Source organism: Dermacentor silvarum, chromosome 9 (genome assembly GCF_013339745.2).
Source record: "Dermacentor silvarum isolate Dsil-2018 chromosome 9, BIME_Dsil_1.4, whole genome shotgun sequence".
NCBI lineage: Eukaryota > Metazoa > Arthropoda > Arachnida > Ixodida > Ixodidae > Dermacentor > Dermacentor silvarum.
In genome coordinates this window covers 91,822,633-91,966,811 of record NC_051162.1, presented here as the reverse complement: position 1 = coordinate 91,966,811, position 144,179 = coordinate 91,822,633, and the positions used below count along the sequence as shown (strand labels likewise).

The following is a 144,179-nucleotide window of genomic DNA, read 5'->3' as shown; positions in this document are numbered from 1 at the left end:
CCTCTCCCTGCGATCTCCAATTACCCCTGTCTTGCGCTAGCGTATTCCAACTTGCGCCTGCAAATTTGCTAATTTCATCACCCCACCTAGTTTACTGCCTTCCTCGACTGCGCTTCCCTTCTCTTGGTATCCAATCTGTAACCCTAATGGTCCACCGGTTATCCATCCTACGCATTACATGGCCTGCCCAGCTCCATTTCTTCCGCTTAATGTCAACTAGAATATCGGCTATCCCCGTTTGTTCTCTGATCCACACGCTCTCTTCCTGTCTCTTAACGTTAGTCCTAAGATTTTTCGTTCCATCGCTCTTTCTGCGGTCCTTAACTTGTTCTCGAGCTTCTTTGTTAACCTCCAAGTTTCTGCCCCATATGTTAGCACCGGTAGAATGCAATGATTGTACACTTTTCTTTTCAACGACAGTGGTAAGCTCCCAGTCAGGATTTGGTAATGCCTGCCGTATGCACTCCAACCCAATTTTATTCTTCTGTAAATTTCTTTCTCGTGATCAGGGTCCCCTGTGAGTAATTGACCTAGATAAACGTACTCCTTTACAGACTCTGGAGGCTGACTGGCGATCCTGAATTCTTGTTCCCTTGCCAGGCTATTGAACATTATCTTTGTCTTCTGTATATTCATCTTCAACCCAATTCTTACACTTTCTCGATTAAGGTCCTCAATCATTTGTTGTAATTTGTCTCCATTGTTGCTGAATAGGACAATTTCATCTGCAAACCGAAGGTTTCTGAGATATTCGCCGTTGATCCTCACTCCTAAGCCTTCCCTGTCTAAGAGCTTGAATACTTCTTCTAAGCATGCAGTGAATAGCACTGGAGAGATTGTGTCTCCTTGCCTGATCCCTTTCTTGATAGGTAACTTTCTACTTTTCTTGTGGGGAACCAAGGTAGCTGTGGAATCCTTGTAGATGTTTGCTAAGATATTCACGTATGCCTCCTGTACTCCTTGATTACGCAATGCCTCTATGACTGCTGGTATCTCTACTGAATCAAATGCTTTTTCATAATCTATGAAAGCCATGTAGAGAGGTTGATTGTACTCCGCAGATTTCTCGATTACCTGATTTGTGACATGGATATGATCCATCGTAGAATATCCCTTCCTGAAGCCAGCCTGTTCTCTTGGTTGGCTGAAGTCAAGTGTTGCCCTGATTCTATTGGAAATTATCTTGGTGAATATTTTATACAATACTGAAAGCAAGCTAATGGGTCTATAATTCTTCAGTTCTTTAACGTCTCCCTTCTTATGGATTCGTATAATGTTGGCGTTCTTCCAGCTCTCTGGTACACATGAAGTTGTGAGGCATTGCGTATAAAGGGCCGCAAGCTTTTCAAGCATGATATCTCCTCCATCTTTGATTAAATCTACTGTTATTCCATCTTCTCCAGCAGCTTTTCCCCTGGTCATGTCTTTCAAGGCCCTTCTAACTTCAGCGCTAGATATAGAAGGAGCCTCTGTATCCGGTTCATCACTATTTTGAATGAAAGTAGCGTGGCTGTTTTGGGCACTGTACAGGTCAGTATAGAATTCTTCCACTGCTTTTACTATGTCATCCAAATTGCTGATGATATTACCATGCTTATCTTTCAGTGCATACATCTTGCCTTGTCCTATGCCAAGCTTTCTTCTTACTGATTTAATGCTGCGTCCATATTTTACGGCTTCCTCAATCTTTGCCACGTTATAATTTCGAATATCCCTTACTTTTTTCTTGTTGATTAGTTTTGACAGTTCAGCGAATTCTATCTGATCTCTTGAGTTGGACATTTTCATGTTTTGTCGTTTCTTTATTAGGCCCTTTGTTTCTTGGGAGAGCTTACCTACTGGTTGCCTTGGTGCCCTACCTCCCACTTCAATTGCTGCTTCTGAGATCAACCTAGTTACGGTTTCATTCATTACCTCTATGTTGTCTTTATCTTCCTTTTCTAAAGCTGCATATTTGTTTGCAAGCACCAGCCTGAATTGGTCTGCTTTTACCCTTACTGCCTCTAGGTTGGCCTGTTTCCTCTTGACTAATTTAACTCTCTCTCTCTCTCTTCAAATTGAGAGAAATCCTAGACCTCACTAACCTATGGTCACTGCACTTTACCTTACCTAACACTTCTACATCCTGCACTATGCTTGGATCGGCAGAGAGTATGAAATCTATGTCATTCCTTGTTTCTCCATTAGGGATTTTCCAGGTCCACTTCCTGTTGCTGCGCTTCCTGAAGAAGGTATTCATTATTCGGAGCTTATTCCTTTCCGCGAATTCTACCAACATCTCTCCTCTTGCGTTCCTAGAATCAATGCCGTAGTTGCCAATTGCTTGCTCACCAACCTGCTTTTCCCCCACTTTTGCATTGAAGTCGCCCATGACTAAAGTATACTGAGTTTGCCCCTTTCTCATTGCTAGTTCAACATCTTCATAAAACTGTTCTATTTCTTCATCATCGTGACTAGAGGTTGGGGCATAGGCTTGTACTACCTTCATTTTGTACCTCCTATTCAGCTTTATTACGACGACTGTTACCCTCCCATTAATGCTGTAGAATTCATCAATGTTGCCCGCTATGTTGTTATGCACTAGAAATCCTACCCCGGATTCTTTCTTATCTGGAAGACCTCTGTAGCAGAGGACATGGCCATTAGTCAGCACTGTGTAAGCCTCACCAGTTCTTCTAACCTCACTAAGGCCAATAATATCCCAGGAAATGCCTGATAATTCTTCAAATAGTCCTGCTAAGCTAGCCTCACCCGAGAGGGTGCGCGTGTTGAACGTTGCCCGGTTCAGTTTCCATTGGCGGCCTGTCTTGACCCAGAGATTCTTAGTACCCTCTGCCGCGTAGGAGGTCTGACCGCCGCATTGGTCAGGTGCTCCGCAGCCACTGGGAACTGAGGGCCATGGGTTAATTGTCGGAGTCATGAGGGAGGTAGTGGCCGAATACAGCACCAGGGAGGTCAATTCCTGTTCTGGTGAGGGAGTGACTTTGATGAAGCTTAGTGGGCCTTCCTAGTTTGGTTGCACCTGAACTCGTATAGCCCCACTAGCTCTCGGCGTTATATATTTTTTTTCTTGCCGCTGTCAGGCACCACTCCATGCCTGAAAATATGGACTGGAGTAGGATTCGAACTTACGACCTTCAGATTTGAAGCCGGATATTCTACCTCTGCTCCACGCCACTACCTCTGCTCCACGCCCATCACCAACATAGGCGGATCTTAAGTTACCTGCCGACGGAGGCATTCTGACTTTCCTGCTTATCTCAAACTACATCCTGAACTGCTGCGCCAACCGAACTCAATCCATGCCTACAAATTTCCCGATTCTATTTGGGACTGGGTGCGTGAATCTAGATGACACAGCGCAGTCTGCAACGTTGTATGACTGTGTGTGACACTGACACTGTGTGTGACTACGTGGCACCTTAAAAGACTGTGTGACGGTGTCTACACCGATAGACATATTATTGTTAATTCTGTTCTCTTACCTTTCGCACCCCTTTTCCACTTCCTCAGTAGAGGGTTTCCAACCGGAGATAAACTCTATGATTGTAGATACACTCTACACTTTGATTAACCTCCCTATCTTATCTTTAAATTTACCTCCGTCTCCCAATTTCAACGGTCATCACTTTGTAATCCTCTACCACCACCGACCGCGCTTCCCAAATTATCGCAGTGCAGAAAGGAAGGAAGCTTAAAATTTCCCAACGATGCAGACGTTTAGAACACAAACTGACAGAAGAGAGAGAAATTGACGCTTGTCGGTGCTTCAAACAACATGTAACAATAAAAAAGCTAACAACGGTGCCCTTTGGCTGGAAACAGGCCAACAAGGTTTCTCTTATCCGCCCACTGCACTACTTGCTTCATTTTGATTCACACTATTTTATTTGGCTATGGCCAAAATAAAGTACATGACAAAACTGTTAGGCCAAAGATACAGTGGAGGCCCACGATCATACACAATTCGCAGCACACCGCATAAATTATTAGCTTCGAACTGAAACTATAGTGAAGACATAACATATTCAAGCAATGACTACAGTAAGTAAACAACAATAAGGCCGACAATCAAATTAGTCTCCATCCTCCAGCGAGTATTTTGTCTTATTTAAATATAACATACAATGCCCATCCTTCCCGGACAATGACGTTACATTCGCTTCTTATTCACAGCATTGGTCTAGTTCAGACTGTCCTCCAAGAAAGCTCTTTAGAGCAATGAGTGAGCGTTTTTTTTTTTTTAATAGATGCCGGCCACAGGCCCAAGAGCTTTAGTTCACCTTATGACTACCCTTTCACGAGCTTGTGCTCACAAAGCTCCAGAGAACGCCGCCGTCAGAAAACATCAATATTGTAGAAGAAATGGTCGCACATCAAGTTCACAAACTCTGTAGCGTACCAGCACCGTTCTACAGGACTGTGTCTCGACGCTGGAAAACAGTAGCTATAAATGTTTCAAGTTGATATGCATCGTTACGGCGGGCGTCTAGTTATAGGGCGTCATGGTCAAAAGCAACTTCAGTCATAAAAGACGCACGGCTTCACGAAGTGGCCGCGCAAGGTCATCAAATTGAACATTCCATATTGATTCGCCCGGCTAGTAATAAAGGTTGTAAATTTTAAATGACCGCCTGACAAACTTTGATACACTAGAGTATACAGCGTGCCGAAATGGCCCACTTTTACTGTAACTGGTAGCAGGAATTACGTCAGGGAAACTGAAAACAAGAAACTAAAAAAAAAACGTTAGCTTAAACAGAAACCGTAACATGCCCACACCGCCTTCCATATTGATGCCCCACTCGTAAGGTTGTAAAATGTAGACGAAAGGGGCTGCACATGCTTTGATCGAGCATACAGCCTGTTCGCAATCGCCCACGTTTGATTCCAAGCCTGGTGTCCGCGAAACTGATAACAAAACAGACTAAATTGCTTTAGCTAATACAACTAAAGTGTTATAGTATAACCCCCCTAACAAGAAAACTTACTTTAGCCTCTTGCTATAAGGCGTTATTATCACACTTTCTTTCACACCTTCCCAGCGGGTAATCACTTCATTCGACCAGCTCGGCGCATCCACGGAAGTATAGCCACCTCAAACGCTGCGCATCTTCAACACGGAAACATAACATTTCAGTACTCGTTTCTTGCTCACAGCCCAAAACTAGAACGATTTGCGCCAACTTAACTGATGGCTGACCACCTGCACTTTCTAACCTAACATCGAAAAATACAGTTCTTCACGAGGGATGTCCGTGTATAGGAGGGCTACGGATTAATTTTGGCCTCTTGGAATTCTTTACCGGGCATTTAAATCTAAATACGCGAACGCTTCCGCATTGATGACCGCATCGAAATGCGACTGTCGCGACTGATAATGAAACCCCCGACCTCATGCTGAGCACTAGAAAGCTATAGCCACTAAGCCAACGCCGGCGAGTGAAGAAATAGAGTAACATCGCCGTTTTCAGGCACGCTTTCAATATGTTGTTATCAACGCGCTTCGTGGAGCGGCAGCAGCACTGGGACGGCTGGTTTAACGTCTGTCGGGGACACACACCGCCGAAAGAGTCAGCAGGCGTAAGCGACAGAGCAGCTCTTTAACTTTTGTCCTATAAGCTTCGTAAGTCTTATGCGCCTCTCGCGAAGCCAGCGCCGCCGCTGGCCTTTATTTCGGAGTTCTGCGTAAGTAATATCCCCAGGCACGACGTCAGCTGCCTTATGCTGACGAACCCAGCTTAGCTGCGCCATAACGGGTGACGTGGCGAACGTAACCTGATAAAGGTGAACGGACAAGTGCCATCAAAAGCGACGAAAAGCGCCAAAGCTTTGTTCGTCAGCTCTCGGGCGTTTCGTATATATACACCAATTTTCCTCACACTGTAGGAACTCGGGATTATATTAGGACGGTCACGTCACATACATGTGAATCTCGCGTAGTATCGTATAGTCGAGACATATAGAAGCTATAATGAGTTCTCCTTGACGCTGAAAGATTATCCTCATCGTCGTCATAATCATCATCATCATCATCATCATCATTCTGTCGAGCCTATTTTATGACCACTGCAGATGGAAGCTTCTCCCGGCAACCTCCTATCACCCATGTCTTGATTCAGGTGACTCAATTTTATGCCTGCAAATTTGGTAAATTCAGAAAACCACCTAGTTATCTGATTTGCCTAGTTATCTGAAAAACCACCCTTTGCTTCGCACCAACACACAGTGTAACTCTAACAGACCGCCGGTTATCTGCTTCGCTTATAATTTGACCTGACCAAACTCCCATTTTTTCTTTTAGTTTCAACTACAATAATCAACTACTGCCGCTTGCTTTCTTATCTATACCGCCACTTTTTGTCCTTTAAAGGTACCCCTCTTATCGCAGTAGGATGCTTGATAAGCCGGAAAGGACACGAGCACCAAAGCCAGGAGACGACGCCGTCGGGAAGTTCTCGCAACAGCTCGCTATGACGTCATTAAGTATTAGCGGCATCTCCTCGGGCCAAGGTAATTCTTTTATTGCGATAGCAATTATATGGACACTTAAACTGGATTTCTGCCGTCGCCGTCGCCGTCGTCGTCGCCGTCGTCGTGAGGTTCCGTATAGATAACATCATCGCCGCGCGCCGTATGCCCGAGCGGTAGCGTGCGGGGGACTGCGCGCTATCACGGAGAGCGAACGCACGGCGGAAAGCAAACGCGACCGTCACGCGTGGGGCTATGGGAGGGAGGGAGGGAGGGAGGGAGGCGGGGCGACGCTGCGCTCCGGCACCAAAGGCCTATCTTGCAACCGGGCGCAAGGGAAACTTCCCACTCAATCTCCCACGTGCAAGCAAGGAAGCGGGACGGCAGCGCCGGAGGGAGCGGGGGGGGGGGGGGGGGGGGGGCGCACTTCTACTCTGCCAACAACCGCGCTCGTCGCTCGCCGGCCGCACTGTCTCTTATCTCCACATGGCTCTGACCTTTTCTATGCGCTGTGCATTCGACGCTCAGTTTCCGTTGCAGCGATAGACCGCACGTACCTTCGCCAGCTGCGACGTATATGCGCTTGCTGCCAGCGTTTTGACAGGTCGTTGTCTGCGGTCATTCAGTGTGATCTATTTATGTTGCTTGTGCGCGCTCAAACCACGGCTGTTCCATTCACGTTCGTAATAGTCGGGCCAACGCTACAGGTGTGTCCCTTCGCACGCGCTGCCCACGGGAAGCGCTTCTCATCAACACCACCGTTTCACACGCGCCTTCTCGTGGTCATCGAGTCTCTCTTCATGTCGGTCTACTTACGCCGCAGCACACCTGCTTACTTCATCAACTCATGTTTACTACAATTCATATTGCTACCAAATCCGCTCACCTTACTTCGTGTCACATTGCTGTGTTGCTATCGCATTCATTGCTTCGCCCTTAGGGCGAAACTGTGACATTTTTGTCGGCAACATACTCTGAACTTAGCAAGTTTCGAAGAGCCCCCTTACTGAGTCGCAATACGCTGCATACAAAGAAAGGATACCGTGAAATTCGTGACGTCATACTAACGTACGGCGGTGGGGTCTCGGGGCGAAATTCAAAATTTCAGAACTCTAACCAATTTCTTTTCCAACAATTTACCTATTACCACGAAATCATCGAAAATTGAGCTTAGAAGGAACAATTTAGCACTGATTAAGTTTGTTTCGCTTCAGTCTCTCGTTAACGTTACCCCTATCATTTTCTTTTTCATTCCATCCTAAAGCACATGTCAGTAAAGATGACTGAGCTGCTCTGCAGTCCCAGTAAACAAAACGAGGTTTAGCGAAAGATCAGATACGCTTATAACAAACTGATTCCCATGTTGTACTGAAAAGCCGCATCAGAAAGCACGATACATCGACTGCCCGGTCACTAACTTATAATCTTGCTTGGTGTAGCACTGTACATCGTCTATACGGTCCACTGCAAGATGCACGTGAGTGGGTGTACCAGCAAATGAGTGCTGCCCACGCAGAGGGCGCTAGTATATAGCAAGGCGTCGGCGGTGACGACGAGATTTCATTTGGCCCTAGATAAATTACGACTCTTCCTTATCAGCCAGACGATCTGGCCGTCGTCCACTTCAGAGATAAAAAAAAGAAAAGAAAGTAAAGAGCTCGGGCGCATAGCGGCAAATAACATCGCACGCTGTTCTCAATCCGCCTCCATCGCGTGGGCCTTATTCCCTGGCGAAATCAGCGCGACGTAATCTTTCGAAGTCGTGACCCGTGAGTTCGCGGGCGCAGCTCTCGTTAGACGCTGGAGACGGCGGTGATAAGCGGTCAGGAAGTCGCCTGGGCAAACTAATTAGTTATCGTAAGCAAATACGCGGCCTCGTCCGGCGTAGGAGGGCCCGATTAAAAAAGACACCGCGCAATGCTCGAAAGATGCAGGTAGCATGTGATGAGGTGTCTAGATTAGAATTTCTCGCATCGGTAGTGGACCTGCCGTTCTCTTAACGTGCGATGCATTGAAGTATTTATTTTTTCGTCATATATTTCATCATGGGGATAGTTGAATGCTGCCGTGGAAGTGTTGAAATAATGAGCGTAAGATGACACGCTTTCTTCTGTCCTTTCTGGAAGACGCCGCATTTTTTGGCCACTGGTGGAGCGCTTGTTAAATACTCTGATTAGTTAACTAACATTGATCGACAGGTTGAACAAATGTTTATTCAACCAGTTGTGGCAAACCAGTTGTTGCATTTGTTCTGGTCTGCTTCCTCAGTCCAGGAAGCCGGCGTCTTCAGCTGCTTAACTCCAACACACCATCAATAAATTATTATAAACTAGCAAGTAATAATAATTTAATTATTATATCTGAACCATAATTAATAGTCATGCTGATGATGAATGATAATGGCATTCCCTTTGAATCGGGTTGGCCACAAATACCCACACAGCCTACCTGAACATTGTAATTCTGTTTTGCTGTACATATTGCAATTAGCATTCTGCCTATCTCTGCTTTATACCGTAAAGTTAACTATGCCTATGATGACCATCGTGTCATTTATTTCTTTACTTTACTTTTGTACTTTACTTATTAACGCGATAGCGTTAGTGCCCCGTGTCGCAGAAAATCCGGCGTTGGCGTCGCCAGTCCGAGAAAATCATTCCCAAACACGCAGGCCCTCGGAATATATTTAGCTAGATGTATATGCCACGCCTTGCTATATGACGTGCGGCATATGCGCGTTATATTGCCACACCATTCTATCGCTAAAGTTGCTGATACTTTGTCTTACATTCTTGACAAAGTTATTCCTCGGAATTTTGAGAGTGGCAACCCACAAGCAAACGTCATGAAACAAGACACCCACAGCGCATACCTTTTAAGTTAAATCTTCTCAGACTGAAATATTAAAAGTGCGAAAGAATAACAGAAACCTGAAAATGATGTAATTTTTTTTTTTTGGCATGGTTGTGCACTGCCTCCGGGTTCGGCCCACGCAAGAGGCTACGTTTCTACCAGAAAGCTCGCCTGCGTGCATAGCGTTCGGCGCCAGCGTTTCTCGGTAATATTAGGGTGCATAACCTGTAGTTGTCGGTAAGCGCAAGAAGCAGTCAGGGATCTTTGAATGCTATCGCGTTCCGCTCTCGAAAGCGAACCTTAAGCGTACTCCAAATTTTTGTACCTCGCTTTATAAGTGCGCGTTCAAAGGCATCCTGATCTCGCTTCGAAAAGTAATGAGCTTCTCTTTTGGTTATCGTAAATTGTTTATTTCCTGTTGTCATTTTTTTTTCCGCTTGAGTAGTTACTCATACAAGGTTTATTTTCCATTGCCGCCACCCATGAGATTGTCTCAGCCTCTCTGACTTTGCGCTTGACATTCTTTGTGGCCATGTTACTTACTGTACCGGTCGCGTACTTGCTGGTGAGCTTCGTAGTTTTTTTTCCTACACGGTGAATCAATGTTCTTCCTGTACAAATATCTGAACACTCTCCCTGCTAATTTTCTTTCTTGCCATATTCCTCAGCCGTTCATAATGGATTTTACTCTGCCCTTCCGTCACTTCAAAACTTGTCCAGCCCACATCACCCTGCACAGCTTCATTTGTTGTCATGATGATGATGATGATGATTTATTGGCATCCCCTTTGAAACGGGGCGGCGACAAATAGTCACCTAGCCTGCTTGATTTAATCAGGTATACTATACATGTTCTTTATCTAGCATTTTTGTACCAACCGCCTCTTACCAATCTCTATAGCTGACATGTTTACTTTGGCCCGGCTATCCCTGAACCCAAGGGCGTCAAGGAGGTCAGAGGAGCCTAGACTTGCAGGTGGGTAGACTTCTTCACATTCCAATAAAACATGTTCCACCGTTTCTCTAGCTTTACCACAGCAAGCACATGCGGCTCCGTCCTTGGTGTACTTCGCTTTATAACTGCGCGTTCTGATCTCGCTTCGAAAAGTAAGGAGCTTCCCTTTGAGTTATCATAAATTGTTTCTTTCCTGATTTCCCTTTTTCTTTTGAGGTAGTTAGTATACAACCCAAGTATACATGCGCCCCCTGGCGGAGTGTCACTTCGTTCCGGTCATCCATACGCTGTCAAACCTCAAATTCTGATAGCAAACGTCTGGAAATTTTACTTCTTCGTTAGAACTGTAGAAGAATGGCGTTGACTAAACACAGCCGTATTTACCCACTCCCCTCAAGACGTCTGGACATAAGATGGAGCTACTTGTTGCAGAATCTTTGTTTGCCTAGAGAGTCCCACGCTTTTTGCATGTCGTCTGCTTCTTCAGTTCTTGAATTACTGTGGTTATGTTGTGACCCACCGTTTGAAATGTAGTGAAACTAGAAAGTAGATAGTGGAGGCCTCCGGATTGACTTCGAACTTCTGGGGCTCTTTAACGTTACCTCTCAGTACACCAGCATCTTCGCGCATCGCCCCCATTAAAGTGTGACCGCTGCGGTCAGCAGCGGCCACACTTCAATGGGGGCTTTCCTGCTTCCCTGTTTCACACTGGTTATGCACACAGCGTTCCGCTGCTGATCACGAGGTTGTGGGTTCGATTCCCACACATAGTGTACGTATTTCAACAAGAAGCGCGAATGCAAAAAGCACTCACTTCAGGCGCACGTTAAAGAACCTCAAGCACAAAGTGGTTAAAATTAAACCGGAGCCCTCAGCTATGGTACCTCTCATAGCCGAAACGTTGCCTTTAATTGGCACGCTAAACACCGCAACATCGGTCGATGAGTCACTCAAGTCCGTCGCTATTGTTGTAAAGGCGGCGCACAAGTGGACGCACGGATGAACATCAGCGGCCGTGTTTGCTTCTTAGTGTTCGTCCATGTGACTGCAAGTTCGCTGTCGTTGAAACAGCAATGGCCAAAACCAAACGATTTCTCCTTGACAAGTCAATCAGTCAACAGCGGTGCTTGCGTCCTTCAGTCTCTCGTGTCCGTGTCCTAATTTCCGCCCTGTTTTTTTTTTCACCATGAATTCATACCAAACTGACTCAGCTGTCAGTCTTAGTCAATCAGTCAGCATTCATTCGATCAATCACTCTGTCAGTTTTAGTCAATCATACAGTCAGCCTTAGTTAGTCGGTCAGAAGTCACTCGATCAACCAATCAATCAATCACTCCGTCCATCCGACAACAAATGAATCTCCCTACCTTTCTTTGGTCACCTCCATCTTTATTTTTCCGTTACCTTATTAATCTGACTAGGGAGTAGCTAATGCCGGCAAACGCTCCTCCAACGCCACCTATGAACAATTTGCACAGCCACCACGACTGTACTATAAGAGGAGCGATCCAGCTTGTCTCCTCAGGCAAGAGGAGAAAGTTTGGTCTCGGATGCGTGAAGCTTCTTTTGGAGGTTCGAAAGACTTCACAGCGTGATGACCCCCCGCCTTCGCTGACGTCACTGTTCGCGTACTCGCTGATGACGGAAGCGGATCTGACCTCCTTCAACGCCGAACGGGCTGGCATGCACACTACCCGGGCGCTTATTGATGAGCATGCGTGGCGCGGATAAGGCACGCACGAATGCTCACAACCCTCACACGCGTGAGGTTCACAACCCTGGGCCACAAAACCGATATGATTCCATATGACCTTATTTTTATTTATTTATTTGTTTGTTTGTTTTATTTGTATTTTGAACATACTTACATGGTAGAATAGTACTGAAATGTATAAAAAGGTAGTATAACACTGAAATGGGACCTCTTGTTAATAATTACACGACATTTTATGAATATTAATAGCATACAGGCAGTTGTAGTAGTGGTACCATATATAGCAACATAAGCAAAAAAAGCTAGGTGAATCGAAAATAAAGTAATACAAAGAAGTGATGCAAGCGAAGAAATAAATGTTTAATATACCTATAAAAACAACACTTGAAGAAAGATGGAGATAACACTCCTTTGATATCAACAGGGAGCGATTCCCACAGTTATCACCCAGCTAACTCAACAGTCTATTTTTGTTTCTGCAAGATATAGGCACGTTATAACTTAAAGGAAGTTTTTGTATTGCTTGGGTTGATTAGGTGATTCCGACCAACAATAAACGATAGATCAGGGTTATATCTTATGTAAAAGACTAAAATGGCAACATTATGTGTAGTGATATCTTTTATGGGTAATATATCGAGTTGTTAAGAAAACCCCTTCCCCGCCTCCTACACCCACACACTTACATCAGATGAACGGCATGCTGATACAGCCACCCCTACAACCACGTCTCTCAAATTCCGTGCACAGTTTTTACCAATCGTAGGGTAATTACCCTACATCAGGGTATTTTCGGCATTTTCGCTTCTTGGTAGGGCCGTATAGGGCCATCGGACATTTTGTTTTTCGATTTTTTTCGATGAAATGTAGGATAATTTGCCCTGCGCAAACATTTGTTTTTTGTTGACCCTAGAAGTAAACCCCAGGAAACTATGAAAACGTACAAAAATCAAGCGAATCGTATTTGCCGAAACTAAAATGCGAAGTTCCGGCAAGATGCATGTAGAGTACATGTTTTTTCGTATACCTACTCAGGCATTTGCAGAATTGCCGATAGGGGGAAATGATCATCGTGTGCAACTTTATCCACCCATGAGGCTACGCTGATCCTATTGACGCACACGTTTTGTAGCTATTGGAGATTTACTTTTCGGCGAGGAACTGCCAGTGTTGCACAGACATGTGCCTTAAGAGCCAAGGCTTAGCTCGGGGCAAAACTCCCATTTCTCTATTGAAATACATGTAAAAATGCAGACACTCTCTCATTGGATAACCGTTGGACCAATAGGAATGAACTTGGCTGCATTTAAGGGAGAAAGTTGAATTCTGCTGACTGTAGAAGCAGAATCGTAGTTTGTAGCTTCGTATCTTTTACAAAAAATTGCCGAAAATTATCAAGAAAAAATTGAACCGCTAAGTTTACAAATTCATAACTCTGCAGTAAGAATAGACATCCTAATTAGGCAAGCTGCATCTGCTACCGCATTCTAGGCGGACAAATGCGAAGAAATAATTTATGCTTACGTGCAAACATTACAATGTTATAGAGGTATTGCGAAAGTGCCTCTAACAAAGTAATGGTATATTTTAGAACCATATTCTCCACCTTAATATGTGTCATTATATTCAGTCCATAAAATAGTTATACTGAGTTATAGAGTTGTGAACTCCTCCCTACAGTAGGTAGATTGTATCCTTTTCTTTGAAATGCGATATATCTAATAAAATGCATTGCAGAAGATGATGAGCCAAACAAGTTCTCCAACTCCATGTATTTTGATGGCGCTCTTGGTCAACTTTCCTCTTAAGCTGACCAGCTAGCCGAAATGCATGCCCTCCGAAATTGCTACTAGTTTATGAGAAAGCTACCATCAAGCTTCAGAAAAGACTGCTGTTATCTGTACGGTGTCTTTTTCTCTTTTATTTAATTCCAGTGACTGTTGCTGTTAGCATGGAGACCAGAGTGAAGCTGACCACATTTCTTAAGCACAATGCTCCCTTGTTAGGCTAATCCAGGAAAAATTGAAGAAGGAGAAACGCTGCCTTCCTAATGTTGCCAATGAAGAGGAAGTCTGAGTCAACAGCATTATTCCGGGAAGAAATCGGAGGGGCAAACATATATTAATGGAACAGAAGCGCTCTGAAATATGTTCACATTGGCCAAACGCACAGTATTACATTTACTGCACCTCTAACGCTCCGTCTGATTCAACCCTCTCCAGCATGAGTGATGTCCCTAGTCTCCCTACAAGAGAAGCCATATAAATTTAAGCTGAGAACTTTACAGCGGCCTTTTAAAAAGGTTTTCGCTGTGACTGGCTGGAGTGCCAAGGTGATCGTTTTTTGGTGGAATAAAACTGAACATGTTATACTTTATCGAAAGGAAATGTGTTGAACAAAACATTTGCTTCAGGTTTAGGAATCAGTCGACAGGTAATTCTGCTTTCGTGGTACGTTCGTTACGATCATGCAAGATGGTACAATTTGCAAAACGAATTGCTAACAGCTAATAATAATCCCTTACGGGGCCTTCTACTTTATTACCATACTCAGAAAGTGATCGTGTTTATTTCTGCCATTACATTTCTCAAAGCATTACCACAGAAGATATTTCACCTATTCAGATTATAGATTCCGTGCTGGCGGCAGCAATGCCCAACGCAGGTTCTGAAATGCACAAACTTCAGCCATAAAATATTGCTTGATATGTGACGTAAGTTGCAAGAAGATTCATTTATTTAATAGTTGCGGTGATTTGTTTCGACGTACTGCTGGATATTCTCAACATTCCTCTTGTTTTGAAATATGTAGTTAAGCATTTGAACTAGAAGTCGATGTGTAGGATCAAGGCGAGGGCCGTGTATGGTAATGTAGTGCCTTTTTTTTCAGCCATCGCATAGGGGAGCATTTTGAAAAAAGTGGTTGGCAACAATGTCATGCACTGTTACGGAACTTGCAGAATCCCCACGCGTGTTGCGTGTTCACATCAGTACGATGCAGCGTTTTGGACCCGGAACCTATAGACTAATACACTGTGGATGTAGAAACGGACATAAACATTGATTCGCGTGGTCTATTTATCCAACCAGACTCACGTGTACACCACAGCTGTTTCCATTCACAGAATATTAACGGTGCATAAAAAACGTGCAGAAAGAAACCTGCAGTGCCGAAAGAGAAGCAACATCTCCTACGCCGTAGACGTGAACATCTCGGCATCGCAAGCAGCGATTGGTGAAGAAAATTCTGGTAGACATCATTGCCAACACTCATCAAACTCATCGATAGCTTTCTGTAATTCGACTGCGTTACTGTGGCATTATAAGGTTGAAAAAGAAAGTGTCGCGGTAGTGCAGTGCCATTCGAGAAAGCTATCGCTGACTCCGATAATCGTCGCCTAAACTGTCTACGATTGGTTGTAGTGGCACGCTTTGAAAACCGTGGCGCCCCCTGGCCAGCGCTGGCCTACAGCAATGGCCCTTCACAAACCACCAAAAAAAAAAAATACGAAGACACCTAAGCACTACTTATGAGTTGTGAATGCGAAAGCATTCATGTCCAATCGCACGCCGCTGAGCGGTTTTTCGAGTTTTGTGCTGCAAGTAATGTTTGCGTTAATGCTCATTCTGCCCGCCGTGCATTGGGAGAGGTGACGTCACACATGGTACGTTTCGCTGCCTGCCTCTTCGCCCGTTTTGCTGCGTTCTCCCGCTCCCTTAGCTTCGTCTGCTGTGTACTGGCGTGGACGGCCACGTTTCACTACTGCCGAGGTTGCGGCCGCCGACGACGTAGATGTTTCAGACTTCATAGCGGTACGTGCTGCCTGAGCCAGCAAGCAGCAGCAAAGGCAGCAAAGTGGAGAAATCAATGTCATATTTAAATGCGAGGATGCATAAAACAAAAAGAAGAAGATAAGTTCAAACGTACAGTCAACCGCAAAAGTTAACGGGATGCGGTTTCCACTGCAAATGTGATTTCCTGCACTCGTTAAGGCATGACACTTCTAATTTCATGAATCACTGTGTAGGTGCCGAAGGATACTACATGCTGGAACATTTAATTGAGGCAGTGTGACCACGCTTCGAGAGAATTTAGATAGTTGGCAGATCGTGCGTCCCGAAAACTTTTGCGGTTGACGGTTCACACGCTAGCTGCTCGCACTTTGAGGCCATAGTGCACACGTAACATAACCATCTCATTTTTTTTTCTTCTCTCTGTCAATTTCTCTTCACCGAAATCTTTCGGTTGTCGACATGCAGTACATATTGCACGGAATTAGCGGCTTCGGTCAACCAGAACGCGTGCGCACGCACCGCGTACGCGGTGCAATCGGCGACGCGTGACGTCTCGCCGATCACAGCGCCCTCCGTTGGCGTCGACGATCGACGCCAACCGGCGAGTAAAGCACGTCCCCCACGGAAGAACTTAAGTCCCGCGGCCGATCGAGTGCTAGACGCCGCGCGAACCCCGCAAGCCTGCCGCTGCCTCGTGACGACCCATTCTGAGCGGTGGTCGCTAATTCAGCCGGCCCGACCGTGTCTAGTGTTGTGCCCCGCGATCGGCCTGCATGCCCGGCCCGCGCCGCGTGTACGTCTCCCCGCATCGGCGTTTGCCATGGTCGAAGGTTCGAAGCGCTATATGCTGCCAAGCGGATCCTCTCGTCTGTGATCGCGGATGTTGGCCCCAGCTCGAGAGGGTCGGGGAGAAGGCGTTTAATGGCGATCGCGATATATGCTGGAGAAAAGCGGTGAAGGGGAAGGCGGTACTTGAGTGCGCGGGAGGTCCTATATATCTCCCCCCCCCCCCCCCTTTGACAACCGAGTTCAAATGTCCCCCTTTTGCGCCACCTACCCACTCGCGGTGTGCTGGCAAAAACGCACGAGGGGTACATGGCAGTTTGATTTCGGAATCAATGCAAGTATAAGGCATATAGATAGGAGCAAAGCTTCCTCTTAGGGCTGGGTGTGTTGTCATGTGATTTGCCTATAGTCGTGGCCTTCATTAGATGTATTTCTACGTGAAAAGGAAGATGACAGCCCACAAAAAAAGAATATTAAGAATATTTTATGTCGATAACGTGGAGAGGTTGGCCTGAATGGCATGTTTCTGACTTAATCGTTCACACGAAGAAAGGGGGCGACATTGAACAGATAGGAGCACGAAGAGGTTGATGATGGTGAGGCGTTAACTGATGATTAAGCAACTGCATGACGTCACACGCATGGTAACAATGTTTTACGCTAATGGAGGGCAACCAGCATTGTCTACACAGCATGCGTTACTTGTACCGCTGTATTAGAACACACAGGTGTGTTCAAACCAGCAAGCAGTCGCTGCAAAGCCGTAATCATTTGCTTCATCATCGTCTTAATGTGACAGTCCAACACTGAGCTCTCGCTGTGCTGTTGTCCTACGGACGGAAGTCCAAAGCTGCATTTCCTCGAAAGAAAGTGTGTATGCAATGACACGAACAGTGATTTTTCACTCGTTATCACTATTTAACCATTCAAAAAAAACTTTTTTTAGTTAGGGGGGAACCAACTACAGTATAGTTGACAACACTTAATGTGGATGTTTAAGAGAAACTGCGGGAACCTACCATATCGTGATTTATGATGATGGGAGCGACTCGAACACAAAGCAATCCATCAAGGATACAGAAGATGCGCCTTTAACAAAAACACACAAAATAACTCCAGCGTTTTGGGGACAGTTTCGCAACGCCAGTTGGGAGTGAGCTTAATAAGAAGCACGTAGTGATCAAAATACACACAATTCAGTGGCGATTCAGCGGCAAACGCGAGGAAAACGATGCGTTATCATTACGTCACACCTTTTTGACGTCCCGGATCTATATGATTTAAACCAGGTTCACCACATTGCAAAGGGTTGTTCAGGTGCTCGCTCGACACCCGTCCTGCCAATTCGAGGTACGAAGTGCGACTGACGGTGACGGTGATCCGGTGCAGGCCACTGCTAGTTGCACTATATATATATATATATAGGATGTTCAAAATTAAGGTTTACGGCATTTTTATGAATCGCCTGTGGAAAGTGGTATAATTCTTATCGTTGAGCTGGGTTATTCGAAGAGGCGGATATTGGTAGCATGAAAAATCGAAACACGTATTCAACTAATTAACAAAAATTCACTAATGAGCTTCTTAGTTGATTACTTTACGACACATATTGCAATTAACGAATTGTAGCCGGTGAGCTAGTCAGGCGTATCCACCTGGAATTTATTTCCAGAATGACATGAGTTTGGAGATATGCGCCATCAAACTCGCCGTAAAAATGCATTGTTGTTCCACTAGCTTTTTTTACCGAAGTGCTGCTTTATACATTGAAGCACAAAATTAACTGGAACGCCCATGTATTTCCTCCCACACTTTGAGAAATATCTCGAAACTGGTGTCATCCTGGAAATTCATTGCAAGTGGATGCGTCTTGCAAACTCAACGGCTACAATTCGTGAATTGCAATATTTGGCGTAGAGTAATTAACTGAGAAGTTCAATAGTCAATTTTTGTTAACTAGTTGAATACGTGTTTCGATTTCTCGTGAATAACCCAGCTCAACCAACTAATTCAATCGACCGTGGAACAAAAGCCTCTCCCAGAGGTCTTCAGTTATATGCCCCCTCTGCATCAGCCAGACCAAGTTTTCTTGCACTAAAATTTCTCAATCTCATCAATGGCCAAATGCTACTAGACATATTCAGCATCACTGCCTTTCGCAGTTCAGGCAATGATGCCATTCTACGTGTACCATGTTTCTTCTTTTGTGCAGATCTTGAAAATCAATTCTTGCAAAGCTATGTATACATTCACCGTAATACAAATAACATATAGCGTAGTAAGGAGGAGGGACAAGTCGAGACAGGACGAGCACTCGTCCTGTCATCAAGTTGTCCCGCGTACTTACTGCGCTATATTGTTATGTGTGAATAATTAACATGTCCAAACCTATTCCACTCTATACGTTCACGTCCACCTCCGCCACTGCTGTATCTTAAGCCAAGAAACAAGAAAATAAAGATGAATATTGATGGCTCATTAATGCGAAAGTTGGCACACATTCGAAAATAGCACAATGTTACCCATAAAGGTTCCTATAGGGTATGGATTCCCAAAGGGTTTCTCAAAAAGTATTGGTGTTCAATTGAACCCATACTGTGCGCACCGGGTAATTAACTCCCGAATGAAACTTTACGGGTTTTAATAGGCCTATGCGGGTTCTTATAGGTGTGTGCAAGGAACTTCTACGGGTTTCCATAAGGTACGGATTCTCTAAGGAAGCTCCATACAACTTCGTCCCTACCCGAGGACTGGCCAGTCCCTCTATCAATTGAGTGTGCTCTTGAGCCCGAGGTCGCCGGTTCGGGTCCGGGTGTCGGCGACCGCTATCCTGTGACGGTGGAATGCGAAAAAACGACCGCGTGCCGTGCTTTGCGTTCACATTAAAGAACCCCGGCTAGTTGAAGTTGATTCCGTCCTCCTCCCCTACCCCCCCCCCTTCCCCAACTTGCTATAAGGCGTCTGTCATTGAACGTGTGCTGCTTTGAGAAGTCAAACCCAACAATTCAATTTTTCACCACCGGAAAGAACTAGGAGATTGGTACGTATAGTTCAGACGAGTGTATTCGACGACTATAGAAGCTCTCAGGAACGTTGATGTTGTCAGACAATTCGAGTTTATTTCACAGCTGCGGGATATACTTACATAGTGGAAGCTAAACGTTCTGAAAAGTATATATTTCTGGCTGAGCTAATTATGAAGCTAATAACGTCCCAAACACAAACTCCTCTTTCTTATACCCATTTGTCAACCGAAAAATGAAAAACAATTGTACCAGCACAGGCGGAACCCCCTTTGCGATTATCGAGATGTTCAAGAAAGCTGCACACCTCCGCCATGGTTCGCTTTATCCACTGAGGAAGGAACCCAGGGCGCTACGAAGCGTCTGGTTTAATACGAGCGACTTTTTGGCCGGATACGTTGTTTACTAACTACAAAATACTGACACGCGCGCCAGCTCTTTTTCGCGTTCATAAAGCATTCCTCCAGTTCGCGATATTTTCGTAAAACTCCCTATAGTTTCAAATTAAGAATTGAAGTGAATGCAACCGTAACTATAACTCTAAAGAGACAGTAAAGGGGAACATTAGATTAGGCTCGATTCGTAAACTTCACTCCTGGGACACTGAAAGCCCTCTGTCTTACCACCCGCACAGAGTTGGTAAGCCAGTTAGAACAGCGGTAAGACTAATGATGGGTGTCGGCGTCAAATTGAGAGAGATAGAACGAAGAGGGAAAGGTAGCGAGGTTCACCAAGGACGTGTCCGGCTGGCTACCCTGCACTTGGGGAGGAGGGTAAAGGGTAGGAATAGGTAAGGAGAGAAAAGAAAACATAATAGAGTCGGTCATTCGCTGGAGTCAGTCGCGGAGGAATATCCGCTGTCACAAGCGTTCGTATAATTCAGTTTCCTTCACGGAACTGCAGAATGGCTTTTGTGGCCTTCGTCATACAAGGATGCATATGGGCCACGGCCCAAGGATATTTTCTTCCGAGATCGCTCTGTTATTTAACAACAGGTTCAGTCTAGCCGCACTACAGCTGCTCGTGACGTCAAGGGTTCGGACAGCGTCTTCTCGGGGCTGATTAGTGTTCTGCTGATAAACAATGCACGATTACATACGCATTATACGGGAATCAGGGACTCAATGTAGTGAGTTGTGAGAACATTCGCAGCAGAAGAACTGGCCATAAGCACGCAAACACTTCGAAATCCGTGACGAAGCACTAATGTTACAGGTGCTGTAGTCCTTGCGCGATATTCGTAAAAAAAAGTTACCTATATTCTTTTTATTTCCTGCTCTCATAATTACGCGCACTTTTCGATAAGTAAGTTAAGACAGCCTTGAACTTGGGAGTAGGCTATAGTTTGTGGTCCATGAGTATACATGAAGCGCGAACGAAAGCGCGAACTTCCAACTATATAATTCAGAGGAGTATCACGTATATATACACTGGATTTACACGAAAAAACACATAAACACTTGAAAAGCAAGCAGAAACAACGAGATGTGTGTGTTACTCAGTATACTACCACTCAGCACTTGTACTCAGGAAAGTTTACACACGAGACACTTATACACGAACCCTGCGCACTTTCAATTTTTTTTTCTGCTTCAACGATTTCTCACGAGCGCTGGCTTAGGGACCTGTAAATTACTGAGCTTTCGTTTGAAAGTTGTGTTTGCACCCGCATGCGGTAGCAGTGGGCAGCCCAGGTGGCCATCAGACGCTGTTTTTCTTTCTGATATTGTTAGCACGTTCACCGTGAATTCACACGGAGCCTCTCAGCTGTCAGTAGTGGAAGCAACGCGGTGAGAACCGCCGGCGGTGGCCGCTGTCATCGGTCACGACGCACGCGCAGACACCCCCCCTCGTGGGCCACGTCACGTCGTGAGCGCGTCGTATACCGACAAGCGAAGAATAAGAAAAGAGGTGGTGCGGAGGAAGTCGAATTAATGGCCCCGAGGCCGCTTACTGGCCATTCATACGTCTATCTAGGTCGCGCTGGAGGCCTCCCATTCATGAGAGAGCCAGCGAGGCACAGTGCCAGGAGAGGATATGTACCCTTTCCCGCGCATCGATAAACGACGGGCCGCGTTCATTGTGTTCGGGTACACCCGTATACGCTGCATGTGCCCCCTTTTGCACGATCTGCGTTCATTGATGGAGCCAGTGTGCACGGCCGTGTAGATGCGTGGCGGTCGCATAAGCCGTGCCGATCGGGAAGTCTTGCACCGGATCGATTGTAGCGCAGCGCACTCCGACGACGACGGCGAAGCAGGTGGAAATTACGGAAACGGATGTGAGCAAAGGGGGTGCACACGTGACCCAGCCGACGCCCATCGGCTGCGTCTGAGAAAGCAGGGCAGAGAATATAGAGAGTGTTTTTTTTGCTTGTCTCTAAACGTGTTACACTCGCCGATCACCATGCATGGGCCGCAGTATTGTAGCGATACCTTTTTCTGACGTTATTCCTTTTTCGCTCTTTTCGCGCTTCGTCAGTTGTCACCGCGACGCTCGGCCCGTGTAATCAACGGGATCAGCCGACCGTCGACGGTGGATGATAAGAGTGGCACAGAATCGAGCTGAAGGCATTGCTACATTATACGGCCCAGAATACCGGAGACGACAGTGGGGACACCAACATGCGACGCTGAGATGAACCGAAGCTTACAAAGTCATTGCAACGACAGGATGTATGCTACCCATTAGCTTGTGCGAAGGCATCGGCCTCTACAGCAAGCATAAAAGTATATTGCGTTTTTTTTTTTTTTTGCTCTCTCAATGAGAACAGCATGGACAGGTGCTTTAGAAAACCCCGCCAGGTATCACTAGTGCTGCTGCTGCCATTACAGGGTAATTGAAAGTGCAAATAGACAACCAGAAGCCATCAAAAAAAAAAGTGAGAGAAACCGAGCGAGCAAATTGGATGCGAAGAACGGGAACTAAAAAGACCATGGAGATTTACAAGAGTGGAAAGAAACAAATTAGACGGCAAAATCTGTACGACAACAAAAAGGGCAGCGCCTTGTTACTTGAGGCTCGAGAGGGTTGCCTAAGGACAAAATCATACCGGAGCAAATACTCGCAACAAAATGAGGCATGTGTGTGCTGCAGCAAAAAATCCGGGGACCACTCAACACATCCTAATGAAATGCTGAAGGGATTCACCCAGTGAGACCCATGCGTAACGCACACCTTCCAGAAGCACTTGGATTTAACGTGGACGGAATCATCAACCGATCAGCCGTAGAGATAATCGAGAGACGTTTACAGTACTGTTGGAATAAAAGCAGGGAAGATATTGATTTGAACAGATCCATTACAGGAATAGGTAGCGACACAAGGTAGATAAGTTTTGAGGAAGATAAAAAATATTAAAGAGGTGTATCCAAAAATGCTAGAATGAAAAGCATATATAGCATACCTGATTTACTAAAGCAGGCTAGGTCACTATTAGTCACCGCCCGTTTCGAAGGCGATACCAATAAATCATCAATCATCCCCATCGTCTACAACTGTGGTGTTCTGGTATTCCGTAATCTGCAATAGGTTTATGAACAAGGTAAATCCCTCTAACTGTAGTAGCCTGTCCATAAATGCATTTCAGTTCACGGAGCACCGGTGGGCAGTAGCGCTGATGACGCCATTTTTTGACGCTGGCGTCAACTACCAGCCTGTAGCATTAAAATTTCAACGACTTTGTTCTGCCTGTCGGCTGGCGCAAAGGCGGCAGCAACAATTATTAGCGTATAGTGTATTTAACTTTCCATCGTTTTTTTTTTTTTTTGTGCCAGAATTAAAAGACCCCGTACAACTGTGGTTGAAGGAGGCATCCCAAGCTGGCGTGACCAGCGCTGCTGCTGCGTTAAGGCCTTAAGCTTAGCACAGAGAAATGAGAAATTATGATCTTTAATGAAGAGACGAGTGTCCATTCAACAGCAAGTCATACCCATAGTCAAGCAATATAAGTACCTCGGCGTATACATAAACGAATTGGAAGGACTTACTCAAGCACCCAACAAGATAATCTGAAAATAATGGGGAAGCGGAATGCGGCAATAATGAAACGCAGAGCACTGCGGGGCTGCACTAAGTATGAGGTGGTGCGTGGAATCTGGAGAGGAGTAATGGCGCCAGCGCTAAAGTTCGCAAATGCCATTCTATGCTTAAAATCGGATATCTTGTCGGGGTTGGAAGTTAACCGAAGATCAGTAACCCGGTTGGCTTTGGGAAACCACTGTAAAACCACAAATAAGGCAGTGCAGGGTGGCATCGGTTGGGCCTCTTTTGAAGTCAAAGAAGCACAGAGCAAAATTGGTTTTGAAGAAAGACTCAGGAACATGTATGAAAATAAATGGGCAGCTAAAGTACACAAGTAGCTGTACTTGAAAAGCGTGGACACAGAATGAAGGAAGAGGTCAAGAAGTTGGCAACCTAAGTATAGGATAATTGAAGCTGTAAATAAACAACCAGGAGTCATCAGAAAGAAAGTGAGAGAAATAGAGACAGTGAATTGGATGCAAAGAATGGAAACAAGAAGACCATGGAGATTTACACGAATGAGAAAAAAGAAATTCGAAGGGAAAATATGTACGATAACACAAAGGGCAGTGTCTTGCTATTTGAGGCTCGAGCCGGTTGCTTAAGGACCAAAACATACCGGAGCAAATATTCAGAACTAGATGACGCATGTGTATGCTGCAGTAAAGATCCGGAGACCACTCAGCACATCCTAATGGAATGCGACGGGATCCACCCAGCGAGAACCGTAGGTAACGTGCAACTCCCAGAAGCGCTTGGGTTTAAAGGGGACGGAAGCATCAACCGGTCAGCAGTCGAGATAAGCAAGATACGTTTAGAGTATTGGTGAGAAAAAAGCAGGGAAGAGATTGATACGACCTGATCTCTTACAGTCATAAGTAGCGCTACAAGGTGGATTTCGAGGGGAGAAAAGAAGATTAATGAGATGTATACAAAAATGCTAGATAAAAACATGTACAGGATACCTGATTAAATCAAGCAAGCTAGGTGACTATTTGTCACCACCCCATTTTAAAGGGGATGCCAATAAATCATCATAATCATCTTATGTCAAGTTCGGCGATGTACCGGTATCTTCTAAACAGTAATACGTTTACGGATAGATCAAAACGTTCTATGCTCTCGAACGACTATCGTTGTCGAGTAATTAGCTCATCTGGTCTGAGCGACAGTGCCAAGCCGTAAGAACTTACTTCTGCCGGAAATGAGAGGCAGTAACAGCAATAACGCGGCTCTGCTGGCTCCTTGGAGAAGAAACATGTACTTCGTTTTTTTAATCACATAATAAAAAGAGGCTGGCACACGAATCCGGTGTCGGACACTCTCCTTGTCTCATGAACAATTACTGTATGGCATTCTCATTTACATTGTTATGCATAACTCTAATATTCTTGAAAATGCAACCTATACATATAACACGCCCTGTATAATGTTCAGCGATTCAAACACGACAATCGGCCCACATGGCGGTTTGCGCTTTCTGCACCACCGATGAGCGCTGGATGATTGTTGGGGACCCCCTGCTGTCCATAGGTCCTCGCTTTCCTCGTATGCCGCAGTGGATTAGCTTGGTGTTCCCAGAACCCAACGTTAACGCAAGAAGCGCCGGCCGCCATGCGAGCTAATAATCGCTTGTTAATTGCTGAGCACTGTACATACATAACATACGCGCACACTGCATATATTATGTATGTATCATATACATATAAGATCTATACCGTCTTAAAAAAGTCATCTCCAACAACACAACAATGCAATGAAACTCTAAAATCAACAGAGCAAGGAATACTTGCGATAGCATTTATAAACAAAACATGCAAGACTTCTCTTGCAAACACCGACTGCATTCCTCTTATCCATGGGCATAAACGTTTGAACAGAGACCTAATGGTCATGAAAATATTTATGAATATGTATATTTATTTTCGAATGGAGGAGCTGTGCAGACCAGCCCTGCGTGTATGAACAATAATTCATGAAAAATAATTAAGGTCCACAGGCCATCTACGCGGCTTCTTCGTGAAGCCCTGCAAGCATTCATTGAACTATAGTATACACCATATTGCAGCTCTTACAATCAAAGCAGAAAAAAATAAACACCACGAACGCTTTTATCGTGTTATGGTCAATCACGCCACAGGTTGTCGCCACCATCGATGTTACTCGCGACGCTACTTGCCACATGGGAGGCTCTCACTCTTAGAAAAAAAAAAGTGACGGCAATCATAGGCAATGTGGAGGATGCAGTGATGATAACTGCTAATTGGAACATGAATGCATTTCACCACAGAACTTGAGGGGCATGTTTCTCGAAACCGGACCTAAGCACAGGATTTCTGGCAAATGAATGTTCCCTCACAACAGCTCGATTTGGCACATGCGCCATAAGGTGTCTAATTACAAACATCATTTGGGAAAACCCAGTTCGCTGGACATCACATCCAACCATGGTTGGTCCTGTAAGCAACGTCCGCCTCGTCTATAGTAACCGAGCTGGTGTGACGAAGTGCCGTTGTCCGCCACGGGCGGTATGCGTGCGTGTGCGTGGTTTACGTGTGTATACGCGTGGTGTTTATATATACTCCTATACATAGCGCGCAGTATTGCACGGACGGCCTCCTCGGGTCACTCGTATACGCATCCGCCAACGTGCATCCTAGACGGAGACTTGCAAATGAATGATCGCGCGAGCCCATCATCCACGCAGCAAGAACAAAAAAGGAAGCCATTCCTCCCTTGTGCCCACACGGGCACGCGCGTCTAATACAAAGCAACACGCGTCGTATTGCCGAGGCTTCGGCAGAGGTACGGCGCAACGGCCCCGTGTTGCGAGACGGCGAGGCGGTCATTTTTCCAATAGCCCCCCGCGAAGCCTCCCCCGAGGCTGTGGAGCGTGATGGCTGATGCTATGGTCCTCGGAGATGGCGTCCGGCCACGACTGAAAACGCCTGTCCGTGACGAATACCCTCCCCACCCCCATCCGTACGACCCTCCGGATCCTTCTCCGATCGAGTCCGCCTCGAGCGCTTTGATTTTAGGGCCCACCCCGATCGGTTACCTTCTCGTGTCGTAGTGAGCCGACGTCGCGGTGTTTTCTTACGCCTGCGGCATGGCGGCGACCCGGTGGAGTCATGGTTATGCAGACAGCGTCGCAACCCCAGATGGGAATTGTCCCGTTATTATTTCATACAATTCTTCGAAACGCGTGCTTTCCAACGCTACAATCTTGAGCATATTAATATCCTTCCACTCAGGTGCCAACTATAAGCATAAAATTAAGTGGGGCAACGTTCCCCATGCTTAATTATGATTCCAGTTACAGGTGCGTAGAGTAGTAGTAGTAGTGTATTAAAGACTTAAATGGTAAAGTATCTGGTGGATAAATGTACGGTCTTGCTTCTAAACCCACCGGCGAGTAGACTCTTCAGTCCAGAAGTCCAGCAGCAGACACCGTACGTCGCACCCACTCCACCGGTCCTAGAGATGGAGGGGGGAGGGGGGGGGACATTGTTTTACAGAATAGGTAGAAATGCGTGGAACAATTTTCAGGCTAGAAGTACGTGGCTATTTCAGTGGACCATAGTTACAGATATTTATTGTGATGTGAACTTAAAGAGCAAGAAGCTCAGATATATGAAATGCCGTTCCACATATTTTGTTATTTACTTGGAACGCTGTTTCATGTATATAAGTGCGAAATATTTTATATCTTGTTTTTTTTTTACTCCTAACTGAAACCTAAGCGGATTGAGATTAAGATTAAAACTAAACGCGTTCTGCCCCCCATCCCAACTTGATTTCCGGCTAGACTTCCTAGCATTTCATCATCATCAGCAGTAGCAGAAGCGTACGTTTATGTCCACTGCAAGACGAAAGGCTGTCCCAGCAATCTCCAATTACGCCCTCCCATCTTGCTCTAGCGGATTCCAAATGGCGCCGGCAAATTTCTTCATTTCAACCGCCCACCTAATTTTCTGCCGTCCTCAACGGCACTTCCTTTCCCTTGGCGTCCGTTCTGTAACTCTAATGGTCCACCGGTTATCAGCCCTACGCATTTACGCACCAGTTCTACAGCATTCGCGACAAATAAATCTGCTTCTTTGTGCAATATTTTTTTTTCGGAACACTTGAAGTTTCGATTTGAAAGCAAAAGTGTCTCCGCAACAGCTTTAAAAAATAGAAAGTATTTCTCCTTAGTAAAACCACATCTTGATTTCCCTCAGGTCAAGTCGACTTGACCTGAGGGAGCCTTCGGCTCCCCCTGGCCAATTTCTCAGGACCAATGAAAGTTCTTGTCACCGTCACCGTCACATCTTGATTTCGCCTGTTTTTCACTTACACTGTCAAACTGCATTCTCTGAATCGTTCACAACCGCCTTCTGCTCTACATATTTCAATTGCACAGGAAGTCTCTCTCGCGGTGAATTTGCTTAGAACATCCTTCTGTATGTACATGTATCTGTATTTATAATGCATATTCTTTGAATAAACTTGAACCTGAACAAGAAGCACGGACAACATTAGCGTGACTTCTAACGGATTTTAATAAAGAAACACATAATATTTCATTTCATTTTCCTTAAATCGCACATATCTGGACACAAAGGCGTGCGAATAACGCACATCACACAAAACAAAAGAACAGAATTGTAGCAAAAGGCCTCCAAATACAAGGTCGTCGCAACGTTATCACGTCAGAAACGCAACAGCATGGAGAAATAGTAGTAAACAGGCAAAAAAAAGCAAGAGGCATATTTGACAACGAACACAACAAACAAAAACAGTAATTCTGTTTTCAGCATATAACACTCTGCAGCAAAGTCGAGAGTGGTTTATGCTTATCGGAAACATTTATATGCTGAAACCAAAAAGCAATCGCCACTTGGCAGCTTGTTCCCAAGCCTAATTGTCACTTGTGACGGTGAAAATTTAATTTGAAAAGGTTAGTAAGGGGGAATTAGCAGCGCTCGCTCACGTATGTTATCTTTTCCTTTTCCTTTTTTGAATGCTATTGGCATTCTTTGGGAACTTTTACCCCAGTTACGATATGTATCTGTGTAGCTGCGTGCCTATGTATCAATGTCCGTGCCTGACCTCTTTCTCGCCAGCTTGGGTCCCTAAGTAGTCCATGGTCAAATGGGCTGAACACCATGCAGATTGCTGTGCTGGGGCAACCGTCGGACTAACTGGGTCGCTGGGTACGTAACTATGGGTACGTGGTGCTCTTCAATGAATCTCTCTGACGTCAACTTGGGTCACTAGGTGTGGGGCATTGGGTATGTACCGTCTTTCATAATAATCACATGAAACATGCCGTCAACAACTACCCATGAACCGTGAGACAGATTGCTAATAACATTTAAATCGACAATCATCCCTAAAGGATGGATTCACCGCCAACGTTTTAGTGCGTTTTCGGTTAAAACACTGATCAGTGCAAACACGATCGACAGGGGAAAACCGCAGTCATCAGCCTCATAATCATAATCACCGGAACATTGCGATATTTTCGATGTTGGCTTACAGCACATCTGGTATTTTTTGCTCTCTGGAGTGGGATCACACAGCGCAAACTTACGAAAGCTGCACGAGCCCTTTTTTTTTCACAAAAGTATGACCAGAAAGATTTAGCTTCATAACTATGGTTGCTGTTCTGAAAGAAAAATTAGTTCTCGATAGATAGATAGATAAACTTTAATTCAAAGATAGTTTTGTCTTGCCCCAATGGGGCATCGCTAATGGTCGGGGCCCCTAGTCCAGGGCTCCGCTGGCTCTTGCCATCTTCTCTGCTCTCTGGATCAGCTTGAGCTGGTCGTCGAGGGCCGAGCTGGACAGCAGTGTATGACGAAGCTTGTCAACAATTAGGTCTCGAAAGAACACTCGTATGCCGTGCATTGGGGGCATGCTAAAAAACCCGTGGCGCAAATTATTCCGGCGTCCCCCACTACGGCGTGCCTCATAGTCATATCGGGATTTGGCCACATGAAAACCTCAAAATTAGTTGTTTTTTTTTTATCCTCAACTTGAGCTAAATTCCACGATGACTTGTCTGAGGGAAACAAGCGGGCTAAGTACTGATATCGAAGTTATCCGGGTAGAACTTTATTGCCATCTGCTCAGCTATTTGCCACGTTGTATCATCTGCAGAATCAAATGTGGCAGATATAAAAAAGTTATTTCCGAACGAACGATCATTTTAGTCGGCAATATATGTTTCGTTCGAAAAACGCAGTGAGGCTGTATTGTCAATCGCGAGTACAGGGAGAATTCTATTTATATAGAATGGTCAATCAGCCGATTTGGTCGCCGTCACCAGGGAAAAAAAAGACGCCGCAATAACACCTCGCACTATGCGCAACCGGAAAAACTCGACCGCTCTATAGAAAGCTTGTACGTGAAGTCGCAAACGCAGCTTCTCACCGCCATGGTTGTCCACTATGGCGCCTAGGATGACGTCATTGTACCATGTTCACTACCATGGGTAACCGGCCTCAATGGAGGACGGAAAGATTGGGAGAGGCCCCCTGCCCTATCCAGCTGTGTGTGAGAGAGTGTTGGAGCCGCGCGAGACGCCAACGGAAGCATCTGCTCACCGTGCTGGTTAACCAGCATGGCGGCTAGAATGACGCCTCTTCAAGGAGGTTTAAATAAACCTGCTGGAGCGGAGGTCACCTATACCTACCAATGGGCGTCGGTGAAGCCGAGCCGCGCGTGCGGCGGCCATCTTGCCATAAGCAAGAAACGGGAGCCGCAGCGCGCCCGCCGCGCTGACTGCTTCTCCCCGCCGTAGTTTTTAACGGTTATGGCGAGCACTACGGATGAAATAGTCAATAATGAGATGTCAAATGGCTAATAACAATGCAATCAACTTTATTTTGTTTCTTTTGCCGTTCTTCTTGTAAGCTTGAACACCGATGAAGGGTCTGTATCACTGATCTTTAAAAATAATAAGCCTCGTAAAGCAAACCTCACTTTTTCGGCACTCATTTCCCTGTTTCTTTCTTTCGTAATGTGACGGAGTCTGATGCTTATGTAGAGTTCGGCCACTTGGTCATGATGATGTTTGATGCAGCGCTATCAAATGTCAATGAAAAAAATAATTATGGCGTTTTACGTGCCAAAATCACCATCTGATTATGAGGCACGCCGTAGTGGGGGACTCCGGAATAATTTGGACCACCTGGGGTTCTTTAACGTGCACTTAAATCTAAGGACACGGGTGTTTTCTGCATTTCGCCCCCATTGAAATGCGGCCGCCGTGGCCGGGATTTGATCCCGCGACCTCGTGCTCAGCAGCCCAACACCATAGCCACTAAGCAACCACGGCGGGCAGCATGTAAACTGCAGTTGACGAAGCTGCCCAAGCTACACCTAATGACGTTAGCTTTTCAATAAACTGTTTCGTTAGCTCGGCTCTCACTGCTCCTGTCAATGAATCAATTAAAAAATACCCAACTGGCAACTTAAGTCGCAAGTTCGAGCCAACGCACACGCATTCTTGGCTTCAGGCACACTGTCATCATGCATTCCAGTCCGAAAGTCCACATATCCAACCACTTTGTCTCCCACAAGCTCAACATGCCCTGTTGAGGAGTTACCGTATATCAGGGGAAAAGGCTGCAGTGAACAACACCCCATGCCCTCCTCAGACATGAGCTTTTGGTCCCTGATATCCCTTATTATCTCTTGAGCAGTCTCGTTCTTGCTGGTCGATCTCCGCTTGCTCAATTGCAGAATTTTGATTTCTTCTTGAGCTGTGTTATCTCCTCTTGAGAAACATGGAGCATTTCTTTGTAATGCTGCTTCTCAATCTATGTCGGCTGGAGTACTCCAGGGCCTCGGTAGTGGTCGCTTTCTTTTCAGCTGGAACGAGAATTTCACAATTTAAGACTACTGGCTCTACTCGCTGCGTTGCGTAAAGCAAACACAAATACAAGAACAGAAAAGGCACTAATGTAAAACAAAACAGCTGCTCGTATACTGCCCAAACGACGCTACTTAACACCTCGGAGTTGCGAGCAACCCCTTTAAGACAACAGCAACCAATGACGAAATCTAGGGTGTCGTCTATTTAATTTCAGCGAATAGCAATCGATGCGTTCTTTTCCCATTCACGCTCCGCACCGGCGATATCAACCACGTGATATCAACTAGCACAAGAATGTGTACTCACCGGGTTTTGCAGGTGCTTTGGAAATGCGTCCAACACGGTCGGACAACTTGCCGGTCGCAGCCGTATCGTCTGCCCGGTACGGTCGAAACAACCCGGCGTGGAGTACTTCGAACATATGTGATCGCCGTCTTTTGGATTCCAGCCTTCCCACCGAACAGCCCGCTCCCACGTGCTTCGCACATTTGTGTCCTTAGGAAACGTGTTTGGAAAAAATGACCGCCAGATGTGAAATTGCAGACAGATTGCGAGCCGTCAGCTTGTGTTACGACAGGCGTATAAATTTCCATGAAGCTCAACATGAGGTACTTACAAGTGAAACGTAATCCTAGCGTCGTTTCTCGCTCGACTTGTGCAGCCGTACGCAGCGCACGAAGCAACCATTACAACGTCCGTACGCCACCACGCTAAGCACTGCGGCTGCCGTGGCGGAAGGCGCGCTTTCTGCCTATGGCAAGATGGCGGCGCGCGGCTTCAGCTGCAGGGGCGTCCACTCCACTCCAGCAAGTTTTATTTAAAGCTCCTTGCGCCTGTGCAAGCCAGCTACAGACAAGTGTGATTCACAGTGCGCCCCATTTCTCTAAAATGACCATAGCTTCTTTTATTTTTCAACGTCACGCTGAAGTGTGACATTACACACATGGCTATTTCTTTTATTTTTATTTGTTCCATGTCCGTTACCATTTATTTCTCAAGCGACTTTATGCAAATATAGCACATTAGCCGACATAAGTCAAATGAAATAGCAGGAACCGTATGCTTCCTATTAGTACTCCATCTGATCACCCAGCCAAATGATCTATTTAACTGTCGGTCTATCACATATCTATCTATCTATCTATCTATCTATCTATCTATCTATCTATCTATCGGCTTTGATAGCCTAGGCCTTGGCTTTCAAATTGTTAAATATCGCATATGCCTCCGCTTGTCTGAACTGAACGCGGTGGCTTAGTGACCATGGTGTTCCACTACTAATCACGAGGTCGGCGGATCAAATCCCGGCCGCGGCGATCGCCTTTCGATGGGGGCGAAATGCAAGAACGCCCGTGTCCCGTGCATTTGGGGCACGTTAAGGATCCCCTGGTGCCAAGAGAAGGGAAGCGCAGTCGAGGACGGCAGAAAACTAGGTGGGGTAATCAAATTAGGAAACTTGCAGGGAGAAATTGGAATCAGCTAGCGCAAGACAGGGGTAACTGGAGATCGCAGGAAGAGGCCTTCGTCCAGCAGTGGACATAAAATAGGCTGATGATGATGAAATATCCCCTGGTGGTCAAAATTAATCCGGAGTCCCCCACTATACGGCGTGCCTCGTAATCAAATCGTGGTTTTGGCACGTAAAAGCCCAGAGTTCAATTCATTATTTTGTCTGATCTGAAGGACGCTCATCTCAGATAGAATTTGAGCTTGACCGCTATGAAGCGGGCCAAGCGTTACTGACAGTTCGCTGGCTTCTGCATTTTGTGGGGTTTCGAGCGCTCGCAATAATTGTGCGACGCCGATCCGTTGCGTTTCCGAGAGCTCCGTGCCCCTCTACTCCCTGCCTGGACGGGATGGCAGCGGATCATAAAGCACTGTCACTCGGCTGTCATTCCGCCCACGGGAAGGTCAACGGGCTTCCCCCATTAATTGGCCGACTGTCTAGCGGGATTCGGGCCTTGCTTGCGTGCGCTCCGGGCTCGCGCGCGCAAGACGGGGCCCGGGGAGACCACATCCAGGCGTCGGAAGGTGTGTACGTGTTCCTCTGTGATGGTCACTTCGGCTTGTCGGTGTTCCAGCCTCGGCGGGCGCGCGCACTCCTCCGTCGTCTCAGCGTCCTGAGGCAGTACCTTCCAATCGTGCCCTCGTCTGTTCCTCTGTTTGTTTCTGTTTCTATTTTCACCGCTGTAGGGGCGCGCGACGGCAGGCGCTGGTCGAAGGATAGGCGGCCGCTCTATAGACTGGGTTCTTTGTTCTCTCTGCCGCGGTGCGCCGTTATTAGCGGCCACCTGCAAACATTCGGTCATGTTTTGTGTAACAATGAGGCTCAGATCCTGTCGTGCCGTTCAAACTTCTGCTGTATCGGAACCCACCTTAATAAATGTTTTTGTTCTTTCCGGAGAGCTTCGCCTCCAGGGTCTCCCTTGCTGCGCGCGCTGTCTCACCAGGTGGGTGTCTCACCTATAGCTGGGGCCGCAGCAGCGTGTCGGCACACGGATCGGGACGGAGGATGCAGGCGCGGACGCGGCGCCCTGTGTTCATGGCGGCTCGGAGTGCTCGAACCCGCGGTGGTCGTCCGGCGCGCGCAATCAGAGCATGCGCGCCGTGAGCGTAGCGATGAGACCATACCACAATTTGCAACATTTGATTCTTTCGAAGCATTTCCAGCACTGCTGGTGACATCGTTACTTAATTAAAGTTGGGCTCTCAGCCATCGCACCACTCGTGTCCGCATTCGAGTCGGTATCGTCGGAGCGACAGGTACAAGAAGTAAGCGGCACGATCGCGCTTGACAAATTGCAGAGCAACGCACGCACTTCGAGGGCACGAGCCTGCCGCTGTCACGCATGCATTGTTAGCTCGGTAAGTGTGAAAAGCTAAAAACACACCTACGTGAACTTGAGATGTACTTACTCACGATGATGTATTCTCTGAAGAGCGTCGTGGCTAAACCTGCTGCCATCCCGGGACTAGCTTGCATACGCCCCGTCACGGCGGCTGCTCATGTGACAGCTATGATCCAGGTTGCCAGGTTGGATTCATATCGGAAGCTGGAGTTAACGAAGGAACTGAAACGAGACTGTCCGTAGTCGCCCATGCGGAATGATCCCAGTCGTGGCGTGCAAGTAAGCATGGACGCCATCAAGGAAAGACTAGCAAGCAGAGGACAAAACCGACGGCCGCGACCTTGAACATAACAGCGTTGAAGGTCATTTGTTTAATTTATTAATTTTTAGCATTACTGAGAACAGCTGTCCTGTCCGAGCAGAAGAGGTTACACGAAATGCAACAACAGGGCATCTTGAAATGCAGGCGCATTAGGAAGTTAAATAACAAATTCTGGCATACAATTCATCGCTCATTTGCATTAGGAGAAAACAATCTGAACAGCTTCGTCCCAGCAAGTAACGAGCGCCCTGTATTTCAGAGTGAGTTGAACTGGCGAGGCCCGTAGCCAAGAATTTTTTTCGGAAGGGGGGGGGGGGGGGGGGGGGGGAGGAGGGGGAGAGGCCCTGACTATTGGATGAAAGCACCTGTTTTCAGTAATTGTTTTCGGTAGAAATCGCAGTACGTAAATTATGTGACTTTTTCACTACTATTTTGTTAAAGTTTTATATTTTTAGTTTTGAGATGAATCTTCCGAATCGTATGATATGTTTATACAGACGATTCGTCTCAATAGACTTCATTAATACAAATGAATAAAGGAGGGGGGGGGGGGGGGGAAGTGTCACAGCGGCGGCCAAGTCGGGAGCGCAGCTGCCCCTCTCCGCTTATCGGGCGCGGAATGTCGTGTGCGCCATCCTCTGCTTTTCTGTGATGCTCCGGGTCGCTTACGCGGCGGCCCGTTCGGCCGATGTACTCAGCGCCGTAGGACATGGGCACGGAAAGACCAAAATTTCGTGGCTACGGGCCTGCAACTGACCTGATCTTTTCGACGGCAAAAATTTTTACATATCACGGGAAAGAACAATTTTTATCGTTGAAGAGCAGATAGAAATATTTACAGTTTGCCATCTGGAGCCGAGCATGGAGATAAAGTCGCAGTCGGGGCAGCCATACGATCTTAGAATTACGCCACAAGTCTAGTTCTATGTCATCTAAAAAAGAATGAATCAAAAGAAGAAAACACGTCAAACAGGCAATTTCATTTGCCGGACACGGTCATGCGGCGTGGGATACGAATAAAACACGGCCTTTGCTGCTTTCTTTAACGTTTCCGAAGAAATTATTGCATCATGGGGAGGCTTCGAAGTTACCGAAGACTTCTAGGCTGCATTATGGTCGTAGTCAATGATTTCCAGAGAAACCGGGAAGGAGACGAGAGAACACATTACGATACATATGTATACCTCAATACGAACGAGGTATTGTGTTGTAGCGTGCTGTGGTGCGAATTCTTTCTTTTTTTGTTTCTGTTCATTTCATGTTGTACTTTTCTTTCAGCCCATAAGGTACCTCCATTTAACTTTCGCGTTCTCGCTCACATCATGTGATATATATATATATATATATATATATATATATATAACCCGCGCCTTCGCAGTAAGCGTGCGATGCTCTTATCAACTGAGCTACTGCGGCGCAGTTGTCCCGTCCACTTTCTGGGATATTTGTGTATGTGTACTACAGAACTAAACTTGGAGGTGTTAGCCAGAGCCTTCACGGTTGTGACTAATATATATAATATATATATAGTAGTCACAACCGTATGAAGCCAACAGTCAGTGGCACCGCAGCGTTGTGGTCGTGAGTGAAGGCTCTGGCTAACACCTCCCAAGGTTAGTTCTGTGGTACACATACACAAATATCCCAGAAAGTGGACGGGACAACGGCGCCGCAGTAGCTCAGTTGATAATAGCATCGCACGCTTACTGCCAAGGCGCGGGTTCGTATCCTATCTACGGCCAGTTTTTTTTTTCGTCCACACTAATTTCAATTCATTTAGCATCACTACACTTCAAATGGTACGTGCAGATGACTTTCCCAAGCTTTCCTGGGTGTCATTGTTGGCTGGTTTCTTATGATTGTGACTAATTAAAAATCGGGCCCCTAGGTTTCCTTTCTTCTCGTATATATGTACACAGACACACGTAGATATATATATATATATATATATATATATATATATATATATATATATATATATCACTTCTAATATTTAACAACGGCATTTTACTCCGTACAACAAGAAAGCTGCATACATGAGCTGGACGGATGGGGCATATTACTTATAATAAACTATGGGACAAAGTACTCCTTTTTCCTTGGCTAACTTGACTGCATCAAATGCGCGACTGGAAGTACTCTGGAGTAACGAACACACTGCTGCCCTGCCCAGCATGGGTAAGAGGGTTTATACACTGAACGGATGTCACGCGCGCTGCACATTGTATACGTCATCAAGGCGCGACGCCTGCGACACCGCTGGCGGCATTCCTCATCGCGCCGGCGTTGTAGCGCCCATATGTGCTCATACGTGCTGCGTCACGCCATGTCGCCTGCGCGTATGTTGAGGACGGCTTCCGAGAAGCTCTAATTCGAGCTACAGCTTTCAATGCTTGGCTTTCGGGCGAAACTGCCATTGTGTTGCGATAGCGATTTCACGGACGTTCGATGAGCATTCCCGCCGTCGGCATCAAAGCAGTTGGGCTGTCCCGCTATCGACTGCGCATGCGCCCAACTGCGGCTCGCGCGCTCAGGCTTAGAGGCCTTTTTGTCTTCGCACTAGGCACTTCTTTTTCTTATTATCCTTAATAGACTTCTTTGTTATTTACTGCTGGCTGATAGCAGAACTTTAATCTTTGAGCTGGATTACTCTATGAGGCAGAGAGTACTCGCGCAAGAATTAGAATGCGTATTTGACTAATTGACAAAATACCACTAATTACTTCTGTGTTTCATTACCCTTAAGAGATTTGTCGTGATCGCTGCAGGCAGATAATACAATTCTACTCCTTGAGGTGGACTACTCAAAATGGCGGACACTATACTTGCTCGAGAAATAAAATACGTAACTGACTAATTAACAAATTATCACTAATTACAATTGTAAACTAATTATTCTTGGGCACGTGCTATAGTTCACGAAGTGAAGCGGCTGAGTTCTCACAGGACGTTCGCATGGAACGAATTTTGAAACTATAGCACCAGTTTTGATATAAGGACCGCCAAACTTGCGGCCAAATACACTGTACCACGTGCTCCATTTGCAAAACGCCTTTCAAGCAGTGCAGGACAAATTTAACTGAAGCGCCAATGCATTTCGACCCAGAATTTGGGAGCGCATATCTCGAAACTGATGCCAGCAAGCAAAAACCATCCCTTCGAAAAGTCTAGTTCAAGGAGCAGAATTGTGGTATATCTACCACTGGAAATTTCAAAAAAAAATTTCTACTATCATTATAATAAAGAACACCTTGCATAAGTGTGCGAAGTATATCGGATGGACATCTATAGCACGCTGTGTTTAATATGATCGCTTTACTGCGACGGCATTTATGACTTATGATGTAAGTATGCGTCCGCGCGTTTTCGCAGCAGGTGCGTTTGATTCCGCACCGATGCTCCGTGACGACAAATACACGGCGATGCAACTTTTCGTCTGCCCAAAATAAAAATTAGGAGGACATGACCGCCTGCGCTTGTCGTTTGGCTCGTCCTACACATGGTCATCCGTGATCCTTGACAAGAAAGGCATCCGATTTGTGCACTTTACTAGTGCACAAACCCTCCGGACAACGAGGGAACGTAACACGAAACTTTACCATTGAGAAAATTCTCCAATTTCCCTATACAAATACATGTATAACGCAGAAAAGTTTTCGTGGGACAATCGCTGAACCTTTCTGAATGAAATTTGGTCAATTTAAGAGAAAAAAAATTGAATTTTACTGACGGTAGGAGCATACCTTTGATGTGAGGCGTCGAAACTTTCTTACAAAAATTTCTGAAAATTGAGATGTATATTAAAAAAATCACCGCCCAAGCACTCCGTACAGATGGTTAACCAGCGAAGCGGAAACGTGCCGCCCCGGTGTTTATCGCTGGATTAATCCCGACGGTTCATTAAAGTCTTTCTCAATTATTAGCTACGTGGTTACACACACGTTCGGCTGCGACGGAGAGAACGACGTCACTGACGGTATGCCTGCACTCCGACATTGTCGCATTGCCGCTTGCGCTTCTTGTAAATTAAATTGCTTCAAATTTAAATATGTTCATCACGTAAGACAATGAATGGCTTATACCACCGTAAACGTGGCCTCCCCATTACGACGCTGGAAGGATGAGTGGCAACGAGCCAGCTGTAGAAGAAGACGACGACGCTCGAGCCATGGATGATGATGTTAGTTTTCGGCGTACTCGCCGAAAACTGATATCGCTGTTTCGTAAAACGCATCTCTTAGAGAATCTAAAATTGGGCAAACGTGAGGTATGAGTTTACAGCTTATGTGAGAGAGAGCGAGAGAGAGAGAGAAAGAAGAGAGAAAGGAAAGGAGGTTAATTAGACTTTGTTCCGTTTGCTACCCTACACGTGGGGAGGTGGTGGTGGAGCGAAAGAGAGAGAGAGAGAGCACGAGTCTTCATCGCACATTCAAATGCACTAAGCCAGGTGCAGCGTGTCTGAAGTCGGGCACTCAAGTGTGCAGCCTTCATAAACTGTATAGAAGCACTCGAGTGAGCTTATGTGAAGTTGAAGAGTTTTGCAAAAGCCTTATTCACAATTTGTGGTATATACTTTAGACCAGTGTATCGTGCTTCAGTTGTGTCTTGCCTTTTATGTCTGCAAAGGTACAGTTTACGGTATTGTGAGACCTTCTTATTGCAGGGTTACAGAGTTAGAAAACTGACACTTTAGTTTCTCTCTTTATCAATGTTCTGATCTTCAAGAATTTCTGTACACAAAAATTGATGGGCCAACATCAAAACATATACTCCCTGCAGACCGTGGACTAAAACATTTCTTTTAAATGCAATGAATCTCGTCAAATTTGGTGCAGCGAATTTCGGTCAAAATGATTTCTCTGTTTCCATGTATTTACGTAGACAGTAGCTCCCACGGTGAAGCTACCTCTTAAGGAGCTAATGATCGTCGAACGGACAGTGTTAGGCTTAAAATATCAGTATGGACTAGAGAGAAAAGTGAACCTGAAATTCCAGTAATGCTCCGATGCGGCCTACAGTCGGTGGACCAACATGGCTAAACGTACTGCTTCGTAGCGTAACAGATGACATGATATGTATACGTGTACAGCAACAACGCGTTGGCTGTGGCACTTTGTTCCTACAGCCTGCAAATGCGATTAAAAGATATAAATGAAGTTGGCTCATTCCATGTAATGCGTGCAGCAGATAGGCTGTCGTCCGTTACATTCGAGTGGTCGTTTTAGAGTCATCAGGCCGTAATGCAAAGAATGTTAAGGACACTTTTAAATCTAATGCAGCAGTTCATAATAGACGGGTATTGTAGCGACAATCTACAACTCTATTGCCATTGGAGTCCGCTTCTATTCGCACCAAAGATTAGTTCCTGTATTACACAGCTCGGCTTGGCGGTCCCTACGTGGGACTAGCCGGGTGGCGCAGGGTCTCCCCTGCGTCTTCTCTGGACCTCAATAAAGTTATTTCACTCACTCACTCACACAATCTGTGTGTGTTGGGGTAACAGAATTGATCGCCAAGGGAAATGGAAGCGTAGGAGAGGACAGCGGAGAATTGAGTGGTGTGATGAGACTAGGAAAACCTGCTTGGAGCCGCCTATACGCAAAGGCTTGGTTCTTGAAAATGGATGGATCTGCTACCCTGCGCTTTTGCCTAATGCGGTGAGATGGGTGATGCGGAACTCTTCGTGTGGGTGTGCCCGCCGTTTGACTTGGAAAGATGGACGCTGTTTGACAGCCTACAAACCAGGGCTTGCAGCCGCGGGAGCTTCCAAACAGTACTGGGGCCTGAAGAGCCCCCAGGGGGTCGAGAAAGAACGAGGCTTGTTGGTTGTCTCCCTTCGAGATACTGAACCGATCGATGTTCAGTAAAACACCCGTGTAGACGTCATCGCCGGAGATGCGCATCGCCGGTCGTCATCCTGCTTCTTCTGTGTGTCTTTCACCGTATCCGTCTAAGCGTTGCCTATACAAAATACGTTTTCTCTAAAGTTAGGCGGGCAGAATCGGGGCAGTGCCCCGCGTGCAATGTACGAGAGGGCATAGTCCATTTAATCTGAAATCGTAACCTCTTTGCAGTTCAAAGGAGGTTCCTAATGACCTCACTAAGTGTACCTCAGGGCTCACACCTTGAGCTGCAACACATGCTTGGGCCATAAGTTAGTGCCGCCTGTGCGTATACCGCGCTGTGGAGGCGCTCTTAACACCCCTGAAAGGTACTGGTTAGCATCAACGAAATACTTTAATATTTTGTGTTGCGAGAAATGTTTGTGCTAAGTGTCGTAGGCCCTGTACGTGTGTATGTCATTTCATTTACCATCGCAATCATTTGGAGCAGCATGCTAAGCATACCGCGAGGCGAAACCTCTGGAGTTTTCATTAGGAATCCTCCCCCTCTGGGTTACCATCCTCCATTCGCATAACACCTTAACGTTGTAGAGGAAAGTGGCGACATACTGTATTCATTGGAAAGATTTAAAATCTGTAATACATAAATTAATAAGTCAGGTGGGAGAAATGACGGTTAAGCACGCAGGCTAGGAGTCCAGCCATTGCATCGCCACTACCACCAACGCCTGACGTATGAAGAGGTAATTAGAAATCCCTGGCAGAGGCATTACATCTTACAATGCACAAAAAACTAACAAACCTACCTTCTTGCAGGAGACGGCAGATGGCTTCCGAGTTTTCTGCCACTGCCAATGCATTTGTGCTTGACAACACGCGGCTAAGTCACGAAACCCTTTGACCAGGAGTAACACTGAGTCGCAGATTTTAACCTAATCGTTGGCAATGTTGTTAGAAGGGAAACACTTCGCCCGTTGTTAACGCTTTGCACTGACTCAGGCTTGCTGCAGGGTATTTCTGATAATGAGTTGAATAATTCATTAAGCATGCGCTAGACATGGGTTGACATGTGAATTATTTTCTTATCCAAGTGAAGTAGCGAAGCGTCGCAAATGCTTGCTGAATGTCTGTGATGGTTAGGTTGTCCTGTTTTTCATGATCTTTATGATGGAGTCCTAAACAAACACGCAAATCCACGAAATCACAAAAAAGGCCGGCTTTATTTCTTTCTTCAAAATACGGACCTGTGACCCAACACTTTCGGTCTTTGGTTGACTTGTGCAAAGTGAATAAACTCTACAAACTCAAGTAATCAGACGAGATAATTTTACAGGACCTCGAGTTTTTCATGTTGAGAATAAAGGCCTTTCACGAAAACATGGATTCATCATCAAGTTTTATATATATTTGGCTTTTTCATCAGAAATATTGATATCTAAGCTTCAGTTTTGAGAACGAGTAGAACATGAAAGCTTGTGTGAAAACAGCTTGTTCCTAACATGATATTGGAAGACAGCAGGAACAGCTCACGTGAACTTGGCCAAACCATGTGCTTGGTAACGTGCACGATATGGTTGCCATGTTCCACGAAAGTTGAAAGGAAAGATAGGCGACGTATACAGGATACTTAGAGGATAACATTACATTTAAAATTTCTGGTAGACATATGAACAAAGAAAGATATTTTTGCAGCTGTTTCATTTGCAATTAAGAGCGGAAGCTGCGCAGTGATATAAATAGTTACAAACATTCTTGTGAGCACAGGCTCTAGTTTACTTTGCTAAAGCTAAGCAAGTCATTTAGAGCTGGGATAACATGAAAATCTATGCTCTTAACCCGTACTGGCAAAACCAGCAGAGCCTCGCCTGAGAAACTTGCTTCTGAATTTAGAGAATTGAAACGTTTGGAAATTTCCATGAGCACCTTTTTCTCTTTGAAAAACCGATGCTTTGCATTGCCCCACAAAAGTAATCAGTCAGCACTACTGAATTTTCTATCGTTAATTAGATACAGAGAAGTAGCGATAAATAATAAGTTTAGTACGTGCCACAGATGTAGGATGCGGACGACGAAGATTACACTTCAGGGCATCTGGCATTACTTGCAATGAAAGCAGTAGAACTCGGTTCTGGCATCTCGTTACAATGTGGCCACAGGACATGATCTCAAATGACCACCCGTTATTATGGGAAACGGTCATGGACTGCGCTGGCTAGAATTAAGAAATTTCTTTTACCGGCACTGTTTCTGAGCAAAAGCGGGGCTCGTTACTTTGTGGCATCCTTGTAGATGTACCGTCACATTCCGTGCAATGCATTGCAAGAAAATGTTCATGTATATCGGAGCAAGCTCCTCGGTCTGCGTCAGCTTTAAAATTGCCTCGCTTTATAACCCGTAGAAAATCCGGAAACGAAGAAGAAACAAACAGACGGGTCTAGCACGGTACGAAGAGCTCAACAGTTGTTTTAGATATTCGGTTTCAGCCGCTCCAATATATAAAACGCTAAAACATTTATCACTTGGAGTGCGAGAAGTTCAATGTGCTGCAATATGCAGCAACGTACATCACAAAAACTTGTCTCTACATGCGTGACATATAACAAAAACGCGTCTTTGTGTACCGGGCATACTCTGCTTCTCCCCAGAACTTGGAGAGGGCTCTGAGTTCCTCAAAACGGCAGTGCATCATAGAACCTAAACATGACACCGCACAGTTTCATTTAGGCCTACTACACAAGCCACGGCTGGCAGAAGTCCATGAGTTCCGCATCGTCCGCACCGTAGCAGTCCAAGGCACTCGCCGAAGACTCAGACACGGTTGAGGGTGCCACGTCCGCCGGTGACGGAGCATTGTCTTCTCCGATGTGCGAGAAGTCGTAGTAGCCGTCCGTGTCTTCGAATGAAGTTACCACGTGCCGTTGCCGTTGCTCATGGTTTGCTTCGTACGAAGTCTCATCGGCGTCGTCGTCTTCGGTGTCCCTCTCGGAACCACCGTGCCTCTGTTGGCCGGCACCTCGGTCCAGGAGCTCCTGAAGTGCCTTGATGTAGTCCACCGCCGAGCGTAGCGTGTCCACTTTACTCATCTTCTTGTTCTGCGTGAAGTTGGGCACATGCTGCCTGAGGGCCGCGAAACCCATGTTGACGAGTCGAACGCGGTTGCGCTCGCGTTCGTTTCTTCGGGCCACGGCCTGGGAGTAGCCGGAAGAGATGGCCGGCTGGTGGTAGGGCGTTCGCCTCGCGAATCGTAGCACGTCGCTCGCCTTGCAGTGCTGGTGGTTGTGGTGGTGAGCCGACGACGTGCTTCGTATCATCCTGTACGAATTCATGACGTGCGCTCTGTCTCCTTTTGTCGCGGTGCGGAAGACGGCCGGTGAAGGGGGACTCTCTAGCGTCATGGAATCTAAGCTGGCATATTGTTGGTACACCGTTACGCAGAGTTCAAGTAGTAAGAATTAAACCCACTTGGTCTCGTTTTGTGACTGCTCACGAGTTCTGGCACCGTCCCTTGTTCCGTGACGATCGGTTTAGGCAGGTATGTTCTCGAAAGTTCACCATGGGTCGTGAGACTTCTTGCCGGTTTCAGATCACAACGGAGCGGACGACACGGAAGAAAACTTCATGAATCTCCGCCACATAACTCCAAGTGCTAAGCGAGTAATAGTATCTGACCGCTCAGGGGCGTCTTTATGTGCAGCAGCAGTTTCTTCCTTAAATTGTTCCTCACTTGAAATATGCGGTGATCATCGTCGGGCTAAATTTCATGAAGACATGGCTACAAGGAACACTTTCTTAGCAACGACAAACAAACGATAATCTCCTACTTTCAGCGTTCTTGAAGAAGGCTGAGAACGGATGTCACATGCCCAAGTTCATCAATTCCGCAGTGAGCGCTGTCTGCGGCAGGTACAGTGGAAGGAGAAGAGGCCCGTAGAAACGTGAATTGCACACACACACACACCCCTCGCGAAACGTCGGGGCACGTGACAGACACACCCCGGTGGTGGCGCCGAAGTCCTTCTGCTCCGCGATGCCGGGGCGCACAGGATGGCCAAGCGAGGTGGGGTTGGGGGTGCGAGACGAGCCGGGCTTCCGTGCTGCTTCGAGGTCTACCGTTCCAGGGGCAAATGCCGCAAGGTTTCATACACACCCTCTCCGTGTAGCGGTGGCCACCAGGTGATGGCGCCTTGCCTTCAGACCATGCTGTGCCAGAAGCAGAGGAAGCACGCTGCCGAACTGAACGCACTCACACACCTAGGGATCCTCCGTGCTGTCGTGCTCGCGCTTACTACTACTGCACGTGGTTTTTGATTTTCTGGCTCCGCGTGCGTCTTCCCTCCCAGTTCCCAATGGGTGGCCAATGGAAGTCGATCACGGAGACGCGCGTGCAAGAGGAGGGGTCTGCCGCAGAACATGCCCCCCCCCCCCCTCCTCCAGCTCTGCCTCACGGCGTCCCCCCCCCCGGCCCGCCCCCTAGTTGTTTGGGCTACCACCACCCCTCTTTACTCTCTTACCCCTCGCAACCAACCCCCCCCCCCCCCACCACCACCAACAGCCACCCATGGAACACCCCCCGCCGCGTTGCTGCCTTGTAGCCACGTTTTCACTCAAGTGATCGCGTGCCGCGTCCTTTTGTTTCTGCTGCCAGGCCACCGTGGGCTCTTCTTCGTGCGCTGTACGCGTTTTCTCTCGTGAATCTCCAGCTACATACTCCCCCCACTCTCCCCCTTACCACGTCACCCCCTCGCCTACCCCCCCCCCCCCCCGGCCCTGCGTCTCTGTAACTATGCTTCGCCACTGCTTGATAGCGGGATGTATGCTTGCCAGCCAAGTCGTGAGTGAAAGCAGGGCCTGCGAAGTATGCAGGGGAGGGGGGTTACAGGTGGGTTTAAGGGAGGGGGGGAGTGCGCTTAGACTGGACATCAAACGGGCTGCTGCTGCTACGCCGCTATCATCCTGTTCGATGCAGACTGGAACGAAACAAACATGCGGCCGCGTTGATTGGGTCACGCTGACTTGTTCGGCTGTCCGGAACGCGGATGGAATATTCGCATAAGGGTTGCTGTGGAAGGCATGGCAAACTTTTTTTTTCTTTCTTTACTTCGAAGCTTTCCGTCCTACCACATTTCCCGTTAATCCGATCAGGACGTTAAATACAACCATTTGTATTTCTCAACAGGTGCATGGTTTTGTGGATTCGGACCCTGATCTGTCAGCTTTTTGTATTAACAGAAACTAAACACAGACTTAATGAGCGGGTTGACAGGGTGCAGCGTCGGTGCGCATTGACGCTCCCTGAAATCATGCATTTGGTCGCGCATTGCGCGCTAGTCTGAAAGAAGAGCTAACGTAATAAGCGAACTTTGCCATGTCACTCCCACCTGGTGAAGAAACGAGCCGATTCCGTGATCAGCCGAGTCTCTCCGAGACGCCGATTTCCGCGTTCAGCAATTCCCCGCTTCGGAATGCGCAAATGTAGCCGCACGGAGCGATGAACGTCAGGTCGAAAATCTTAGAACACGAAGCCTTCTTGAAAAAAAATTAATGATCTTGATTTAGGATAAAGCTGTCTTCAGGATTTCGACACATATTTGCACCGCAAGGGTAAAAAGAAGTGTATGTTAATTAGTGATTACTTATTCAGTCATACATCTCTACCTTTACACAGGCATTGTCATATCTTAGGACACAATATAAAAACCGAAAAAGTGTTCACAGGCGTCCAACAATAAGAAATCAAAGCTCACGTTGCAACATCAAATGTTCTCAGGTCAGCAAGTAAGAAAAACAGAGAGATGGGTATAATATGTTATACGTATAAAGGGGTGTACTGAACAGTTCAGCTGGTAGGGTCAAGCATAACCGGTAAGTCAGGAGACACAGAGGAGGAACAGCTGGTTGCCCGAGCGGCTCCCACTCGTGCCAAGCACTGGCGATCCGGCTGGCTCAGTGGTTGCACTGCAGGCACCAAATAGACGATCTGGCTGACCTTGTCCATGTGCTCTTCTTCTTCATTACAATTACCCCCGGTGTAAAACGGAGCCATCCTGGCGACTTACGTCGTGGAGACGAGCGGGTCATAGTATTGTTTCAGGTGGCGAACGTGGACAACATCTCGTCCACGGTGGCGCCTGTCGGCTGTCGGTGTAAGCGGCTCTATGACATAGTTGACCGCAGAGATGCGTTCGACGATGCAGTATGGCCCGTGATACTCCGAGAGAAGTTTTGTCGAAAGTTCCGGCGTGGTATACAAGGGGCGGACAACAAGACAAGTGTGCCGGGAGCGAAGTTCGGGTTCGTATAGCGTGGCCATCCCGATTGCCTTTTTGTCTTTGGTGGTCGGTGGAGGTGAACTTTCAGGCTAATTGACGGCATTCCTCTGCGTATCGGGCAACGGCTGAAACGGGAGCACATTCTGACGCGTCTGGTTGATAAGGTAAAACCGTATCGATGGTATGGGAAGAATCACGACCGTAGAGGAGAGTGAGTGAGTAAAAGCTTTATTGAAAGAAAGTATGGAGAAAATCGTGTATTGTACTTTCTGTAGCCGTATTATATGCGTACGTGACAAACGGAAGGATGGTGTCCCAGTTTGTATGATCCGATTAAACGTGCATGGCGAGCATGTCACCAAGGGTTCGATTGAAACGCTCTGTAATCCCATTAGTTTGAGGATGGTATACGCCGCGGTGGTTCGGTGAACAATTAACGCGCCATTCGGCAAGCAGACCTTCAACCACCTGCGACAAAACACACGGCCTCTATCGCTCAGCAGTTCCCGAGGTGGGCCATGACGAAGAATGAAACGATAGAGCAGAAAGGATGCAACGTCACTGGCGATGGCTGCAGGTAGAGCGGCGGTTTCAGCGAATACCGTGTAAGGTGATCAACGGCGGCAATAATCCATCGTTTTCGAGCGGGTGTTAGCGGTATAGAGGCCCGTACAGGTAGATTTCCACACGGTCGTAATAAACCGTGGGCCGGATGCAGCGGGGATTTGCAGTGTTGGCATTGAGGGCACGAGCGTACAAACTTTTGGACAAAGGTAAACATTCCTCGCCAGTAGTAACGTTGTCGCCGGCGCTCATACATCTTCAAAGCGCCTGCGTGTGCTCATTGTGGGTCGGTGTGGAAAGACGCGCGCATATCGGAACGCAAAGTCATCAGGATAACTATAGGAGCCACTTGCGACCATCTGGCTGGTAGTTGCGTCGATACAAGAGGTTATCCCGGACGGCAAATGGGCAACGGGGGATGGGAGATGCAGGCGAGCCAGAAAGGAGATCCAAAAGAGAGGCCACCCAGGGATCTTTGCGCTGTTCTGATGCGAAGGCGTCTATGTCTACCGACGACACCGCCTCAAAGGTGGAGAGGGAGGCAGTGTCGGCTGGCAGCGGAGAGGTAGACAGAGAGTCTGCGTGGTGTGCTTGCGGCCTGAGCGGTAGACGACATGTATGTCGTAGTCTTGAATGTGAAGAGCCCGGCGGGCAAGGCGTACAGAAGGGCCTTTTAAAGAGGATAATCAACAAATGACGTGATGGTCAGTTACCACATCGAAAGGCCGGCCGTATAAATAAGGGCGAAACTTTCCAAGTGCCCAAACGATGGCCAGGCATTCTTTTTCTGTGACGCTATAATTGCATTCCGCGTTGGTGAGCGCACGACTGGCGTAAGCATGCAACGACGTACTGGGAGTAGCCAGGTTTGCGCTGCGCAAGAACAGCGCCAAAACCAATACCGCTGGCGTCGGTATGCACTTCAGTTGAGGCGATGGAGTCGTAGTGTCACAGTATACAGGCGGAGACGTCAGGAGACAGCGTAAGGCCACGAACGCGGTGTCGCATGCAGGAGACCAGGAGGATAGGTCGTTAGCGCCACATAAGAGTTAGTTGTGTGAGAGGTGATATAATCGAAGCAAAATTGTGAACTAAGCGTCTGAAGTAAGAACAGAGGCCGATGAAGACACGGAGGTCGTTGAGTGTCTTAGGTTTTGAAAACTCTGCCACAGCCCGAAGTTTTGATGGTTGGGAGATATTCCGTCTTGGGATACGTCGTGACCTATAATCATGAGCTTGCGCGCGGCGAACTGGCACTTTTTCACGTTCAGTTGCAGGCCTGCGTTGTTCAAGGTTGCCAACACTTGCCGAAGGCGGAGAATATGCGTGTTGAAATCAGGGGCGAACACAAAGATGTCGTCGAGGTCGCATAAACACCTGTGCCATTTTAGGCCGCGCAAGATATTGTCTATCATTCGTTCAAACGTTGCAGGCGCATTGCATAGTCCAAATGGCATCACGTTAAATTCGTATAAACCATCTGGAGTAATGAACACGGTTTCAGGGCGATCAACTGCTGACATCGGGACCTGCCAGTAGCCCGAGCGTAAATCCAACGAAGAGAAGAATTCAGCGCCTTGCAAGCTGTCCAGAGCGTCGTCAATGCGCGGTAGAGGGCACACGTCTTTTCACGTTATCTTATTAAGACGGCGATAATCGACGCAGAACCGAATGGAACCATCATTTTTTGTCACGAGAACCACCGGTGATGCCCACGGGCTATGGGAAGGTCGAATGACGCCTCGCTGAAGCATGTTGTCGACGTGCTCACTGATCACCTGACACTCCTCGGCTGAGACGCGGTACGGGCGCTGCCGCAATGGCGCGTTGGAGCCAGTGTCGATGTGGTGGCTAACGGTTGACGTGCGGCCCAGAGTAGGCTGAGCGACATCAAAAGAAGAACGGAACTGGGCAAGCAGGTGAGGAAGCTGGGAGCGTTGCTCAGAAGTAAGGTCATCGGCGATGAAATGAGTGAATGCGTCATGTGATGGCGGAGCAGAAGTGGAAAGTGCAGAGAAGTCAGTGAGCGCTGCATACGAAGCATCCAGCACGTCGATAATAAACATGTCATCAAGGGGCTGAACGCGACCAAGTGCTTCGCCGCAGAGAGCCTTCAGTGCTATAGAAAGCGGATTGCTGACAACCATGTAGCTAAAACCAGCTGAAATGTCAAGCGTGGCGAAAGGGAGGCGTATATCTTTGCTGGTTATGAAGAGTTCCGAAAGAGTGAAGAGGATAGAGCCTTCGGAGACAGCGCCACAGAAAAGTGGTGCTGTCTCCGAAGCGGGAACAACGGGAACAACGGCAGACGAGTACGGCGGTATGGCGATGTCTTCCCGGAGGACCAGCTTAGCTGGAACAGAAGTGGCGAGGGACACATCACACAGAGGCGAAAGTTTGACTTAAGCACGCGCACAGTTGATGACGGCGTTATTGCGCGAAAGTCCCACCCTAGTATAACATCGTGAGAGCAGGATGGCAGAACCTCAAACGAGCCAATTAAACGAGAAACTGTTTACAGGTTATATTTACAGCAGCGGTTGCAGCACTGACAGGTTGGATTCACAGCGCGAGCCCAATTCGCTCTTCCTCCTCTTTGCTCGAGTGACGGCGCCCGCGCGCCTCGTTCAAACGACCAAATACAACACGTGTGTGCTCTCCTTCTTCCTTACATACAAAACATCATAGTATTAGAAAGAAAGAAAGAAAGAAAGAAAGAAAGAAAGAAAGAAAGAAAGAAAGAAAGAAAGAAAGAAAGAAAGAAAGAAAGCCGCAGCTTCTCTCAAATGGAGAATAATTAACAGTGATAGCAACGTATTAGAATAAATTGGTTAATTGAATTAGGAGGTAAGGCAACCAGTAGGTAAGCTTTCCCAAATAACAAAGAACCTAAAAATGTCACAGTTTCGCCCTAAGGGCGAAGCAATGAATGCGATAGCAACACAGCAATGTCATACGAAGTAAGGTGAGCGGATATTACGCTAAGCGACGCTCATAGACTTATTGACAGTATAAATCGCAGTAAGCAGTCGCTTATTATCAATCGGTTTACGGCGCTGATATTTCGCAGAATAGACAATGGAAGGGACACGGCCGAACATTGCCTTTCGTGCGAAATTCCAGCACTACAAACCAAACGATGTCGGGCCATCTAGCCCACACCTGAAGCCTTGTTGATTGGCTTACTGACTTCACTGCATCGTGTCGCGCCAGCCAATGACAAACATGAACAGAGTTTACTAGATGAACGCAGGCACTGGCGATGAAAATACTGGCGCTGCGCTGGCACACTGTAAAATAAGCTACACCCTTAAACGTTAAAATTCACAGGGTCTCTTATGTTATCTCTAAGACGACTTGAAGGCGAAAGCCCAAGTGCCGATGCATTAATACCCCTGTCAAGCGGGCAAGTTAAGTGCACTTACGGGGAGTGCACTTCGGGACCTTGAGTGACACTTTAGGCTACGCGGTTCTAAACGGGAAAACAGAGTGCACTCGCACTAAAAAAAAATGGCGACAGACTACGAGCGCGTTTTGTGAAAACGTAGATTAAAAAGAACAGTACTTCTAAAAAGTGATTGTCTTACGTTGTACATTTAATTAAAACAAACTTAATGTATGTTTTTTCAACAAAAAACGAAAATATTTTTTATTTAAGAGTGTGGCAAGTCAATGCCGGCGAATACAAATGCCTAGCCAATCCAGAACGACATAGCGGCGTGCGACGAGGCGGCATTTGATCCTGCTCGAACAGAATATGAACGCGCTTTAGGCTATTATTTGTGTGCAAGAGCTGTTCAACCACTAAAATGAACTTCTGTGTCCTTTTCTTATGCATTAGATTTTATACCATTGAAACCGCTGGAGACGAGGCTACGCACTCGGCCAGCAAAGTGCGTTCCGTGAACGCACTTCGACTGGAGTACACTCTGCAGCGACTGACACTCCACTTGCGACGTTTAGATTGGGTAAAGTGCACTTAAACCGAGTGACACTCTCCGTAAGTGCACTTAACTTGCCCGCTTGACAGGGGTATTAGACTGACCCCCTTAATTCGCTTAGTCATCCCCCTTACTCATCCTCTTAATCCGCTTGCTCATAGAAGAAGATGACAATGGTGACCCGCATACCATCAAAATTGTTGCGTGAGCGTTTGCATATACGTAAGACACGATGCGTTGTTTGTAAGAACATCTTAAGAACATGCGCTGTTTACAGGCTGCCGTTGTGCTTCGGTTTGCATATGTAGCGTCATGTGAATATAAGGTTAAAAATCACTTGCCATCTTTAATCGTCTTGCCTGTGCATAGAAGTGGTGTGGATGCCAACTGATAGCAGAGAAAACAACGATTTTGTTTCGTCACAGGGACCAGAACGCAAGCGAAAAAAAAAACTTGCGAAATAAGTTAGGTAAATAGAGCCAATCCAACTACTATACAGCAAGTCACTTCGTTCTGCAATCTAAACATTCCAATCAAATGCCTTTCACTGTTCTCTAGCCCACACTTCCCAATTCTCGCATGGAGTAAGGATTGATGGTTAGTCCAAGAGAAGTAGACTGAGGTACTGTCAGCGTGGTCTGGTACTAACTGATGATTTAAGCTTCAAGGTCCTTCCGTGGGTTATGAAGAAAGGAGGTAGGAAGAATTAACTGCCCTTTCCAACCTTCATAGGTGAAAAAAAAATGTAATCCGCCCGATAACAGAGAGCTCTAGCGTGTCTGTTTAGTGCTATTATTATTTACGTAATGCAGATTCACCGGCGTTCCGAAAGCACTGACGTAGACGTGAGATGATGATGATTATCATTTAATGGCCTCTCTTTTGAAACGGGGCGGTGACAAATAGTCACCTAGCCTGCTCAATTTAATCAGGTATGCTATACATGTCTTTAACCCAGCATTTTTGTATACATTTCATTAATCTTTTTTTTTTCTCCTCAATATCTACATTCTACCTCTACCTATGACTAATAGATCAAATCAGGTCGTACCAATCTCTTCCCTGCTTTTTTTTCCACCAATGCTCTAAACGTATCTTGCTTATCTCAACTGCTGACTGGTTGACGCTTCCGCCCACTTTAAACCAAAGCGCTTCTGGAAGGTGTACTTTACCTACTGTTCTCACTGGGCGAATCCCTTCACATTCCATAACCACGTGTTGAGTGGTCCCGGGATCTTTGCTGCAGCATACGCATGCCTCATCTATGTTCGGAATATTTACTCCGGTAAGTTTCGGTCCTTAGGCAACCGGCTCGAGCCTCGAATAGCAAGGCACTGCCCTTTGCGTTATCGCACAGATTCTCTCTTCTAATTTATTTCTTCTCATTCTAGCAGCTGCGTTGGTGGCGCCACCTTGCAGCGCAGACCTTAACTTGATAGGACACCGAGGTAATATTGCAGTAACCAGCTCTATTCTGTATACTTATCTGCTGGTGAAAAGTGTCGGTAGCGACGCAATCGTTAACGTAATCTCCTCTCTTATTTTCCTTCAACGAGAACACCCAAATAACGCAAACACGTGCCTAAGTCCCTGTGGTTGGTCAAAGTGATGTCGATACCAGCGTTGGTATTGCAGGCCGGTGAGGCTACCTAGATGCGATCTGCGACTTGGCAGCAGGATGTCTCGTAGCGCAGTATAAGGCACGTGACTTATTCGTCTCCTTGTTTCGAGTAGAACGTAGCTGCCCGTCTTTAGCCAGCTCCTGATTAAGAGCCCACACGCACACGTGCTGGTTCCGCACGCTCGCTAAGTCGCTCAGCAACTTGAGCACAAAAGGGGACCTCCCATATCCCCGCGCCCCCTTACGGGTGGCCGAGGCTCGATGAATAGATGAACGACGATGGAAAGGCAAGGGACCAACAGTAGTTGCAAGCTCTCGAAGCCCGCAGTAGTGGTGGTGGTCGCGGTAGGGATATATGGGGCGGGGGGAGAGATGCTCTCGGTTTTGTTGAAGCTGCACGACCAGGAAGCGATCGGTGTCGTTTGTTACACTCGCGGAGCCTTCCGACGAAGAAGACGAATCAATACCTGCTCCTCGTGCCCTATTCAGAGGAAAACCCGCCAGCCAGTCGTCGTGCCCAGCGCTTGTGTAGTACACTACACAAGCGCTGGGCACTGAGACGACTCTAGCATATTTTGCCTTAGAGCAGGTCTACACCTCACGCAGTGCTGTCGCATTTTGCGCTGATAGTTCGCTCATGCAGGCCTGCATCATCTGCCATAGGAGCGCGACTATCGCCTATGAAGACCACAATAACAGAAGGACTCAACCATAGGACATCTGCCACATCTTCTAACCTGGCTGCACTGCGAGCAGCCTCCGCATATATTCTGCAATCGCCAGACCGCGAGGGGGTAATTTTTAGTGATTCATGTGCAGCTATACAATGCCTGAGGTCAACCCATCTGCAAAAGCCAGTCCGCCACCGAAACTAAATACTTGCGCATAATGACCCTGCAGTTGAAGCCGCAGTGCTGCGCTTCAGTGGTTGCCCCGCCCACTGTGGCATAGCAGGCAATGTCACAGCTGACCGTGCAGCCAACTGCGCACGGATACTCACCTAAACTGAGCCTGATACTATTTTCAAGATGTGCCGTATTGGCACCTGTGTCGATCAGCCGTGGCATGGCACTCTAGGCGCAGCCTATATGGAGTGACGAAGTGCTACAAATATGGTCAGCATAATTGTTTCGACCCCAAGTGTAACTTTCGTATGCCACGAGGTCTTGGCGGTCGAACGTGCCTTCATCGCCTCAATGTCGCTTAGAAAAGACACTATCATTGCGATAGCAATTACATGTACGGACACTCCAGTCGAGGTTTCACCGTCGCCGTGCCAATGTATACAAATATAAATGTCCCACGAGGGACCTCTTGCACAGAAGCCTGATACTCTAATCAATAGGCCACGAACGTCCATTTTTGCGTTATTACAGGGAAGCAAAACAGTAGCTCTTACACTAAACACAACGTAAGCCAATGATCACGCTCATTTAAATACCAGTCAAAGATGAGAAACCAGTCATGACATTCAGTAGAACGCTCGCATATCCCGCGTATGTGAATTATTTCTACCTGAGAGACATCCTTAGTTGCTCGGGGTTGTTCGGCTTGTCTAATTATCATTCTTGCTCTCCAACAGAAAAATGCAATCCAACAAGAAAAATGAGATCGAATGGCAAGGTTTCTCTTTCTCTAACGTTCGCTGTAGAACATCCCCCAAAATACGCAGCCAGAACAATCAATAAAGGAATCATCAATAGTTTCTGGCTCTTGACACAATCTTCAATTCGGGCCGCACGAAACAAATATCCCTGAGCCTTCTGGCACGTCTTCACAGGAAGCGTCAAGGTATGAAGTTTAAAAAAGAAACTCTGTGCTCCCTGAGACACATACATTTTCTTAACGCGATTCAATACATCAGACAATTGACGATTACCAAATGTAGTACGGTATATTGGCATGGAAAAGCACAGACCAATAACATTCCCAGCCAATGTCTTACGACTTGAGCTAAATATTTAGGCCGTTTAAAATCTGTCCTGAAGAAATAAAACATAATCAACTATTTCCTTTTGAAACTCATACAGAGAACAATTTTCAACAAAGGAAGATACAACAAGAGAAGGTAAGTGAAACGAAATACGGTGCTGGAGCATCTCGCGTAAAAACGAATGTATAACATCGCGAAAGTAAAGAAACCGCTAGACTAACTGCCATATAGACAAATGTACAAGGCCAACACGACATCCCTTCAAACGGGACAAAAGAGTTACGCCGCTGCATTCGCTTCCACCCACAGCGCCAGACAAACGAATGAAGATCCTGTGGAATCGCCAAATATTTTTTTCCGCCCGAAATGGAGGACTTGAAGCACATCAATCAACTTGGCCGCTTAAAAAGCATTACAGACTGTTGATCTCGCAAAAAATGGGCTATTCTCTTCCATCGTAGGCCTCAGGTACATGCCGAAGTTTTGCCCCTCAACCAGACCAATCTGAGCTACTGTTACGAAAAGTATCAAACGGGTACATCAAGGTAACGCACAGTGCCAGTATCAGTGGCGCAGCCAGGAATTTTTTTCGAGATGGGGGAGAGGGTGCGCACTTCACCGGGGACGGTGAAGTTCGTGCCCGGTGTTTCATTCCCTGGCTACGCAACTGGCCCGTATGCCAGCGAATGCCGGCAAACTGCAATGGAGTGACTGCCCACTGACCAAAGCAGAGAATCCTCGGGACTTTTCATTGTTACCAGAGGCACCAGGGACTTTTCATTGTTACCAGAGGCACCAGTGGCTGAACAAAAGGATTACGTTACGCACATTACTTCTTCAACACTTGTTCAGCCACTGTTGACATTCCAGAAAAACGGTTCACAATGAAATTTAAGGTATGACACATACCGACATCTACGGCGGCAGAACTTGCGGCCCTCTCATGCCGCTGTAAACTATGCCATTGACCAACAAGCAGAGAAATGGGTCTTGTTTTTTACTCAAAAGCAGCTCTTCAGAACGTCAAACCTGCTCTGTCAAGTTACATATGAGCAGATTATATATGAGATAAGAGAGAGTAGCACGCTCTGAAAATGGACATCATATCATCTTTCAGTGGCTTCCGGGTCATTGTGGCATTGTCGGTAACGACCTCACTGATAAGGCTGCCCAGTGTGCCCACGGATGCACGCAGACTATTTCGTTTTCACTGTCAAGGACTGACGCTGCTAGATAACTTCGTTTGCTTGGCCGCACAACGATTTCGGGAGCTCTCCCAACATGTCTAATTGGGGCCTATGTGCCCATTGACACATTGTTACGGCACCAAGTGCCATACTAGCCTCTCGCGCGGAGATGCAAAACTGTTCTATACAGCCTATGGATTGGTGTGGCATTTGCTAACGCGTATCCTTTCCGTCTTGGAATGTGTAATACTGAGAATGTGCAACACCTGTGGTTCTGAAGAAACCATCGAACACATACTGTGTACGTGCCCTCGGTACGACATCCAGCGCAGATCTTTACAGACCGCACTAAGCCGACTGAACTCTAGCAGAACATTTTATGAAACAAAGGTTATTGGACCCTGACCACATCCGTCGATGGCGCAGAAAGCTATTCGTGCTATGAGCATGCTAGCTCAGGCCGACCTCTCTGCCTTCCTTCAAATAAATTATCTCTCTATTCGTGCGATACTGCAGTTTTTGAGGAAGACCGGCCTCAACGGTCGAGTGTATAGTATACTGCTGTGCGTCCGGCGGTGCGCGCGCTGTGCTAATTCTCTCTTTGTTTCTCGCTGTTCCATTTTCTATTCCCCCTTTCCCTTACCGCCAGTGTAGGGTGGCAAACCGGGCGCTTGTCTGGATGACTTCCCTGCCTTTTATCTCTTTTCTTTATCTCTCTTTCTCCTATCTGAGCATATAAACGCCACATTGTCCGCATTAGCCTGCGTCAGACAGACACAGATAGATAGATAGATAGATAGATAGATAGATAGATAGATAGATAGATAGATAGATAGATAGATAGATAGATAGATAGATAGATAGATAGATAGATAGACGACGGACGGACGGACGGACGGACGGACGGACGGACGACGGACGGACGGAACGGACGGACGGACGGACGGACGGACGGACGGACGGACGGACGGACGGACGGACGGACGGACGGACGGACGGACGGACGGACGGACGGACGGACGGACGGACGGACGGACGGACGGACGGACGGACGGACGGACGGACGGACGGACGGACGGACGGACGGACGGACGGACGGACGGACGGACGGACGGACGGACGGACGGACGGACGGACGGACGGACGGACAGACAGACAGACAGACAGACAGACAGACAGACAGACAGACAGACAGACAGACAGACAGACAGACAGACAGACAGACAGACAGACAGACAGACAGACAGACAGACAGACAGACAGACAGACAGACAGACAGACAGACAGACAGACAGACAGACAGACAGACAGACAGACAGACAGACAGACAGACAGACCAGACAGACAGACAGACAGACAGACAGACAGACAGACAGACAGACAGACAGACAGACAGACAGACAGACAGACAGACAGACAGACAGACAGACAGACAGATAGATAGATAGATAGATAGATAGATAGATAGATAGATAGAAGATAGATAGATAGATAGATAGATAGATAGATAGATAGATAGATAGATAGATAGATAGATAGATAGATAGATAGATAGATAGGGTCAAACGTGGGCGCACGCAAAGGCCTTGAGCGCTGACTCGGCATCGCTCGATGCCGAACAACTCGAACAAAACGCATACATGCAGCGTAAGCAAAAATCGTCCTCGGGCCGTTTTGCTGATTTAGCGCAGTCGGCCGAGTGTATCACCCGGTATAAGGTGCGAAAACAAACGCCTCCGTCAGCAGTCCAATCAGGTGCTGCCGCTCTCGCGGGAACACCTGATCAAAGTCTCCAGCGTCGCCGTCCGCGCGGCGCATCTCGTGGATGGAAAACGTCCGAGCCGTGCGCACACACGCCTCGCCTGCACGGCTGGAAGAGGAGAAGGCATCAGGCAAACACCGCCGGCACGAAACGTGGCCTACATTTCCTCTTCTTCTACGTCTTCGGCACCTCGTTAGCTCGGCGCGCCGGCGTTGCGAGTGGCGAAAGCGCCGGAAACTGCTTTGCCTAACGAGTTTGTGGACGTTCTTCGCGATAGATGCGTAGAGCCAACAAACCAAGAAAACAGTAATGCGAAGAAAACTTGCTCTGCATAGCGCGTCTAAAGGACGCGAGGGCTGTGACTTAGCGAGAATGTACCGTATTAACGCGAACATAGGCCTTCCCGCACTTGCATGTGCGTTTAGAAACCACGAACTACGCGACTTGATAGCCACGGTGCACCCAGCGTTATCTTAAGTAAAACTTTTGTTTGGGTTATCCTAAGCACGAGTGCACTCATCATCATCATCAGCAGCAGCAGCAGCCTATTTGTGTACATTGCAGAACGAAGGCATTTGCCACTGATATTCAATGACCCCTGTCTTGCGCCAGCTCCTACCTTTTTATGCCTGCAAATTCGGTAATGCCCTCGCACTATGCAGTTCTCTGCCATCCTCGACTGCGCTTCCCTTCCCTTGGCAGCCATTCCGTAGCTCTATAGTAAACCGCCGGTTACCCGCCCTTTGCATTACATGGCCTTCCCGACTCCATTTCTTCCTCTCAATCTGAACTATAAAATATCGGCTACCCCCGTTTTGTTTCTAGTCCACACCACTGGTCTTCCTAACTCTTCACCTTAAGCCTATATCATCTTTTTTTTTCGTTTTATCACTTGTTCACTTGTTGCGCGGTGCATCGCTTCTTCTGAAGCTTATTTTTTCAGCCTGCCGAGTATACTATCATGATACTAACTATTATATTGACTGATGTGGTTTAACGACTAAAGCAACGCGTGAGAGATGGCATAGTGGGAGCTCCAAATCTATTTTTGACAACTTGGGGTTATCTAAGTGCACCAAATGTTCAGGGCATGCGCGTTTTTTTTTTCTGTCCTATCCCAGCGTAAGCAGGATTCAGGAAGCGAGCCCGTGGCCTCATTCTCAACAATAGAATGCTAATGCCAAACTAGTGAAAGTCAGTATGTATGTATGTATGTATGTATGTATGTATGTATGTATGTATGTATGTATGTAGGTAGGTAGGTAGGTAGGTAGGTAGGTAGGTAGGTAGGTAGGTAGGTAGGTAGGTAGGTAGGTAGGTAGGTAGTAGGTAGGTAGGTAGGTAGGTAGGTAGGTAGGAGGTAGGTAGGTAGGTAGGTAGGTAGGTAGGTAGGTAGGTAGGTAGGTAGGTAGGTAGGTAGGTAGGTAGGTAGGTAGGTAGGTAGGTAGGTAGGTAGGTAGGTAGGTAGGTAGGTAGGTAGGTAGGTAGGTAGGTAGGTAGGTAGGTAGTAGGTAGGTAGGTAGGTAGGTAGGTAGGTAGGTAGGTAGGTAGGTAAGGTAGGTAGGTAGGTAGGTGGTAGGTAGGTAGGTAGGTAGGTAGGTAGGTAGTAGGTAGGGAGGTAGGTAGGTAGGTAGGTAGGTAGGTAGGTAGGTAGGTAGGTAGGTAGGTAGGTAGGCAGGCAGCAGGCAGGCAGGAGGCAGGCAGGCAGGCAGGCAGCAGGCAGGCAGGTAGGGAGTAGGTAGTAGTAGGTAGGTAGGTAGGTAGGTAGGTAGTAGGGTAGGTAGGTAGTAGGAGGTATAGGTAGGAGGTAGTAGTAGGTAGGGGTAGGTAGGAGGTAGGGAGGAGTAGGTAGGTAGTAGGTGTAGTAGGTAGTAGGTAGGGGGGTAGGGAGTAGGTAGTAGGGGGTAGGGGTAGGTAGGGAGGTAGGTAGGTAGGTAGGGAGGAGGTAGGTAGGGATAGTAGGTAGGTAGGTAGGTAGGGAGGTAGGTATAGGTAGGAGGTAGGGGGTAGGTAGGTAGGGAGGCAGGCAGGCAGGCAGGCAGGCAGCAGGCAGGCAGGCAGGCAGGCAGGCAGGCAGGCAGGCAGGCAGGCAGGCAGGCAGGCAGGCAGGCAGGCAGGCAGGCAGGCAGGCAGGCAGGCAGGCAGGCAGGCAGGCAGGCAGGCAGCAGGCAGGCAGGCAGGCAGGCAGGCAGGCAGGCAGGCAGGCAGGCAGGCAGGCAGGCAGGCAGGCAGGCAGGCAGGCAGGCAGGCAGGCAGGCAGGCAGGCAGGCAGGCAGGCAGGCAGGCAGGCAGGCAGGCAGGCAGGCAGGCAGGCAGGCAGGCAGGCAGGCAGGCAGGCAGGCAGGCAGGCAGGCAGGCAGGCAGGCAGGCAGGCAGGCAGGCAGGCAGGCAGGCAGGCAGGCAGGCAGGCAGGCAGGCAGGCAGGCAGGCAGGCAGGCAGGCAGGCAGGCAGGCAGGCAGGCAGGCAGGCAGGCGGCAGGCAGGCAGGCAGGCAGGCAGGCAGGCAGGCAGGCAGGCAGGCAGGCAGGCAGGCAGGCAGGCAGGCAGGCAGGCAGGCAGGCAGGCAGGCAGGCAGGCAGGCAGGCAGGCAGGCAGGCAGGCAGGCAGGCAGGCAGGCAGGCAGGCAGGCAGGCAGGCAGGCAGGCAGGCAGGCAGGCAGGCAGGCAGGCAGGCAGGCAGGCAGGCAGGCAGGCAGGCAGGCAGGCAGGCAGGCAGGCAGGCAGGCAGGCAGGCAGGCAGGCAGGCAGGCAGGCAGGCAGGCAGGCAGGCAGGCAGGCAGGCAGGCAGGCAGGCAGGCAGGCAGGCAGGCAGGCAGGCAGGCAGGCAGGCAGGCAGGCAGGCAGGCAGGCAGGCAGGCAGGCAGGCAGGCAGGCAGGCAGGCAGGCAGGCAGGCAGGCAGGCAGGCAGGCAGGCAGGCAGGCAGGCAGGCAGGCAGGCAGGCAGGCAGGCAGGCAGGCAGGCAGGCAGGCAGGCAGGCAGGCAGGCAGGCAGGCAGGCAGGCAGGCAGGCAGGCAGGCAGGCAGGCAGGCAGGCAGGCAGGCAGGCAGGCAGGCAGGCAGGCAGGCAGGCAGGCAGGCAGGCAGGCAGGCAGGCAGGCAGGCAGGCAGGCAGGCAGGAAGGCAGGCAGGCAGGCAGGCAGGCAGGCCAGGCAGGCAGGCAGGCAGGAGGCAGGAGGCAGGAGGCAGTCAGGAGGCAGGTAGGCAGGCAGGCAGGCAGGCAGGCAGTCAGGTAGGCAGGCAGGTAGGTAGAGTATGGAGGTAGGTAGGTAGGTAGGTAGGTAGGTAGGTAGTAGGTAGTTAGGTAGGTAGGTAGGTATGTTAGGTCGGTAGGTAGGTAGGTAGGTAGGTATGTAGTTAGGTATGTCGGTAGGTAGTAGTAGGTAGGTAGGTAGGTAGGTAGGTATGTAGTAGGTAAGTTCGTTCGTATGTATGTATGGATGTATTTGTATGTATGTATGTATGTAGTTTATAAGCCATTGGATTTCTATGTATCTTTACCTTGTTAAGTGTTCTTCACACTTTTATGTGTTCACTACTGTTCGTTTTGTTGGCGTTATTTCAATAACCAGACTAAGGATCACTGCGTCATTACATTATTGTTCAGTGCTTTGCACATGCATGTGGACCCACATGCTATAGTGTCCGATATAACTTAGCTAAATATTTTGTATAGTTCTTTTTCTATGTTCACACATGCCACAATCAGTGTTGAAAATAATTATTTAAAGCGCGTACCCGTCTACTTAAAGCTACATTATGAGACGGCGCTTCTCTACCTTGATCATCTTCAACATGTTAAAATTAGGACCAAAGGAGACACTCAACTGAGTAAATCTTCATAGCGCGTATACATAGGTCAGTAAATTATATAAGCAAATTATGAGTGTCGCACCTACTGTTTATAACATATTCACTTTTCTGACAGCTCCTGTGCGGTTCTGCTTTAATTCTGATTCAGGTAAGCGCGTCGTTCATGTTTCTCTCACCAATGGCCTTGTTTAACTGTAGGAAGTATTTTTGATGGTGTTGGCCATGTAGTTGGTACGCTTGTCGTTCTCAGGCGGCGATAGCGCTCAGGACTATAGGACGATGCGTAAAGGAACATAAAAGGATGACAACGTAGCGTATCGTCGGTGTTGCTTTTTAAATATGGCGCGGACCCTAGTTTGCGGACTTTTTATGTGCCTTCATTTTGTCTTCGTCCTTCGCGCGTTTCCTGCCTGAAAATGAAGAACCAACTAGCCAATGCTTTGACGTTAACAGACGATTTTCTTTCCTCATGAATAACGTAGCCAAAGACGGGCAAGTGGCATGCTTACAACTGTGGCTATCAGTATTATTAGTAGTAGCAATAGTAGTAGTAATAGCTAGTAGTAGTATAGTAGTAGTAGTAAGATGACAATGCAGAGAGTTCTCTCCGTTTGGTGGCAACAGTTACCCATATTGCACTGGATTATTAATATAAGACAAAAGAAACTTAAAAACTTATCAATTCTTGCATTAGGTTATACTCGGATAAAACAAAAATAAAATGTATCCACACCCGTAGCGTAAAAACCGCTCTCGAAAAGTTTCCGTTGAAACAAAGTCCCGGGTGCACAAGTTTGTTTCAGGCGCTCCCTAAGTTCGCGCGAATGCGGTAAGCGGATTCCTGCGCGCAACTAAAAGCGGAGAAAAATTAAGAAGAAAAAAAAATAAACTAGGACACGTGGAATTTTGGATGTACGCAGATTCACGAACCTCCGCGGACAGAGAGAAAAACATAAATGGGCGAATGACAGACTAACTTGCGCGCGTTGTAACACTCGTTTGCTCTGCGCTGAATAGCGTGTGACGGTGAATTCTCATCCGAGTATGCTTACGAATGTTCAAAGAGCGACTGCCTGCAACAGCGTGAAATATATATATGGCAGATCCAACCCACTTGTTGGAATCAACGTTAGGCGAAGCTTTCATGAACGTTTAAATAAATGCTATGCAAAGACACAAGTGACGCGTGTAGTAATATTTTATGCCCAAGCGCATGCAAGGAACTGTTCAATGATCTTCTCCTATTGCAATAGATTTCTGACATTTGACTTTGCGGCATTCCGCCTGTAACTGTTCATCCTTTGCGCCGCGTTTCGCAACGTATAGCACTTAGGCGCGTAACACATAACGCGTCTCCTAAAAGGGGAAAAAAGTGTCTTCTAACGCAAGAACGATATCAGACGTAGCTAGACATGTTACATTAAAAAACTAAAACTTCGCGAAAACTTGAAGTCAGCATATAGATTCCTGACTCCATATGCAACTGTCGAAGCAAAGCGCACCTTTCGGTAAGCGCATTGCGGTTTACCGATTACCGGCACACGGAAGACGTCGACCGCACCAGCAGCGATGGTGGCGCCAAGTTGCGGCGCTTTCTGCAAACACGGCGGATTAGCAACGCTTCTTGCGTCGGGTCATCGTCCTTTGCGAATACGGCAAAATTTAATTAAATGCACGAACTCAAGAAAATTGGCAACTGGCGTTTTAAGTGTCGAAGATGGAGTAATTGAAGGCCGGGTGCAGAAGGTATCCTCCTCCTTCCAACCACGAATAATGATGGATTGTCGATATCTACATGGTGTTGGGCTGCTAAGCACGAGGTCGCGGGATCGAATCCCGGCCACGGCGGCCGCATTTCGATGGGGGCGAAATGAGACAACACCCGTGTACTTAGATTTAGGTGCGCGTTAAAGAACCCCAGGTGGTCGATATTTTCCGGAGTCACTCGCTACGGCGTGCCTCATAATTAGATCGTGGTTTTGGCACGTCAAACCCCATATTTACTTTAATATCTGCATGTGTTAAATTTGCATATTTTTCTGAATTACAGCACGTTACAGACTCCCTTCAAAAAAAGTAAAGTCGGTATAGGATGATTCCTTGAGCATCTTCTAGTTGGTCCTCGTAAGTATAGAGTAACTAAATATCGATTTAATGCAGTCAATCATGTTGCGTGTTCTTTATAACTTAATTACCGTCTCAAAAAACAAAAGCTAATTATTGGCTACAGGCATTACGAGGAAGGAAAGGCCATTCTTTCACTTTGGCTGACGCAACGCTTCACGTCTAACATCTCGTAAAAACATGGCTAGTGCCTTCAGTGCCGGTGATAAACAGTGGTGAAATGTTTTATTTTCTTTCTTTTTCTTGAGATAATCCTAATCCTAATCCACCTGTTAGGTGGATTAGGAAGGATTACGGAGGGAGGAGGGGCGGGCGTATTCAGAGCCGTCCTACAGGAGCTGCTCGCCCTTGGCGACAGCCAAGAGCTAGTCCAGAATGACCCAGCCGGAGTCCTACGACCCGGTCGCCGGCCTAATCCATGCCTCGTTAGGACCACAGTAAAGTATTCGTATCTAGCGATACGCACAGCGTCGAAGTGAAATGAGGGAGACACGTTCAGTATCCAGGGGGTTCAATTGACGCGAAGCTGAAGGAGCGCGATTTCTTTCTAAATCAAAAGTTGAAATTACATCCCGCTGTCTTAAGTGCCAAGAAAGACGGGATCTGATTATGAGACACGCCGTTGTGGGGGACGGCTCCGGATTGATTTTAACCGCCTGGGGTTCTTTAACATGCACCCCGTGCACGATGCACGGGCGTTTTGGCATTCCGCATCCATCGAGATGCGATCGCCGCTGCCGGATTCAAACCCATGACCTCGAGTTCAGCAGTGCAACGACAAAGCCACTGGGTTACCGCGGCGCGGGTAATTTTTTTCTCGCTACTGGACAGACTCTAGACGAAAGCCGCGAGTGCAAACGTGCGCACGGTGACTGAAAGGGTTGTGAGAGAATCCACGGCGGGGTCGAGTCAGAGAGCGTTCCGCAATCGCCAGAGAGAAGAGAAAATGAAAGCGATCTTTGCTGTTTACAATATGATATGTGTCACGTGGGCTCGCTCTGCGTATGCTCCGCCCAGCCAGGTGTTGCCTAGCAACGAAGACGCGCCTGTACTGTAAACCTGTGTATAATTTTCCCCCTTTGATTTATGCAGTACATGTTCTTTTGCTTCACTATACTGGGCCTGAGACGGAGGGCAGCGAGCGGTAGACGTCGCTTCAGCGGCCGCAGGACTACGCAGGACCGGTGAGTAATGACACGTTGTTACTGCGGATTAGTTTTATTCTAACATAACCCTTTGCAAGTTATGCTGAAGTTCACGTTCACGGCTGGGAGGAGCATACGCAGAGCGGGCCTGGGTGGCGCGTACTGTCAAGATGGCCTCCCAAGACGAAAGCCCGTGCAGAAGCAGCGAGAGAAGCGCATACCCGTGTGAGAACAAGTTCGACTTAACATACGTATACCTATCGCAGTGAACAACCCGATGCAGCCTGACAAGCGCATTCTTGAACGTTTCTGCAACTCGGCACTACATCTTGACTCAAATGAAGTGTGCGGTAGCGCCGGCCCGCGTTTCAAGTGGCCACTGTGCGTCAATGACTATATATGACGGCGATTCCTCCGTAAGGTACGTATTACCAACCAGATGCTCTTGGAATCGAAATAAATGTTCTGCGCTCGTAAAAAAGAAGGGCTATTCGGGAAGAAAGGCCATTCGATTAGTATTCAAAATAGCGAATATTTCCACCCTCTTACAAACAATAAAGAGCTTTAGCTTGTCCGTAAAACTTTTTACCTTTTGCAATTTACTGGGCTATACCGGAAGAACAGGATGGCGGTAGCAAAGCTGATAGCGAGATCTTGGGACGCTTTGTCTAACTACAACACATTTGAAACATTTTTGTGTTGCGTGAGTCTTCTTTTTATAATCGAAGGAAAATCATAAAAGAACTGCATGTTAACGATTATGTCACAACCAACACTTTACACCAGCAATTAAGCAGAATATGAAAGGTCACTGCAGTATTGGCTTTACGTGCTTTCTAATTAAACTTCGCGTCAGAAGGTGTCGGTACAAGTGTTGTCGCTGCCGTACACCTTTCCGGCATGCCGGTATACACTATGCCGTTTGCGGATAGGCGGGTTAGCGAAGGCGTAAACGTGAACGTCCGGATTCGTGGCGCCACCTAATGGTGCAGAGCTCAACCAGACAAACAAAGAGTTATTGCAGTAACCAAGTTTATACTACTTCGCTGCTGATGTAAATTTTCGGAAGCGGCGTAATCGTGAGCACGTGGCCTTTTTAAGCGCTTTTTTTTTTCGACAATAAGAACATCCGTGGAACACAAAAACGTGTCTGTAAGGCATTGTGGTTAGATGAAGCGTCACCAGGTGTCTCTACTAGCGTACGGTAACCCGGTATTACGCAAACGCCATTGCTTATACCGTAATACTGGACATGCTAAAGCTCTCCAATCTCTTCGGTTCTGCATGGAAGAACCTATACCATATCCGGATGTAGTGTTTTGCGTCTCCCACATCGTTGTAGTCAGTGCGGAGGGGAGAATGAGCGAGTACGGTGTTGAAAACCCAACGCTGGGTAAAGTCCCTGTTGACCCTTTTCGCGGTGATCCCGTGGGCGCTGCCATGTTTGATCACGTGGTGACGCGTCCATTGCTTGCCTCAACTGCCTCCGTTGCCTCCTTGTTTACAATGGAGGTGCATGTATGACGCCGGCGCGGCTTAGAAAACCTCTGTTTTGGGAGATATCGTTAACGGTGACTGGGTGAACGACACGAAGCTTTGATCACAGCTTCAGAGAACATGCAAAAGCGCTTTCGGAGCTGATTAACCTATGTCCAAACGGCGCAAGCAGCGTAAATTGTGCTTGTTCTAAAAGCGGGGCTAAATATGTATTTCAAGCTATCCAAACACTCCGCTCATGAATTGAATCAGGATTAGTGTGTTTTGTTCTTTGTACTTTATTAGGCAAATATTTTGAAGCAGCGGCTTGTCAGTTTCTGACTCAGTGAAGTTCCTCGGTGCGGCCTCTATCTGATTATTTTCTGCCTAATCGCTCGCAGCTGTGCTCAGTTCCGATAGATTTGTTCTTGCTGCGCACAAGGCGTGAAACGTAGCTGTTCTGCACATTGCAATACCTTGTAGCAAATGCGTATTATCGCGAGTAACTCGCTTACTCTTGTGGACCGTCACGAAACATTCAGCTTCCATTCGTGCGCTATTCACGTAGTACCATCACTTATTGTGCGTATATAGTGCACATATATTCAAGTGTGCATCTATTCACTTATTGTTGACACGTTGGCGAAAGAGTGGGTGTAAGTTTTCGTGCTGGTTGGGGTAGATGTGTGTAAATACTGTGCGCGAAACCTAGAGGCGGCGCTACTCCCGTTATCCTTGTTTACCGAGCAGTACTCACTCTTGCCGACGTACCGGGGCTGAAGCCCTTTCTTTGAAGGTTAGCAATACAACGCAGGCGGATGAGCAAATTTGTGTATCCTCGAGGTGAGCCGTACATCTTGAAGTACCGGAAACACGTACGGACAATTGCAGCAGCGGTCCGCGAACTTGGCCCCACATATTCATTACATTCCTTAATATGCCAGTCACTATTTTTGCAGCCAACTATTGCACACGTCTTCAATCCACAGGATTCAAACCAGAGTGAACGGAGCACAGTGCCTTAGCGAAAACTCAGTTGCATATCCGACAGCTGATCGCACAAAAGCAAGGTAGAAGCGGAAATGGTTTCGTATTTGTGCACGGTCGCTGAGGAGACGTATGGCGCGCCGCCGTAAGCGCCATCTCGTTTTTCTAAAACAAACTGCTCCGCGAAAAGGGTCAGTATAAGAAAAGTACCGCCATCTACTCTTTCCTCCGCCGCCTCCTCTCCTAAAGCGCTTGCTTTTTTGTTTACTTTTTGCTTGCGAAAGCCAAGTCGACGGTGGCGCACCTAGAAAGTCCACGTTGAAGCTTTCAGACCGGGCGCGCGCCGCCGCCGGCGACTGCGGCTGCGCAGAGGACTTTCAACATGGCTCTGAGGCGGAAAAAAAAGAAACTATAAAGAAGTGAAAAGCGCGCGCTATCATCGTCCAATCGGAGATACAGGAGAGAGAGAAGCGGCGTTTATCAAAGGATGGCGGTACTTTTCTTATATAGGGATTTTAACGCTGGGGTGAGAGCCGCGACGCTGTACGGATTCCATGCGCGGTAGTTCGGATTCATTGCGATCGAGCATTTTAATAACGCATCGCTCGCGTGGCCGAATTCAGGGGGAATTGAAGAGGTGGCGAATATTGTCGCCTCAGCCCAGAAATATTATAGGTATTCATTTGCATATGTTGACAATGCTGTGCACGTCAGTAAAGTTGTTAAGCCTGTACCAACACACAAAAAAAAGCCTACAAACGCACCGCACGCGTAATGCGAGAGATGCGGGTTCCACTCCATCCAAATGCTGCAAGTTATATTTTCGTCCACTTTCATTTTTCGTTAGGTTATTGTAACCACGATTCAATTCTACTCGTACATAACCATTAACTTCCTCACACGCTTCCTTCTGGCTTCATTGCCCGTTACTTCATAGGGTTTTGACTCATAAGAAATGGAGCCCTTCGGATCCCCTTATTCTTATCAATCATTGCAAAAGCGTCCTACTTTGGCGAGTTTGCGAATGCGCATTCCAAGTAAGAAAACACTCCTGGAATTGTTTTACAGCGTCACCACTCCGGCGTTGACGATGAATTAGACCCTGCCCGCGGAGCACAAAAGTTTACTTTATTTTTTTTCATTAAATAGGTTTATTAACTTACTTTCTAAAATATCCTTATTTCATTTAAGTTGACTTATTTCTTATGTAATTCACCATACTTTATTTCCCATTTGTGTCGCCAATCACCCTCGTGGGTATGTTGCCATGTTGACGAGGAATCAACATAAACAATATAAACATCAACGCTTGGCATCCGGCTGAACAGTCGATATCTTAGCCGATCCTCCAGCCGTCAACTTATGAATTCAGTACAACCTCCGCTCTCCCCCCCCCCCCTAAAAAAAAAAAACGCACTGCATCTACCCTTTGTGTCCCTCCGCTTCCCAAAAACATAGTTCCCGGATATTGCAAGAACTTCGCCTCCACCATGACGTCACGGAAATGATACGATCGATCGAACTTGCAATTGGTTGGCTCGTCTATACAAATTATCAGAGTCTAGCAGCAGTGCTCTTAGGTTTGTAACTCGCATTTACTTGGGATTTAACTCCTATTTAGGTTGTCATTCTTAGGTTGTCCCCGAAGACGCAAATTCGGAGGTTGTCACCGATTGTACAATTTCGCTCGGAGTCGAACAACGATGTATACTTCCTACCGCATTCTCAGAAGTACATAGACGTGGCAACGAAGTTTATTGCCAACCTCACGCACTATACGACGTCGCACCAGTGATACTAAAGTCCGGTAAAGCATGGGGACTGATGCGTGTCATTGTTCCCTACCGAACTACACACCGCACGGGTTTTCAAAGCGTGCTGTTCTAAGAGCCCGCGCGTTCGGCTGCGTGATCGTGTGATCCGCGGCCACTCCTCTCTCAACTTCTCAATTAAACTAGAAGACCGCTACATCGCCGCCGCCGCGCCGTACATGCAATTATCGGAAGGCAGTTTGACTACTAACGCGCAGCGCTGGTTCGCCTCCGCACCATCGCACTCAACAGGGTCAGCAGCGCATGCGCTCACAGACCTCGCACGCCACACACGTACAGACACAGCACGGGTACAGCGCACGCACGCCGCATGCAGCCAGAGATCGGCGGCTCCCTTTTATCTGCGGCGCCGATCAAAGGGCAATCGACCGACCGACCGGGGGTCACGTTCATCCGGGGTTACTCGGCGCGCGGGCCCGAAGATCGGGGAGGGAGGGGTCGAGCGCCGCGATCCGCGAGAGCGTGCGTGCCAATGCCGGCAGTCGTGAACCCGGGAACGCAACGCACGCGCCGTACCGTCGCCTCGCAGAGAGATTTCGCGCTTTTCCGAGCTCGCAAAGACGCCCTTCGTTCCATTGAGTTTCCCACCAAAATCACCCAGAGGAATTAACCCTGGCGGGGTGATCGTGCAGTAGCTACCGTGAGAATGCTGGGATATTGAACATGGATTTGTCTAATCTTCCTGCTTGTGGCTTTATTCAGACGTTCTTGTGGCGTTACTTATTACGCCTAGCATTTCTGAACTTCCAAGCAATTATCATTCTAAAGACAGCCTACGGCAATAAGCCACTTAGCACATGCACGTGTATATATGTAAATTCCGGATCGTTGAATTCGTAACGCAAAGCTTCGCCGAAACTGATCAATTTTGCAAAGTCACAAAGTCGTCTGAAGCAAGAAAGACGAAGTTTTAGGCGAATCTATGCGCTATCCATCATTACCATTCTGATTGAACCACCATATTGCCAACAGGTACCGTGGGCACTAGAGATATACTATGTAATTCTGGTACGTTCCTCACATGCGCAGTGTCAACTTATTTGTTTCTCGGGGACGCCTTGTTTAACCTTATTTCTAAATACTCTCCCCAGTTCCTCACTTTAATATCACCCGGCGTGTGGTTGGTAAAGTGAAGCAGATAACTCCGTCGCGTGCATGGTGGCGATCATACAGGGTGTCCCAACTATCATATGCACCAAGATTTTTTAAAATATGCATATGCCACGTAACTAGACAGAACCAAGGTAATGTTTGCCATCGCTTGGAGATACTCAGATTATTTTTTGCATTATGCCTAATTATATATTTAGTCTTAATTAATTATTCAACTTCTCAAATATCCTAATTAGATAAAACGTATCAATGAGAAAATTGTAGGGCAACATGAAAAACTCCCGATGCAGATTTCTGTTGCTCAATACGTGCTACATAAAAGTGTTTTTTTTTTTCGAGCGTGAAAGCGTTACATCGCCGCTGACTGTCTTATTTTTGGGGGGTTGAAGTGCAATTTATCAATACAGCGCACCTTATTTTTGTCTTTAGTGTCCCTTTAAATAGCGACTTTCAATAACGAAAACTGAGCCCATGTCCCGCGCATTGCGGTCAAAATTAATCCGGAGTCCTCCACTACAGCGTGCCTCATAATCAAATTGCGGTTCTGGCACGTAAAACCCACAGAATCCAATGCAACGTACGATAACCGATAGCGATTAACAGTGCTAGAACACGGAACGCATAAATCGCCGAAGCCAACGTTTCGACAAAGAAGCTTGTCTTCCTCGTCAGCGCGTTTTACCTGAATACACCAACTTGCCCGGAACTCCATCCAGTATCGTACAGCGCGCTGTGATTGTCTACAACGTATCACCCTCATAGTAGCTCGAGTTAAGTAAAGCGCCTAGCGCAGCCCGAGTGGCCGCGTGGGAAGCACACACGTATCGCTTCCGCTCTGAACTTTGCCCTTTATCTCTCCGCTTCTCTCACAAATACTTAAAGCGGGCCTTATAGGTGAGTTACGCAGGCGGCATTCACTCCTCTTCCTCTTCACAACCACAATATCTCTCTCTCTTTCACAGGCAGCACCTGCATCGAAGAGAATGGCTACGGTGTATACGCGGCCGCTGTGCCTAGCGGAAACAGAAGGGGATGTGGAGAGGGATAGAAAGTGGAAAGAGGAAATGAAGGAAAGGGGCGGTGTGGGCAGAGCGGTAGGTTCGCGGTTCCTCTCGAAAAGGGGCTACTTGATTGTTTTTCTGCGGTTGTTCTTTAGCAGTGGCGAAGATGCGGCCAGTATCGTGCGGACTAGTTTTGAACGGCCGTCAAGGCAATGTCATGGTTCGGATGCAGCAGTCGAGGGGAAAGAAGCGGCGGAGGATGGGGAAGCGTATGGGTGACGGGGTTGCCGGTTGGCACATTCATTTTCCGCTTCAGTGTGTGTGCGCGCGCGCGCGTGTCAGGCTCCAGTGGAAAATTGAAAATGACCCCGCGCGGTAGTAGCCGAACCGCACAGGAGAGACCGCACGCTTGATAGACGGGAGCCCTCCCCCTTCCTTCCCCCCTCTCCCCTCATCTTGTGGGCAGCGGCAGCCGATACCGAAGAGACGTCCGTTGAGATGTGTGTGTGTGTGTGTACCCAAATATGAGAACTTAGCTTGAAATCATCATCATCATCATCATCATCATCAGCCTATATTTATGTTCACTACAGGGCGAAGGCCTCTCCCTGCGATCTCCAATAACCCCCCTGTCTTGCGCTAGCTGATTCCAACTTGGGCCTGCAAATTTCCTAACTTCATCACCCCACCAAGTTTTCTGCCGTCCTCGACTGCGCTTCCCTTCTCTTGGTATCCATTCTGTAACTCTAATGGTCCACCGGGTATCCATCCTACGTATTACATGGCCTGCCCAGCTCCATTTTCTTTTTCTCTTAATGTCAACTTAGAATATCGGCTATCCCCGTTTTCTCTCTGATCCACACCGCTCTCTTCCTGTCTCTTAACGTTAGGCCTAACATTTTACGTTCCCTCGCTCTTTGTGCGGTTCTTAACTTGTTCTCGAGCTTCGTTGTAAACCTCCAAGTTTCTGCCCCATATGTTAGCACCGGTAGAATGCAATGATTGTACACTTTTCTTTTGAACGACCGAGGTAAGCTCCCAGTGAGGATTTGGCAATGCCTGCCGTATGTACTCCAACCCAATTTTATTCTTCTGTAAATTTCCTTCTCGTGATCAGGGTCCCCTGTGAGTAATTGACCTAGATAAACGTACTCCATTGCAGACTCTAGAGGCGGACTGGCGATCCTGAATTCTTGTTCCCTTGCCAGGCTATTGATCATTATCTTTCTCTTCTGCGTATTCATCTAGAACGGAATTTACTCTTACACCTTCGCGGTTAAGGTCCTCAATCATTTGTTGTAATTCGTCCCCATTGTTGCTGACTAGGGCGTCATCTGCAAAGCGAAGGTTGCTGAGATATTCGCCGTTGATCCTTGAACTCAATGACGTCACAATAGGGTACTCGGGGGTGAAGCTCAACGAGAGCAATTCTGGCCGTCATTTTCTTCGCTGTTAACCAGCGTTTATTCCTCCATACGGATGCAAGTAGGGAGAAAGAGAGAGAAAGCAAAGAAAGGAATGTTAGGGAACAGAGTGTCAAGAATACTTTACCAGTATAAACTGATCTAATGACAATTTTTATAGTTTTTCTTTCCTGATACGATGACGTCAGCTGAAGCCTGGTTAGCAAGTACAAGCTAATTTGGAATCCTGCTTTCCTTTTATGGATATCACGGGAAGCGAAAAGTAAGAAGTGGAGAAGTCTTCGAGCTAACCGGTTGAATGCTATCACTGTACACCTTTCTCTTCACGGACAGAGGTATATAGCTGCTGGTCATGGCGTGGTAATGCCTGCCGGATACGTTCCAATCCACTTTTATTCTTCTGTAACGGACCGCGGCGACTAATTGGCCTAGATAAACCTGCTCTTGCAACGATTCTGGAGGCTGAATGTTAATCACGAATTCTCGTTCTCTTGGCAGGCTACTGAACGTTACCTTCGTCTTGCGTACTAATCTTCAAACTTATTCGAATGGTACCTTGCCGGCTAAGGTCCTTCAACCATTTGTTGCAAGTAATTTCCAGCGTTGCTGAACAGGACGACGTCATCTGCAAACAACAAGTTGCCGAAACGTTCCCCGTTGACTCGCACTACTAATCCTTCACAGTCTAACAGCTTGAATGCTTCTAAGCATACAGCTGGGTAATAGTATTGGAGAGATTGTGTGCGTACGACGTGCCATACAGCTGCATGACTCTCTGGGTGGTCCAGACGGCAGGCCGACGCTCGGCATTCTGCATCCTATATTGCTCACTAATAAGCTTCCGGTCCACTTTTTTTTTTTTTTTTTTTTTTCAAGCGGACCGAACCGTCCCTGCACGCCCGCTGTGGCTCCATTGGGTGCGCAAGCAATGGGACCAACGAAATCCGCACTGGCGAGCTACGGAGGCGGACCGAGTTTAATTGTACTCTCGCAATATCGCGCTAGCCAAATAAAAGCGCACATTTAACGCTCCGCAACGGATCTCGGGAGTCGTGAGAGCACGTTTGGGCGCTCCCATAATCGTCACACGATTGCGGAGCGGGAAAGCACCCCACCACCCAGCGTCTCCCTGTAGCCACAGTACGAGTCCTGCAAGTGGATGCGGCGTGTACGTGTACGGACGTCGGAACCCCCGAACTCACGACTACGATTCTACAACCACGATACGAGACTGCGTCGTAAGAGAAAGACACGTGTACGCGCGTAGTAGAAACGGAAAGGAATTCATTCATGAGAAGCGCAAGACGGCGCTGTGCGCACCCTGGCCAGGTATGTTGAAGGGGATACTAGCAATCGTAGGCAACCACACAAATGCTCGCCTATCTCTATCGCGAGATCATCCGACTCATCCGGCTACGGAATGGTACGGCAAAATTGCGGCCCTCCTGTCGTGTACGTACTCACGTACGTGTCTCTCACGCGATCAGCTCGGCAGGGAAGATAGATCGTATGTGCTCTCTCAAGCCACTTTTTTGTTTTCTTTCTTCGCTCTTCAGCGCTGGAGCGATTTCGAGCATTCTAAGCACGATCTGCCCGCAAACGATGAATTAGGATCGACAGTTGGCCCAGCTGCCCGCACATATGTGCGCGCAAAGTGATTCCGCAAGCCACGGGAAGTCCCCGGTCATTTAGAGACGATTATTCGGGCGCTGCGCGGGGCGCCCCGCGATCGTAGCGCCATCCTAGGGAAAAGCGGCGAGGAATTGATTTAAATGGAAAGTCGTGACACGGAGCGGAACAATCAAGTGTGGGGGGTCGTCCACTGCGGTCATCGCCAACAACGCACACAGCTCGGGGTGATATTTCGAAGAATTCTCGATGTATGTACGCACTTTCGAAAACTAAGTATTCTGTGCAGACAAGGATCTCGATACAGTCAAGCCTCGATTTAACGAAACCCAATTGTTCGAAGTTTTCGATTTAACGAAGTACTTTCCATTCTCCCAACGCATACTCGTTGACTAATGCACTGAAAACCTCGAAACGACGAAATGAACTGAACGTCTCGCCCGATTACACGAGGTTGAAATGGGGTGAGGGGGAGGGAGTGAATATGCCGTGTTTCAGTTCAGGTGACGGAAGTAATTTACCTGTTAAGATTTGTTGCTCCCATGAAGGAACTCAGCAATGAAAGTGCATACACAGGCGAATTTTTTAAATCAGATTTTCACGAAACATTGTCACGTTGTCGTCAATTGCGGCGTATTTCTCAGTTTTCACACCCACTGCTTAGTTGAAGGGGCCCTGAAACACTTTTTGAACATAGTAAAAAAACGGTGCCCATCTATTAACGAAGCTCCTGTGAACATGAGAGCCAAATATTATTGCACTGCATGCAGCAGTGGATTTACAATCTCGTCTGAAAACCAGTGAACAGTCCCTCACATCCGCAATGTCGTCATGCAGCGTCATCGAAAGCAGTAGGTCCACATATGCTAGTGGCCGATTTTCATAATCGCGAGAACATTCTCAGTAATACATAACTATTAAGTTTGAGTTTAAAAAATTCAAGGGGCACTTAGTTATCCCTACGTAGATGAATGGGAAAGCATTGAGACCACCGCGCGATGCCTATGCTCTTTCAGTCATTAACTGCACGACCGAAACGTTTTGACGCATTGTGTAATTGCGACAACGCCATTGGTGGAGTCACGTGACTCATCGGGACTCGAGCGGCCACGTCAGCAGAAGCGCGGCGACGTCCGGTGGCTCCACTGGCGGAGTCACGTGACTCGAGTGGCCACGTCAGCAGAAGCGCCGCGACGTCGCGACGTCACGTGACCAATGGTGTTCGTCACAAGGTGGGCACAACTCAAGGCCGTGGGTTCGAGTGCCTTAAACTCTACCTTAAGTAACTGTTCCTCCTCGCTGTCGCCACGCTTACGCTTCCCGCGCGCTGATTGGCTGCGCGCGCGAAACCACCCTATCAGCTGACCCCACGTCAAGGAGACGTCATGAAACTTGCTTTAGCTATTTTTTTTTTACTTTTTTCCTGCCGCCATTCGCAGGCCATGTGTTGATCGCGCTGCCACGGCGAACGTGCGTTTTGCAACTTAGGTGAGCTTCGTTTGGCGGAAGAATGCCTGGCTGCTGCGCTTTTCAATGCAGCAGCAGGCGGGAAAAGGGACTAGCGTTGTTTGCAATCCCGGATGAAAACGGGACGTCATGCGGCGAAAACAATGGCTGCACAACAACGGAAGAAAAGACTTCGCACCTTCGAAACACTCTGTTCTTTGCGAGGCAAGTACTGTACTTCTTTAATACTAGTAGGTAAAGTTTCACGAAGATCTTTATAATTTTTGCAAGCCAGAATTGCAAAAGTACTGTACTTCTCTCAATAGTCATAAATAAAAGTTACATTTTGTGTGGGTGTTTAAAAATGTTTCCAGCGAGTACTTTAGTTATTAATTTTCTGTAAAAAAAATAATCTCGCGAATTGTTGGTCGGGTCTGGTAACCAGTGCAGTGAGCTTTCATGCAAGGTGTTAGTTCACTGGGCACAGTACATTGCGCACGTATTCAGTGCAAGTTAAATTTTGTGTTCATTAAAATCTTGCTGTCGTGTCCTTGGGGGCTGCATTTATCTCATAAAATTACGTTCCCCAATAAGAAAAGAACGCATTCAGGTCACAATAACTACTCCGAGGCTAAAGTCCGAGAGCATTTTTTTTTCTTTTTGCGAATCGCTTACCAGTCATGAACACTTAATCACGCCTACGAACCTCTGAGCAATTTTTTTTTCATTCATTAATTAGCACTCGCTCTTTTTTTATTAGTTCCTTAGAATTAAGTGTCGGAAATTCCGGAACGCCGGCGGCGAATGGCTTGAACAGAAACAAATTACGCATAAGAAATGGTTTCCTGTCAAACCAAATAATGTTAAGTTCTTATGCACGAATTGATGTGGCCTGATTTTCTAACGCATGCTGAAGGCACCCACTCTTCAGTTTGTGACGTTCCGAATCATAGGCGGAAAGTTTTCATTTTTCCGGGGGGGGGGGGGGGGGGGGGCTGGGGCCCGACCAGCTTTCCGAAACCTACCCATACACACACACACACACACACACACTAACATATATATATATATATATATATATATATATATATATATATAGCTGGAAATAGAAAATTGTTAGCAGAGGGTAATATATATATATATATATATATATATATCCTCTGCCAAAAATTTTCTATTGCTAGCTGTATGGCGAATGCACTTATATTGGAAGTTCTGGCAAATTGTCGCGGTTGTCGTCGCCGTGATGTCCCGCATTAAATCCAAAAGCCATATACATGAGCGACCCATACCCTGTGGCTGCGGGAAAAAGCACGTAATAGTGAGCCGAAAAGGATGGCGGCTTGATGGCATTATTTCCCACGCGCTCAATATTCGGGTTAGTTGTAGGTCACGTAATCAAACGCAAATGGGAAGGAGAGCACGCGTCTTCTCCTCTAGCCCTGCCGTAACTGTGAATGACTGTGCGCGGCTGACGCGTGTCATATCTAATTCTTGGTAATCAATGGTGGGGTGCAATGATAAAGGGTGACCAGGGATGGCTGCTAACTTCATGCGCTCTGTCTTCCTTGCCGGGTTGTCTTTCTGCGTCCCTAGTGTTGCAGAGTTAAGCGACAGAGGTCATTGCAGATCACTCAGAGAGGCCGTCAGTAATGGACATAAAATAGGTAGATAATGATGATGAATCTAATTTTCCGAGTTGCGGTGAATCGCGCGGCTGTACGAACCGTTCGCCTCCGCTGCGTTCTTCACAATGCTTGCGTTGTGAAAGCGATTGCTCGAGGTCATCCAGTGAGATATTTACAGGTTTACATGGTCCGTGCTTACTATGTCCACTACGCTTACTATTTTAATGTTACGTGAATGTTTAGTATAATTTATATGGCCACTATAGCTAACGTATAGACTCGTGTAATGGCCACACTTTTCTGTGGCAATTTTGACGAGCCTTTCATGGGACAGGGCCATTTGACCTTATTTTTCCAACTACGAGCATCAAATCTAGACTTCTATTTATTCTGATTTTGAGTGAATCTGGTTTGGCATCATTTCGGTTACTGAGTAAATTCTATATACAAGGTGTTTCAGCGAACAGTTTCCAAAATTTTAAAGGTGGCCTGTAGCAGATAGTACAATTCTAGATCATGAGCTCGTCTACTCGAAGAGGCGGGCATTATTTGCAGAAAAAATTGAAATGCATATTCGACTAACTAACAAAATTAACCAATTAAGTTTTTAGCTTATGACCCGTGGCCTTATGCCTTATGGCCCATGTTGGCCCACCTTATGGCCCATGTTGCAATTTACAAATTCTAGCCGTGGAGTGCGGATCCACTTTGAACTAAATCTCAGGCTGACACCAGTGTCGAGATATTAATTCTCTAACTTTGGGGAAAAATACATTGGCATGCCAGTCACTTTCTCAACAAAACGTCGTTTTATGCATGAAAGCACAAAAATATGAAAAGAATAAATTATGAGATTTTACGTGCCAAAACCACGATCTGATTATGAGGCACGCCGTAGTGGAGGACTCTGGAATAATTTATACCACCTGAGGTTCTTTAACGAGCACTTAAATCTAAGTATACGGGTGTTCTAGCATTTCGCCCCATCGAAATGCAGCCGCCGTGGCCGTGATTTGATCCCACGACATCATGCTTAGCAGTTCAACACCATAGCCACTAAACAACCACGGCGGGTAAGCGCAAAAGTAACTGGAACGCCAATGCATTTTTCCGCAATGTTCGGCAATTAATATCTCGAGACTGGTGCCATCCTGAGAATTAGTTCCTAGTGCATCCACCTTGCGAATTCCACGGCTAGAATTTGTAAATTGCAACACGAGCCATAAGTTAATATGTTAAAAACTTAATTGGCGATTTTTTTAATTAGTCGATTATGCATTTCAATTTTTTGTGCAAGTAATGTCCACCTCTTCGAGTAGACCACCTCATGAACTGGAATTGTGCTATCTGCCACAGGCAAGCTTTAAAAATTTTTTTAAAGTGTTTTCTGAAACACCCCGTATTTATGGCCTCTGCATGCAAGATGCCATGTTTCCATCCCTAATGCGTAAATGTTGTAAATAATTAGAAGAGATTTTTAAATTTTATTTTGTCGCCAGTCATTAGCATTGCCTACTGGAAAGACAGTCAATATTGAGGATTCTCACGTGCTTTTCACACGCCGTTGATAGAAGACTCTGCCGAAGGGTTCACTGAAGTCTGCAGGTTTTTTCAGGGTCAAAAAAGCACGCAAAGTAATTTGAAGTGAGGTGAGCATACATCAACATATTCATTCTCTAGGTATAGGCTATCCATTTAGTTGGCTGCCTCCTTCTCTTTAAAAAATATAATAAACTTTGCCCTTTGTATATATTTAAATATATTGTGTCTGTGCATGATGTTGTCAGTGGAAATGAAAAAAAAAATGTTAAAGTGAGGGAACACGGATGAGGTAGCCGCCGCTGGTGCTTCTAATGCGCTTGTCCTCCTATTGTCAGGATTTGCCGAAATAAAGGGAAAGTATAAATTAAAAGCCGTGCACGTCCACGCCAACAATGGTGCCATAAGCTTTTAGCCACAACAAAAGTGAAAATGTGGAGGCAACGCAAGAGAATCCTCAAATTATGTGGATAACAGAACTCCGGTGATGACATTTTAGGGGCGGGGTAGGCTACGGATCTCCGGGAAGGGCTTAGCCCCCCCTGGAAAATTCCGGAGGGGGCTTGAGCCCCAGAGCCCCCCCCCCCCCCCCCTCCGTAGTCGGCGCCTATGTTCCGCATGAACACACTATCACTTAACCGCTACTAAATGTTATGTAGGCATCCGCTGTGCAGTAAACAGCCAGCAACAAGAAAGAAAATCGCGTAACTGACGCTCTTTATTCGCGGCTTGTCACAGAGGACGAGCTACGCACATTGCATTTGACCCCTTATTTCTGGCAAAATGTACAGGCTCCCGCATTTTTGGCTGTATCGCGCGTGCGCCCATCACGCGTCATTTTAGCGCCTTTAATCGACGATAACTGAAACAAGCGCGCGCATTGATTCTTCCATGGCGCTCGGCGGCCGCTGGCCTGAAAAGCGGCCCGTGCGCAACGCACCGGCCCTGGGAGAGTGAAATCCGAGAAGAATTTAGGAGGAAAGCGCACACGAGGAGGAGAGTGTCACTGCTTTCCAGAATGGAGGGGTTTTACGTCGCGTAGAGGGGTGGTTGCTTGCATATACATGGCAGGAGCGAGGCAGAGAGGAAAGGCGACGTGATAAACACGCTTCGACCTTTCCACACATAACATGTGCACAATACCATCTGCAGCTCCCTGGGCATTGCCGCACTAGCCTCCTCTTGACATCTTTAATTATCCGTGACCCCGCACAAAGCATTGCAGAAACTGCAGTGCTTACCTTTCTGCTAACGTACAAGTCCAGAGGGGAGGTAGATAGAATAGTAGAGATGAGGCAGGGACCACGGGCCAGAGAATGGGTAGAACCAACGCAGTCGCGATACGAGCGAACAAACGAACCTTGCTACTCTTAGCTCGCAGTTGAAAAGGTGACGTGAGAAGGCTGGATAAATTTAAGTTCAAGCTACGGTAGGGTACGTTTCTGCTATTTCTGAAAAATAACCGCCGTGCAAATTTGTCAAGCCGACAAACGACGCCGGGCGTGCAGAGGCACTGTAGGGTCTGGGCGACACTACGGCAGCGGTCGGACCCCTACTCAACACTTGTGTGACGTGGGTTCGATTCCGACCGTGGCAGCTGCATTTCGTCGGGACCGAAATAAAAAAAAACCACGCGTGCATTCAGAGTTTATAGGTGCCTGTTAAAGAACGCCAAGGTGTGAAAAAGTCGTGGATGAATGCGAAAGCATTGCGGTGTGTTCCCGATGACGCCTCGTTTTACGAAACTTAATGCTATTGATTTCGCGTTGTCTTGTATCATTTGTCGCATCACGTGCACTGGCTGTCCGGCGTGTCCGCGACCGGCGGGCTAGACCCGCCGGTCTCGACGTGGGACTAGCTGGGTGCGCGACGAGTTCGCGTCCTCGCCGTACCTCCAATAAAGTTCTTTCACTCACTCACTCGCATCACGTGCCTCGGCCTCGTTCGCGTACTTGCGTGGACGTCCAAAGGTTCGTCCATCGGAGCGCACGACAGCACTCACCGAAATCAGGTACGCACCGACTGGCAGTGGGCCAGTGCCGTCAGCGCCTTCGTAGAGGGAGGGGCAGTGTAGGAACGCTGGCATGAGCGGCATCGGATCCGACTGTGGAAGACGACGCGCGAGCAGTGGGACGAGCGTGCCTCTGTGACCACGTGATCTTTTTGTACCACTCGACTAGACGCCGCGTTTTTTTTTTTTTTTTTTTAAGGCCATCGCGCAACGAGCCACTAAGGAAAATTAATCCGGAGTCTGCCACTACAGCGTGCCTCATAATCCAACTATGGTTTTCGTACGTACAGCCCCATAATTAAAGTCCTGCCACGATGCAATGTGCCATGCAAGACAATGACAATGATCAACCTTCCAGAGGTTATGAAAAATGGCTCGCAACAAATCAAACAAGTCTCCCTGTGTGTTCTGTGTACTACACAGGCTAGCTGCAGCGGTGCACGCAAGGTACATCAACTCACCTCTCATATTGGACTAAACGTTGAAGAAATTAAACATTGGCCATCAACATCACTGCTAATTATTGTCGATAAAAGCAAACAGCACAGAATGCTTTGCTTACATTGATTCCCCGAGTGCATGGGATCCACATCACTTTTCATTCTATTTTTTTTTTTTGGGGGGGGGGGGGGGGGTATTGGTATTCAGTTTATGAAACAATGTCATATTTGGGTGTCACTGTCAGCTCTGAACCTGTTTTCACTTTCTTAACTAAATGCCTTTATCACCGCTGCAAATCCACATGGGCCAATGAATCACACTGTAATGCATCTTCCATATTGCTGCTAGTCTAGATTACCAAAGCATATTACTTACACACTTTGTTTGTTTAAATGCAAATTTCAATCCAGCATCAGTTCTCTAAATGCGTAGAATTGGTCAGGCACAAGAGAGGGGGGTATATGTCATGACCACTTATGACACCCAAGCATGCCACCAGCTAACACAGATGTCGCGCCAGATGTCTTATCGTTAGAACCATGAAGCAACAAGGTTGGCTAGAAACATTTCTTTAATGTCTTTCCACACAAAGACACTTCTTGCGCGCAATCTGAAAAGACCACAGCATTTAGAAACACTGGACAAAGAATAAAGAGGGCTCCTTTAAAATTACGAGACATCCTTGATTTAAACCACAGATGACCCCTTCCACGATTTCTCAGAGCTCCGTTAGACCAGATTTGTCTGGGATAAGTATGCTGGGGAAAAAAAAAAGCGCGACAAATTCATTAGTAATCCTCTTTCCTCAGCCCTTTATACAAAGTAGTCGCTTCTTTCCGGTCACTCTGTGGCCGTTCGCTTTTGTTGGTACCATATGGCCATGCCTGCATTGACCGGGCACTGGGAAAGGAACCTTGCTGACACAACAAGTGAACTGGCGACCAGTGTTTTCAACGACACCTAATTTTTACTGATAAGACTGACATTTCACTACCAAAAGCAATCGTATACCAGAAAGAAAAAAAAAGGACTCCTTGCATTTGATTTTGAGCAGCAAGTAAACACTCGCAACATCTGGAAAAAAAAAAAAGCAAAACATTTGAAAGAAGCAAATAGGAGAGCATTTAGACAATGTACCTCCACACGGCGCCCGTGCGGCACATGTGAACAGTCTTGACAGCAATGCACTGGGGAACAGTACGTGATTTTTCAAAGTGTTGCACACACTCTTGGCGAAACCTTTTTCACATGTTCCTTTCAGAGCATGCAAGTTTTTCTCCAAATTCAAGCGATACTTTCCGCGCGCAAACCAGACAGCTCTTCATTCAAAATTTACAAGGCTTCGTTCAAGCGTGCGTGTCGAACTTCCAAAAATACGATTTCTGTAAGCAATCGGGCCAGACTTCCTTCTGCATACAGCTGACCTTGCCATGAAAATTCCAAACACATTCTCTTAATTTCCTGCTCCCGGAGTTGTTCCTAGAAAGAACAATGCAGGTCTCTACAGTTACCTGTGCATCATTTACATATATAAACAACACGAAAACTTAATTTTTTGAGAATGCAAATAGATTTTTCAGTACCAAAGCCATGCTACAAAAGTGGATGTTAACTAAAAGCACGCAGCGCCTGTAGGAGAAATAAGGCAACTTATCTGCCTGCAATGATTTACTGCACACAATCATGGCAGCTAATGAAGTCTGCAGGCTAAAGCAAATGAATAAGTGCCCCACTAAAAAAGTTTGATAAGCGTCTCATAATTCAGTACATATTCTGCATTACTCATACAAAAAGCATGTGAAAGTTATATGGAGTCTGTATCACTTCCAATCGGAATGGGGAAAACGTTATTACAATGGATACAGAACCTTTCCAGTAGGGATAGAATACAAGTATATACTATAACAGAATCAATCTGCTACAGCGATACTGCGCAAGAATTTTCAAGAACAGCAATAGAGTTAGAAGATATGATCGGCGCTAAAGAACTTGCAGTACTCCTCTTAATGTGTGTGCAATTGAAAATGCTAACTCGAAGAGTCGAGTACCACAACGTTCAAAGCAGCAATGTGAAAATAAACGAAAATAAGCCACACATGAAATACAGCTTTACGAAGAAAAGATGGTCTTTTCCAGCAAATATGAATACACTCCAATTCCAATACTATAGACATGATATTAACAAGGCAGTAATGAGCACTGTTTCGAACATTGCCCTAGCAGCCCAGTAGCAAGGCCAACAAAGGTCATATGTAAAGCTGTGTAGACACAATACCAGGCATCACTGGTCCAATGCCGTGCATTTTCTTCTTTTCTGGGATTTTACGGGCCATGCCAATATCGCCCAACACTGCAACAGTTGTGGCCCAGTTTCCAGAGCTACTTGGGCACCACCAATAATTTGCATAATGCTGTGCTATATTAAAAGACAGTACACACATTTTTTTAAACACTTCCATCCATCAACTCCACTCTGCAAACAGGCATTGCCTGCCTCTCGAGCGCCGACAAAGCTCAAATGTTCTACGCAGACAAAAAGGTGGTAATAAACCGGGCAATGAACGTTTGCTCGGCTCAGCACGTGAATGCCTCAAAGACTAAAATGCCTTACAAAGAAACAACTCTTAGCACAATATAGTACAGAGTTGTCAAACTTAGTTCCAATAGAGGATGCTGAAGAACCTGCCAAAATTCAGGCTCATATCAGAAAAAAAAAGAGCAACACAAACATCAATACACTACAGCAAACTCAGAAAACGAGAAAAATTAATACAAGGATGTTTCCCTTTTCCCTGACATTCCAATACAGTACTGAGTGAATCCTAGGCTACAAACAGGGTCTGAACACTCCTAAAATGCTGCCAATTGAGAAATGTGCAAACCTTCCTTCCATATTTTCATTCTAATGGGGGAGGGTACAACATGTCGTATAGGTCCCAGAGCCACCTGTATCTTCAGCGTGAAAAATTTACCCCAGCTCTACACCACCGCATCCAAGAGAACAAAAACTTCTCAAGGCAGCGAAGTTAACAGATAAACTCAACGAATGTAAATAAAGCAAATAATGTATAGCTGACGACCTTAAAAGAAGGCCTCAACGTTATAGCAAGGTTATGAAGAAATGAAGAAACACAAATCGAAACACCTCCGTACAGGCAGCAAAACATACAAAACCTAAACATGTGACAGCGCCATGCTATCGAGAGCTAAGCATCAAAACTGAAGAGGAGGACACAGACACTGACCGGAACACCAGAAACTATTTGGAAGTCGAGGCCATTCACTACTCATTCTCACTGCAAAAGTTTTCCCAAACACAGCAATGTCGTGGCACTCAGCACATTGGATGGGTGTGCTAACACTCAGCAAGGTCTCACTACTCAATGCAACTAAGAACACAACTGCTACGAAAGAGTGTCACACATTTCCTTAAGGGTAGACCATACCAAAAATGTTACTCGCATTGCTAAGTAAACCAGACTAAAGTACAGCACTGCCAATATTTAGATTTTTGTTGCACGTTATCACAGGAATAAAAAAAAAACGGACCAGTGCAAGAGTTCTCTTCCATGTTGATCATTCCTCTCTTTAGATATGGTTCCCAAAAGCAATGTTGTTGCAGATTGGCAAGCCAATATTGTGTGGCATTGCCTACAATTATGCTGGGACCAAGGCAGTTATCATTATCAGTGTAGTTTCCTTCCATGTTCCTTATTTCTCACTTTAAATTTGTTGCCCATACACAACTTTGTCAAAAAATTGGCAAGCCAATATTGTGCTGCTTTTCCAACTCATGCTCATACTAGAAGAGAGACATTTATGGGGGGCTTACCATGAGTCATGTATTAAGAAGCGAGAGAACTCATAGCCACATTGGCAAAAAGAATGAAGGTTAGTAGTGCAACTAGAGAAAAAAGAAAGTCAGCCATATTGCCTTGAGTATTACCCCCAAAGGGCATTGCTTTCGTGAGAAGGTATTAGGGCGGCATCATAGTTGTGGAGGCAGAAAGTTTAAGGGGTGGAACACCACGGTTTGACGAGGGGCGGGAATGGAAAGAAATATCGTGGTTGATCAAAACCAGGCAGCACATTTTTTTAACTTTCATCATCGTTCGTTGCTTGGATATGCATGAACAGACACACAGAAAGACTTGGAATTGTTCTGCGACTCCTACAGACCACCGCAGGAAAAAAAAATTAACGAATTCAACACTCAGGACTTGAAAGAAAAAAAAATGAAAAGTTGACCTAAGAAAGAAGCATGAAATCACGACAGAAAAAAATTTAAAATCACATAGCTCAGGCACCCACAAGAGTGCGTACCAAGTGTGCAGCTGAAATGCAAAAAAAAAAGAAAAAGAAAATGCAAAAAAAAAAAAAAAAAAAAACAGAATGGACTGCCTCGGCTCTTTCACACAGTGCCACTTCCAAGTTTCAAAACGAGCATGCAGAACAGTTGTACCTTTGAAACAGGTGGGAGGGGAAAAATCTTGATAGGACAAAATCCGAGCCGAGACAAGACCTCAGAAACAAGACTGGAGCCGTGGAGAAGAGAAATGCACACATCACTTACACCATTGCTTTAAACGCTACAAGACAGCAATCACACAGTTCTTTTTTCCTCACAATTCTGACTTCAATTCCAAAGACCTTAAAAGTTCCGCTGAAAGAAACTTGCGCCCAATGAGACTTGTAGAAGAAAAACACTTAAAAAAAAAAGACACACCCACACATGCACACGCAATCATTCATGCTCAACTCAACAAGAGAATACATAAGATTTGCCACTTCTTTTTTCTTTTCATTTCCATAAAATGACAGAGGAAAGAAAAGAAAGGAAAAAAACAAACTTGCCAGGGATGCGCTTAAACGCAAAACCTAGAAATGGCGGCATGCAGAAGGAAATAATATGAAGTCTCGTTGCACCCACTGTTTTTTTTTTTCCGCACCAAAAGAAAATGATGCCGGCGCCACAGCCAATAGGGAACACGAAAAGAAGAGAAAAAGAAAAAATCTCTCGACTTCTTTCACTAAGCCTAAACCTTTAGGCCTGAACTTCGGCCTCCGCTGGAGCCATAGCACTGAGTGTGTTGTCAGCGACTTCTGTTTCATCGGGCTTGGCCACGTCTTCGGCTTCGTCTTGAGAATTTCCATCCCCTCCTTCATCAGACTCCACGGCCTCCTCGGACTCTTCAAAGAGCGTTTCAGCGGCCGTTGGGTTCGCTTCCGTTCCGCGGCTGGCAAACCCATTGGTGCCGTCTGGACCGCGGGGTTGACGAACGATGATGATGCGCGGACCGGAGTCCTCAGTGGAGAGGGTCCGTAGCCGGCTCACGAGACGCTCCGGACGTTGTGTTGGCTGCGATTCACTGCAAAGATCAAGCATTATGTATGAAAAGATGCATTTGTGGTCATACGCGCTTTAAACCCATCTGTCTGCTCAACGCTGTGCAAAGCGCTTAGGAAAGGCCTTCTTGAAGACATTGTCAGCACTAGTGCTGTCATAGGCTTTGAAATTACATGCTTCCCTAAAAAAACTTCATACAGTGAAATCTTGTTACTATAACGCCACATTAACAAACTTTCTATAAATCCCTTGATGACTACTTAATAGTTTCAATGTAAGAAGATTTCAGTAATATGAACTTCAGAATACTGAACTTTTCAGAATAAACGTCGTTATTCAGTTTCTTTGTCACGTTAACACCTCAGTACTACGAATTTTGAAATGTGGGGATTCTTAGCTTTCCATGTGTCCTTTACGGCAGCAGGAATAGTAGGCTAGCAGACAACAAGGTGCATAAAGCGTACGCCGCGGTGCATTGGTTTGGAAACAGCGCCGGGAGAGAAACACGTGGGAGGGGACTTTTTCTTCTATTGTGGAGGCAACAATGCATCAGGTTTTGCAAGCGCATGCTCCACCCAGACAAGTGTTGCCTAGCATTGGAGGCACGTTGTCTTCTTTCACCCTTCTTTCTACGCACGCTTTTTCATTCTTTTGCACTTCTTCCTGCGGCCGACCATACCAGCTATGTGCACGGAGCAATGTAACCCAACCTTTGTGCTCATGACGATGCCACACAGTCGGACTTCCCAGACGGTGACGTGCACACACGCTTGCACTTTGGAATAGTTCAAGTGTCCCAAGCGAGGCAATTGCGGTGTCCCATGAAAAGAAATGTGGAAGAGAAAAAAAAAAAAAACTTTGCGCTTTGAAGGCGACATGGAGCTTCCTCTTTATCAGCAATTTTTTCGCCGTCAGTGCCTCTTTCACGCCACTCCTACTCTGCAGTGCTTCGGTGGTGTGTGGCAGCGAAATTATGGAAAATAGCAACAGTGCGGGCTGAAAGCCAACAGCGACATTTCCGTGATTGGCTGATGATACAGTGCAGTCCACTTATATTGATATTGCCACCTGGTGTTTTGAGCCAGCAAACGATCAGCATTGCGTGCCCAGCAAGAACGGCGAAGAAGACGACGAAGTCGAAGATCCCGCGCCAGCTGGAGAACCGTCTTTTCGTGTCTGGCATTCTTCGGGTCTGGCTGCTAGTACTGTTGATTGATCTTGCCTTAGCGCGTGACAAACTGGTGGAGGTGCTGGGTAATCTAATCTATGCACCAAACCCCTCCGAGCAGCAGGAGCTCCAGTGCTGTACCGGTGGTTACGCCTGTACACCGCGCCAGCAGAAGGATCCGTGGACAAGCCCCTGAGTTTGGACTCCTCCCAGAGACAATGGCAGCTCCGACCACCCCAACCGGTATGGAAGGCACTACGCCGATTCATTGCACGCTACTTAGTCCGCGAACGCCGAATCCTTTCCACGGTGCCATGCATGAGGATGTTGAAGATTGGCTGGTGCACTATGAACGTGTTGCCTCGTACAACAAGTGGAACGATGCAGACAAACTGAAAAACGTATATTTCAGCCTTAACGATGGCGCACGTGTTTGGTATGAGAACCGTGCAGATGCCCTAACTTCTTGGGAAGAATTCAAACGCCGTCTTTTTGAGACGTATGCGAGCCCTGATCGCCGAGAACGAGCTGAGCGTGATCTCCAGTCCCGTATACAAATGCCGAATGAAGGTGTCGCAATGTACGTCGAGGACATGACACGTCTCTTTCGACGAGCCGACCCCAGCATGTCGGAAGAAAAGAAGGTGCGGTACCTGATGCGCGGAGTGAAAGAGCAGCTGTTCGGCGGTCTCGTGCGCAGTCCTCCAAAGACTGTGTCAGAATTTCTTTCCGAGGCCGTCACCAGGGAACAGACTCTTCGGCAGCGGGCACCATCATACGAACGCCAAGTGAACGCTGCCTCACCTACGGACTTCTTCGGAGCTCTCGGGGGCCACGTCGATTTCTTTCGAGAGCTCATCCGGTCCGTTATCCGCGAAGAACTGCAGAAACTGTCGGTACCCTCACAGCCGACGCTCAGCTCTTTGTCCAGCGTTGTCCGTGACGAAGTGCATCATGCGTTAAGAGAACCACCCTTCAGCACAGACGCTCAACCGCTAAGAACTGACAGCACCCGTATGTCATATTCGCAAGCTTTGCGGCAACCTGCCCCACCTTCCTTCCCGCTTCGGACCGCGTCTCCGGCCATACTACAGTCCGACCAAGCGACCTCTTATTACCACGACCACCGACAGGCCCCAAGGAAATCAGACGTGTGGCGGGCACCTGATCGCCGTCCGCTTTGCTTTCACTGTGGTGAAGCTGGGCATGTCTACCGACAGTGCTCTTATCGAGAGCTCGGATTACGCGGATTCTCGGCAAACTCGCCGCGACCTAGGTTCGGCCAGCGTCCTCCTGCGATTGAAGAATACGTTGCCCAGCAGCGCGGATCCTCATCAGCTCGACACCAGTCACGCTCCCCTTCGCCGCGGCGATTTTCTCCGACTCGCCGTACGTATTCGAGCGTGGTGCAGGGTCGGTCGCCCAGTCCGCGCCGGGAAAACTAACCACAGCGGCCTTCGGGGGCGAGGCCGCTCTGTCTGGACGTACTCAAGGACCCCTGCTGACCCGTACGCGACCCGACGATACATCGACGACGACAGTACCTGCTGATTACAGACGACGAATTTCCTTGGACATTCCTGTATTGCTCGACGGTCGTGACGTGACTGCTTTAGTGGACACTGGAGCAGATTATTCGATAATCAGCGAAAAACTGGCCACCCTTCTGAAGAAAGTGACGACGCCTTGGAATCAAACGCCAGTTCGTACAGCTGGCGGGCACATCGTCACACCACTCGGCATGTGCACGGCACGAATACAGATTCGCGGCTCTACGTTTGTTGCCAGCTTGAGCATTCTCCCTCAGTGTTCTCGTGACCTAATCATCGGCATGGACTTTCTCAGGGAGCACGGAGCTATCATCGACATTCGACAACGCCTCGTCACTTTCTCGACAAAGAGCGCCGCTGCGACGACCAACACCATCCACGCTCGAGCACCTCTTCGTGTCATCGACGACGCTGTCACGTTACCACCGCGTGCAAGTATCGTGGTTCAAGTGGCATGTGACAGACTCTTACACGGTGAAGCGGTCGCAGAAAGCAATCACTCTCTCCTGCTTTCTCAAGGTGTTTGCGTAGCAAGAAGCCTTATTGATCTCCATGATGGTCACTGTGACGTTCTTGTCACGAACTTCAGCTACGAACACCGCCACCTTTTCCCTGGTACTGTCATCGCCTACGCCGACCCGATCGCCGACGTCACTGAATGTTTTGCTTCCCAGGCAATCGGCACTACTAAAGCACCTCTAAGCAACGTCGACATTAGTGCAACGCTTTCTGAAGACAACAAACAACCCCTGCGTGACCTGTTGCTCGAATTCCACTCTTGCTTTGCACGGTCGTCGAAGATACGTCAAACATCGATTACTAAACACCGTATCATCACCTATGACGACGCGCACCCCATACGGCAGCAGCCTTATCGTGTTTCCCCGACCGAACGACATGCCATTCAAACGCAGGTGAAGGAAATGCTTCAAGACGGCGTAATACAGCCTTCATGCAGTCCCTGGTCGTCGCCTGTCGTGCTTGTTAAAAAGAAAGATGGCACGCTTCGGTTTTGTGTTGACTACCGGAAGCTAAACAACGTCACAAAGAAAGACGTATACCCGTTGCCTCGTGTCGACGATTCTCTGGACAGGCTGAGGCGCGCGAAGTATTTCTCCTCTATCGATCTGAAAAGTGGCTACTGGCAAATTGAAGTAGATGAGCGGGACCGCGAGAAAACTGCCTTTGTGACTCCGGACGGCCTTTACGAATTTAGAGTACTTCCTTTCGGCCTCTGTTCCGCTCCAGCCACATTCCAGCGAATGATGGATACCGTTCTCGCTGACCTCAAATGGAAAAGCTGCCTCGTCTATCTCGATGATGTCGTTGTCTTTTCGGAAACTTTTGACGAGCACCTTCGACGCCTTCGGAACGTACTCGACGCCATTCGATCGGCTGACCTTACCCTCAAGCCAGAGAAATGCCATTTCGGTTACGAGGAACTGAAGTTTCTCGGTCACGTCGTGAGCGCGGCAGGTGTTCGGCCCGATCCCGAGAAGACTGCTGCCGTAGCTGCTTTTCCAGCTCCAACCGACAAGAAAAGTGTCAGACGATTTTTGGGCTTGTGCGCATATTATCGACGCTTCATTGAAAATTTTTCGAAGATTGCAGAGCCGCTATTTCGCCTTACGCGTGACGACTCGCCATTCCTCTGGACTGATGAACAACAGACCGCCTTTGCCGAGCTACAACGTCGATTGTCTTCTCCTCCCGTGCTCGGTCATTTCGATGAGGACGCTGACACAGAAGTACGCACTGACGCCAGCAATATTGGTCTCGGAGCTATCCTGGTGCAAAGGCAAGACGGGACTGAACGAGTTATAGCTTACGCGAGCCGCACTCTGTCACGCGCCGAGTCCAATTATTCCACCACAGAGAAGGAGTGCCTCGCGGTCATTTGGGCTACTACAAAGTTTAGGCCGTATCTCTACGGGCGGCCATTTAAAGTTGTGACCGATCATCACGCTTTGTGCTGGTTGGCCAACCTCCGAGACCCTTCTGGACGATTGGCACGTTGGAGTCTGTGACTCCAGGAATTTAACATCACCATCGTATACAAGTCTGGCAGAAAACATGAAGATGCTGACACGCTATCACGAGCACCTGTTGAATCCCAGAATCCTGACGAGGAAGATGACAGCGCCTTCCTGGGAGCCCTCAGCCGTCCGGATCTGCTCGCTAAACAGCGATCGGACGCTGAGTTAAGGCCCATCATCGATCACTTAGAAGGCGACATCGCGTCCATTCCTCGCCCTATTTCGCGGCGGTTGTCGTCATTTTGCCTACGAGAGGGCATCTTATACAAAAGAAACACAGGTGCCGGCGACAAACCACATCTTCTAGTAGTGCCTCAAGACCTTCGCGACGACATCCTATTAGCCTGCCACGACGAGCCGACATCTGGTCACTTGGGCTACTCAAGGACTCTGGACAGGGTACGACAACTGTACTACTGGCCTAGACTGACTGCTTGCGTCAAACGCTACGTGAAAGGATGTCGTGAATGCCAGCGCCGCAAGTCACCACCCTTCAAGCCTGCAGGTCTTCTACAACCCATCGACCCCCCGCGTACGCCGTTTGATCAAGTTGGAATGGACCTTCTTGGCCCATTTCCCTTGTCTTCCTCCGGCAATAAGTGGATCATTGTCGCAACCGATTACTTGACGCGTTACGCTGAGACGAAGGCACTACCACGCGGGACAGCATCTGAGGTTGCCCAGTTTTTTATGCATCACATTGTGCTTCGGCATGGCGCACCGTCATTCATCATCACTGACCGAGGGACGGCGTTTACGGCGAAGCTTCTGGACGACATCTTTAAGTTGAGTTACACGAGTCATCGAAAGGCCACTGCATACCACCCTCAGACTAACGGCTTGACAGAAAGACTAAACAGAACACTGGCAGACATGATCTCTATGTACGTGGATGTGCAGCACAAAACGTGGGACGAAATCCTGCCGTACGTAACGTTTGCGTACAACACTGCCACGCAGGAAACTACACGATTCACGCCGTTTCGCCTCGTTTATGGTCGAGATGTTCAAACTATGCTCGACGCCATGATTCCGTATGACGACATCGATCAGCCCGACCAGTTAGCCCCTGACGTCGAGAAGTACATTCAGCGCGCCGAGGAAGCACGTCAACTGGCCCGTGTGCACATAAGACAGCAGCAGTGTACAGATGCAATAAGGTACAATCTCCACCATCGACAAGTTACCTATGAGCCCGGTGACCAAGTTTGGGTTTGGACCCCCATTAGACGGCGAGGCCTCAGCGAGAAACTCCTGAGCAAGTACTTCGGACCGTACAGAGTATTAAGGCGTGTCAGTGACGTGAACTATGAAGTGATTCCAGACGGAGACCTGTCATCACCCAAGCGCCGATTACCACGCCCAGAGATTGTACATGTCGTCCGCCTCAAGCCGTATTTCACACGGTGATGTTCATACAGTGTAGTGGTGAACAAACTTTTTTTTCTTTTTTTGCTGTAGTCGCGACATCCTCCGAAGAACTGCGAAGCGATTGTTTTTTTGTTCCCGACCACAGAACGCATTTTTCGCCTCGTGTTCATGTCCGTATATGGGCTAGCGCGTTTCCATTTTTTTTTGTGTGTCTTACCTAATTTATGTACTTTCCGTGTACGTCTTGTGGTTGAGCATCGAGTCGATGCTTCATTGGGAGGGGGAATAATGCCACCTGGTGTTTTGAGCCAGCAAACGATCAGCATTGCGTGCCCAGCAAGAACGGCGAAGAAGACGAAGTCGAAGATCCCGCGCCAGCTGGAGAACCGTCTTTTCGTGTCTGGCATTCTTCGGGTCTGGCTGCTAGTACTGTTGATTGATCTTGCCTTAGCGTGTGACAATATCAAGAAAAACGAAAAATCCGTTCGTTATAGCTGATCATCGCTATATCTAGACTGCCGTTCAAAAAAAAAAAAACTAATCTATCTTTGCCGTCCCAAAACCAAATTTGTCACTTGCAATAAAAAATCGACGTTGTAGAAAGTAGGCTGTGAAAAATAAACGTTTATTTATACCTCTAATTAGCATTTCAATCGTTAGGCACGCTGAAATAGAAATCTCCACTTGCTTTAGCAGAATTTTCGGATTCACAACCGCCGTGTGCATCGCGACCAGCTGCTGCGCGAACACTGGCGGCCATAATTTAGCGTGCATGAATTCAATGAGCGACTCGATAGACAACTTGATTGAACATCAGGGCCGGTGTCAAATACGGGCCATTGCCAATCTCATCACTGCCGCGGCTGTCGTCGCCTCCGTCGCACAACGCCGCCGTCTGTCACGACGATCGCCTCGTCGTAGATTTCTTAGCAGCACGAGACAGCACTGCCTGCACTCGGAAACTTGTCCATCGAAGCACCCCCTATTTCATCGTCAGTAGCGAAAAGCTCCCCGGAGTTCGGTAATGTCAGCGGTTTCCACAGTGTTGGTTTCGCCCATGGGGGTTTGGTCCTGGCACACAAAGCCCGCTTTTTGCATTGGTTGGCATGGTCACTGCTTCTAGCTTTCATGATCGTGGCGCTCCCGGTTTCATAGGCGCCGCTCGCTTATCGCTTTCTTCCCCTCTTCTCCGGACGCTCGCACGATCGACGCGGACGCGAAGCAGCTGGCGCCATCTTGTGCACGCTGCGTCAACTTGCGATGCTCTCCATGGCTTTCGTTCGCAATCGGCAGATACGAACTCGTGTAGGCAAGCTTTCGCGCCGTCTCGTTTAAAGGCAACTTAGGAACGCAAATTTCACTCTTATTCTGCATAAAAAATGCTGCCCAAATGAAAATTTCGATCGTTCTATCCGATATTCGGCGAACTAACATATCGTTATATATGTTTTTTTTTTCTCATAGCCCTAATGTTATCATAAGTTGACACTCTTATCTCGACTCATCGTTATATGTGGTATTGTTATAAGTGGACTGCACTCTGTGGGGGACAACTGATGGGCAGAATGGTTAATTTTGGGGTTCTCTCTACAGTCACCTTTCAGAATAACAAACAATTTGCTGCGGTGCTCTGAAGTTCGCTATATTGAGATTTCACTGTAGTCAACTTCTATTAGTTCGCCGCACTACAATTTTACGCTGGTGAAATATACGAAGTTGGAAAAAGTGCCAGTATTACGGGACACAGCACATGTTGCTTTATTTACACACGCACATGTGCAACCTCCAGTCACAGTACGAGTACCAAAATGCCAAACAAGTCCACTGGCAGGCCTTCAGATCTTTAGATACACCCCTGCTCTTTCGTTGGCTTTGAGCCTCCCCTCGACTTCCAGAGCTTTTTTCATCTTGCCGCTTTCCTTATCGCTAGCTTTCCCAAAACCCAGATGGTTTTTCTCCGTTTCTCGGTGCATAGTGTGCGTGCGCGCGTGTGACTAAGGAACACGCACTAGACTACATTAACGGTCTCATATAGGAGACACACATGGCGGGTGAAACTAGGGCTCAACCTGCCACAGCAACACCAAACAGCTCTGAAAGGCTGCCAGTATGCTTATTAAGCGTTTAGGTGCTCGTACTGTGACTGCAGACGGCACGTGCGTGCTTGTACAATTAAGAAATGTATACTTGTTTCCGAAACAATGGCCCCTTTCCCTTTTCGGTACGCTTCACCACTTAACACGGCTGTGCTGCAGCGAATTTGACCGGTTAAGTTCGAAGGTCAATGTTGAGCTTGAAATAACGGAGCTGTGGGCCCATAGAATTGTATGAGCACCAGGAAAGACCTTTCATCTCGATTGAAATAACCGAATAATTGAATGAACCAGAGCCTACTGTATTTGACAAGCCATGTGTTCTGTCCTATGGTGTCTAGTTCATGTTGTGCACTTGATCTTGGATATATCAAACTCGGATATATATTGAATGATTGTCTATAGAACAGCTGCAGAATCCTCTTGGAAATCCCATGCAAAAACACAGTGCTGCACTACATATACAGCGAACTGCTGTTCACCACCACATTCAATACAGTCAACGTCCGATTTTCGGACTCCCTAGGAGCCACGAAAACGTACAAAAAATCGGGCAGTCTGAAAAAAAAAAAAAAAAAAAACGAATGCATGTCTTTTATTGCCCCCCCCCCCCCCCCCCCCCCGCCAAGTGCTCAAATTGCCACAGGCACGTCCGAAATAGCTGTGAAGGCCTGCCAGTACACTTATCAGGCGTATCGTAGCTCGTACTATGCCATGCCCCGTGACACTTGCCCCTTCCCACTCTTGATATGCTTCACCAGAATACTTTGCGTATGCTTCACTGCGTAACACTGCTGTATTCAGGCGAAGCTGACTTTTGGGAACCGGCATTACACACGGCACCGTGCTTTCCAAGCTTTGAAGTCATTGGCGAGGATTACAAAGGCGGAGACAGCACCATTGCTAACAGTGGTGAGATGTTTCAATGAAAAAACATGGCACCGAACAGCGAGAAGCTTGATAGGGAAAATTGAAGTAGTTAGGCATCGTGTTGCCGCGGTGGTAGCTACAGCTGTCAGCGGATCTGCGTGCAAGAACGGCGTTTTGAGGCAGCAAGATAAAATGGCGGCGGTGGTGTTTTCGATTAATGCCGTTTCAGACCTGAGGCCGTTTCGGACATGACAAGAAGTCCAGAAAATTGAACGGCGAAGGTTTTTTTGCATTCGAAATTACAGAGGTTCTTGAACATTCACTCTATCGGGTATGTGGCAGTGCTCGAAGGCATCCGAATTATCGGGCGTGTCTGAAAAATAGGGCATCTGGAAAATCAGCCGCTGACTGTATATATCTTGATTTTATTTACCTAAGTTACTGATAGCTTGTTATGAAATACTAGGAGACTCCTGAGCATGTGCATCTCCATGTTTTCTTATCAAAATTTGTAAGTATAGCCTTCGTGATAAATTTTCGGATATTCAATATTTGATTTGATATTCTGCATATTAAAATTCAATTTGATATTTCGATTCGAAATCTACTATTCGGTATTCGCACACCGCTATTAAACACCGATTCGAGATCTTGCACCGACACAACAGAACTGCATGCGCAAAAGAGCCCGCACAAAAATAGTGTAGTGAGAGCAGCATACCCAACTTTGATGACACTGCAGGCGGCGTATTTCTTGGTGCGCTGGTTGTAGACAACCACAAACTCGACACGGTCACCCACTTGGAGGTGGTTACCAGACTTGACCTCAGACGTGTGGAAGAACAGCTTGCGCCCCTCCTCGGCCTCGTAAGAGAGGAAGCCGAACTGGCCCTTGATAGCTTCTACCGTAGCCTGCAAATAGATTTGTAGCAAAGTGACCTCGCACGCAAAAAAACAAAAAACAAAAAAAAAAAAGCAAGGAAATTGACACATCTCGAAGGGTCCATATGACGCACAAAAGATTTCAGACAAGAGGCCTCACAAATCATTGCAAACATTAAGTATAACTTTAGGTGAAATTCTGCATGTTTAGGCATTCTGAGTCACCATGTTGCAAGTGGTTTCACAAACCAGCGCAAACGCTAAGCATGAATTACTGCCTCAAGCAAAATTCTGCACAATTACCCATCTCGGAGGCCCACATGACACACAAAAGGCTGGCTTCAGATAAGAGACTCCATGAAGCATTGCAAACACCAACTTGCTATCACAAGTAAAAAAAAAAAGCTGGTATATTCAGGTTGTATTTGTCGAAAGTGGTATGCAACATTACTCAATTAGCATCACAGAAACAAAGTGCTGACCTGAACCCGAGCTCGCACAGCCACAACGTTGACAGCACGTTCCACACCCGACCCCGTGGTGGCCACCTGGAACTGCACCACATCGTTCTTCTGGAGCAGCTCGTGTTTGTCCGTCAGGCTGGTGATGCCAAACGGGTAGGTGGGAGTGGGCTCGGCGCTCTCCCCTGCACAAGCAGCAAATTACAGTCTGAAATTCTCGTCATTCGTTTTTCAACGAAACAAGTTTGCCAACGCAATCCCCCTTCATTAAATTGACCATCTCCCAGAATTGGGCACGTAGCCTGCGATCACAGTGCTAACAGAAAGGTCATGTCAAATAACTTTAGAAACAAGTATAGTCACATCTTTAAAACTCCAAATTACATATTTAATTTGCTGCACAAAGTTGCGCAAGCATTACACAAGTCAACACACAGCAGTAAAACATCATATAATGATTGTGACATCCAAGAATGTGTACCTCAAGCATTCATTTCGTTTCTCACAGAATAACTTTTGTACCTTTACCAATTGTTTTCTTAGCTGTTCTTGCACCTCTTAAAATTCAAGAACTCATAAGTCGTTTTTTGTCAGCCCCATGTGAAATGAATTACAGTAAAACCTCGTTAATTCGGACTATTTCTCTGGTCCCGGCAGGCGTATGCATTATTCAATGCAATCAAACTCTTGTTAATTCAGACGTATTTCGCCCCACATCGTTCAATTCGGACAACTTGCGGAGCTCGGCGAGCGAGGAGCGCCGCAAATGTGTGACGCAAAAGAGCAAGAACGGTGCATTAGTCCAACCGAAATGAAGCAAAGTCCGCATCACCCACCAAGTCATCAGCACAAATCGTACATGAATGACAGCAACGCTGGAACGCTTCATGCCTATTTGTGAATTTAAAGCCTTTACTCTTGCGTTTACCATGGCGCCATGTTGGCCACGTGCTTTAATAATTGCGTAGTCGCCATTCATGATCGCGTCAATAGCGACCGTGGTTTCCTCTACAGTTGTTGCAGCGAACGGTAGTTTCGTTCCAAGTCGGTGCGTTCGTCGGCCACGTGCCCAGCACCACAAAGTTGTCGCTCATAATTGCGTCGACAGCAGCCGTGATTTCCTCCGCAACGGTTGCGGCAAACAGTTGTTTTGTTTTGACTCGGTGCAAAGTTGTTGAGGATGAAGAGCACCGACTACACTGCGATGGACGGACGATCTGTTTGCGATCAGCACACGGGTGAAAAAAATAGCGCGGTAGTGCGAAACTTGTAGCGAATGAAGGCGCGCGCCACAGCCGTGCTGCGAAGGAAGTCGTGAGGCCTCGATGGCCGCTACAAGAGCCAATAAGTCCCGAGATGACGAGAATTGCAGCTTCCGCACTGCTTTTGTGCAAAATAGCAGCAGCATTTGCTCACTCATGCATTTAAATAAAAGCGTGTTTACGTAGTAAGCATTTGCCGATTGTTTTCTGGATACCCTCGATAATTCGACATTCGGTTAATTCGGTCATTTTTGTCGGTCCCATGAAATCCGAATTAACAAGGTTTTACTGTAGTATAAAGTCTTCACAGCAGTGACTGTTATAGCCTCACTCCCCTATCGTTTTACTGTACCACCAGTGAACGCCTAGGAATCCCAAAGTGATTTGTGAGAAGTTTATGGATAAATGAAGAAGTAAAGAAAAAAGAAAGGCACCCTCCCTGCCTTGCGATGATTTGAACTCCAGTCCACAGAGTGGCAGTCAGAAATTTTACCTCTCAGCCACTCCAACTGATGTTTCAGTGGAGAATACTGTGCCCGGAGAACTAGCCAGGCTTCTAGCTGCTGCGATTCGTTGACACTATGCACCCTGAACTTATTCCTTAACCAGCACCAAGGTGAAAAACTTAAACGAAGCCAACAGTAAGAAGCGAAACGCAGGGTAGAATGAGGAGAAATAAGGCCCAACCAAATGCACGCGATTTTCGAGCGACAGCGGCAACTTTTGCCTTCGTGGAAGGCGATCCATCATTGTCGCTTGTCTTGTCACTGGTCTTTGGTCAGACAAAAAATTTCGCTTCTCAACCGGAAGTCCATGCGGCAACTTCTGGCGGAGACGTAATTGCGCAACAACATGACAGCAACCGGTGCGTCCTGGTCCGCTCACTGTTTTGAATTCACTCTTGCAACCTGTACTCTGCCGTGCAAGTTGCAAGAGTCAAGTCATCTCCTCTCAAGCTTGGTGAGGCCAAAGTCAGCGTTGTCTTGTTATTATTGAGATCAGATGTTTATTTTGACGCTGTTAGGCCCGAGATGCCACCGAAAGTGTTTTGAGTTTTGCTCACCAGATGGCGCCACACTGTTTCACAATGGCAGCACAGAACGGATTTCCACTGGCGATGACAGAATATACTAGCAGATCTAAGGCACTTTGGTTAAAACATTGGCCTCGTAGTACACTTACAATTTCTTTGTGTGCGCACGATTCGATTTATTCGGATAACAGTGTAAATTTATCGCTACTTTATTTCGCTATGCTGCGCCCATGCGGTTGCTCCACACCGCGACAGGACCTGCCTGTCACATCTCGTTGTCGCGGGCACTTGAATATCGCGTGCATGTGGGCACCGCTTAAAGGGCTACGTCTCTTCACTTCTCCACCCACTGGCAACCACACTAACAAAGATGACACGAGCTACAGTCTTCACTGAATAACATTTTCTTTTTCTTGACAAGATTTCTTGCACCCACCTGCGAAAGTTTACTCTGATACCAGACGACATATTAAAAGACTTACATCACATAACACCGATCCAGCTATATCGAGTCAGTGCTTCAGATCACAGGTGAAACAAACTTTTTGCTTCGCTAGTAGTCTCGTGCCTCACCCGAGATGGTGAGGCGGATGAGACCCGCGTACTGCTCCTGATCCGGGTTGAAGCAACGCACGGGCCGCTCGACGGTGCCGTTGAGAATTTCAGGCTTGACGACTTCCTCGGGATCGGCCAGTGTACCGGCAGGGAGCTTGCGCACACACTCGGCGCTACGCTTGGTGCCCTTGAGCACCATACCGTATTCCACTTCCTGGCCAGGCTCCAGGGTCTGCGGGTTGCCCTCAAACACACTGCAGAGATGTAAAGGCATGCGGGGAGACAAAATGCCACCTTTAGTGAAAAAAGAAAGATAGAAAAAAAAAATGCACCAGAAATTCAAACAATCCAGCTACAAAGCAAACCGTGCATTAAGAGGAAGGCTTCACCTCAGGGCTAACTCCGATTTCCCTGTTAATGCAGGAACGCTTTCATTGCACAACAGCTGCATTGATCTGAGTGAAATTTGTTGCAATAAAGAAAGCTGGATTCCACCAAATGCAGCAAGCAGAATTTACATTTATGACCCAACAGTTTTCACGAATACGTATTGCCAAAGATCAGTAAGTTCTCAAAACATTGAAACACAATGTTTACACATCCGCAGCTGTGCCAAAAATATGGAAGTCGCACTTCTGCAAACTGAATCTGTCGAGCCTCTGAAGCAGACAAATTTTGCATACCGAGTTTGCATCTTACACCAACCTTTACGAGTGTTTCAAAAAAGGCTCATTAACAAATTGGTGGTGTATTTCAGAGCAGTGTGTACATATTACATAAACTTAACCCGCCTTAGATGTCTCAACAGGTGCACCTTACACAATTATAAGTGGGCACATCTCTGTCACGCAAATCTGTTAACACATTTCCCACAACGGCCGGCTACCTGAAGTGGAAGAAGACATCCTGGTTGTGCTCTTCGTTTTCAATAAAGCCAAAGCTCTCCTTCAGGGCTGCTATGTAGCCACGGTGCGTGTACCGGAAGCCATTTCGCCCACCGCGGGCTTTGCCAGACTCTCCCTGCAAAGCACAAGAAACACACAAGATTAAGTGACATGCTATAAAGTCAGAAACTTTGCCACACTTTTTTTTTGTCTTCCTGCATGTAAAAGGATGACACTTAGCAACTGTGAAGGTTGGGAAACATTTCTAAGATGTTAATTTGATACTAACTAAAGTTAGTCGTGAAACAGGAAGACTGGCACCATTGATCAGCATCATGATGTCATGACAGAGAGCAACATTTGCTGACGATTCAAATAATTATTCAAGAAAGAACACTCCTCTCGGTGTCAACTTCGAAGTCTCAGAACTCTTGTTCTAGGGTAAAAAGAACAATAAGGTTGGTTTTATATGATCTTTTTTCTAATCATGTCGAAGCCACTTATATTCTGTGAAGCAAAATCGAAGGAACCAATTTTCATTAATTTTTCCAGAAATTTAGGTCATGAAAACATGCGTAAAATTGGACCCAAATGAGATAAATATGAACATTATTTGGAAATAAGCACATCAAGTTTAGTATATCTAACTTGACGAATAAAGATATAAAAAAGTTTTCAGTCTAGGGCCCAATTTCTTTTCTGAACTTTTAAGAACTAGTCATAAAAATACCTGAAGGAAATTAATTTCATCGAAATGATTAACATACAAGGAGAATCAAGATATTAAAAAATATATATATTTTGCAATATCTTTTCCTGCGATGTTGCCTATGGACAACACCAGGCAGAACACCAGTAACAAGCTTCACCCAAGGCCACCTATAACTTCGTGTGGAACTTGTACAGACAGCTGTCATTGGATGCGAAACAGAGGTGTACATTGCATTTCCTCAACATAACCTGTGTGATACCACAGTACCCGGAAATTCCGCACACATCTTTCATTTCAGATAATGCTTTCAAGAGAAAGCAAGTAGCATACCAAACTTCTGTTCATCATCCTCTATTGTTGCTCTAGTACAACCAGTGACACTTGCTGCTCATCATTCAGTGTTGGCCAAAAAGATTTAGGCAGAAACTCCCTCTGTACTCAAAACCGAAACTCAGCACGACAAAAATAATTTTTCTAGTGTGTTCCCTGCAGCCAACACTCGCCCAGAAAGGGTCAATAGAGAGTTTTAGATTAGGGGACGCAAGACGCCTGCGTGCCCTAATCTAAAGCTCTCTAATAATGTAAGTGAAACTTGCCCTGTTTCTCAAGTTCTTGGACTCGTCACCGTTGACGGCAGATCCGTCACCGTTCGACAGCGAGCGCCTTGTGCGAGGACCATCTTGGTCATCGCACACGGACCACAGGCGGCGAATACGTGTTGCCAAGAAGCGACTGGGGGATGCGGGGTCCTAAATGAAGGGGAAGAAAAGAAATGACGCAGCCAGTTACAGTTTAACACGGATATATCTAATTATTGTCGATATCAAACTGTTGAAACATTCCCTTGGAAATCCCAGGCAAAAGTATAGCACTGTACTATGCGTATATCGAACTCCTGTTCACCGCCCCATGCGACATATCGAATGCTGCGCGGGGCTGAGCTCCTGCAAGTGCACTTCTATCAAGCTGCGACCACTTCTTGCGCCATCGAAAATATTCATGTTGACGAAACAGCACTGTCATGGCAAATGCTGTCAAGGCATTGACATACAATGCCTTGACAGCATCTGGGCAGCACATGCTACTGGAGGAAAAATGAGCAAGGTGTGTTCTTCAAATGTGAAGGGTTCAGTTCACGTAGCAAGCATCTTATTTGCAATACATAATGCCAAATTTTGTTTAGTAAGCTTCACTGCATTAAAGAAGTGTAATGCGGTAAAGCATACTCATACCAGATAGAACTAACCGCATGCAGTGAAACATACTACCTGGGCTGTTCGTTAATCCAAAAGAGGATTGCTAAGCTCCTTTCAAGAACTCAAAGGGCCTCCCGGTCCGATACAGGTGCTCCACAAGCAATGATGGCACTCAATCTTTTTACTGAGTGGCTCCGGGCAGGCCATTGGTAAATTCCCGCTTTCATGTTCTTGAAATGCTGTCCGAGACGTGCGGAGTTCTCAGATAAATCTTCACATAGCCATGTATTCTGTTTCGAATTATCAATACGTCGAACTATTTCACGATCCCTTACGAGTTCGATACATCCAGGATCCCTTACGAGTTCGATACATCCAGGTTCAATTGCACTCCAGAAAAATAAAAAATCCTTTTACGATAAGAACACACTGTTTTTTCAATTTGGTGCACTTTCTGCACTAGTTCAGGGAGTGCAACGCTTCCGTCTCCCGATTTGAGAGTGCAGCATGCGCGCTTTCACCATGCTCTTTCGATTTCCCTGTGCACAGGAGCCAGCTCAGTATGAGTTCACGTTTCTAATGCCCTCGCAGCGAACTTTGGAAGTGCAGGCGTTGGCAAGCTTTTGGTAGCAACCAACATGGCGCAGTGCCAGCTGGTTTGTGGTGCGTAGATGTATATATCTCCCGTTCTGGTTACACCAATCGCTCTAGCTGACATAAGAAGGCAAGTTATCTGCAAGGGTGGTTGTAAAGACATGTTGGTGAAGGCGTGCAACATGCAAGGTTGCCTTCTCTCACGATGCACTTTCTGATGAAAAGAAGAGCATCCATGGTGCCACCACTTTGCTGTCACTGTACAGTGCTATCCCGCCAGAGATTAACAGGATACCACAATAAAAAATGTTCTTTGCATTCCTACGAGTGCATCTGTCGAAAAGGTTTAACCACTCGCAGCACGTGACAGTTTGTCCATTGTAGCCCTTTTCTCGATTTGCAAGGGGCCACGAGGCACGCAGCTGCCACTCTGTGCTTACATGACGTGAACTCATGCAGTACCAAGCACAGCCCTCTCGGAAACTTGTTCAGAAACTGCAGCCAAATCGAAGGTACCAACAGACGCACTAAATATGGGCTAAGGGGTATATCTATGCTACACCTCGGACCATGAATGAGATTTAAAGGGGCCCTCAAAAGCAGCAGTAAATCGGCCTGAACTGATAAGGCCTTTCAATATTTCCATTCATTTAAGGGGGGCGGAAGCAATTAGTGCAGAAATTGAAATCCAGATTTCCCCATTTTCACACCAAACCCTGAGTGCCAAGTGCGCCACCAATAGAGATCACAAATTTCAGGGGGGGGGGGGGGGGGGTTTCTTGTAGTTTGGGCCATTTTCTGGCATAGGGGGAAAGCTCTCGTAACTTACTAGGATGAACCTTGGGTTCCTTTTTGAGATGGACAATCACTTAGATGCTGTTAAAATCAGTGACGTCACGGTGGGCTAGTCAGAAACGTTGGTGGGGCACTGCCATCCATTTTTCTTTTTTTTTTGGCTTACCAAGCCTCGCCAAAGGTAGGTGTGATTGTATCGCTACTGCACAGGCGTAATTTACTAAAATGGCTTATTTTATCATTTTTCTGTGTCCCTCTAAGGTGGGGACAAGCTTCAATTATACGCTAGTTTTGTCATCGCCTTCCATGCCTGACAATGCTGGTACCAACCCCTGTGCACGTAACACCGCACATGCCTTGTGGGCACGTGCTTCGTTACGTATGCAAGCTCTCAGGTGCTGCGCATGTAGGTGGTTGCGGACGTGCAACTATGACTGTCTAATAAAAGAACATATGGCTCTTCTTAACTGCTCTATCCAGATCCGTTATATTGCATTGTATTAGTGACTCTTTCCTTAACAAGAAAATACAGCATCTGGCACAACCAATCAGCAGACAAAAAAAAATCTGGCAGGTGAAATAGAAAAAGCAGCCACTCAGCAGGAAACTATGTCAAAGGCAGCTGAATGAGTGAACCAAGAAGGCAATGGCAATACAGGGACGTACAAGTTTCTGGAACCACCACCAAGGCAAAATAAAAGAATCGTGGCAATTAGACCGCAACATTCCAGCCCACAAGTCATTGGGCAGGAATGAAATGGCACGTAATTTTGTGAAAATCATGATTATAGGGCAAGTTGTAAAAGGTACAGTATGTGCCAGTGTTAAAGGAAACATCAAATGTTTTACCAATTACAGCTCAATTGCAATATACACAACAACCAGCCATACCACAGTTTCTCCTCCCAAATGTTTTGTGCACCATAACAGACAAGTGCTTTTTGTCTACACCAAGTGGCTCTTCTGTCTGCTCGCACAAAATAAGGCATGGAGAAATTGAAACAAACAGTTCCCTCTGCAAGTCCCTGAGCCATGTAAGCATCAGGGAGTGGAACTTTGTAAGGCTGCCATAAGTAAATGCTGCTGGCCACGAGCCAGCTTCACAAACGTTATCCAAAGAGCTCTCTGCGATTGGCAAGCGCAGCAATATCACAAGCTGGTCAATACACATGGCTAACGATGCAATAATGAGGCAATCACCAACACATCAGCTACAACCACACATGAATCTTCCAGCTGGTTATGGCCACATGCCAACCACCACCCGATGAAAGCAAGCAGATGTGCAGAAGGCCGTTTTGCAGCCAATAACTGTTGAGGATACCTGGGCTTTCGTTAACATTGCATGCATGATCAATACCACCACCTTACACAACATGCCAAGATATTAGAAGTACTTGACTGCCAGCAAAAATTCTAAAAAATTTTTGCACCTTATGCAACTAAGCAATGAAATGAAAAACATGCAGCAAGGCGCTGTGGACGCGGTGGTTTTTATACATACTAGCAGCATACCAGAGCACTGCTAATACAGCTAGCTTCCCAAACAAGATAATGGAGGATGGGGTAAGTGTTGCCAAGATTTAGCACATGACTGCATAACATAACAGCCTAATCAGTCACCGATCAGGGTACAAGTGCACATAGTCTGCCCATGCCATGATGCCAATAGTCCTCTCCATTTCCTTGCTGTACTCGAGTTCAAGTAAACCATGAGGGTATTGCTCAGGAGAATGTCACTGTCGATTTTTCAGGCAAATTATTAGGGGGATGCAGGCGGGGGTGCGTCGACTCTCTGTAGACTTATCTTCCCGTTCCCAACTCTTCATCTCAAAGGTTAAAGGGGCCCTGAACCACCCCTTGGGCTTGGTGAAATAACATAGTCCCCGAGTAGCGTACGCTGTTGTGAACATCTCAGCCAAGTTCTAGTGTCGTACGCGGTCCTTAGAGCTCGCAAGCGGAGCACGAAGTCACCTTTTTCTCAAACGCTCTCGTTTCAAAAACCCCATGATCCTCGCTCTTTCGTAATAAAGTGCACTCCAATACACGGCTGCTATTGGTCACTGCAGTCGGCTACAGCTCGGCCGCCGCGAGGTGCCACCACGTGTCCAGTGGATAAGCGCACTATAGCTCTCCGAGGACAGCCGTGTTTGGCTTGCGTTTAGCGCGGCGTAGGCACCAAATCGGAAATTTGAACTGCGCGCCACGGTGACGTCTCCGACGTCATGGTGACGTCTCCACCGTAGCCTTCGCAGTGCAAGGCTTTGGAGGAGGAAGGGGAACACAATAGAGGCCGTGTTTAATTGCTGATAACTCCGCTTCTGCTGAACGTATTGAAGTACTTTTTGTGGCAAAGTGATTCTGAATTAGCCTATTTTCACTTCAAATGTCTTTCTCCACTTCGATAAAAAGTGGTTCAGGGTTCCTTTAATGTGCTTTATTACATTTATATTATATGTGCTTCTTACCACAGCTACCTTTTAAACCACTAAGGACAACAACCTTTCTGGCAGCAGTGGGGCAGCAAAACTCGTCATAAGATTGCTCTCGCTGTTATGCACAAGACCACAAGATAACACAGCTGTTCGCTACATATGGCTTTATAGGTATCAAGACGTGCAAAGGCCTGCCAGTGTTTTGTTGCAACATTCCCCATAGCAGTAGCAAGCTTTGAAAGAGGTGTCACTGAGAGCAAGCATGCACGTGCAGGTGCGTCAGCACAGAAGCATGTGCAAGTCGAGAGCAGCAACTTGGCGGAGGCCATGGAACAGCGGCAGCAGTTGGTGGAGTAGACTCTTACTTGAGCCACCGTGAACTCCACCTCGTCACTCGGATGCAAGGTCATGTCTGGGTCAAGCAGCTCGCAGGTCTTGAAGTAGATCTGGCTGTCGCGATCCTGGCAGCTGATAAAGCCGAAGCTTTCCTTTACTGTGGCCACAACACCCTATGACACGCGCCAAGAGGGAGGGCACAAGAAAAAAAAATTCCACTGCTTGCCAATGCTCTTGCCAAGTGACCAGTTTCTATGACAACCCCCACAACGTTCACAGACAGGGCTATGGCTAATGACAGGGCACTAAGCGCGCCTTTGTTGGCACTAAAGTTATTAAAACCCCAGTAATGAGGTGGCCATTCATCTTACCAAGAGACTCCTTAGGGCAACCAGCGCACGACTGCCAAGCATGGGTCCCTCTAGACAAGACATCTGGCGAGTCTCTGGTGGTACTAAGGTCAACCGTCAATATGTAAAATGCAAAGGTGGCCCACCGCTATCACGAAGAGACTTGTTTCTATGGCAGCTACTTCGGAGCTTGCCAAACAAGGCTACAGCTAGAACAGATGCCGTGTGTGCCTCTGGTGGCACTAAACCTCGATATGTCAAATGCAAAGGTGCCCACATTTCTCACGAAGAGACCATCATTCATGGCCCCTCTTGTCACACCATGCTTGTCAGGACTATGGCAAACAGCAGGGCACTGCAGTTAGAACTTCAATATATCAAATCCAAGTGTGCTAGCATTTCTCTATACGTCAAATATAAAGCAACTGTCAAACCCACTTATGATCCCAGATGTAACGATTTATCGGTTATGACGACCACATTTCACTGTGTCTGTGATTTTCCAACCCTCCCTATTCAAACTACAATCAGATATAGAACATTTTCAACAGCGCCATATTGTTACAACAAACACTTCAAAACTGGTGCAGTGAAAAAAGAGCACACGCGAAGTTCCAAAGCACGGCAGTGTGCCCGTCCACTTCATTCCAACAGCAACAAAGATACGACCGCCAGACGAGTGAACGCTGCGCGTGGATTTTATAAGACACAATTAAAAGCCACTCGCTTTTAACCATGTTAGGGTAACCGTGCATGCTTTCAAGGCATGTCAAGGCGAGGCAGTACAGCGGCTGTGGCCTTTGAGACGATAGCACTGATGCTATCTCAGAGGCCATGACGACGGCAGTCTAGTTTTTGTGCAGTTCTTCATGTGGCTCCGCGTACAATCTAGGAGGGCACGACAGCTCCACTCTCGTTTTTGCAGAGTTCTTCATGCAGTAGTGTGTGCTACAGTCGATAACCGATTTTCCGGACATGCCCGATAGTTCGGACGCCTTTGCGACACCGCCACGTACCCCATAGAGTCAATGTATAAGAACATCTGAATTTCAGACACAAAACACCTTCCCTGTCCAATTTTCCAGACTTTTTGCCATGACCGCAGGTCTGAAACGGCATTAATCGTAGCCACCACCGCCGTCATTCTGATTATCTCGCCTCCTAGAACTGGTGCTCTCGCACGCAGATCCGCTGGCAGCCGTAGCCACTACCGCGGCAGCGCTAGGCCTAGCTACTTCCGACGTTCACAACCAAGCTTTTTTATGTTCGGTGCCGTGTTTTTCATTGAAACAATTCACTGCTCTGAGCTATGGCACTGACTCCACTTTTGTAATTCACGCCAATGTCTGGGAAGCGTGGAAAGCACAACACATTAGATAATGCCGATTGCCAAAAGTCAGCTTCGCCTCAATACAGCAGTGTTACGCGGTGAAGCATACGCTATGTATTGCAGTGAAGCATACCAAGAGTTTGAAGGGGCAATTGTCACAGGACACGGTATGTATTCCTTAATTATACACGCTTGCACCCGCTGTCTCCTATCACAGTACAAATGCCGATACACCCAATAAGCATACTGGCAGGCCTTCAGAGCCATTTTGGACGTGCCTGTGACGATTTGAGACTTTGGGGCAGTAGAAGAGATGCATTCGTTTTTTCCGACTGCCCGATTTTCGGACGTTTTCGCGGCCCTTCGGGAGTCCGAAAAATTCAACGTTGACTATATATGCTATTTCGACGATATGAACCAATTTGAACCAACAGCCGCTCAAGCGCTGCTTGTTTATCATTGCTGTCGACATTAACGCTGCCAGAGTCCATGAGAACACTGTACGACGTGTCAATGTTACGTAAAGCTGCAAAGAGTCGGCAGTTACTATACCGTTATTGAAAGATTGTGGTTCATTGACGCTTCGTTAACATAGTTTCTGCTAAAAGTTCCCGATGCCGTTCTACCTTTCGAACTTCGTACTTTTTTAACTGAAGCAACATAAAAACCTAATTTCCCAGCTCCATGCGCACGTGCGACTGATGCTGCAGCCCTAATGGCAAGACCCTTGCAAAATGCCTGCATGCTACAGTAGTTTCTGCTTCTTGCCAACTAGAACACTTTGCTATTGTACACAGAATCTACAGTAAAACCTCGATAATTCGAAGGTCGCCGGACCGCGAAAATTCTTCGAATTAAGCGGATTTTCGAATTAACCGAAATGAATAAAAAAAAAAAGAAGAAAAGCAAGAACTTGCCGCAAAAAGAAATCACCTTTATTTTCCATGTCCGAGAAAAATTACTCAAAGTAATCACCGATGCGGGATTACTTGGCGCGCTGGTTCGCCGCCCCTAGTGCCATGCTCTCCAGCTGGCTCAAAAACGTAGCATACAAATATCACCCGCACTGCACTCAACAAAGTTGCGGACGATGTTCACGGAATCGATAACTGCCGCGAAAGCTGGCGTGGTGCTGCTTGACTCCAAAAATTTGGACTTGCTGGATATTCCGGACTTCAAAAATGCACCATCTTTCAAAATGCACCATCATTCAAAAATGCACCACCAAAAAAGACAGGGACACGTGAGAGCGACACGCACACAGCGCTGCTCATGAAGTATTAGGAGGTAGATGAAGGCACATCAAGTCACATCAAGGTCGTTCCCATTGAGTTCATGCATTTTCGCACCCAATTTTTCGGACGAATTGAGACCCCAAAGTTCGATTTTGCGGACTAAATCGCTGTTTCCTAGCCGCGCTACCCAATCTTGGAGGCCGCCATGTTGGATTTTGCACTGGCTTGAATTCCAATGACTCGCTCTATAGCCTCCAAGATTAGAACGCGCGCTATAATAGAGAGCTCGCGCAATCCTCCAGTCTCGGAGGCCATGCCATCGTTGTAACCATTTATTGTGGAATTTTTTTTTTTTTATTGCGACAGCAATTATATGGACACTTCAAGCGGATTTTCGCCGTCGGCGTCGCCGCCCTGAGGATCCATACAAAGTCCAAGGGCGATAAAATCATCGCCGCGCGCCCGCCGTATGTGCGAGTGACAGCGCGTGACAGCGCGGGGGGGACGCGCGCTTTCATGGAGAGCGAACGCACGGCGGAGGCGACTTCCTCCCTCGTGCGAAAGGCCGTGGGGGGGGGGGGGGGGGGGGGGGGGCGACTTCTACTCTTCTAACAACTGCGTACTTAGCGCCGGAGCGGTTTCTCGAGCGCAGCGTATCTTGAAAGCGATCTCCAGACGGCTCTGACCTTTCGTATGGGCTGTGCTCTCGCCGCTCGCAGCAATAGACCGCACGAACCTTCGCTCGCTGTGGGCTGCGGCGGCCGCGCTCGCTCGTGCGCGCCGACACCACGCGTGTTATTCCAGTGAGTTTTTTTGTTTTTTTCTCTCAAGTTTCGGTTGCTATTTAGAACGAGGCGTGTACACCGAGCAGGTGTCTCGGAGACCCATGTCTCAGTGATCGGCGCTACCTCCTGTACCTTCGCGAGAGCTAAGCGGTGCGAAGCTCGTTTCTTGGATCTCCATGGCGAACTCCGTTGGCGGAGATCGCCAACGCGGTGGCGTTCGTGTCGACTGTACACGGAGACGACGTCATTGCTGCGCAAATCTAAGCAAGTCGATCCTCTCCAAGCGTAGCATGAGGCAGGGCATTATTAAAGATTTTTTTTTAAAGCCGCACTAATTACTTTTTTTTTCGGCCGAACGAGTTTTCCGGACTATTTTTCAGTCCCCACGAGCTCGGAAAATCGGTTGGCGACTGTACGGAGCGCCCTAACCTAACCGCCGCACGTTGCTACTAGCCGGAAACTTCGAATTATCCGAATAGAGCCGCGCGGGCCATTCAAATTATCCGGTAGAATTTGCATTGAGAATGACGGGACCGCTCAAATTCTTCGAATTAACCGAAATTTCGAATTAACCGAGTTCGAATTATCGAGGTTTTTACTGTACTTGTGTCCCCCTGACAATAAAATATATCACAAGCTATGGAGGAAAAAATGGCAGCGGCTGCCATTTCCCGCCGCTATCAGAAGTGGCCAGGTGCCATTTTAAAAGAGCTAGTATGCCACATTTCGTTAAGTTTTTAACGGAAGCTGGCAGCTGGACAAGAGAAAGTGCCGATAACAGAAATGAAGATACTAAAAATGCGACGTTCTGACCAAAGTAGTCTAGAATCATAACTGCCAACACCAGCTTCAGTGCCGTTCATTTTAGCACGTTTTAAAGGGCAAGTCCTCTCTTCTGTAACACTGCAGCAAACAATGGTGCTTCACTAGCTGCTCTGTAAGAACAAAAATTTTAAGTTCCTCCTGCATGCCAAGTACGATACATGTGAATCCACAGATGTCTCTTAATTCACGGTCTACAGGACAGACAGCAAGACCAATGCCATTTGGTAATGCCAAAGCACAGCCTGAGAACCCTCACCACTTGTCGAGACTCGTTGGCAAACGTCTGGTCGAGCAGTTCAATGTTGGTGGCCCGCTGGAGGCCGTCCCGGCGGTCGGTGGCAATGCTGAACTGGACTTGGTCGCCCACTTGGAGGGAGTACTCGCACTTTGGGTCACGTTCACCGTAAGGCATCTCGAGCTCTCTGCGGGACACAGCAGTGTGCAATGAGTGAATGAAAGGCAGGTGTACAGTTTTCTGGCAAAAATAACAAGGAACCGTGTTGATACATTCCCATTTGTTGTGTCACCACTCAAAATGGTCACTTTGCAGAATACGGCGTGTGGCAGAGAAGGATCACCATTGCTGTGTTCAGATTATCGCCTGTTGCCAATCTCAACACTACTTGTGAAGAGACTTATACCCCTGTCACACGGCATATGTAATGCCATTTGCAGTAAATGACATTCACACCGAATGTCATTGCAGTCTTGCGTTCCCAGTGTACACGGGTAAACAAAATGGCATTCGCAATTGATGGCAACCTTTATCGGCAGGCTGCTACGACGAGACCTTACAAATCCTGCTTGTTTACATATTTTCAATATATATATGTTAGCAATACAATGGTAAACATTGGATGGTTATTTGAAAATATACTGCATTTCGTGTTAACTTATCGATTTTGTAATTTTTTGCCAAGCCCCCGTAGTCGAGATTACTCAAGTCGCATGTGAATGAGTTCGGGAAACTCATTCAATGGGTGAATGCCATTAGCTGTGAATGTCATTCACTATGCCCGTGTAGGAGCAACAAAAATGACATTAACACTTAATCTCATTCGCTGCGAATGACATTACACGTGCCGTGTGAAAAGGGTATTAGCGTGGAAGCTTGGGCGTGTTGGTGATTCATTAGAAAAAAACACAGCGCAAAAAAGACAGGGACACGTGAGAGCGACACGCACACAGCGCTGCTCATGAAGTATTAGGAGGTAGATGAAGGCACATCAAGTCACCCCACACCCACATTTGCGATACTCTGTCCTCCTGACCTGTGTGATACACTCCTTCAATATACAAGGCTGCGTGTAACCTGAAATAAGTCTGCGAGTGCTCGAAAAGAGGCTCTTATTATCGAAGATCTGAACTGCGCGCTAACAGAAACTACAAGCTTCATTTAGTCCCAACTTCAATCCCAACCGAAGATCCTGGCCAGCGCCCATGCATTCGTTATTTCGATCCTAAAATTGCCCCCCCCCCCCTTCACAGGATAATTCGAACCTGACCAACCAGCGTGCACTTGCCTGACCCCTATATGGTGAATCTAAGAGCGAGCCCTTTACTGGCAGTGTCTGTCTGAGCAGAGCTTAGGGGACAGTGAACGCATTAAAGACCAATTTTCTTACGTCAAAAATGCCTATTTTTGGCGTGCCCTACTAAGATTTTCAAGCAATAACAGTAGCTTGCCAATGGCTGATCACGGTATGCACCCAATTCTTAAATGCACCTTTTCTTTTCTCCAAGAAAATTTGGTGAAAAACTGCATTTGCAGTGGTCTTATGCTTTGCTGCATAATTGCTGTATTACAAAGAAGCTGACTTTAAGTACAACCATGCGGCAAAGCTGACTTTAGTAAAGAGGCCACCACTGCAACACATATCCTTGCCCATTTTCCATGAAAAACAAAAAACAAAAAAACAAAAAACAATCGGCGACACGTTGGATTTCTGCTTAGTCTAGGAGCTTTATTGTTATCTCTATGTTAGTTTTCTACTGTAAGAGGGCACGCACTAGATTCGGGGTCGTTAGAATCAGGCAAATACTGCCATATGAATAGGTGCATGTTTTGACGTTTTTTTATGCACCTTGTTTAATTCAACTCGCCAGATAATTGGATCAATTTCATCAGTCGTGAAGCCGACTGTAGTTTGTTTCCTTAATATTCAGCTTCAAATAAGGTTTTGTGCAAGAACAGCCTTCAGTCTTATCAGTAGTGCAACAATGGACAGCAATATAGGATACTTCATTTCGCAGATCATACAGTCGAACCCAGATACAGTAAAAGCTCGTCAATTCGTACCTCATTAATTAGAACTTTTGGATAATTCGAAGTGACTGTCACAGTCCAGCCACACAGCATAGGTATCTATGGGTAAACCAACTCGTTATTTCACATGCGCATCAGCTCCACCGTTAATTTAAACTGCGCGCTGCTGAACTTCGGCGCCGCCACGCGAGGATTAAAAAAAAAAAAAAAAAGAAACGGAACCCACAACATGTGGTTATGACAATAGTGCTGACCGAAGATAGAAAGAAAACAGAAGTGCCATCCCCTGGAGCATTTTGTCAGCCAGCAGGCCTGCCCTCTAAGACAAGAGGATAGCACACTCGCTCCCAATCTTGGAGGCCATAGAGCGGGCCACTGGAAGCCAAGCCTGGCCAAGCCAGCGTAAAATCCAACATGGCCACCTCCACGATTGGGCAGCAGGACTTGAAACGAGTTATTTAGTCCGGAAAACGAAACTTTGGGGCCTAAATTAGTTTAAAAAATCAGTTGCAAAATTGCATTAGCTCTATGGGAACCCTGACAGTGCATTTATGAAGTCTGGAATATCCATCAAGTCCGAAAAATCTGTCGGTGACTGTAACGGAGGTGCTCGGTGTCAGGCACCTATTTTTCAACTTCAGGGAGGGTGAAGATGAAACTATGCATCACGTTTGCGCTTTGGAAGACGAACTGATGGCTATCGCTTTCAAAGGAAAAGAAGTAAAAAGTGATCACAGATTATTTTGGTCAATAACTATGGTGAGTTACAAGCGCTTTCTAACAACCCGGTCTCAATTCTGGTTGCTTTTCAATGGCTTTCGTTAATTCAAATTTGGATTAATTCGAACTCTTTAAGCGTCCCTGTGAAATTCCAATTAATGAGCTTTTACTGTACATCGAACCCATATAAAACGAATTATTGTGTATAACAGCAGTAAAATCCCCTTAAACATTTTCGTAAAAATTTTTTACTTGATGTATCGAATTACCTATACAGTGCAGTCTACTTATAATGATATATCAGTTATAACGATGAGTTGACTTAAGAGTATCAACTTATGCATTAGGGCTATGAGAAAAAAAACATAGTATAACATGTTATTCACCACATATCAGATATAACGATCGAAATTGTGCTTCTGGGTAGAATTTTTCATGCAGAATAATCGTGAAATTTGCATTCCCAAGTTGCCCTTAACTGAGGCGGGATGAAAAATTTGCCTATGCGAGTTCGTATCTACCTCCATTACCGCGCGGCGCCGCTTGCGAAAGCCACAGAGAGCATCGCAAGTTGGCGCAGCGTGCACAAGATGGCGCCAGCTGCTTCGAGTTGCCGGTAGTTATGCGAGCGTCCAAAGAAGAGGAGGGAAGAAAAAAAGAACACACACATAAGCTTGTCTTTCTCTCAGCGAGCGCGGATATCCGCCAGTGCAGCGGGAGGTGCGCCGACAAAGCGCAAAGCTGTGTCGTTCGAGACAAAGCCGCAAATTTTGCAAGAGTCGAAGCAGTACGAGCTCGCGTAGTCAATGACATCGACGATTATGAGAACTGGGAGCGCCACGATCATGAAGGCTTGAAGCAGTGGCCATACGATCAACAAAAAAGGTGGGCTTTGTGCGCCAGGACGAAACCCCCCCTGGGTGAAACTAACATGGTGGACGCCGCTGACATTAGGGACTCTGGGAGCCCGTCGCTACTGAAGATGAAATAGGTGGTGCTTCGATGGACGAGTTTCTGAGTGCAGATAGTGCTGCCATGTTCTGCGAAGAGATCTCCGACGGGACGATCGTTGTCACGACCGACAGCGACGTTGTGCCACGGAGGCAACAACAGCAGCGCCAGTGACGAAGAGATTGACAATGGCCCGTCCTCGACACCGACTCCGATGTTCAACCAGAGTGCAATGTCGTCGATCGAGTCGCTCATTGATTTCATGCACACTAAATTATAGCTGCCAGTGTTCACACAGCAGCTGGACGCAATGCACACCGCGGTTGTGAACCTGAAACTTCCGCGAATGCAAGTGCAGATTTCAGAATATTTCAACGCGCCCAACGATTCAAACGTTTCATTTTTCACAGCCTACTTTCTAGAAAGTCAATATTTTATGCAAGTGGCAAATTTGGTTTCGGGACTACAAAGGTATACAGTGGAATCTCGATGATACGAAGCTCACGGAGTCACGAAAAATATTTGTATTAGCCGAAATTCGTATCATTGAAACAAAATTAAAACTAGCTAAATTAAAAAGTCAGAGGTGAACTCACTCAGGCACACGCACGCAAAAAGCATTTACAGTATAAGCCGCGTTTACATGAATGCGACAGTAGCGCATCGCATTTCCAAGCGCATTTGGGAAAGGCGATGCGACGCCGTTTACATGTAGCGCATTAACTGTCGCGAGAACGTAGCGTCACATGGTGTCGTATGAGGTAAGTGCAGCCCACATCCGGCGTAACTGGTTTCCGGTAGTGGGCCGAGTGTGTAAAGGAAACGCGAGTTGACACTTACTCGTGTTACAGTGCCTAGATACTTGTGTCGCGAAGTCTGAGTGGCCGCGAAGGTTCCATGGATGGTGCCGTGCCAAGTGCCGAGAGGAGGAGATGTCCAGAGAGATCAGAAAAACGGTTTTATATACAAACGTACATATTTTACAAGGTGGGCTCCATGATATTGGAGCCGTCTACATGCTAACATCTTTGCAAGTTCTAGCCTTTACATCTCCGAGCGCCTCAAAACACTCAAGTCGCGCTTTTTATCCCTTTCGTTTCCCTCTTTCACTCGACGAGGGAATGCACTTTGGTTCTTCTTAGCCAAAGACCATCTTCGACCAGTTCGTCATATCCCGCTCATGATGTGCCATCGTTTACTGCCGGGCTCCATCTCCAATCTTGCCTAATCGCCCCCTCACACAGGCAACGGTTGACACCTTGGGAACCAAACGTTGATGTCGTTCCCACGGGAATGCTTGACGCTGGCCCCCTTGCAAGAATTAGTCGCCTCTCCGTGGCGGTCAGTTCACGGAAGCCAGCATTTCCAGGGAGAGCGGTGGCTGTTGTCTCAGAAGGGGCTCCAGGTTGGCACGTCACAGTTGGCGCCAGGCCTCGTCGTAGCTCGGGCGGGCGCTGGTGCTTCACGAAACACACCAAGAGCGACATTGTCGTTTTAGCTACGCACGAGGCCAATGACTCATTGCAGTCTAGGGACTAATTGCACATCCATCAGTCTAAGGTGACTGACGGTGACACTTCCCGGCAGCGAGAAACGACAAGCGTGAAGAGCACTTGATATGTTCACGTCTGTCGATGAGGCCTCCTTTGTCCCGAATGAGCGCCAGACACAACACTCGCGAGCAACAGGACCGTGCGACGCACCTGCTTTTTCAGCCACCATGTTTGTTTTGATGTCTCGCAGTGCGGCAGCGGCCGCGCCGCTGGTTGGCTGACCGGTTGTAATCCCGCAGCGAATGCTTCCCCATAATTCCTGATGCGATACGCTTCCGATTACATGCACCGCTGAAATGCGCGTTCTCCATCTCAAACTACCCTTGTTTGGCGCATTGGATGCGATACGCCTTCCTAGCGAATTACCTCGTTTACATGAGATGCGATACGCTTGAAAGCTGATACGATACGCTTCTGTCATATTCATGTAAACGCCGCTACTGACCACTTATAACGTACCGTATTTATTCGAATCTAGGCCGATAGTTTTTTTCAAATAATCACATACGAAACTCTAGGGTCGGCTTAGATTCGAGGATTTAAAAAACGCGCCAGTTTTTAACTGAAACTGATAAATATGGTGCATAGTTAGCGCCATCTAGAAAAGTCAGTATCGCAGCCGCTACTAGCCGCGCCAGTAGCCAGCTGAAGTACACGAGCGACGTCGCCATTTTGACCTGCGTCGTATCGGTAGTATCGGTATGGTGCAGCATCGGCGCGCGGTGTGGCGTTATCGTAATGGCACCAAATGGGCGATGCCACTATAGTGCCGCTTTCTAAACGAATACTGTATTTATTTGAATCTAACGCGCACTTTCAACACGACCCTAATTCTGCGTCGGCATTTCAAAATGGCCGCCTCGCACGCGCGTCGTGCCTAGCTACCGTAGCACGCGGAAGCTTCCTCCGTGTGCTGCAGTACACGTGCTTAGGCAATAGTCTACCGTCTGTCTTCACGTTCTCAGCGTCTGCTCTATCTGTCAGCATGAAGTACCGAATTCATCATGATGCCGCATTTAAAAGGAAAGTGATCATCTGTGCGGAGACGGACGGAAATCGGGCCGCATCACGGGCGTTCGGAGAATCCGAAACTTGCGAGCGGGACTGGCGCAAACAGAAGGAGAGGATTTTCGCCAGCAAAGCAATGCGGAACGGTTTCAGTAGACCGAAACAGGACGTAATCTGCGACGATCCACTCCGGCGATACGATCAGGCTTGGCCCTATCTTGAAAGCAATCTGCGACTGGTAAAGTCCGCCACGCGCCGTGTTTTCGCCGCGTTGAAGCGAGAGGCATGCTAGCACGAAGGCGCGCTTCATCTCCAGCGTTTTGACAGTTCGTTTCCGCGGTCAACGAGCGAGGTGTGTTCATGTTTGCTTGAGCGCGCGTGACACCGTGCTTGTTAATAGCGGTCTACTAATTTGCTACCGCATTCAATGCATCGCCTTTCGGGCGAAACTGCGACTTTTTTTATTCATCGCAACATCAGTGCATCGGGAGGAAATCTATTTTTCCAAATTTTTCCTCACGGAAAACGGGTACGCGTTACAATCGAGGAAGCGTGAGAATCGAGTAAATACGGTAGTTGAGCTAGCCGTAGAGGCATCGTCAAACGTTCAAACCGGGCGGAACTTCGGCATCGGTCTGTCTATATTCTAGCCTCTATAGTCTGTCGTTGAAGGGATAGTTTTTGCGTGCGCCGCAACGTGCGCTCCTTCCAAAAATGCAGCATCTCTAATGCGCTGGATGGTACTGAATATAGCGCACTGTTTGAAGATGTCAGCAGTAAGGAATACAGCGACGAGGCTAGCAGCGATGGTGACATAGAATGAGCTCGGCATGTTCAAATTTAATAAATGCTGTTTCATTTTGCGAATGCTGTTCTCGCTTTTTCGTTCGGCCTACATTCGAGGTAAGTTTTTTTTTTTTTTCGGACTTCGAACTTTTGGGGGGTCGGCTTAGAATCGGAGTCGGCCTAGATTCGAGTAAATACGGTAACCGTTTATGGTGCAGAACTGGCTACAACGCGGCCTTTTCCGACTCGTTTACCCTCCCATAGAACTCCGTGTATACGCATACCGCTTACAGTGCAGCCACGTGAGATGCGGTTTCCGCGGGAAAATGTTGCCGACAAGGGCGATAGTGAGCACGCTTCTCAACGAGGTGCGCCCACCGATGGGAAAGCAGATCAACGAGGGCGATGCGGACGAGGAGCATGAGACATGGAGCATGAGTCCAAGGGCGATAAAATCGTCACCACGTGCCGTATATGCAAGTGAAAGCGCGCGGGGGACGTGCGCTTTCATGGAGAGTGAACGCACAGAGGAGAGCAAACGCGACTTCTGTCGCGCGAAATTCCGTTGGGGTATGGGAGGGAGGGAGGGAGGGAGGGGGGGGGGGGCGACGCTGTGCTGCGGCACCAAATGCGTATCTTGCAACCGGACACAAGGGTAACTGGCGATGCAATCTCCCACGCGAAAAGAGCAAAGCGGGAAGGCAGCGCGGGAGGGAAGGAGGGAGGGGGTGGCTTCTACTCTGCCAACAAATGCGTTCTTGTACTTTGCACCTGTGCCGGCTGTCGGTGTTGTCGCGCGCACCATATCTTGAAAGCAATCTCCACACGGCTCTGACCTTTGTATGCGCTGTGCCTTACGCCGCTCAGTTTCCATTGAACCGATAGACCGCACGAACCTTCGCTCGCTGCGGCGGCCACGCTTCCCCACGCCTGCGTGGGGAACAGCACAAAAGCAACAAAAGCGCCACCACTTCAAACTCTTTGCGCCCAGTCGCGGCCTCTGCGCTGTCCGGCGTCGCGTCCGCACCAAAAGAGAAAAGGACGAAGCGTGTGGCTGCACGCTGTTCTCTTTCGCGGCCGTCGGCGTTTATTCGTATCAACCGACGCGGGTCGAAAATCAATTCGTAACAACCGTTCTCTAACACGTTCCAAAGTAATGGGGCTCGGCCGGAACCACAAGAAAATTCATATCATCCGTGATCGTACCATCGAGATTCCACTGTATTCGGCAGTTTTATTATTTTTTTGTGAAGGCAGTCTGGATATACCGATGATCGGTTATAACGATGGGATTTTCCATTGTTCTTGATATCATTATAAGTGGACTGCACTATATATTGAGCTTTTCTGTGAACCCTTCAGATTCCACATATCCGGGTTCGACTGTACATTCCTTTGCCGCGGTCCTCTAAAAAAACACATGTCGCCGGGGTTCTACTGTATTTGTCATCATTACATTCAGGGCACACCAGTGGTGCTTGCATAAGGTCATCAGGTCATGAAAGAGGAAAATTGCCATCCATACAAGAGTAGCACAAGCTAGAAGCGAAAGCCACATGGGTTTCTCCAAAAGAGAGCTTTGTGTAGTTGGTTTCTCTCATGTCCCGTGCCAACCAAAGCAAAATACAAGATTCTTTAACACTCACTCCTCGCCCTGAGTGTAGACAATGCGTCCCGGCAGAGGATCTGCAGCGGCTGCCTGCGACGGCCGGCCCCTGTCGGCCACAACTGTCACGCGGCCCTGGAGCAGCTCGGGGTCGACGTCCTCGAAGACGACTGTGCCGGGCGCCAGGCGCGTGATGTTGCATGCCACTTCCTTGCCGTTGCGAAGTTGCACGGTGAACTCGACGTCCTCGCCCAGCGATAGAGCCCGGAAGTCGCCACACTCGCTCGAGTGAAAGAAGATCTGGAAAAATGGGAACAGTGCCAGGCAACTCATTTAACAATGGAAAACGCCACGGCTTCTTTGTGTCGTAATTTCTTAACCCTGTATTGCCCGAATACAGTTCCACGGTAAGGAAAGTTAAACAACTTGTTAACCTTTATTTTTGGGCATGGAGAGTATATTTGTAAAAGACAATGAAATGTTGCTTAATTTAGAACTTAATTACGAATTGGTTTACTGAACTAACCCTCACTGGAAAACTTGTTCCAGTGCATTAAAAAAGGAAAAAAATATGAAAGAAAAAGAAAAATAAGAACAGTGTTGCTAAAGACTACACATCAAATTTCTCGACCTTAAGAACTCAGTGGTATCAAACTCAGCGTAGAATGTATGATGCGCTATCCCCTAGACTGATCACCCGAGAATATCGCTCCTGGTCTGTGTAACCCCTTCGAAAACTAAGAGTCATAGTCTTACCTCCTTAACGACGTCTCCCCTTTCGATAAAGCCAAATGTGTCCTTCAGGGCGCAGACGACGCCCTGTTTGCGTTGCCCAGAGGGCGACGGCGACGGCAGGCTCTTGCGTGCCCCCCGGGCTTCTGGAGTGCCCTTGGCAGGAGCGTTCTCGGGGCGCACGCGCTTGGCACAGGGGGCGCCCGTCTCCTTGCAGGTGGCCAGATAAAAGCGCACGCTGTCGTTGTGGTGCAGCGTATAGCCCTCCTCGATGTCTTCCTCCGTGTACGGCAGGAAGAAGCACTCGCCGCGGCTTTCGTATGCCACTCGGCCCTGGGTGCACGTGAAAAAAAATGCACCGGTTGTACACCTTCTGTCTTCTTGATTTTGCTGCACTTTTCTGCAATAGAGTCGGTGGCTTGACTCACTCCCTGCTAGCATTGAATGGCTCCTTCACTGTTGGGGTTTAGTTTCCTACAGCAACATGGTGGCTATGAGAGACACTGTAGTCGAGAGCCCTAGATTAATTTTGACTACCTTTGGCACTAAATTTTGAAAAATTTTGACAATAAATTTCGGCACTAAACAAGGAACACAAAAGCAGTTTACACAGATGAACTGATCCTTCATAATCTAATTTATTTTTAAATTTCGAGGTAATAGATTCATTATTAGCAGAAAAAAATAAGGTCAACATTCCATTTGATCAATTTCGTACTAAAACCACAGCAGTGGTAAGTCAGTGAGAGTGTCGTGAATTTCAAGGTTTTCTTTTTTTTTTCTTTCCCATTTGAGCTCTTGTGGCTTTGTAGAAGTTCTTGAAACTTGCCAAGCTTAGTCTTGATTGTTTCAGAATACTACATGTAGTCCATGTTTACCAGGAGAAAAAATTTAATTAAAAAAACAAGAAAAAACACAAGCAAAACTTAACAAAGTCCAAGCCGATGGCATCAAAATTCATGACATCAAAGCAAACTGCTGCGGGAACTTCCAAAACATTGTCGCTACCCGTTTTTCTTCTCTCGCAATAGCAGTGGCTTCTTTGTTGAAGGGCAATTTACTAGTAAAGATGAACTCTTCTTTCTGCTTAGTGTGTGTTGAAGGGGGCCACTACCCGCTTTTTTATACAAATATTTAGCCATCTATGGCGAGTATTGGAACTCATCCAGAATTGCAGCAAAATTGTGCAGCTAAGAAGACGATTTGTCACTCACCTCTGCACCGTCCTTGGCTTCGGTCGTGATGAAGCCCGTTGCCACCTCATCGCTAAGCACCTCGCTGGACAGGGCCTCGGACGATATCTTAACCACGGCGCTGGCTACGGGCTTTCCCGATTTTCGGTCATTGGTCATCTCGAACTCCACCGGGTCTAGGCATTGAGAAGATGTACAGGATAGACCAGTGTGATAAGGAGAACATACCGTAAAAACCCGCGTATAATACGGACCCGCATATAATACGAGGTGTTATTTGGGGATAGCAATAACGAAAAAAAGTTTTCACCCGCAAATAATGCGAGCGAGGAAAACCCACAGAAAGCATTGAGAACCTGATCTCGTTAACTCGAACACGCTTAATTCAAACTGACGCTGTGGTCCCGTCAAAGTTATGTGTATTGCTATGGGCGAAAACGCCCGGTAATTCGAACGCGAAAGCATTTGCGACGGTTAATTCGAACATACGGCGCACCTACAATGCCCTCAGCAGCGCTCCAAATCACGCGGCGGCGCCTCCGACCGGCATTGCTCCGACACTGCCATAGAGCAAAAGCATAGGATAGACCCCTCAACGCCACGCGGAGAAAAACGAAAAAAAAAAAAAAAAACACGCGGCGGCAATTTCACTCTCAAATAGCAAGGTCGCCGTTTCACCATCGTGCCGGAACACGCTTGTACGAGCCGACGTCTCGGCCAACTTCCCGACAACGGCAGAAAACGAAACTTCAGGGAAAGGGCTAAGTTGGCGCCACGCCGACGGGAGTGGCGGCGCGCGCGTGCGGAGCCAGTCGAAGGTGGGGGGAGCTACGAGGGAGTTGAGAGGGATGGCGAGGGGAGCCACTGCCACCGAAGCAACGGCGTTGCCAAGGCCAAATGCGCTTATCTGCCGCCGTTGCAATGTTGCAACTGGGATGTCATCCCAGCCGTGAACGCGGCCCCCGGTGACGCCGAAGTGCCGCCCTACGGCACAATTTCCAATGGCCTCGGCAGCTAAAATAACTTTCCTTTTAAAGGCAGCTGGGTACTACTTTCTGCGGTCCCAACATCGTGCGAGATAGACTACCGAATGTGCCGATTCTTAGCGTGGTCAAAATGGCGCCCGTTGAAAGCAGCAGCAGCCTACCGACGCCAACGCAAGATGACGCATACTCCACTACGAGTCTTGATGATGATAGTAGTGAGCAAAAACGAACCCGAAACTGCAAATTTTACGCTGAAAACATTGGGATCCGCATATAATACGAGGCAGAAATTTTACATGGTAAAATTTAGAAAAAAACCTCGTATTATACGCGGGTTTTTACGGTACTTGACCACATATTTTAGGAAGCCTAAAGCCACGGACGAGAAATGAATGCACTGCAGGGCATGGCATAAAGGAAGATCCCCCACAACCTTGATTCATTTTTGTTTATGCTGGGCGACTATAGACCCTTTCCATGGCAATCCCGTGGGCGCTGCCATGTTTCATCACGTGGCAACGCGTTTACTGCTTGCCTCAACTGCCTCCACATTTACAATGATGGGCGGCTCAGCAAACCTCTGTTTCGGCATATTTTGTAGGTGGTGACTGGGTGGACCACACAAAGCTTCAGCCACACGTTCAGAGGGCATGTAAGCACTTTTGGAGCGCATTACATCTTGTCCAAACGGCATAAGCAGCATATATGGTGCTTGTACTAAAAAGCAGGGCTAGAAATGTATACCAAGCTATCCAAACTTTGCACAACTTTGCACTTATGAATTAAATCAGGATCAGTGTTTTGCTCCTCGTTTATTTTTTTTTTTGCAGCAAACACTCTGAAGCAGCGGCTTGTCAAGTTTTTGAATCAGTAAAGTTCCAATCTATCAGTTGGTCACTATCTGTTGTTTATTTTCTGCCTACCCACTCGCACACGGCAAGGGTATGATATTTGGCTTTATTATTCAACTTTTTTTTGCTCCGATTCTGTTTGTTTTGCATTTTCAATCATGACGAAAGGCCATCCCAGCTATTGCACTGTGGGACATTAAGAGAGCCGCTGCACAAGGGGTGAATGGAGTACGAAAAGGATCGTTGCAAAATGCAGCCCTTGAATTCCTCAGCGATAACTCACCTCCAATGCGCAGGTGCTCAATGTTTCCCGTGAACTGGCTATAGTGGAAGAACAGTCTCGCCGACCGCTCACAGCACCGGATGAATCCATACGAGTGCTGTGGCCAAGTGAAAGCAAAATAAATTCTGTAAAGTGCACGTCACTGTACTGCCAAAAAAAAATCATTGTGCACACAATCAATATCTAATTACTCCGTCATTATGAGTAGCGATGAAAAAACAAAGAGCCCTTCTACTGCCTGGACCTTTCTTCAGTGTAGTCTGTGGTGTTTTTGAATAAAATCATGCAACTGTGACGCATTTATTGACAATCCATTATAACCCCTTCAATCGAGAAATATGATCGACTGGCAGTAAATGTATGAGATTTGCATAACTTTATGCCAAGGTGCTGCAGAGTCCATTAAGAGCAAGTCAAGGTGTTAGAATGGCTGTTCTGCATTTTCTGATTAGTCACCATAATTACAGAGTGATTAAGTGTCTAATTATTGTGTACTCAGTAATGATATGTTTTAAGAATTGAATCACTAGCACGAATTACTTGCACAAGTTAATTATTGGTTGCTAGCATCACTAGAAAAAAATATATATAAATTTATATTTCGACTCTGCTACAGAAACGTCCCACATCACACGTCTCGTCAAACACTGTAGTGCCTTTTCCAAAGCGATTGTCGGTACTGAAAGATTTCTCTCAGCAGTAATAGGAAGGTATTTGAGGTAAGCAGAATGTTCAATTTACCCTTATGCTTAATTTTGGTGGTCCATTCCTTGCCCCAACTCCACAGAACAAAAATAAGTCATGTCCACAACCATGTACGTTGTGACCGAAGGGGATAGATTTGAGAGTGAAGAGGTAAAAATCACGAGACAGGAATAAAAATGAGTGCTTTCTCAGTATTTTAGCCTCGTGGTTGCAATCGAGCGCAACCGTGCTCAAGCTTTTCGATTCCAATTGTCTTTCGAGCAAGGTCACGAAAGCAAGCTGATGGGACTCAGAATTCAATTGACTTCGTTTTGAATGTTCTTTAAAAGTGTGCCTGTGACCGGGGTATTAGAGGAAATAAGGTCTGCTTCAATCAAAGAAGGTATGCAACAACTTACCAGGAGTTTTTCAACAATGCCAGCCTCTCTGTGTGCATTCCCTTGCTTGCCGTTTTGCCTGGGGGAACCGGATGACGCCTGGTCTCCGGCTTCGTCTTCCCCCTGCTGAGCGCCAGACGCCTGTTGACCGTACAGAGATCAAGGCAAGCGTCACAAAGCAGAATCCCAGTTGTTTCTTTACGACACTGTGGTATAACATGCGGCTTCAGCACCGTTCAGAAATGACACAACGTAATGAGAATGTTAAGGCAAAAGCCTCAAACAGATCGATCTTACTAGGCACAGGGACCTATTCGGAGGTGGATGTCTTGTAATCATTTTCAGGGATGCTTCCCCTTTCATAAAACTTCGCGTGACTAACAGCAGATACGCGTGCGTCAACGAGTGACAGCATCCCTGACCAACACTGATAAGACAGTCAGTTTGGCACTGTACCAAGAATGGTGTTGCTCATGGGCGCTAATGAGTCTGGCATTAAGTCCTGTGAAATCTCGAGGATGTGATAGCCTGAAACACAGCTCCTGGACACTCAAATTCCGCCATCTTTTCATCTCTGGTTGCCTACAAGGCAGCAATGTCCACTGCAATTGGCTCAACACTGAAACATAGCGGAACCTGAAAATGTGGTCGAATATGAGAGTCCAGAATTGCACCAAGGCATCACGAACGGATATCACAGTTCCAACTTTTTACCACCGTGACTAATGTGTGATGTCAGCACGGCAAGAAGCAGCGTAACAAGAATGTTACAGTAAAAGCCGCAACAAATCCATCCTACTAGACTAAGTTTGCAGATTCCAGACACACTCCAATTTGCACCATACGGTTGAATTCGCCATCTTATCAGCCCTGATTGGCCCTCAGGGCAGTTACAGCCATTTCCGACTGGCTCAAATCGCAAACATTGAGATTTCACAAAGTAATTGAGTGTCCTATTGAACATCCAAAATGCCACAGGCTGCATCAAAATCACATTCCTTAAAAAAAAAAAGGGAGTACTGAAATTGCATTTTCCATTTGTTGCTTTTTTTTGGTTAATGAGGGTGTAAGCCTAAACCCTAGAAGAAACAATGAGAAACATTAGAGCACCATAGATTATTTACTATATAATGTTTCTACAAACCAGTTTCAGTACCTCAGAGGTGGATACATAACGATGCGCAGACTCATGTTCCTGCGATCACTGCAGCAGCCACACGCGAGCACAGTTAGAAGAAATGTGTGTAGCACTGTTTTTTCTTTATGTGTATATGTTATGTTTCCCAACTTTCATACTTAGCTAAGTTCCATCCCTTTATGTGCATGAAGCGAATGAAAGAACTTCTACAGCTTCAGAAATGCTTGTCAGTATTCTTTGAACCTGTAGCAATAATTATGGTCCAGCAATGAAAGACTGGCGGTGACGCAGCACTGAAGTTCCTGCACTGGCATACCAATCAGTGGTGCCAGGCTCAGCAGCACCCCCACTTATGCTTACTCAAAGTACCACACTAAGTACCACGCACAATACCACACCACCCCCTCTTATATCAATTCAAAACCCTGCACATGGTAACACTGGGTGGTAAGGTCCATAAAAGAAAGGTTTCAAAGCAGTGCCATTCTTTCCATCTAATCGCTGTCCTCAACCTTATGCTCTCTTGCCATTGCCTGTACGCGATTGGCTTAGTGCGGTAACGTGGATTTCTATGTATCCACACTGATCGCTAGCACCCCCAAAAGGCTCCAATGCTTTTTCACATAGCATGGTCTATGCCAAAATACACATAAGAATTTACTGCACGGAACACAGTTTTAAAATTATTATTCAGAATAAATGTAGTACAACAAAACTAGAAGCTATTTGTTTTTTTGTTTTATGCACGCTGAGAGGTTTGGAACTTTCGGGGGAGGCTAGTGGCACTAAATGTACGAGTAGAGGTAGAGGGGAGTGACAAATGAGGAATGGCACTACCTTGGAACTTATCTAGGGACCTCACCGGGTGGTGCCATGCCTAACACTGCTCCCGCTTACACCTACTCAAATACCACACTAAGTACCACTTGGTGCCAAGTCCCATAAAACCCCTCCATTACTACTGTCTCACCCTAGAGTGGTGGCTTGGGTGAGCTGGTGATCCATGATCTACGTACAGAGCAAACAAGGGTGAGACACAAACAAATAATGGCAGTGCTTTGCACCATTCTTCATTTCTTGCGTGCACTGCATGTAGAAGATTATGTCCCACACTAAGTATCACTTGGTAGTACCATGCCCCAATACCCCCTCCACATATCTACTCAATGCACCACACTAAGTACCACTCAATGGTACTGCGTTCAATACAAGGCCCTATTACTACCCAAGTATCTATCTCATTGTGGTACCACATTAAGTGCCCCTCAGTGGTACCAGGCACAATACAGCCTCACCATATCTACTCAGTGTACCACATTAGGTTCCGCTCAGTGGTACCATAACCAACACAGTTTACTTATAACTACTCAATGTATCGCACAAAGTACCACTCGGTGATCTCATACCCAATACCACCTCCACATATCTTACCAATGGAACACAGTAAGTACCACTTTGGTACCGACAATACTGCCTCCCCATATCTACTCAGTGTACCACATAAGTACCCACTTACAATTATGCCGCAATATATATACTCAGTGTACAACATCACCACTTGGTGGTACTATGCTCAGTACAGCGTCCACCTTACATCTGCTCAACACATCACAAAAAGTACAACTCAGCGGTACCACATCTGATTACATGCCCCAAACCTAGTACCGCTTGGTAGTACCATATACGGTGCTGCCCCCTACTCACCTGCCACTTAGCGCTGGCCATGATGGCACCAGGAGGTGTGTGCGGAACCTGCCGGAGCTGAGAAGACGGGCAACGGCGTATGTTTTGTGCGGCTTAGCGTTTACAATGCTGTGACGATGCTGATTCGTGGACTTGTTGCCAGTGTGTATCTTCGTCTTTACTTTTTTTCCTTCTTTGAGAGAAAACTTCTTGATGGAAAAACTGGAGCACTGTTCAAACTTGCTTTTTTTTCTTTTTTTGGCCGGAAATTCGACAACTGATGCTGCTGCTTGATGAGCTTTCCAATTGTGGACGACGCGGCACCGTTTTTAACCTGTTCTTTTCCTTTTTTTTGGCAGCTTCTCAGACTAATAAAGGGTGAAATCGGTTTACTTTCTTTCCTTCCGTGGAATGTGGATCAATCGGACCAGATCTGTCGTGTGAGTGCCTTTCGGTGGTGGAGTTTTGCTTCAATTTTTGGATTATTTTAGTGGTGAGCTTTGCTGGAAAAAAAAAAAGAAAAAGCTGCACGTCAGATTCGAGCAAGTTGTGCATGAATCATTTGGTTACACTGTACATACTCTTCGCTACAATACTTAGAGGCACATAAATGTAGATTCAAAGATCAAAGTCTTTCCCCCTAGATGTGCAGGTGGCTCAGTGAAAAGAAAAAAACTTATTTTCTTGCTTAAGTGAAAGTCCAAACCTTCTAAACCCTACAAAAAAAATACTGGCAACCACCACAGCAACCTTAATAATTTACAGTAATTGTTTCGATGAACCAGTTTCAGTTACGAGCTGATGAATGCGTGACGTCAAATTAAATTCGCTCGTTCAGTTAATGCAATCACTATGGCTGCCGCATGCAAGCACAGCCAAAAATAAAATGCTTGCAACACTTCTTTTTTGGTGTGTGCGCGTGTGAGCAATGTCATCGCACCTAGTCTTAATGCTACGCCTCAGCAAATTTTACCCTGTGTTATCGTGTTGAAATTGTGCCAATGACACCAGAACGACACTTCAAGATCAAACTTTAGTATCAAATTAAAATGGAAGTGTTCCGCAACATTCATTTATTCTAAGTGTCAACCCTTTATGATTGCAAAGCCTGTGGCATAGGATTGCTGCAATTTTGAAAGTAAATGTTAGTACACCTTTCAACAAAGGCTCGTGTCTTGTGGCTGTTGTAGAGCAGAACCTTGCTAACGAAAACAGTCTGATGCTTCAAACTTTGCATAACCTTGTAATTTACTGTATCAATTCATTAACAGTCGGCAAACGATCTAACAAGCCCAATTCAATGTTTCCACAAAAGGACTGTCTCTTTTGGAGCCCTGACAAACGACAAGTCTCCATGTTGAAGTTCTGGCCCCACACTAAGAATTCTCTAACGGCATGAAAAACAAACATCATACAGCACTTAACATGACACACACGTTAAGTTTCTTAAACATGTACGCCTAATGAAAACTAGCAAAAGGAAAAAAAAAATATATATACATGCCACAATGTTTGCATTGGCTATTTAATGTGCATCCACAAAAAACAAATATTCACTGTTCTGATGCCTTCCTTTCCTTAAGTCAGTTGAGGCATTATTTGTGTTGCATTCTCCTTGTGAAGTCTCTTTTTCACTCCATTAAAAAAAATGTTTTATTAAAACTTGCTAGGCAACAAGACCCTGTTGACGAGTCATCTTTATGTCACTTCCCACTTCCATTTTTTTTTCTTGTCTGCAGACATGCCATACTGAGATTTGCATTAACCATGTTAATGTTATCAGGATCTTACTGCAGGTAAGGGTAGCTAACTATAACTCGCACATGCCTCACAGAACCAGCTCCTTGGCTGACAGGACTGCCTCCAATGCTCCTACTACTGAATAAGCAGCGATACTGAGATTCACCGGTAAGTCAGAATTATTCATGAACTATGTAGGCAGCAGAGCACAGACAAGCTCTGCTGCAGCAGCATGACATTCTTCAAAACAGCAGCGCACACACATAGAAAAAAAAAAAAAGAACTGCATTGTTCAGTGCTCGAGGAAGTGTCGTTGAACGAGAACTTAAGAATAATACGGAGCATTACCGACAACTGTGATCACTAGTGTCAGAAAAAATATGCATATGTAAATGTTTTTTTTTTTTTTTTGCTTACAACTGCGCCTTTTTCAACATTGAAATACCAATATCTGCAAATCGACCAAGACAGCACTAGACCAAGCATCAGATTGCAAAAGCTCGTGAAATGTTCTAGGATGGAGCAGATGCTCCCGCAAGAAAATTACGAAGCACCGATACCATCCCCGTAGTGCTCGTTCTTTCTGCGCAAAAATGTACCGGGCGGAAAAATAAGCAGACGAATAAAATCCCTCTTACGAGCTCCAAGACAGCAAGCAGATAAAAAAAAATTTTGGCAGCAACATTAAGCAATACAGCCTTAAAGAAAAAAAAAAAAAAGTTTGGAAAAGAGGGTTATATTCACGACCGCCGAACAGTACCCGATAACTACGCGTCCTACAGATAAGCGGCAGGACCCGCGAGTATTTGCGCATTAAAGGCTGACCACAAGGATTAACACACTGGCGCAATTAACCGCGCTGATGCGGATAATCGGGACGTCCGGCTTGTTGCTACGTCACGCTCAAACTATGCCGCGAGAGAACTCTGCATCTACGAAGAAACAGTGCGAGCCACTAGCACGTCTAAGTTCATGCTTTTTTTTTTCCTGTTATTAATTCCTAAAGCAAATTCTCAAAAGCCGCGAGATCGCACGGAACCACATGCACACAGTAACGACGGGAGTACGCAAGGTACTGACTAATCAGCGCCGTGACGAGTGCGAAACATATATCGGAGAGGTCGCCGAAAAACAGTACCGGCGCGGCCGGGTCAGTTTGTCGAGGTCCGAAAAGTGTGTCAAGGCGTCGGTGACACTCGCGCAAAGACATATACAACGTTACAAAGTCAGTCAGACCATGACGGAATGCTATGGGACGGGCCCGACGTGAGCACGATAAGCCTACCGGCGAGGTGGACAGTCTACGGCGCACATGATTATTGTAGTACTCGGACGTCGCTTCGTCCGGGCAACGCCGACGAATAGAACGCGAGAAAATTCCGGCTTTCTGCCGCTACTGGTAACGGGAAATTCTCACCCGTTGCAAGCGTATCGCGAAGCCTCTCGATTTTTCGACAGCAACCTCATTTCGACACATTTCTCAGCTGGCATGGGGAAAGAGACGAGAGAGTTCCCTTTTGAACAACGGAATGGCAAGGCACTGTGCTGAAGCGCGCCGGCAGCGGGGCAGGAACATCGAACGGCTCGACACAGATGTTCAGAAACGCAAGTCGGGATCGAAAGGCGGCTCTTGACGCGGACTGGAGCCCGTTTCGAGCGGAGATAGAGTGCAAAGAAAACGCAGGAATTACCTCTCCACGGCACACCACGGACGACATGCCGCCATGTTGGCTCCCGAAGTTTACTATTTCTCCGCCAGGGCCCGCCTCGGCATTTCCGGTGGCTAGACCAGGCTAGACTTCCTTTACGTCACGACGTGAGCAAGGAGCGAGAAAGATGGCCGCCCTCGTAGGTCGGTCCGGTCGTTTCGGACAAATTGTGAGGTACCAGCTCAAGGCTCCACTGATCGCGTCATGCCGATCAGCCCGTAAGTTTCTGTCGTGCAGTTTATTTCGTCCTATGAGTTGACTGGACGTTCGCACGGAACACAGTTACGCCAATAGCGAGGATTGAATTTTGCACGGGATATTGGAAGTGCACTTTATACCGGCTCCTACAAACAAGCGCACGAGCTTTATGCTCTCCTCCGAACTCCACTCAAAGAAGCCGGCTGTTTGTTCCGTGTTATGCCAATGTTGAGCAGTGATTCGGAACTACAGCAACTTCCGCCAATGCGGATGGTTTCACGTTCTGAAACAGTACTGTGTCATGTTTTAAGTGCGCTTTCCGACGCTTTCAAACATCTAGCACATGACCACAGTGAATTCTACATCCCGTTCCGTGGTTAGCCACTGTGATGTCCCGTACCACGTACTTCAGAGAATTCCCATTCCTAGACGTGCAAGTTCCCTATATTCAGCACTTCCCCGCCATGACTAATGAAACTCTCACAAATTTCCCTGCACATTCATACCCACGCAGATATAATCTTTGAAAAAGTATCTTGCCAACCACAGATGAAAAAAAAAAGAAAGAACTCGCATTGAGGTACATGATTTATTCTACAATTTCATTGGACAGCATAATCAGAACTCAATTTCTGATGTGGAGTCCTGGGGGGGGGGGGGGGGGGGGTATTCTGTAAGAGTCCACCTGGTGGACTGTCCATTTCGGCTGTCGCGATTGGCTCCAGCTACACGAGCGAGGAGGAGACTAGACTGTCCATTTCGGCTGTCACCGATTGGCTCCAGCTGCACGAACGAGAAGGAGACTGGCTGGCTTCTTTTCGCTCGTGCAGCTGGAGCCAATCAACGACAGCCGAAATGGACAGTCCACTAGGTGGACTCTTACAGAATGCCTCCCTGTTCGATTCCGGACATGTCTTCCGCGTATTTAGAGCTTTAGCATCAACTATTACCGACGCCCTGAAGCTTTTTAGATTCTTAGTAGTTTTAACTTATTAAATAATATTGCCGCAATAGTTCGAAGTTAGTGTTTTATTGTATGAGACAGCATATTGGCTGTTTAACAACGTAGAGTGTAAGAACAAGAATATGACCGACTTCAACTTAAGCCTGTGCCCTGACAGTGATATGCTGTGGATTGACGAGGATATAATCTTTTGTTCACTGGCATAATATTAATATTTACTCTATGAATCATAAATTCACTGTCATATCAGAAAGATTCCCCTTGGTCCAACATTATGGCCTAAAATTCCTCGAAAAAGGGAAAATTCCCTGCATGGAACATCACTTTACCCACGGTGTTCCTGTTAGTCTAAGCAAGCCTAGTTAAAAGGTGAAATTTGCAACAACTTTCAAGGGCAAAACTACAAGCAGAGCATAGAAGACCTGGGCACTGTAAGTAAGGCACGTACAACTCTGTGTTTTAACCCGTTCGCTTCCGCCCTTTTAGCCGCTCCACCGCACCTGGTGTTCTGCGTTGTAAGAAAATTGCTTATAATCTGCTACAGACAACACATTTACAAAATGGCTAATTTATTTTACTCCCAAAAAGCTTCCATGTCAGATGCGGTAAAAAACTAGAAAGTGAGCATAATAGAAGTTTAAAACGAACGGGAACGCAGCGTGCACTGTTGCGTGTTTTTGCACTCAGAACACCTCTTGGGCCTTGAACTTGGCCCTCGAAAACTAAGCACAGCATCGAATGTTTCTGCTTTACAGTTTTCGGTAGTACGTGCTGAAAGAAATGAGCCCACTTGGAAGCCTGTGCACTTCTTTTCAAACCTGGTACCCTGGTTGCAATGGCTACAACAACATAGTGGAGTCTGACGAGCAGGAATCTTTCCATTGTTTTACAAACAACTCCTGCTGACAATGTAGACAAATATGTACATCTTGTATGCGAAACCCAAAACAAGTAGAAAATAGCCTGCAGTGTGCTGCCGTCTATGAAAAATAGCCAGAACCGTTTATTGAGCGAGCGGCAAATCGCTGGCTGTGGAAGCGAATGGGTTAAAGGCAACTGTAGCCAACCTCATTACATTCTCCGGGCTTTATGATGGGCTCAATAAGATATTCAGGAGTGATTCCTTCCAGGTCCCAAACTGAGACTAATCTTTACTTGGCGTTTTTCCCTGTGTGCTGAGAGCCCAACCAAATGAATTTCTTTAAAAGATTCTTACCTTTTTCAGCTTGGCTGCCTAAATTTAGCCTGTTTTATTATTTTACAGCCTAGATTTACCCGGTTTCCTTCAGCGAAACCTCCCAGAAATAATCAGCATGCTGCTGTTAGTATTAACAAAGAAAACACCACATGGTGTAAGCTTTTAACTGATGTGTTTCGTGAAAAACTTGCACTGGGGGTGATTCAAAGGGCATCCTCAAAAATTCTGTTTAAGCTAATCCATTTGTTAAAGAGACATACTAACTGAAGGCTCTGCTGATGAGATATAATGAATATTATTGTTTCGTGTTGCCTTACCACAAACTTGTTGCAATGCACTCCTTTCAAATGTCTTCATTTGGCTTGTTTAGCTTCCTGGAATGGCTCGCCTCGCAAGTTTTCCCACAGTCTCTATTTTGTCTGTTATTACGAATGTGAGGCCGCCGCTAGAAGGTTCCACCTGACAGGGCAGCCATTAGTCCACCAATTGCAGTTCAGTTTCTGCATAATTAGTACAAAGTCAGAAATGGGCAACAAAGCCAGGGAAAGTACAGGGGAAATTACTCTTCTTTTTAACAGAAGTGCTGAAATAAGAGAAAAGGGTAATGAAAGTAGACGTTCAAAGGAGTTGCCACTCGTTTCTGGAAGCTGAACCCATCTTCTTCTAGTTGTCCTTTCAAGCTTTTTTTTAGTGATACAACCATAAAAATGCGCATATAGTGTACAGACCCACATATAATACAAGGCGAGATTTGGAAATAGCGATAAGTGAAAAAAATTGTTTAATCTGCATATTTGTATGGTATGTTGAATTTGCAATTGGGGGGGGGGGTGATTAACTGTATGTTATTTTCGCTGCTACTTAGACAAGGAAGTCTGCAGCTTAGTCAAGCTGTTTGGGAGAGCTTTTTCTACAGCTCATATGTCATTGTTTTCATTTCAAGATGGAAATAAACATTATTATTATTAATATAATACAAGTCAGGCTAACTCAGTGAAAATATTATTTATCTTGCGCTTTACACATCAATCATTGTTGTCCTCGGTTGCGCTGTCTTTGGACAGTTCCTTGCCCAGGAACTCTCCCCTAAAGATAGTCATCTGTGCCATCGAGTCCATTCGAAATACCGTACTTAAAAGCACTACGCACAAGGTCCTCCTGAATGCTTGCCCATGCATCTGCAATCCATTTGCACAGCGTGGCTGGCAATGCCCACTTCATCCATTCAATTGCCGTCACCTTTCGGTCTGGATCCGCATATTGTGCAAGGCAGAAATTTGGGATGCTAATATTTCAGAAAAATCCTCTTAATATAAGTCAGTTTTTATGGCAGCGTAGAAACCCTTTAAACCCCGGGAAGAGTTCTGGAAAACGTCAGAGCAACCTAGATAATTTACTGTACTACTTGTTCCTACGAACCAGTTTTGGTTTTGATACTGAGGTGGTGGGCACATCACGAGGTTATGAAACACTGCAGCTCGATGGCATACACATGTGTAGCCTGAAGGAAACGCACGTAGAACTGCTTCTTTTCTCTCTCCCGTTTTCTTTAATGGGCACTGTCATCAGACCAGGCGATTCATGAAAGTTCACTTTATGTCATAATTTCACGATAATGTTGGTAAAACTGCACTCAATTAAGTGCCGACCCTGCATTAAGTTATCCTTTATTTATTTTCGAAACCCTGCTATTGAAGCTACACATTGCAACACTGCCAAGTAAGTTCAGTGAACACACTCACTGGCAAATGTTTTTTACAGCGTGTGACACTAAACTTTTTGGACTGACAGCCTGTGAATGACACTAACGGGAATCGTTGCCCACTTGCTGAAGTCCGCTTGCTCAAAGTGCCACTAAATTTGCCTGTGTGCATGGGGGGAATGGGTTTTAGGGCTATGTACACTGGGGACTCTCGGAAGACTGTGCGGCCAAGTTGGTCACAAATATTCTAGTACACTCAAGTCACAAAGCGACCAGTTGCAAATGGTCGTTTTTGGTAGGAAAAGTGATTGTTTTGGGTCAGTCGCTTCCTGCTCGATTTTGCAGTAGGTGCAACCCTACAACCTACTCAGCAGTGCAGGAATAGTACACCCGTACATGTAGAATGCCTATTTTGCTTGTTTCATGTGACGATGGCGGTGCAAGCAGATGCGAATGACACGATTGTGAGAGATTTCGGTGTGGTCACGGGCAGGTAGGGCTTGCCGCTGTGGATACCGGTCGCCATGAGTCGCTCCGTGGTCAGCAGTTGTGGTCAGTCATGCTACCACTGTCGTACCACTGTCAGTCTTATGAATGAGCCCTTTAGGTCCATTCAATTTGCCAGCACTTCCAGAACTACGACTTCAGGAGGTGCTGCACTTCGCTGTTCCTTTACACTGGTGCAACACGTTGTTGTCTGAATGTTGTCATTTGTTTCACGTAGCACTGGCTTTGGGCAGGACGAGTTCACGGCATTCCCTGCACTTGCGTGAGAAATGTAGTGCAGGGAATTGTGCAGAAAGGGCCGAGCAAGTTCTGCACGAAACTGGCACTGAACTGCAACGGAACTTTTTCATAAAGGGCAACTTTTATTTTGTGCACGCACTTTCTTCCGCAAAAGTGCCTGTGTCGCTGCGCTCGTGATGAAGTTGAAGCCACGGTGTTATATGTTGAAGTGGCTCCATACTGACGGGGGGAGGGAGAGTGGGTAGGCCATGTGAATACGTTTTCCGAAGTGCTTCTATGGCACCCTGTACGGTGCCGGCTTCGCGGTAGTCGCATGTGCAGTTGTCTGAGCCCTTTCGTCCAGGGATGTACACGCTGTATTACTACCATAATTGCTGTTACATTTAACCGACGGGCCAGCATCATTTTTGCCTGCAGTGTTTTCAATTACGTAAAGCCTTTTTGCATACCCACATATTTTAATGTGGGCGTAATGTGTACAAGTATGTAGATACATTTATTTGCAGGGAAGTGCATGTGTGCCTAATGTACCAAACGAAGCCAGCACTTCAGTGCTCTCATTGTTCTACGCTAGTGCTCTTTGCTGCTGCTGTCTGTATAGCGGCCTCCTGACCTCGTTGAGCTGTATTCTTGCAGCTTTCTTGCCAGGATGGCCTTCAACATTGTACTTTGTGCACGTTGTGAATGAATGTTCGACTTTTTGTGGCCTTCTTTGCTTGCAGACTGGAACAAGGACTGGTGCCCCAAGCCGGCTCCGCAGACGGAGGAAGAGTTTAGAGCAGCTGCCAAGAAGTACAAGATGCTGCCCGAGGACTACAAGGTGCGTTCCGAGAGTGAGGGCCTCACCTGGGGTGACTACCCCAAGATCCCGACGATCCCGGCGGGAAGCAGGGACCCCGAGGAGGACTACGACTTCCCCCACCTGAGACGGAATTACGGCGAGCCGGTAAGCCCAATAGAATGTGCTTTTGTTCTCTGGGGTTAACATAAGTTGTAATAAGTGATTGAACTTTTCGGCATCTGCTTTTCTTTTTTAATTCGCCAGGCATTTATTGTCATTTATTTTCCCTGGAAAATTAGGCACTTATCGGTGTATTGATATGCTAATCGATACCCTTTTTTTTTTACAGTTCTGCTTTCATTGAAAACTTGAAAAACTCTCATTGAAAAACTTGAAATGTTGGGAAGGAAATAGTAAAACGAGAAAGCTTCATTAAACGCAGGGAGGCAAATTAGTTATGCGAGAAATTTGTTAAAATGCGTGCAGATGCAATAAGGTTTGCGTGACATCAGGCGCAATCAGTCTCGGGTGCTGCTAATCATGTGCAACTACCATTTGAATCCTGCTGCTCTGCACCTGTTGCAGTAGCACTACAAATAAGCACGAGGCCATAGAATGGACATGCAGGTCTGTGCAATGGAGCCTGCGTGAAGCTCGTTGCAGCCGCCGTCCCCGTCTATAGGCATATGCCCTTGTGGTGGGCAAGTGGCGCGTCTAATTCAAAAAAGCCTCGGCGCTGGCCCGCAAGAAAAGACGAAGCTAAGTTTAGCGCATTTACTCATGCATTGGCCAGCACTTTTCCCTTGAAATCCAAGCCTAAGCAATACTTTTCGGTTTCGGCATTATGGAAATGGAAGTGTTATTAGTGGTGCATTGCTACTTGGTCACAGGGCAATGAAAATAATCTTGTGCAATACAAATGTTTTATGTAAGTCTTGTGTGTTTAGGCGTACTGTGCAGACCGTCTAAAAATTACTTAAACTGATGCTCTTTTGATGGGGCTGTCGGGAAGGAAAGTCATGGTCTGCCTGACTTGTTTTCTGCACAACCACAGCATACAAAATTAGACTTTTCCGCTGCAGAATGCAAGCCAAAGATGTAAGATTCCGGTTTTAGTAAACCTTAGCGAACAAATGCCAGTGTTGGCGAAAATGCAGACAGAGATTGCGTTCACGGCAATAACGTTCACAGCGTGACAGCCTGAAAAGTGTAATTAACCATTAATCGGCATCCAAAATATTGGTCACCGTTTTACATTAGGCTTTGTGGGGCCTGTGGTGGAGCCGCGAATTAGCCCGAACAATCAAGCTTGTATAAAATATGGGTTGATAAAGCAGATTGGAAAGCCATTCCTCAACGCGCCAGCAGCTTTTGGCACACAAACTTCGGTTCTTATCGAACGTGAAGTAACACGATCTTGTAACAATTCGCTTCCCAAACTGTTACAAGACTGCGCCCCTGGTTTTCACATGCATAATATGCACAACGTACCAGATGACAATACTTACGTCCGAGATTGCTGATATCACTGGTGCAGGGATGCGTTGTCACTTCTTCTTTTTTTTTTTGTGCAGGCTTTGTTTTTGTTACTTGTCGGAATTGTCGGCCCTGGTAAAACGTTTGTTGTATCTGCGTTTGAGGGTATAACTGAAATTCCCGATGAGGCCCCAGCGAGAGGCCGTCTACGGTGGTGCATGCAACGGAAATCCTTTAGGTAGCCTAAGCAAGCTCTGTGAATTTGACTGCTATTTAACAGTGTCAGTACAACTTTTCAGCTATCAAAAGTGCCGCAAAAGTTTAATTTTATTCCTTCCTTTCTTTCTGTTTAGATTGACATCTACATGGATGCATACACCCTCGAAAGACTAGACTGGCCCAGGGAACGCGTTCCTGTGTAAGTACTACAAGTTTTTCACACAACTGTTAACGCATCCACTGGCAGCAGAGCCACTGTGGAGTAGCATTTATGCCACCTGGTAACATATACAGCAGTTAACAATTGCTGGTTTTAACATTCCAGAACTGCACAGTGGGTTAGGAGGGACATCGAAGTGTAATGGTCTAGAGGCAGGCAAGTTTTGTGCCGCTTTTAACGAGCACACTTTGGTGGTGCGCTGCTGCACGAAGAAAGGTGCCCTTTGGAATTGATGGCAAGGTGTTAATTAGTAGGTGCAACATGGTATTTCTTACTGTATGCAATGTCTGCAAAATACAGTGGAATCTCGTTGGTACGATTCTGCGTAATACGTTTCTTGGAATAATACTCAATTTTTTTATGTACCGTTGCGTTTTCTTGTATACGATTATGTTCGAATAATACGATTTTCGGACGATACGTTTTATTTTACGGTTCCCGTGAACATAGTGTCAACGAGATTCCACTGTAATAATGCATTACACTTAAAAACAGCACTTAGAAAACTTAAGTCTAACCACCACCGCAGCAATAACGAGCTTTGTTTAATGGGTTTTCAGTAGTGTGTTGGATTTGTGTTCAGCTTCAAATGAGGTTTTGTGTGGGGATTGCTTTCTGCTTCATCTATAGTGCTTCTGCAAGTGTAATGGGATGTTACATCTTCCCGGACCATGCATTCTCTTTCATTCGTCCCCTAAGAAACATATCAGCAGATTTCTACCGTATCTAATGTACTAACTGATTTTCCCATCGAGGTTGCCATAAATTACAAATGGCTCTTTCCTTTTCTGTGTAGCAGTACGCTGCTGCACTGCGGTCACTGCGCTCACTGTAAGTGTCGCTAAACATTTGCCATATGTGGATATGGTATAAGAAACACTATGGTGTCCAGTATGTAATAATTGAGCAAATAAAATGTCTGCTCTGCCATCGCAGCTCCTGCTGATGATTCACTGTGCACCTGATTGGGTGCTCCTGGATCGACGCTAACGAACCCCCTTTTTTTAATTTGTCGCCAGGTGGAAGCAGATAGCCATGTTTCTGGGCACGGTGGTTGGCTTCTGGTACCTCGCAGACCTCTTCGACCACCCACGGCTCAGGATTAATCCAGATCTGGTATGTATGGTGCGCAGCTGCAAGGCATTGTGGTATGTGCAGCAGAGAATTTGCTTGGCGTCAAGCATGGTGTATTAGAGCATAAAGTTTGCCACCGAAATTACTGAAGGGGAGTCTGTGCCACTGCGATCGTTCAGCCATCGTGGGAATGGTGGTTGATGCATGTAACAGTTGAGTCTTGTCATAATGAAGTGGGATCTGACATGAAAATACCTTCATGACTAGTATGTATTCGCTACACACTAAATATCGGTGAGAAACATTTTCTACCTACTTCATTATGTCCAATAATTTGTTACATCCACTGTGGTTTGTTACATCCAACGAGGTTTAACTGTACTCGTCTAATCTTCATGCTTGTGGCTTCAGGCGTTCTTGTGACATTGTTTATTACGCTTTATGCGTCTAAGACTTCTAGCTCTCGTAGTTTTCTAAACACAGCAAGGCAATTGCTCTGTGCGCATGTGCATAGTCGCTTTGATCATTTTCAACGGCATATTGCGCTACAAATGCAACAATTCAATTTTCAAATTGCAAAGCTGTTTGAAGCCAGTAGGACAAAGTTTAGGCAAGTCCATGCACTGTCCATCATTCCTATGCTGCAATACTTGCAGCTACCATAGACCACTAGTGCTAGAGTTCCCTCTAGTGACTTTTATAGGAAAGCCTATGCTGGTGTTACGTGGGCATTTGGAAGGCCGTTGAACCCATGGTCTATCGAATGGGGGGCTGCTGCTTATGTGGGCAGCTTCAACACTGAATAACGAAGTTGCACGGAACTCCATCAAAATCTTGAAATTCTCCAAGTATGTACATGAGTACCCTGGTCAACTGCTTGTTTATACTAGCACACCGTAAATGACAAAGAAAAAATTTCTGTGGTGATTCAGCAGTAAATGCAAGAGAAATGCATTAGCATTACGTCGCTCCTCCTCATGGTCCAGAATCCATGATCTAAACCGTGTTCACCACATTGCAATGTGTTGTTCAGGAGCTCACTCAACACATGTCCTGCCTCTTCAAGGAGCGAAGTGAAGGAGCAGTGGTCTGCTCCGGATGGTGGTTCGAAGCAGACCACTGCTAGTTGCATCATGTATGTACATGGTGTCCCAACTGTCTTGCACCAAGATTTAAAAAAAGAGCAATTGCATTACTCGAAGAAAACCTAGTGCCTATTGTTTCCAGTACACTGGAGTAGCCGCCAGTAATGTTTTCATAACTGAAATTTAATTAGGTAATTGTAATTAATTACCTAACTTGAGAAGTACTGTCCTAATTATCAAAATGACAATGAGAAAATCGTAGAGCAACACGAAAAACTCCCGATGCAGGTTTCGGTTGCTCAATACGTGCTACATAAAAGTTTCTTTCCGAGCGTGAAAGAGGCTCGCGAAATGCAAAGTGCCTCGAGTGGCCAGTCGCGCTGCAATTTTGCGTGCATTCGCGAGCTTCTTTCACGCTCGGAAAAACACTTTTAGGTAGCACATATTGTGCAACAGAAAGCTGTATCGGGAGTTTTTCATGTTGCTCTAGAATTTTCTCATTGACACTTTGAAATTAGGACAGTACTTCCCGTTAGCTAATTTATTATAATTACCCAATTAAATCTCAGTACCGAAAAAATTACTGGTGGCTACTCCACTGTACTGGAAACAATAAGTGCTAGGTCTTCAAGTAATGCAATTGCTCTATTTTTAAATATTATTGCATGATAGTTGGGACACCCTGTATATGTATACAGTAGAACCTTGTTGATACGTTCCCGTTATGTACATTCTCCCGGCACCAATGTTCGCAATCGAGAACACGAAAAATGACCCAATAAAGTTACACTCATTTTTTTTTGGTTCATAAATTCCAGGAAAACACTATTTTTCCGCTCCAACATTCAGTACGTCGCCAAACTGTGATCATATGATACGTTTTCCAGCCACTAGATCCCATACAAGAAAATGCGCAAGGCATGCGCGATTGAGGACAGTATATAGCTGCCCACCACGGCAGCTTCACCGCAATACTCGCCCGCCTATCTCACGTGAAAACGCCGGCACGCACTCAGTTTCTCATTTCGGTACCAGCAAATCATCTCCAGGGTCGTCACACACCGCATTCACAGCCATCACCATTAATGCTATTGCGATAAGCATCTTCACCTATCTGTTTCACAGCGCATAGTTCCATTGGTAGCGTATTGCATGCTTTTAGTAGGCGATAATCCAAATGCACCGCCATTCCCTGCTGCAGGCGGCGCGATGTGGGCATCACATTTTGCTTCGGTGGCATCCGGCGTCACCCACCATTTCGATTTCATTTCGGTATCCTGTCGCCCTCTTAAAACTCCACGCAATAGGAAAACCACAAAACGCATCTGGGGCCGCAATGATCGTGCGACGCTTCGCATTATGTAGATGGCAACAATAGTTGAATCTGTCAAATTTTTTTCTTTACTTCGGATCGTACATTTTCCTGGTTAACGCGTTTTTTTCTTGCTGTTTTGTCCAAAACGTATGAACGAGGCTTTACTGTATATACCTCTACCACGTGAACTACCCCTACCACATGACCGGCTTCACACACGCATATAATTTTTTATTCTATGATACTCCTAATGCTAATGCATAAAACAATAGCAAGAAACTAGGGACGTTCATGTAGCAAAATTTCTGAATTGTTTCTTTCTTTACCCTGTCATGGCAGCCTACTGCGTAGAGAAATGCGGCCACGTTGAAAGCAAACTGTTGTGCATGCAAGCACTTCAAGGAGAGGCTGCTGGCCGAAAAATTGCCAACCTCATGCTCGACGCATTGTGTCCGTTTGATATACCTGCATCCAATTGCAGACAAGATCTGTCTAATCTTGTAGACTAGACAGATCGCATGCGCTGCATTAAAAAAAAAATACCCCCTTGCAGTGAGTCTCCCAATTTTCACAGTCCCCAGGTTGGCAGGTGTGCGTTATAGAAGCAGCGTGAAAACATTGCACTAAAAAATAATATATGTACATAAATGTAAAAGAAACATCAAAGTATTGTCAAGGTATGGTTGCAGAACTAGCCTTAAGTATGCAGTATGTAGTCAGTGGTGGCTGTTGTCATTGTCAGGCCATTTTATGCTCAGCCTCGCCCTTGCAAAAGCAAAACTTTGTGTCCATCACCAGTGGGGATCAAACTCATGCATGTGCAGCAATGTGCACTTGGGAACTGGCAGGCGCGTGACAGATAGGGTGTCATCGGAGCGAGATTTGGCTGCAAGTGATATAGTAATTGCCCAGCTACATTCATACGTGCACTTGTTAAGAATACTTAAACCAAAGCGCCCAGGTGAACAGAGATCTTACGAAAGTTGTGAAATATTGTCCCTCTGATTGCCTGTTGTTGTTGCCGATATTTTCCTTCTCTTAATTTGCCAAAAAAAAATGTTCAAGGTTTCTGTAACAAACTTCTGTTTTGTGCTTTTCCAGGGTCCACCACAGCTGCCAAGCGACGGAGTTGTCCACTACACCTTTGAGCCACTGGACTAGAGTTGTTTATGTGTTGGTGTGCTGGCAGTTCGAACATTAAACATAGGTTATCCAATGTTCATGGCATCTGTCTCATTTATGCACAGCTGTGGATAGAAGTGTACTGGAGACAATATGTTTTTTTTTTATAAGTGGCTGTTACGAGTCTTCTCAGCTTCAGACATGTCCATACATCCATCTGTGGGCTGTGCCACAATGCATTTAGACCTTTCTATAATAACGCAGTTGCATCCACCAAGAAAAATACTTTTTTTTATGTCTGACA

At 46.8% G+C, this 144,179-nt stretch overlaps 3 protein-coding genes across 5 annotated transcripts; 1 reads left to right on the top strand and 2 right to left on the bottom strand.

Annotated features, from left to right (window-relative positions):
• Positions 1-41,711: 41,711 nt before the first annotated feature.
• LOC119464844 (achaete-scute complex protein T3) lies at positions 41,712-44,744 on the bottom strand. The gene has a single exon (XM_037725744.2). It carries the CDS (start codon positions 43,893-43,895, stop codon positions 43,230-43,232), a length of 666 nt encoding a protein of 221 aa, XP_037581672.1. The 5' UTR covers positions 43,896-44,744; the 3' UTR covers positions 41,712-43,229.
• A 37,191-nt stretch (positions 44,745-81,935) lies between these two features.
• Positions 81,936-131,848, bottom strand: LOC119463348 (cold shock domain-containing protein E1-like). Of its 3 annotated transcripts, XR_007463370.1 has the most exons (16): positions 131,757-131,847; positions 128,347-128,828; positions 125,526-125,645; positions 124,423-124,519; positions 122,324-122,478; positions 121,134-121,442; positions 120,418-120,677; positions 111,744-111,909; positions 106,992-107,135; positions 102,199-102,355; positions 100,897-101,026; positions 100,029-100,264; positions 97,182-97,345; positions 96,539-96,729; positions 82,919-86,751; positions 81,936-82,861 (listed from the first exon to the last, which is right to left on the bottom strand). XR_007463370.1 is itself a non-coding variant. In XM_049655852.1 (15 exons), exons 2-15 carry the CDS (start codon positions 128,365-128,367, stop codon positions 86,427-86,429), a joined length of 2,475 nt encoding a protein of 824 aa, XP_049511809.1. In that variant the 5' UTR covers positions 128,368-128,828; positions 131,757-131,847; the 3' UTR covers positions 81,936-86,426. The 3 variants fall into 3 exon arrangements, 2 of the variants coding, with proteins under 2 accessions (XP_049511809.1, XP_049511810.1); XM_049655852.1 differs by having other exon boundaries at positions 81,936-86,751; XM_049655853.1 differs by lacking the exon at positions 106,992-107,135 and having other exon boundaries at positions 81,936-86,751; positions 131,757-131,848.
• LOC119463349 (NADH dehydrogenase [ubiquinone] 1 beta subcomplex subunit 8, mitochondrial) lies at positions 131,839-143,969 on the top strand. Its single transcript, XM_037724156.2, has 5 exons — positions 131,839-131,992; positions 137,306-137,529; positions 139,194-139,258; positions 140,299-140,395; positions 143,855-143,969. The coding sequence occupies exons 1-5, from the start codon at positions 131,902-131,904 to the stop codon at positions 143,912-143,914; spliced, it is 537 nt and encodes a 178-aa protein (XP_037580084.1). The 5' UTR covers positions 131,839-131,901; the 3' UTR covers positions 143,915-143,969.
• Positions 143,970-144,179: the final 210 nt, after the last annotated feature.

Excerpts from the sequence above, each read along its gene's own strand:
- LOC119464844 (XM_037725744.2), bottom strand. The coding sequence starts at position 43,895 with ATGACGCTAGAGAGTCCCCCTTCACCGGCCGTCTTCCGCACCGCGACA.
- LOC119463348 (XM_049655852.1), bottom strand. The coding sequence starts at position 128,367 with ATGGCCAGCGCTAAGTGGCAG. Across the intron at positions 120,678-121,133 it reads GGGGAGACGTCGTTAAGGAG|ATCTTCTTTCACTCGAGCGA; the intron begins GTAAGACTATGA and ends CCATTTTTCCAG. Across the intron at positions 111,910-120,417 it reads GTCTACACTCAGGGCGAGGA|AGAGCTCGAGATGCCTTACG; the intron begins GTGAGTGTTAAA and ends TGTGTCCCGCAG.
- LOC119463349 (XM_037724156.2), top strand. The coding sequence starts at position 131,902 with ATGGCCGCCCTCGTAGGTCGGTCCGGTCGTTTCGGACAAATTGTGAGG. Across the intron at positions 137,530-139,193 it reads GACGGAATTACGGCGAGCCG|ATTGACATCTACATGGATGC; the intron begins GTAAGCCCAATA and ends CTTTCTGTTTAG. Across the intron at positions 140,396-143,854 it reads TCAGGATTAATCCAGATCTG|GGTCCACCACAGCTGCCAAG; the intron begins GTATGTATGGTG and ends GTGCTTTTCCAG.